Source organism: Podarcis melisellensis, assembly GCF_964234715.1.
Source record: "Podarcis melisellensis genome assembly, chromosome: 6".
Classification (NCBI taxonomy): Eukaryota; Metazoa; Chordata; class Lepidosauria; order Squamata; family Lacertidae; genus Podarcis; species Podarcis melisellensis.
Window position 1 is genome coordinate 9,180,958 of NC_138538.1, and position 144,179 is coordinate 9,325,136.

Here is a 144,179-nt window from a genome sequence, read left to right on the forward strand (position 1 = left end):
CTCTTCTTCTTCTTCTACTACTACTACTACTACCATTGAGCAATCTTTGTTTATGCAGTGAGGGAGCTACCTCAGATGGCAGCTGCTGAGGGATGGAGAGTGGACATTGCTGGGGGAGTCACCCCACCGCCTTGTGGGCCCTGTGTGTGGTGGAGCATTTAGCCTATCACCAGTGTTGAGGTAAGATGCAACTTCTGGTCTAGTCAAAAGGGAGAGGCGCCATTTTCTCCTCTACCACCATTGACGTAAGCCAGCCCTGCTCTACATAAGTAGTTTTAAAACTTCCCAGTTCCTGGGTTATCTTTTGTCAGAATTGTCTCATCTTTGCTATGGGATACCAGCTTGTTGCAAGGGATTCTGGGATATGTTCCATGGAACACAAGTTCATGCAAGGTCCTCTCAGGTCTGTCCTTGCAGTTAAGAATTACAGGAGAAGACTGGTAGTGAAGAAGCTATCTTTTAGTAAAAGTCCTCACCAAGATACCCCCAATAAGCTTTTGAGGTGCTCCAGGTAATGGTTTTGCAGGCCACTGGCTGAAGCGAAGGCTCCTTGCTTCTCTCTGACCTCTCCTCACGCATCAAATGCGGCAGTCCTTTGATCATCCCTCAAGAGATTATGCATACCAGATGAGGCCAATCCAGTGCCAAATCCAGTATGTCTCATTCCTTTTATGTCTTCCCTCCCTGCGTAAGAAGAAAAATCTGTAAAATGTCGCTAGCTGGTTTGGAGTTGTAATGTGCTACATTTTCAGGACTTTCAAAACAGATGCATGCAGATTATTCAAGCTGTTTTGTCAAATTATTATTTAAAAAATCAGATTTAAATAATAACGGAAATGGATCATCACACTGACATACAGCAAAGTGAACATTTATTCATGTATATAACATTATATACATGTTGTCCTTGGGCTCTTTAAAAGTTCCCCGCCAAAGGATCTAAAAATGAATCAAAATCAGAATCTAGGATGTCATAGGGAAAATGCAGTTACTGCTTTCATTTCTTTCCTGAAATAAATCTGCCCATCCCCTTAGTTATTCCTAGAGTTTTTGCAGAGCTCTTTGTGGTTTAGGTAAATTTATATAGATTTATTGAATTTGGTACAATGCTTACACGTGATGCAACTTGGTTCATACATTGTTCCATATTTTGCAATGTTACAAAATCACAGAATTTTAGAGTTGCAAGGAAGCTTGAAGGTCATCTGGTCCAGCCCCCTGCTCTTTATCATTCACCCCAAAATAATGAATTTTAACCAAAATGTCTGCCTCCAGGCATTTTGTTACATGCCAAAAGCACACAAGCACAGACTTAAGTATACACACGCGTGCATATGTGTGTTTTTGCTTTTCTTTCTTTTGGCTTATATACTTGCATTTTCTTTTGATCTAAAGGCACAGTCATATCAGCTACTGTGTCCCTGTTGTGGTGAGTTCAAAAGTCAAAATTAGTTGTCCTTAAATCCTATTATCAATTGGGAGTAAAGCAACAAGCAATAAGATGTCAGAACTGGGGGTGGCTTACAGGCAATCTATTCTTCCCTGATTCTTTTGTAAGTAACTACTTCTAATAGTTTTTCTCAGGCTCCTCCAGTCAGTATTCATTAACCTCATGAGAGGGTTGCCATATTTAAAGAAAAGTTGTTGAGCTTCTGGTTCTGTAGGCAAAAACCTGGGCATTTTGCCAGACACTAATTTCACCGTTTGAATCCCAGACATGCCCAGGAAATTCTGGATGTATGGCAACCATACCTCATCATGGCCACATCTAAGTCTCTACCCAGGATGGATTTGTTTGCCAGGATTAATAAACCTTAAGTTTCTTTATTATTTCACCAGCAGTCATACCAGACGATATAATTCTGCACTTTGCTGCAAAATATATACACCAAAGCCTAGCACTAACATATCCCCAAATAATGAGGGAGTTTTCAAGTTCCCCAGCATGGTACAGTCTAGTAACAGTTAAATCAGGCCCAGTCGAGCAGACTTTGGATTTGGAAAGAACTGGATTATCAGATATGGATCTCCCCAAATATGCTACAGTTTTTCCTAGCAGAGATTCAGCCATTGAGTTTTGCCTTCATGCTTAGTTGCTCAGGCAGCACATCACCAAATGCTGTGATGTTTAGAATGGAGGCTGAGGAGAACAGATGTCTTTCTCATTCTCCAGCTACACTTGTTGTTATACCACTGATCACTAGCTGCCATGCCAAGGAACTATTCGGGAGGGGAGGAAATCCTGGGAAACAGAGAAGCAATGCAAGGCAAACCTATGTCCTGCATGCTGAAGAGTTGAATCTGCCTTTAGGAAATCGCCATATTGATATCAGTCTCAGTATGGTGTAGTGGATAGGGGCTGGACTTAGAACTAGGGAGATTAGGTTCATCTCAGCCATGATGCTCAGTGGGTGACCTTAGGACAGCTTCCCCCAACCTGGTGCTCTTCAGATGTTGGATGATAGCTTTCATCATCTCTGACCATACATTGTATTAGCTGGGACTGATAGCTCCAGCAACATACTTCCCATACCTGTAGAAAGAGAAGAGTTTCCCCTCCATCTCTTTAGGTATACAGTTGAGGGGGGGTAACTTTGCAACCATGAAGCTGCAAAGATGTCACATTGGTTGGGGCTGATGGTAGCTGGAATCCAAACCATCGGGAGGACATCAGGTTTGGGGAAGGCTGAGCTTAGGCTGGTCACCATGTCTCTCTTTTTTCTATAAATATTTTTTATTCATTTTCAATGAAATCCTCCAATTAACAACAAATCCAATCCAATCATTCCAAATTACAATAATAATGTTGTTGTTGTGTAGTCGTTTAGTCGTGTCCGACTCTTCGTGACCCCATGGACCAAAGAACGCCAGGCACCTCTGTCCCCTTCATGGATCACTGCCTTGCCGTGGCGAAGGGGCTTGAAGAACTCAGAGAAGCTATGAACTATGCCGAGCAGGGCACCCAAGATGAACAGGTCATAGTGGAGAGCTTTGACCAAACGTGATCCACCTGGAGGAGGAACCGGCAAGCCACTCCAGTATCCCTGCCAAGAAAACTCCATGGACAAAGACAATAATAATACCACCAATTATATATTACAATTACAAAAAATAACAATTCAAAAGCGGACTCCCCATGTTCCAGATGTCTTGAGATTTTGCCTTGATTAAAGTCTCTGCGTTCTTCGCTATTGTTCATTTCATAACTCTGATTTTAACCATCCTTATTTTCTCAAACCATCAGTAGCTGTTCTGTAACTCCCTGTCTCCCCCCCCCCACTCCCTTAAATTGTTAGCATACAAGAGGTATTTTTTATTCCATATTGTTGGCTTGTCACCATGTCTCAACCCAACTTACTATACAGAGTTGTTGGTGAAGAAAAAATGGAGAGTACCCTCTTTTTAATACCTTATCCAGACTCAGTTTTCCACTGCCATTTAGCTGCTACTGCCATACCTGCTACTTACAATTTCCTAATTTCTTCCCTCATCTCTTCTTCATTATCTACTGAAGATTGCAAGTGCTCTGAGCAACCCCTTGATCTGTATGGCACTTTGCATATGATTGGCATGACACAAGTGTTACACAGTTGTAGACAAAGTAATTGAACTTGACCAGAAATCAACGCTGGATGTGTCTCCTCTGCCTCAAGTGAATTCCAGCGCTATATGAAGGATGCAACAACTTTCCCCTTTCTCTCCTAGCAGGTATAGTATATTTTTCCAGGCACCCTTGCCTTTGCCAGCATCATTACTGTACAATGGTATCATTGCCTGGAGGCTTTGATCAAGGAACGTGGCCCTGCTATGACAGGCACATACACAAATAATAACAACAGTGGTTTCCTAGGCCAAAATATTGAAATATTATTGAAAACGTAACCCAACATGGCACCATGGACTTTCCAAGGCACCCCACCCTTCCCTTATCAAATGAAAGGGAGCCACACTGGTTCCCCCAAACACTCATTGCAGAACCTGAATTCATCCCCAAACCCAAAAGTACAAGAATAACCTCATTCCCTGAGTATTGCATGCCCTTCTTTATTGAACAATTTACATTCCTCTTTCTTTAAAGACCCGTTGGATAAGTTTCCCTTCCCCCACCCTAAAAGCAACAACCCCCATTCACTAAAACCCAACCCAAACCCCAACCACAATACCTACCCAGCTTCTATACCAGCTTAAAATCACCAGGAAAGGTGGGTCTTTTCCAACACCCCTGTGGCACTTCTAACTGAGAAATGGATGAACAGCAGTACAAGAAGCATTCAAGCTTGGCCAACACTGACTCCATAAATGTTTATGCTTCCTGGATGACGTCACAGGCAACTTCTATGCTGGATCAAAATTACACAACATGGAGACGTTACTCACAAAAAGGCAGAGGCCGATGCATTAACATAACCCCAAAGTTAATCTGTAGAACAGAGGTCTATTCATTCCCATGTATGACAACCAGCTAAACACATTCATGCTATGGTGAATTTGGAGGTCATGTATGAAAGCAGTACAGCCCTCTTCTCAAGCTCTGATTCTGCCTTGAATCAAGACGCTTGTTCTTTCCTTCCTTGACAATGCCCAAGTCTCAATATGTGGTTTCTCTGGTGACTTGGCTGGAGAAGGTATGGTTGCTGGAGATGCTGTTGGACTTCCGGTTGAACTTGGTCCTCTTCTTCTTCTTCCTCCATGGTAGGCACACAAACATGAGTGTGGAGAGGAAGATTTGGCGGAAGTTGGCAGAGACCAAGTTGTACAAGACTGGGTTGATGGCTGAACTGACATAGAAGAGGATGTTTGTCAGCATGTAGAAGTAGTGGTAGAAGTCAAAAAGGAAGCTAAGGGGAGAGAAGAAAAGGAGGGGCAAATGAGCAAGGAAAAAACCAGATGGCTGAGTTGTGTAACAACAAGTCATCGTGATAATTCATCATCATTTTAGAGCACATTTCTCTAAACATACTCTATTCAATTTTGCTAAATGTACAATTTTTTTCAAAGCATTCCCCCCAAATATAATGCTTTCTTGCCTGTTATTTTTGCTAATATATGTTAGGATAGTTCCGTTCCACCTTAAAAAGGGGACAGGCTGTTGTGAGTCACAGCCTACGTATTTCCTGCTCACAGGAAGTTTCTCTTTTGTATATAGCTGTTGTTTTTCTCTCTGTGCCTCGACACGCAGGCAGGCAGTCATGTTTTTTCCTTTGTTCTGACCAACGCTGAATAAAGTTGTAAATATGCTCTCCTGAGTGCATCTTTCGTTGTGCGAACTCTGCAAAAGGGCGTGCACCAGTTCTTGGAATGTGGACAGCTGTTTCTGAGGCTGGTGTCGCTAATTGACTGACACTGCGTATCTACGGGAGATTGATGGATCACCCGGAATCGCCGTGGAGGCATGATGGCCTTTGTCTCCCTGGCAGTATCCCAACATATATATGCATTTTTTTGCTCTAGTACATGCATATGTGTACACATTACTTGGCTGGAATTTCAAGGGACAAAGATTTGGCTTGGAGTCATGCACTGGGCCTGAGGTTGTCCCTTCTGTCTCCTTCAATGGAGAAGGAACCCTAGGAGAGCAAAAAGCTGAGATGGTGGATAAGCACATTCACACCTCTTGCTCAAACTTCCAGTGTCAGCTTCAGGGTCTAGCAACTTGGACTTCCTTTAAGAAGTTCTTGACCTTATGGATTTAGGGGCTATGAAACCTCCTAGTTCTATGAACTTGGCTCAGGGTTATTGGCTGGAGATGCAATCAGAGGGATCTGGATCACCAGAACTTCTTCCCTTGAAGGATGAGGGTAAAGGAAGACTGAGCCATTATCCAGTCAATACTTCCAGCAGGATGGCAGCTTTCCCCTGAGAGTAGCTGTCCTCTTCTAAGAGGCCAGGAGTCACCTCATTGGGTAGGGGAAGCAAGGCTGTTGGCCACTGTGATTTGCATTGAAACATACTGCAGTTAATGCACAGAATTAGGTTACTCACTCTGACCACTGATTTTCTGGCACATAGCAATACATAAGTCGCCGTACATGATACGGAAGCCAGCAGACAACAAAGGCAATCACAACAGCTCCTGCAATGGACAAAAATACCGATTAGTCTCTGTAGTCGGTGCAGTCTGCACTTTCGTTGCATTGCAAGGCAAGTTGATGATTTGCACCCCGTGCTATGTTAAATCAGTATCCCACAACCAGGAGCAAAAGCTGGCTCACCTAACTGTTTGCAATCATTGCAACAACACAAGTTCTGCATGAAAAAGATAGGAATGATTTTCAGCTTTCCACACTGGAGGGCTCTTATGCATGAAGGGGGACTTTGCTGCAAAGAAAGGAATGCAGATGGAAGGGGGAATAATGATTCAGTAGAGGAAGGGTGGGGAATTTGCATTTCCTTGAGGGTAATTTGTTGGGCCCACTCACCTGCAATGGGTCAAACTCGATCCAGTGGTGGGCTTGGGACCACAGTAAAAAATGATGTGGATCAGAGTGGATCCTGATGGTTCCTTTGTAGCCATGCATGTACCTCTTTTAAAGCCATCCAAGTTGGTGGCCATCAGTGCCTCTGGTGGGAGCAAATTCCGTAGTTTAATAATGTACTATGTGAAGAACTTAATTTTGTCTGTGTGGTGTAGCGCAATGGGCCAGTGCTTCTGTCTGCTGACCAGAAATTTGGTGGTTTGCTGTGGGTAGGATTCCTGCACTTCAGGGGGTTGGACTAGATGGCCCTTGGGGTCCCTTCCAACTCTGATTCTCTGATACTATGATTCAAGTCCATCATTCAGCTTAGAAAGCATCACTTCCTTTCTTTTTTGGGCATCACTGTTACCTCTCCCTCTGACAGCACTTCATGCCTGAGGACCACCTGTTCAGCAGGAGTTCAACCCAAGCCAGAAAACAAACAAACAAACAAACAAACAAACAAACAAACAAACAGCAAGCCCATCTGTCGTGTTGAGAAAGAAAACTGGACCATCCTTTGGAAACCTGCAGCATGACATGGCTGAAGACTGAGCTTATTTCCAATAAGCAGAAAAATCTATTTCGGAATCTGATCTTTTAATTTGTTAGGGCTTTGAAAACAACCTTCTCATCTGGAGGCAATAAGCTGTTTGAAAGACTTCTGTAATGATGGAATGGTATCATAGACATTTTGATATATGAGCGCTCTCCATGGTACTGAAAACAGCAGATAGTATTTTGCAGCTTAGAGCTGAAACAGCAAGACAGATAGGACTGGGTGAAACTATGGGTCACTAAATTGACTTAATATAACACAGAGATACTAAATATTACTGCAGGAGCTAGCTATAACCTATCAGACAACACCTGCAGCATTTGAGATGGCATTCTGCCTACCCCTTCTCCTAGTCGCACCATAAAAGTAAGTAGGGGAGATTCCAGCATCATTCTTCCCTAGAGTCAAGTGCATCACACCCCAGAAACCACAATGCAGAGCAGGTGAAACAAACTGTACAAAGAGTCAATAGCAGGCAAATTAAAAATCCCTACTCAGCCCCAAAGCAACCTATTAGATAATGACCCTGTATGATAGGTGTCAGGGGCTGGTCTGAATCGGATGCCAGAGGCTGGTCTGACTCTGAAGATGGAGGAATGCAGTCACAGACAGAGCAGCTTCTAACAGAGGGGGAGGGGAGGATCCCCCCTTGCTTTCCATGTTCCCAGAAGCAGTGAGACCAGCAGATTCAGAGGCTGCACAGTCAGGGGAAGAGCTGGACAGCTTTGAGATAGTAGCTAGGCAACCAGGAGGGAGGGAGTGCTTAGGAGATTTTTAATCTTTGTTGGAAGCTGCCCAGAGTAGCTAGGGAAGCCCAGCCAAATGGGCGGGGTACAAATAATAAATTATTATATTATATTCTTGAGAGTGGTGGAGAAGTCCCTCCCTCCCCCCAAACTCGGAGGACTGAAAGGATCAAGGAACAAAGGAAGTGCAGGGGAGGGACAGGTGGCTGATGGCATACTTTTTGCTGCAGAAGGGGAGGAGATTCAGAGTGAGCAACTGCCATCCGTGGGGAGGGTTGCTTAATGCTGCTCTCAGTATGTTGTCGTAAATAAAACGGACTATAAACCTGCCAGAGGCTCACTACTTCTTATCAGAAGCTACTGGAGGGAGGGGAAAACTCCTGTGCCTGCCAGCATACCTGACAATAGGTTAGGCTGAGAGGTAGTGACTAACCCAAGGTCTCTAACACTAGTTTCTCCATATGTGAATCATCAGCTTTGCATCCAGAAGGACCCAGGCTCAGTTCCCAACATCTGGGGATGTCCCTTGTCTGAAATCCTGGAGAGCTGCTGCTGGTTAGTGTGGACAATACTGAGATAGATGGAGAACTGGTTAGTCTCAAGGTAAGGAGGCATACTGCCTTCTATGTTTCAGGTCTGACCAACATTACAGGTACATGCTTTTCAACATCTATATGCAGCCGCTGGGAGAGATCACCAGGGGGGGTTGGGATGGGTGTCCATCAATATGTGGATGATACGCAGCTCTACCTCTCTTTCAAATCAGAACCAGTGAAGGTGGTGAAGGTCCTGTGTGAGTGTCTGGAGGTGGTTGGAGGATGGATGGCGGCTAACAGATTGAAGTTGAATCCTGACAAGACAGAAGTACTGTTTTTGGGGGACAGGAGGCAGGCAGGTGTGGAGGACTCCCTGGTCCTGAATGGGGTAACTGTGCCCCTGAAGGACCAGGTGTGCAGCCTGGGAGTCATTTTGGACTCACAGCTGTCCATGGAGGCACAGGTTAATTCTGTGTCCAGGGCAGCTGTTTACCAGCTCCAACTGGTACGCAGGCTGAGACCCTATCTGCCCGTGGACTCCAGAGTGGTGCATGCTCTGGTTATCTCCCGCTTGGACTACTGCAATGCACTCTACATGGGGCTACCTTTGAAGGTAACCTGGAAACTACAACTAATCCAGAATGCAGCAGCTAGACTAGTGACTGGGAGCGGCCACCGAGACCACATAACACCGGTCTTGAAAGACCTACATTGGCTCGCAGTACGTTTCCAAGCACAATTCAAAGTGTTGGTGCTGACCTTTAAAGCCCTAAACAGCCTCAGTCCAGTATATCTGAAGGAGCGTCTCCACCCCCATTGTTCTACCTTGACACTGAGGTCCAGCACCAAGGGCCTTCTGGTGGTTCCCTCACTGCGAAAAGCTAAGTTACAGGGAACCAGACAGAGGGCCTTCTTGATAGTGGCTCCTGCCCTGTGGAACGCCCTCCCACCAGATGTCATAGAGAACAACAACTACCAGACTTTTAGAAGACATTTGAAGGAAGCCCTGTTTAGGGAAGCTTTTAATATTTGATGCATTACTGTATTTTAATATTTTGTTGAAAGCTGCCTAGAGTGGCTGGGGAAACCCAGCCAGATGGGCGGGATATAAATAATAAATTATTATTATTATTCTAATAATTGTTTAGCCTAAAATAAAGAATGAGGCTGCAGTTTTGGTTTTGGCTCTCTGGGCTTTGCATCCCTGCTGCCACAGATCAAGGCTAAGGGCCAAATAGGCAAAGATCTACTTGGAGCCTTTATATTGAGGATATAAATGAGACTTGCATGGAACTGTCCGCAGAACTGTCTCCAAGGAGACCAAATCTCTCTCCCTCTTTGCACCTCCAAGTTTATCTCAGATACATCTAATTGCATGTCTCAATTTTTAATAGCAGTGCGATTGCATTGAATATTACAACATTACCATAAATAGGTTACTAATTGGTTATTTATTTTCTGAGTCATGGCAACTAATTTTATATACCAATAGGTAGATATAGAGTCTAATTGCAGAGAGGTTCTTTAAGAATATCAGAGGCCACAAACAAGCATTCAGATCTCTGCCAATTCATCCCAGTTCCTTCCTGTAGAGTTCCATGACAAGTCTGGAACAGGACAAATATTAAATTTCCATAATTTCTAAATCCTGATCCAAAAGTTCTGGCAGCCATTAGAAATTCTGCTTGACATTTCAAGGAATCAACTTACTATCTGTTCTTACATTAACAAGCATGACATATGATTGGCATCTCTACATTTCCAAGACTTTTTATTCCCCCCCCCCATGAATCCTTGATATTTCTGCCCTTAGCTGCTACTACCATCTTAATTTTTGCACGCAGAAAAAATGCACATAGCCCTAAAGACTACACAATCCATGATCCAGTGGGGTGTGTGAAAGGATGGGCATACATTCAGTGAACCATCTAGGCCACCTGTTAGTACCTCACATCCAGGTACAGGCACTTCAGAGAATGAACACTTTGCTGTGTCAGTGCCATGGGTTTGTTTGTTTGTTTCTTCCTGAGGAACTTGAGCAGATTTTTGGAGAACCAGATCCATATCAATGGTTCTTAGCTACGAAAGGTAAATGGCTCATCCATGTTTAGAAGCAGTCTACCACCAAATGGAGGCAAAAATGAAGAGAAAACATCTTGTTGCAGGAGTGCCTTGCTTTCAGAAGCACTCACATAGGCCATGGTGACATCTGTCCCCTTTCATCTTCTGCTTCCAGCTTCTTACAATCACAGGGCCTTCTCGGTAGTGGTGCCCACCCCGTGGAATGCCCTCCCATTGGATGTCGAGGATATAAATAACTATACAGCTTTCAGAAGACATCTGAAGGCAGCCCTCTATCGGGAAGTTTTTAAAGTTTGATGTTTTATAATTAATAATAATAATAATAATAATAATAATAATAATAATATTTTTTTATTTATATCCCGCCCTCCCCAGCCGAAGCCAGGCTCAGAGTGGCTAACAACAATAAGAGTAACACAGTTTACATAAAATCACAATCAATTAATTGAAATGCATTCTAAAATCAATTATTCTAAAATCAATTCAAAATCAAATTAATGGCAACCATTGGGCTAGAGTTCTATGAGGAATACCGAAGGAGGGGGTCAGACTGCGCCTTGGCCAAAGGCCTGGTGGAACAGCTCTGTCTTGCAGGCCCTGTGGAAAGATGTCAAGTCCCTTTTGTCTAGTCTCTTTTGACAGAGCATTCCACCAGATCGGGGCCACGGCCAAAAAAGCCCTAGCTCTGGTTGAGGCCAGCCTAACCTCCCTGTGGCCCGGGATCTCCAAGATGTTTTTATTTGAAGACCGTAAGGTCCTCCGTGGGACATACCAGGTGAGGCGGTCCCGTAGGTACGAGGGTCCTAGGCCATATAGGGCTTTAAAGGTTAAAACCAGCACCTTAAACCTGATCCGGTACTCCACTGGGAGCCAGTGCAGCTGGTATAGCACCGGGTGAATGTGACCCCGCAGCAAGGACCACGTAAGGAGTCCTGCTGCGGCATTCTGCACCCACTGGAGTTTCTGGGCCAGTCTCAAGGGCAGCCCCACGTGGAGTGAATTATTATGCTTTTATATTTGTTGGAAGGTACCAGAGTGGCGGGACGCGGGTGGTGCTGTGGGTTAAACCACAGAGCCTAGAACTTGCCGATCAGAAGGTCGGCAGTTTGAATCCCCGCAACGGGGTGAGCTCCCATTGCTTGGTCCCTGCTCCTGCCAACCTAGCAGTTCGAAAGCACGTCGAAGTGCAAGTAGATAAATAGGTACCGCTCCAGCGGGAAGGTAAACGGCGTTTCCGTGCGCTGCTCTGGTTCGCCAGTAGAGGCTTAGTCTTGCTGGCCACATGACCCGGAAGCTGTATGTCGGCTTCCTTGGCCAATAAAGCGAGATGAGCGCCGCAACCCCAGAGTTGGTCACGACTGGACCTAAGGTCAGGGGTCCCTTTACCTTTACCTTTACCTTTACCCAGAGTGGCGAGGTCAACCCAGTCAAATGGGTGGGGCACAATTATAGAATTATAGAATTGCAGAGTCAGAAGGGACCCTGAGGGCCATCTGGTCCAACCTCCTGCAATGCAGGATTATCTAATTAGATAATCTAGTTATCTTCATCCTCATCATCATCATCACATGTGGAAGCTCATTTTAGCTGCTAAGGCCAAATGCTATTGACAGACCACCCCTCCTAGGGTGGGCAACCTCAGGCCTCCCACCCTGATCCTTTGAACCTCTCCCCAGGCAACACCCTTCAATGGCCTTCTTCTAGGCCAGTGTGTGTACTTGAGCTCGGATAAGGCCTCTGGATGTCAACAGGGCTGTGAGGCAGCTTTGACTTAGGCCTTTAATCACACCGACTGCTACTGAGCATGTGACTGCATTTGTTCACATTCATCCATCCCTACCTTTGGCTCTCTTCCCTTCCTCCCACTGCTAAAACTTGGACTGTAAGCTCCTTGCAGCCATAGACCTACCTCTGTTTATTTGAAGAACTTCGCAAACCCTGACACACATTGATGGTGCTGGATGCAGAAGGATACATAAGAACTACAGCCACCTATAGGCATAATTTTCTGGGGCTCACACAAAATAAGTTTATCGCCTCCAAGGCAGGAAAAGGCGAGTAGCTCTTAGAAAACCAATGGCACCCCAGGTGAGTTCTTTGAAGTTTTCCCACTTGGGTGGTATTGGCAAATGAGCTGAAAGGCTACGATCCCAGGCGGAGCAACCTGTTTAATGAATTGCCAAATGAGCTTAATTCACAAACTGGCACAAGCCAATAAATTGTTTGGAATTGGATCTGCCTAATTAGTCTGGGGAATTAGCCTGGGGAAGGAAAGGGAAAAAAGTACAGACCTGTTTATTGACCAATAAAAGTTTTAAATCTCTCCAGAGCTACAGCTTTTTTTTGCTCAAGGGTTAGGGCTGATTCAGCTGTCCCCACAGCTATAATAATAATAATAATAATAATAATAATAATAATAATAATAATAATAATTTATACCCCGCCCATCTGGCTGGGTTTCCCCAGCCACTCTGGGCGGCTTCCAACAAAATATTAAAATACAATAGTCCGTCAAACATTAAAAGCTTCCCTAAACAGGGCTGTCTTCAGATGTCTTCAAAAAGTCTGGTAGTTGTTTTTCTCTATGACATCTGGTGGGAGGGCGTTCCACAGGTGCCACTACTGAGAAGGCCCTCTGCCTGGTTCCCTGTAACTTTGCTTCTCACAGTGAGGGAACCACCAGAAGGCCCTTGGAGCTACACTTCAGTGTCAGGCAGAATGATGGGGCTGGAGATGCTCCTTCAGGCATACTGGACCAAATCAGGTTAGGGCTTTAAAGGTCAGCACCAACACTTTGAATTGTGCTCGGAAACGTACTGGTCAATGAGGTTCTCACATGGCATCACACCCCATCTTAAGAACAGAATCCTGCTGGGCTGCAGGATCATGAGGAGTGTTTCTGTGCTTCAGAAATTATAGAGATAATATAAAATGAAAGTTGAAATGTTTGTGAGAAAGGAATGTGAAGGATTGTGTTTGCAAGAAAACCAAGAGTTTAGGACAGAATAAAACGTATACAGGAGCTATTGCTATAACAGTTGAGGATAAAGGGAGGGGACGATAAGAATGTTGCTATGCCTTGTGATTAAACCAGTAGAAGCTAGTAGAAGGAAGTTCTGCCATATTTAGACACATCTGTCCCTTTGCTTGTAAGTGTATAAGTATTTGTGCTTTTCCCTATTTTGTATGCCACTCCTCAGCTATTTGCAAACCCAAATAAATGTCCTGCTTGACTGGCAATTGGCTTCTGGATCTTATTGGCCATGCAGCCTGATTCCACAGGGTATTGGACCCCAATATTTCCCCAACATCTGCAAGAGTATTATCCATTTCCTAGGAAGAAATTGTGGCATTAATGTGAAAGCCTCCAATAGGCTCTGTTCTGGCTCTTACTTGTAAGTAAGAAATAGATGTTTATTCAGACACAGACTCAGGAGCAGACACAAAGCTCAAGGGTCACGGTTCAGGAGTTCAAGAGTAGAGCAAGAAGCTTGGAAGTGGATGGAAGCAACAAAGATGTCCCAACAAGTTTCCATGTCCCCCCCGCCAAGCTTTTAAAGATGAGTCATGGCATGAGGATCAGTGTTCCAGGATGATAGGAATTGTAGCCCAACAACATTTGGAGAGCTGAGTCCTGTTGCTAGGAGTGGTAGTTAGAGAGAGGGTGTGTGTCTGTAGAAGTGACATACTGTGATGGCCTGGGATTCAGACTCAGAGGCTGAACCTGAGGAATCCCAGCCTGCACAGGAGTCCCCACCTCCAGAACCAGCTGAGCCGGGGCAGGGGCTTGAACCTGAAGGGTCCTCACCTGTGCTGGGTCCTCAGGTGCAGGCACCAGCTGAGTTTGCTCTGGCTCCTGAGGTGATGGAGGACCTATTGCCTGCAGGTGCTCCACTCTCAGCCCCGTCAGGGGAAGCTGAGGTTGCCTCTGTGTCTGGTAACCCTCCAGCCTCTCCTGAACTGCAGAGGCTCAGGGCAGAGAGGCGGAGGGAACTAAGTTCCCGCAGGAGGAGTGCTCGCCTCCATGCCAGGAGAGGCGAGTCACCTGTGGACCGGGGCCGCCCTATGCCTCAAGGCAGATAAAAGCCACCCAGTCCCAGGTTGCGGGAGCAACATTGTTGGTAACCTGTTCCTGCCTGAACCCTGTCCTGCTCTTCTTCCAGAGTTCCTGACCTCACCCGATTCCCTGCCTTAGACCCAGCTTTAGTTTTGACAGACAGCCTCCATACCGCACCCTCGACCTTGGACTGGACTCGGACCTCACCACATGGTTAACCCTCGGGACCAGCACACATACCCTCTCAATATTATTCATTGGTTTCTGCTGACATTTCCCGTGCCAGGCAGGAATAACGATTGGAGTGTAGCAACCTGCTGGCAGCAGAAGGAGGGTGGGCATTATAATGATCACGGATGTTATACTCCCAGGGACAAGTGGAGCCAGAGCACTTGATAAGGTTTAGGGACTCTAGAACATAGGTCAATAAATGAGAGTCCTGGGTTACAAGTTAGTTCCAGGCCCAGCAAAATGATTTCTGTTCACTGGTTCCCTCCAGCAGAACTGCCAGATCCTCAGCTTTTCATTTAGACAGACAAGTAGTTTCTATTTCTCATTGTTGTACAGAAACAGTTTCTTTAAAAAAAATGAAAGCCAAGGAAGAGCCTGATAAGAGCTCAGCTGCCTAAGATATTCTATGTGGGCTTACACAAGTTATCTTGGTTCTACACTCCTTTTAAAAATTCATTTGCAATTTGATTTCAGGGCTTAATTTTGATGTTTTTAAAAAACTGTTTCAAATATGTTTTGCTGATTGTCTTAACTGCATGCTGAACTCAACAGGGGGCCAATCCTAGAAGGTAGGAAATGAACACAAAGTAATTTGGATTCATTATCCAACTTGTAATGACATTTGGGGCCACCTGAAGCAGACTTCAAAGACAAGTGGGGGGGGCACAGAGTTCTGACCTGGGCACAGTGTGGTTCAACATTTTTATAAATGACTTGGATGAAAGAATAGAGGGTATGCTCAACGCTGCAGATGACACCAAACTGGGAGGGGTAGCCAATACCTCAGAAGAGAGAATTGGGATTCAAGATGACCTTAACAGATTAGAGAACCAGCTAAAGCTAGCAAAATGAATTTCAGGAGGGTTCTACAAGTAGGCAGAAAGAACCAGCTGTACATATATAAGATGGGGGACACCTGGCTTGCCAGTAGCCCATATGAAAAGGATTTAGAGCTTTTAGTAGATCACAAGCGTAATATGAGTCAACAGTATGATGCAGCAGCAAAGAAAACTAATACTATTCTAGGCTGCATCAACAGAAGCATAGTGTCCTCATCAAGGGAAGGTCATAGTCCTGCTCTATTCTGCCTTGGCTAGAACACACTTGAAATACTGTGTCCAGTTCTGGGCACCACAATTTAAAAACGATATTGACAAGCTGGAATGTGTGCAGAGGAAGGGCACCCAAGACGATGAAGTGTCTGAAAACCAAGTATATTGCTTCCAGCCCTTTCGTGACATAATTAATAAATCAACACAATTTCACCACAGCAAAGAGTAAAAGGAATAACATGTTTTTTGGTGGAAGCCGAACTGTAGCAGAATAGAAGCAGGGCTGCCAAGAACGTGGATGAAAACGGAAATTGATGGCTTCTTAACCCCGTACCCAACACAGACTTGAGTCCTGTGTTCCCTGACCACAAGTTATTTCACATCCATGAATAATCATAGTTTAGAGGTCCCGGGCCCTAAGGAAGTCAGATTATTCTCCACCAGGGCCAGGGCCTTCTCAGTGGTGGCTCCGACCTGGTGGAATGCTCTGTCCCATGAGACCAGGGCCCTGCAGGATTTAACTTCCTTCCACAGGGCCTGTAATACAGAGCTATTCCACCTGGCTTTCAATTTGAACTTAGCCTGATCTTTTATTCCCCTTCCTCCCCCCCCCCCTTTTATGAAGATTACCCGTTCTGGGATCCCACAGCTAATTCTCCCCTGGTCTCCTCGCTGGCCCAAATTTAGCCAGCTAGCCCTGGTGATCATCTAACGTTTAATGGATGGATCCCCCCCCCCCAATTGATTTTTGAATTCTGAATTTATTGATATTCACATTTTATACTGTATTTTATGCTGGTTTTTTGTCGCATCAATTAAGTGTTTTAAGTTTGTTGTTAGCCACCCTGAGCCTGGTTTTCTGAACCGGGAATGGTGGGGTATAAATAAACATTTATTATTATTATTATTATTATTATTATTATTATTATTATTATTATTATCCATCCAGACGAACCACTATTCCCCATAGTCCCCCATTCTAGTGCAAGAGTTCTAGCTTAGCATATACACATCTATGTGGTGTATCTGGTGTTGAACTGGAGATCAGCATAGTTCCTCACACAAATACTTTGCAGTTTACTTTTCCTCCCTTTTTCTTTCATTCTCTATATTTGGTAGATCTGCGCTAACCAGCTGAAACTCTGTTGCCACGGAACATTTATCCAAAGGTGCAAATATGTAATTTTCAGTGCCGATAACAAACAATTAAGTCCCCCCCCCCCATTTTCTCTGGGTAACTAGCCCATGAGTGAGTAGTTACAGTGAGGCATGAGAGTATTTAGTGTATGATTTCACCTTGGTGGTCTTATGCCAATAGTGCCCAGACAATACTTCTTTTTCTCAATGGATTCTGTACAGCATTATGTGTGTGCTTTGATTTTTGGAGGGAGAAGGAATGTTGCAATTTGCTCCTTTAATAGCTTGCTGTATGTTACAGAGTTTAGATTGATTGAGCCTCCTTTGTGCATGACAGAGGAATAGAAGGCAGTTTTACTATTCTCCAGCCATCCATGCTCCCTGTAGGCTTTCAAATGTGCCAGCTGTAAGTCTTACTTGAAGTAAAACAGAGAGCTATCGCGGGGGGTGGGGACAAGAGGAAGAATATACTTCCTTCCCTCCATGCAATTCTAGAATAGAATGAATTTTTAAGATCATTTTGTTTCAGGTGTGCTGTAAAATGCTAAATGAGATGTTATGATTTATGACCCAAGTCTCTGCATGGTTACTTGGGAGTGATTCCTGTTTTATTCAGGTGGCCTTACTCATAAGAAAGTGGGCAAAGAATGGCAGCCCAGGCCCCAATGAGATGAGTAAGTCCCATTGCTTGCACATGGAGCTTAGTCACAACTAATGTAGATGAGCATTAGTTCAGCCCAACCATTTATCAGTAGATGTGGGGGGAGGGAAATGGCCTTTCTGTGTTGAATGCAATGGGTCTGGGGGTGTTTGCATGCAGAAGAGTTTCCCAGTTTACAAATTCATATACTGTATTTTTCGGAGCATAAGACTATATTTCCCCACAATGTTTTTAAGTTTAAAATTGGGGGTTGTCTTGTACACGGAATGTTGCAAAATGTTTATTTCATAATTTTGGGCTCAAAAAATAGGGGTCGTGTTATACATGGGGGCATTTTATACACAAAAAATATGGTAACCAACTGCAGTGTTTCTCAAATTTGCATTTCATTGCATTACATGTGCATTTGAATTTCCCTCGGTTAAAGTGAACTGGAAATTTGAACCCAGCCTATTTGGAATCAACGAAAGCACCAAACCCAAAGCTCATTTTAAGAATATGCATTTGCAGAGGATGCATTGCAACCGTCCTCCTATAGGGACCCGCTCCTGTTCAAGGTCCTAGCCTGCCACTCCCTCCAAGCAAATCATTCTGTTCCTCCTCCCTCCTGTTCCATTTTTCTTTTCCAGCTGTCACTCTGTTTTCCATGGCTGTTGAACATACTCAGCTCTTACTAAGCTATTTTGAGACTTGGGTTTTTATTGTTGCTGCTGCTGTTACTCCCTTTGTTCTGGTTTTTTTTTATATATATAATGATGTATTTGTATTTCTGATAAACTCAGAGTTGATCTTAGGGTTATGGTATGAACCTAACAACAACAACAACAACAACAACAACAACAACAACAACAACAACAACAACAATTTATACACCACCCATCTGACTGGGTTTCCCCAACCACTCTGGGCAGCTCCCAACCGAATATTAAAAATGCAATACAGCATTAAACATTACTTCCCTAAACAGGGCTGCCTTCAGGGAGAAATCTGTAATTTTCTGCTACTGCTGTCTAGGTTGTAACTTGCTTTAAATATGAGATTTAACAATAATAACAATATAATTGGTAGCTACAGTATATGGAACTGTGTGAATGGAAGTGGATTCTATTTAAGTAATGAAATAATGACTGTGTTGAACATGACACGTAGACCTGTGCTTTAATTATATTGTAAAATCTAATAAAATATCAATTCTGGGTGGTTGTTTTCCCCCTAGAATCATAGAATCATAGAGTTGGAAGAGACCACAAGGGCCATCGAGTCCAACCCCCTGCCAAGCAGGAAACACCATCAGAGCACTCCTGACATATGGTTGTCAAGCCTCTGCTTAAAGACCTCCAAAGAAGGAGACTCCACCACACTCCTTGGCAGCAAATTCCACTGTCGAACAGCTCTTACTGTCAGGAAGTTCTTCCTAATGTTTAGGTGGAATCTTCTTTCTTGTAGTTTGGATCCATTGCTCTGTGTCCGCTTCTCTGGAGCAGCAGAAAACAACCTTTCTCCCTCCTCTATGTGGCATCCTTTTATATATTTGAACATGGCTATCATATCACCCCTTAACCTCCTCTTCTCCAGGCTAAACATGCCCAGCTCCCTTAGCCGTTCCTCATAAGGCATCGTTTCCAGGCCTTTGACCATTTTGGTTGCCCTCCTCTGGACACGTTCCAGTTTGTCAGTGTCCTTCTTGAACTGCGGTGCCCAGAACTGGACACAGTACTCCAGGTGAGGTCTGACCAGAGCAGAATACAGTGGCACTATTACTTCCCTTGATCTAGATGCTATACTCCTATCGATGCAGCCCAGAATTGCATTGGCTTTTTTAGCTGCCACGTCACACTGTTGGCTCATGTCAAGTTTGTGGTCAACCAAGACTCCTAGATCCTTTTCACATGTACTGCTCTCAAGCCAGTACATGTGCTTTCAGTATTTGCATTGGGAACTCGTTTAGCTAGGACTGCTGCGTTGTTAAAGTATTCTTTTGTTTATTCACAGATTAGCAGCTTTAAAAGAAATCCCAGATATGATTAATATCTTAACACTGGTATTTATTCGAGGATAATTAACAACTAGTTCACATTGAGACCTTAGCAGAAGCTCAAATAGTAATGTGCAGTAGGACAATCATAAGAACAAGAGAAGAGGCTGCTGGATTAGGCCAGTTGCCCATCTAGTCCTGCCTCTTGTTCTCACAGAGGCCAGTCAGATGATCAGGGGAAGCTTGCAAGCAAACCCTGAGTGCAATAAGTGGTACGCAGGCTAAGACCCTACCTGCCCGCAGACTGTCTCACCAGAGTGGTGCCTGCTCTGGTTATCTCCCACTTGGACTACTGCAATGCGCTCTATGTGGGGCTACCTTAGAAGGTGACCCTGAAACTGCAATTAAACCAGAATGCGGCAGCTAGACTGGTGACTGGGGGCAGCCACAGAGACCACATAACACCGGTTCTGAGAGATCTGCATTGGCTCCCAGTACGTTTCCGAGCACAATTCAAAGTGTTGGTGCTGACCTTTAAAGCCCTAAACGGCCTCGGCCCAGTATACGTGAAGGAGCGTCTCCACCATCATCGTTCAGCCCGGACACTGAGATCCAGTGCTGAGGGCCTTCTGGTGGTTCTCTCATTGCGAGAAGCAAAGCTACAGGGAACTAGGCAGAGGGCCTTCTCGGTAGTGGCACCCACCCTGTGGAACATCCTCCCTTCAGATGTGAAGGAAATAAGCAGCTATCCTATCTTTAAAGGACATCTGAACGCAGTCCTGTTTAGGGATTTTTTTAATATTTAATGCTGTACTGTTTTTAACATTTGATTGGGAACTGCCCAGAGTGGCTGGAGAGACTCAGCCAGATGGGCGGGGTATAAATAATAAATTATTATTATTCTTCTTATTATTATTATGATGCTCGCCCATCCTAGCAAGTGGTAGTCTGTGGAGGTAGAACACAGTATTGCAGGTTAGTCATCATGGATCGCAGAGACTATAGGCAAGAGTGACTCATTTGACCTTACCTGGATCCCAGGCATTCTAGGACAGCACAGGAAATTTTTGCTATCACTTTTCTTAAAAAACATGTATCTATGTGATTTCAAGGAGAAGGTGTACAGTGGAGACATTCTCCAGTGTACACAGTAACACAGTTTTCAGTGTATCTTCTAAGCAACACCAATGTTATGAAACCTTTGCCAACTGCCCATGTTCCAATCCAAGATGTCCCATTTAATAAGAGGTAGTTGAAAGACTTGAGCAATCCCCCTAACAGTGAACTCAGGTGTGGAGTGCCGATATAGTTTGTGCCAACATGGAGCTACTCATTATCAAGAGGGAGGCCTCTATATAGTAAGGGGAACTTTGAAGGTATCTCCACAAACTTTGCCACCCACCCACAGTCCATGATGGCAGCCATTTTGCTAGCCTAAAGCAAACAGGAGTTGGAAAATGCTTCATCAGTGAGGTGGGCATTCTGGAAGTTTGTTTTGAGAAGGTTAGTAGCCGGTAACTTCCAAGTCTCAAGTGCCAGACCTCAGCAAAAGAAAGTCTGTCAAGATATGCAGGAATCTAGGAAGAGGGCTTAAAGAGAAAGAGGAACTTACGTAAGACTCGGACGCCATGCTTCAGGGCTTGTACCCGGCCAGGCTCCATGGACATGCTGAGCATCGTTTGCTGGCCTCCAATAGTGCACACCTGGTTTTCTTGTGCGGCTTGCTTGAACATGATGATGAGCTGGTTGGCAATTATGGTGTTCAAGACGGAGATGACGACCATTGGGAAAACGAAGGAGATGAAAGCGTTGACCTGGATGAGAGAGGACAGATATCATCATCATCATCTTTTTTTTAAAAAAAGATTATTGATAATTGCAATACTTACAAACACAAACCAGAAACGAAACAAACTTATTTTAATTTAAATACTGCTAATGTCAAAATTGACATTTCAGCAACTTAGAAGTATAAAAATGGTTCTATAACCATTGAAACCTATACATCCATAATCACATCACGCAACTGGAATACACCAAAGGGCACTCCCATTCAAATATTAAAATATATCCAACCTATTAAAATAAGCAATAAAGCAACCCCGTTGAGTACAATTTTTACCATGGAAAGTTGTGTCCTCATGAAGAGCATCATGAATTATATTCTAGAATTTAATAACAGTGGCAAACTACAACTGCAATAAAATAAAATAAAAAAGGAAGCTGGAAGGAAAAAAAGGAAAGGCGCGATTCTCCTCTTTCTTTAAGGAATGGTTGATCAAATAGGGAGATAGACAGGAATGTCAAAGCTCACAAAAATGTATTTGCCTAAGAGACACTAGACAGCACTTTGAGACTTTTTGCATTAATGGTTTCCCTTTTACCGGCTTCATAAAAGAAAACACAGTTTGAAGTTTGACTTGTATAAAAGTCTTTTCCGTATTGCAAATATTATATGTTTCTGTGCTTCTGTCTATTTTCCATACTTGGCAGAAGAAGAAAAAGTTGCTTCTAAGGAATTAAGTTTTTGCACCACAAAAAAATGGTTAGCTTTTGAGTTGTTGTTGTTGTTGTTGTTGTTTTTAAATAGAGGATTAGACAAATACATTGTTGACCAGCCTATCAATAGCTGCTAACCAGGCTTACTTAAAAAGCTCAACAATTGGCAGCCCTATATATTTATGAATACATAAAGATATTATAAATCAGAATGAGAAAACAACATATAAACATTAACATATTCCCTCCTTGCATAGCTCCCATCCTCCAATGGTTGAGGCAACAACTTTGGCAGCACAGTAACAGAAAGCAATAGTATACTCCCATCCACTAACCAGCATAGAAAAATAAGAACTCAACACTTCTCTCTTTAGCCCTAATCCAGAGGAACCTGCCATGTCTACCTGACTCAGATATTTCCTGGGTTCCTAAACCTCACAAAGTACTCAGCACCCATATGTTGTTGGTGCTCTCAGTACATCACCTCATTCTCTAAATTAGAGATAAACCTGTGATGGAAATTGCAGAGTGGTGGGGAATATGAAATTCCCAACTATAGAACACATGTATTCCAAAGGCAAAACCTTGGGTGCAGGATTGGACTAAATTAAACATCCTGAAAAGTTTATGGTCCATTTACTCCATAGTTGCTCCCATGTTAACTGGCATAAGCATTTGATCTTCTTTTCTACTGTAAATAGCCAGCAGGATCCCTTTGGGCTGCTGTGGTGCAAGTTAACACTTCACAATATCAGTGATTCCTGATTCACAATTGCTGGTTCATTCATCTTTAGAAAAAATAAAAATGATAACCTGGGCTCTCCTTGAACTCCATTTTATTCCTTCCCCTCTATAAAGCTGTCTTCTTTGTGTGTGAAGTTTAATGATTGGTCTCTATAGCCCGTGATCCCATTAGCCAATAACCTCTGCCCCAGAGGATTGAAATTGATTGAACAAACAAATCCAAGTTATAGCATTTCTGAAACCCTCAGTATGTGTTTTTCAATAAAGCAAACACTACTGATATTAACTTGTGCTTGACTCTGAAGGAAACTCAAACATTGAATGCAATCAAGATAATTTTCATTTCAACCAATGTGTAGCCATATCTTCACTAGAACCTTAAATTTCTTTGAAATGAGTTTAATTATCACAGCACACATCAAATAATGGTGGAAATCATTGCTCTGTGAGGTTGCTCAGATCCCTGCCCCCTCTCCCTAGAATTACAGTTTCCAGGGTTTTTAGGCTGGGTGCTGTGAAAAGCTTAAAGCTGGTTTAGATTTGTAGGATAGGTACGCAGGTGGTGCTGTGGTCTAAACCACTGAGCCTCTTGGGCTTGCCGATCGGAAGGTCGCGGTTTGAATCCCCACGACGGGGTGAGCTCCCATTGCTTGGTCCTGCCAACCTAGTACTTCAAAAGCATGCCAGTGCAAGTAGATAAATAGGTACTGCTCTGGCAGGAAGGTAAGCAGCATTTCTTTGAGCTACGGTGTTCCGTTGCACCAGAAGTGATTTAGTCATGCTGGCCACATGACCCGGAAAAACTGTCTGTGGACAAATGCCGGCTCCCACAGCCTGTAAAGTGAGATGAGTGCCTCAATCCCAGAGCCGTCCGCGGCTGGACCTAACAGTCATGGGTCCCTTTACCTTTTAGATTTGTAGGATATAAAGGAAGCATGTGGGATGCAGTTGGTGCTGTGGTCTAAACCACTGAGCCTTTTGGGCTTGCCGATCAGATGTTCGGTGGTTCAAATCCATTCAACAGGGTGAGCTCCCATTGCTCTGTCCCAGCTCCTGCCAACCTAGCAGTTTGAAAGCACACTAGTGCAAGAAGATAAATAGGTAATGCTGTGGCGGGAAGGTAAACAGTGTTTCTTTGAGCTATGGTGTTCCATTGCACCAGAAGTGGTTTAGTCATGCTGGCCACATGACCTGGAAAGACAAACCCCAGTTCCCTTGGCCTGAAGTCAGATGAGTGCTGCATCCCATAGTCTCCTTTGACTGGATTTAACCATCCAGGGGTCCTTTACCTTTTTAAGGAAGAAACAAAATAAAAAAAATTCCTTCCAGTAGCACCTTAGAGACCAACTAACTTTGTTATTGGTATGAGCTTTCGTGTGCATGCACACTTCTTCAAGCTCACCAAAGCTCATACCAATAACAAACTTAGTTGGTCTCTAAAGGGCTACTGGAAGGAATTTTTAAATTTTGTTTCAACTATGGCAGACCAACACGGCTACCTACCTGTAACTTTTTAAGGAAGCAGAGCCTCAGCAATGGGTTCCACACACAGTAACAGCAGCAAATTAGATACCAAACCAGCTGACTTCACACAAATATTCCTGTAAGTCATTTCAACAAATTCCTCCTTCTGATCTTTCCATCTCCACTTCCGTTCCCCTAAGTCACCCTAATGTGTCCTGCTTCCTTCCATAACCTGGCTGATGCTTTGTACGACCACCAGCAAATAACACAGTTGAAAGGTTTCTAACAGCAGGAAGGTGATGGGTTGGAGCTCTCCAAAAGTGTCCTTAGCTGCCAACTCTCTGATGCTTTTAAAATTGTGGATGATGAAAGAAGCACAATTCCCAGTTCTGCTGAAGCTGCAACACAAATGTTTGGCCTAATAATTTATACAGTAAATAATAGAGTAATTTGCTACCGCAATGTGTGCCAACTTGGATGTCTTTAAAAGGGCTTCAAAGCAATTCATGGAGGATAAGTCATAATGGCTATGTTCTACTTCCACTGACCGAGGGAGTATGTTTTTGAATACCATTTGTGGGAAATCATAATTGTGGAGGGTGCTGCTTGCAGATTTCCCATGGGTGTCTGGTTGGCCACATTGAGAGCACTGAGTTAGATGGACCTGATCCAGCCTACCTGTCATGTATGGGGCCCCACCTCTTCGCTTTCACCTGCCTCCTTGAGATTTAGAAAAGCTGTGGTGGAGAAAGTTTGTGTAGCTCTGAGCTGCATTTGACTTGGTAAGCTTTCTCCCCTCTTCTTCAAAGGGAGACATGAAGCAGTCAGTTCCTTTGCACAGGCCTGGCTGGGACCAGCTACCGCTTGACTTTCCTCTCTCAGGCTGTGGACCCACCTTTAAAACACATTCAAAACACATTCTTTCTCTCAAAGAATCCCAAATGCTGTAGTTGGCGAAGGATTGCTGGGCCTTGTAACTCTTTGAGGGGTAAACAACATGGCCCAGTATTCTTTGAGAGGGCAAACATGCTTCAAATATGCTTTAAAAGTATAGTGTGTATTTTCTACCAGAAATGTCTCTATTATCAGCCCTTAAATCTCAGACCCTCCAAGTGTCCCTATTTTCCAGGGACAGTCCCGGATTTACAGAAGCTGTCCTGGTTTCTGATTTGATCCTGGAATGTCCTGCTTTTCCTTAGGACATCCCTATTTTCATTAGAGAAATGTTGGAGGGTATGGAGTTAGGCAACCCACGAGCAAAGGAGATAAGTAACTATACAATCTTCAGAAGACATCTGAAGGCAGTTCCTATATAGGGAAATTGTTAATGTTTGATGTTTTACTATGTTTTTATATGCACTGTAAGGCATCCTGAGTGGCTGGGGAATAATAATAATAATAATAATAATAATAATAAACAATAAAAACAATAACAAACAAATAAACAAATAATTGAATAGGATGTCCCTATTTTCATCAGAATAATGTTGGAGGGTATGCAATCTGGTTACACCAGAGGGAGAGCTGAGGTGTAACATCACCTTGCCTTAAGACAGGGACAGACCATGGTAATATACTGCCGTGTGTGAAGCCAGTTGTTGCTTCCCCTCAGCCCTTGCAGTGCCGGCTTAAGCCAGGCTTGGGAAGGAGGCACAAGGCTCTGACAGGTCCCTAGAGCCCTCCTACCTTTTCCCCAGTGTGGTTTAGTGGTTAAGAGCAGTAGTCTTGTAATCTGGTGAACTGGGTTCGCGTCTCCGCTCCTCCAGATGCAGCTGCTGGGTGACCTTGAGCTGGTCACACTTCTCTGAAGTCTCTCAGCCCCACTCACCTCACAGAGTGTTTGTTGTGGGGGAGGAAGGGAAAGGAGAATGTTAGCTGATTTGAGATGCCTTAGGGTAGTGATAAAGCGGGATATCAAATCCAAACTCTTCTTCTTCTTCAGTGATGCTGCCTCACTACCCTAACACATTCTCTGCTTGAAGCCACTTGCCATTTGTTTCCTCCCCTTCCTGAGCCATCTCCTGCATTGACCATTTTATAGGTAACAGCATGAAACAGTTAATCCATTCCACTTCCCAGTGGGGAGGAGTTGCGGTGGACCGCATGGCCACCCACTCCTCTCCGGGGGCAGGGGATGAAATCCCGTATCACCCAGCCATGTCATTGTCCAGCCAGCCAATCTGCTGGCTGGGGGGCCATGGCTGGGCCCCATTCAAACTGAGGCGCAAGCCGGAGAGCTTCCTCTTGGCTCGCTTCCTCAATCTCCCGCCCACCCTCCTTATTTTCAGATTTCAACATTGGCCTTGCTATGGACCACAGTTGGTCGCCATTGAGGGGCCTTGTAGGAATTTTCCCACTTGGTAGGGTTTCTGCCTACCTCGTAGTAGTAATAATAATAATAATAATTTATTTATACCCTGCCCATCTGGCTGGGCTTCACCAGCCACTCTGGGCGGCTTCCAAAAAAATTAAAATACTATAATACATCAAACATTAAAAACTTCCCTAAACAGGGCTGCCTTTAGATGTCTTCTGAAAGTCTGGTAGTTGTTATTCTCTTTGACATCTGGTGGGAGGGCGTTCCACAGGGAAGGCGCCACTACCGAGAAGGCCCTCTGCCTGGTTCCCTGTAACTTGGCTTCTCGCAGTGAGGGAACCGCCAGAAGGCCCTTGGTGCTGGACCTCAGTGTCCGGGTAGAACGATGGGGGTGGAGACGCTCCTTCAGGTATAGTGGACTGAGGCCGTTTAGGGGTTTAAAGGTCAGCACCAACACTTTGTGCTCGGAAACGTAGTAGCAATGGTCACAACTTTGTAAGGTTTTATGGTTAGGCATTGGTTGACCTTATGATGGGGGAGGGGAGGTGTGGCCATCATCTGCTCCTCCAAGCTTAAGGGTATTCCGTTAAAGGAATCTGGGGGTGTGGATCTTGTCTGAAGCCTGAGGCGGGTGCTAGGACCATGCCATGACCCCATTGGGAACCCAGGGGGGATCTCGAGTTGGTTTGCATCGACAGGGCTCCCCCTTCCGGTGGTTTACTCTTACAGGAGCATGACGGGCAGTCCGATGTAGTCCGGTCAATTTCACTGCCTAAGCCAGGATTAGGTTATACTACTTCTAGATTTCATTTTTTTTTAAAAAAAGATATTTATTGGCAATTTCACAAATTTTATAAAACATAAAAATCACAAAAAAGACACAAAAAACAAAAACAAAAATACATACAAGAAAAAATCACATGTATAACTCCATTCCCTTATATGCATGAAACTTCCTTTCCCGACCTCCTCATACCTCTCCTTACTGTATTCCATTCTCTAATTAAGTCCCTTCAACAAATCCTTCCCTTAATTTCTATTAGGTTTTTAAGCTTACTTTCCATATTCACATAAATGTTACAGCTAGCAACCCCTTAATTTCAAAGTCAACATCGTCTTAGCATTCAACAATTTTACAGTATTTCTTAAGATAGTCTTTAAATTTTTTCCAATCTTCTTCCGCCTTCTCTTTCCCCTGGTCTCGGATTCTGCCGGTCATCTCTGCCAGTCCCATATCCAATACTTTGCAATAAGTATTCTTGCTGCTGTTGTAGCATACATAAAAAATGTTCTGTCCTTCTTTAACACCAATTGGCCGACCATACCCAAGAGAAAGGCCTCTGGTTTCTTCAGAAAGGTATATTTAAATACCTTTTTTATTTCATTATAAATCTTCTCCCAAAAAGCCTTAATCTTTGGGCACGTCCACCAAAGGTGAAAGAATGTACCTTCAGTCTCTTTACATTTCCAACACTTATTATCAGGCAAGTGGTAAATTTTTGCAAGCTTGACTCGGGTCATGTACCACCTATAAATCATTTTCATAATATTTTCTTTTAAGGCATTACATGCCGTAAATTTTATACCGGTGGTCCATAACCATTCCCAGTCTTCAAACATGATGTTATGACCAATATCTTGTGCCCACTTAATCATAGCTGATTTGACAGTTTCATCCTGTGTATTCCATTCCAACAGCAAGTTATACATTTTTGACAAGTTCTTAGTTTTGGACTCTAACAGTTCTGTCTCCAATTTCGATTTTTCCACCTGAAAACCCTTTTTCCTATCAGACTTAAAAACCTCCATTATTTGGTAATAGTGAAGCCAATCTCACACTTTATCTTTCAATTTCTCACAACTCTGCAATTTCAATTTATCCCCCTCTTGTTCCCCTATTTCCCAATATTTCGGCCATTTTGACTCCATGTTAAGTTTTTTCATGGCCTTCGCCTCCATTGGAGATAACCACCTGGGAGTTTTGTTTTCCAACAAATCTTTATATTTAATCCAGACGTTATACAATGCTTTCCTGACAATATGATTTTTGAAAGCTTTATGAGCTTTAACCTTGTCATACCACAAATATGCATGCCACCCAAAAGTGTTATTAAACCCTTCTAAGTCCAAAATATCTGTATTCTCAAGATACTACTTCTAGATTTCAAAAGGAAGTTATAGAAGGAGAAGTGAAGTTGCTGAAGGGTGCATATAGTATCCTGTTAGAATGGGAAACAAAAGATGAGGAGGTAAAACCGGCCATGATCCAATGGAAACAAGATATAGGACATAACATACAATTTGAGGATTGGGGAAAATTGTGGAAAACAGATTTAAAATTTACAGACTGTTCTTTTTTGAAAGAAAACTATATGAAAATGATGTATAGATGGTATTTAAGACCAGTACAGATAGCAAAAATGTACAAAACCGGGTCAAACATATGTTGGAAATGTAAAGAAAAGGAGGGGGTGGGGGGGGAAAGGGGAAAAATAATGAATATGATATGTTTTGATATGTTGTTATATTGAAATTGCTAATAAAACATTTTTTTAAAAAAATTCCAATGCCTAAGCCAAAACCGCTCACATTCTGTAACCAATAAAGTCATGGCCTAAATTTGCCCAGTACCCATTAACCTAATATCCATGTCCTTGTGTCTTATTCATCAACGAGGGGTCTTGACACACAAAAGGCAGACTATGGGCAAGACTGATTCAGACCAACTTATTAACAACTTCCTCATCCCTGGGGTTTGCGTGCTTGCTAGCTTTAAACAACAACAGCACACTATTACTTTCTTCTTATGAAATGGGACAGCAGATGAACTATGTTCTCTCTCCGTGGAAATCATTTAACCAAGGCTTGGGAGATGTCATAAACAGGCAAGAGTGGGGCTGGAATTGTTTATGGTCACCACAAAACCATTGAAGCTTCACGGGAGAGGCACCTCCATAGATTAATTGACTTGTGACGGTTCTGAATTCCTGGAAACATTTATAATATCGGGCCTGTTTACTAGACATTTCTTAAGCCATTAAACTTGGGTTGTTAGCAGTAAAACTTGTAATGATTTTCTTTCTCTTTTTTTGCCAACTTGCAAAGGGCAGGCTGATACCATTTCCCAAAATGCACTGCTTTCCACCACATCCAATTATTCCCGCATAATTGGATACAGCTTCTGCTCAAGCACTCCTGCTGTCTAGTCAGTCTATCCTGCCTGTCATCAGATTACGGGTTTGTGAAACTTGCCCTTTGTGCATCCACATATATTCTCCATTTCCCGGGCATGCTTGAGATTGATCCAGAAAACTGGAGACATAACTTTTGCAATGCTGATCCAAATCCTGGATCCATTGCAAATCCAATGCATTTTATTATTCTGCTCCTGATGCCATTCTGCATGATAACCCTAATAAGCACAAACCTCTAAACCAGTGTTTTTCAACCTTTTTTGGGCAAAGGCACACTTGTTTCATGAAAAAAATCATGAGGCACACCACCATTAGAAAATGTTAAAAAATTTAACTCTGTGCCTATATTGACTATATATAAAGTAATTCTCTTGAATAGGAATCAAATAAACACAAAGAAAGTATTTTATAATTACTTTATTATGAAATAGTAAGTAAACAGAAATATGAAAAATTATAAAATACTTTATTTTTAAATCTTTCGAATTTTTCAATTTTTCCCACGGCACACCAGGCAACATCTTGCGGCACACTAGTGTGCCATGGAACAGTGGTTGAAAAACACTGCTCTAAACAGCATAAATCATTATTTTATTTATATCCCACTTACTATAAAAAAATTGTCTTGAAGTGACTTGTAATTTCCTTTTTCTTTTTCAAAAGCGTAATTACCAAATTTAAGATATATTAAAAAATAAAATAATTGTCCAGTAGTACCTTAGAAACCAACTTAAGTTTGTTCTTGGTATAAGCTTATGTGTGCATGCACACTTCTTCAGATACACTGAAACAGAAGTCACCAGACCCTTATATATAGTGGGAGGGTGGGGTGGGGTTTTTCTCAGGAGGGTAGTAGGAGATGGGCGATTGACTCAATGGGTATGGTAAACCTGTTGATGACTGTTAACGACTGCAATTAGTCCTATAGGAAAAAGCAAGGGCTAGTATGCAGATGATTAGCATATGTAATGAGACAGGAATCCAATATCTCTATTAAGACCAGGTGTCTCCATAGTTTTCAGTTTAGTGATAAGTTGTAATTCAGCAACTTCTCTTTCAAGTCTGTTTCTGAAATTCTTTTGTAATAAGACAGCTACTTTGAGATCCTGTATTGAATGTCCTGGGAGATTGAAGTGTTTTCCTACTGGTTTCTCTGTCTTGTGATTCCTGAATGTCAGATTTATGTCTGTTTATCCTTTGGCGTAGGGTGTGGCCTGTTTGTCCAATATAGAGAGCTGAAGGGCACTGCTGGCATTTGATGGCATACACAATGTTAGAAGATGAGCAATTAAATAGGCCTGAGATGGTATGTTTGATGCTGTTGGGTCCAGTGATGGTGTTGTCTGGGTGTATGTGGCAGCAAAGTTGGCATCTGAGTTTATTGCAGCCTGTTTCAAGAAACAGACTTGGAAGAGAAGATAGAACATTCTATCACACCCAAATAAAAGTTGAACACCAATTAAGAGGAGAATGCTTGGGTGAACAGGAATGCCTTCACCCAGTGTCTAAAGGCTGATAGTGATGGTGCAAGGTGCATCTCTCTGGTGAGAGCTTTCCAGTTGGGAAGCCACCAATGGGAATTGATTCTTGCAGAATCAGGACCGGCCCAAGCCCACCCATGAGGTGGCGGAGGAAGCTGCCTCAGGAGGCAGAAGCCCAAGAGATGGTGTGCCTTGGGCTCCCTGCCCACACGCTCCACCACTTGCCAAAATCTTGCCAAAATCTCATGAGATCTCATAGAGTGACACACAATATCTCATGAGATTTTGGCAGGACACGCCATTGCTGCTGCTTTGCAGATGCCTCCCCACAACCCGGGTGAAATATACTCGGAGTCGAGAGTGGATTTCATGCTCTTTATTCAGCTCATGGTAGTGAGGAATGGAAGTTCCCCCTGAATGTCTGCTTTATATACATTATTTACACAATGGGCCCCACATGATTGGCTAATTCCGGGATTCTCCTGTAGGCCAATCAGGTCGCTGATTCACTTCCACCTGGAGCTGGATTGTGTGGCTCCTGTGGACCAATCAGACTGCTGCATTCTGGAGCCTATTGTTCTAGGACCAATCAGGCTGCTGCATTCTGGAGCCTATTGTTCTAGGACCAATCAGACTGCTGCATTCTGAATCCTATTGTTCTAGGACCAATCAGGCTGCTGCATTTTGGATCCTATTCAACTCAGTACATAACACTGGGTAAGGCAGGCTGTGGTGGTGACAGCATAGCTGTCAACTTTCCCCTTTTTTAAAGGGAAATTCCCTTATTCCAAATAGGATTCCTCACAAGAAAAGGGAAAAGTTGACAGCTATGTGATAGTGGGGTGACACCGTCCTGTTTTGCCTCAGGTGGCAAAATGGGACACACTGTCCTTGCCTGCAATAAAACATGAGTCTGGAGCGGCTCCATAATAATATTTACCTGTCCCTTCTCTGACCTCAGTTTCTCCAGATTAGCTTTATCATTAGCTGCTCAGAACTCTGTTATTTCTCCAAATATTTTTTCTTGCTTCAATTCATTGCCGCATCATAGGTCTGAATAGTGAGAAATTGGGGGCTGGTCTGAGAGTAGTGGTCAATCAGCAGAGCTGGACATAATAATTTCGGCAGTGTAGGATGGCAATCAAGCCCTGGAGCCTCCGCGCTGTAGAAATATCACCTTAGGTGAGAACTCATTGGCTGAAGCATTTAGTGGAAATGCACAGCAATAGACTGGGGCCAATCCCATCTTGGCTACTCGCAGATATCAGCAGTGTTTGAGTGTTAAATTCCCTACTGGAAACGAGCCAACGGTGCCTCATATTTGCTGCCAGCAAGACAAAACGAGGCACTAACACACTTCCATCCAGCTATCAGGCTGCTGATCACTGGGGGTGAAAAGCAATTCGGTTGCCTCGTCGCTAACATTTGAGAGACGCAATTATTTCTTCAGGACCAAAGTAATTTCCAGTATTTATGAAATAGCCAGCCATCAGACTCCATTCCCCATCTGACCTGGGTTGACCTGCTGTGGGAAATAATTGGATAGCATTGACCTGGGAATGGAGGGGTTGGGTTGGGGGGAGGGGAGGGAAGAGGAAGAGGAAGAGGAAGAGGAAGAGACTGCTGCCATTTCCCCCTACTCTTCCAAGAAACAGAGAAAAGCTATTTCCACCCACCAAGGTGAGAGGTCTACAATTTAGTTGACCCCACCCTACTCAAAAAAGATTATAAGTTGGATCCAGACTTAGGGCACAGTCTTCTGCCAGCAGAAGACTCCCTGATATATATATATATATATATATATATATGCTTTCGTAGATTTTCACGGGTACAGGAATGCAGGTTTTGGTGTCCTCGGGTGTCTTCCCGTGTAAAAGTTGGGGTGTCTAGGCGACGTTTCGACGAGGTCTCACTCGTCATCTTCAGGCTGGTGCTTTCGGCTTCTTGTTACTGGAACAGAGCAGGATCTCAGTGTTTGAGTTCCTATAAATACTGTTGAGGGGGTGTGGTGTATAGCCTCCAATGTTCTGGGCAGAGAGGAAGTTCCCAGGCTAGTGTGCCTTTTCTTCTTTTGTTCCTTAATTACTTGAGGGATATCTTGAGTGATTTCTTGAGTGATATCCTGAGTACCACTTAGGTGGGTCATTAGGTGTGGATTAGTTGCTAAAGTCTTTGTGTCTTGACCTCTTGAACTTTGTGAAGAGTTTTTCTGAGAAGATGGCTGTACTGCACTTAGTTGTGCTCTGGCTTGGCTTCGTGTATAGGGGCGAGCTGTGGTTTTGTGGCCTGTGTCAGCCAGATCTGTGTAGGGATTGCAGGGGGGTGCAGCATCCGGAGGTGCCACCATGGTTTGGCTACTGGATGGTGTCTGTAATTTATCTGTGGAGAGGGTCTGGGTTTGGGTCTGGTGTGGTTGATTGGTGATGGCGTTCTGTGTGCCTCTGGATCTGGTGTCAGTTTTTGAGGGGAGGGCTAATTTCCAGATGTCTGGCAAGCGGGATGTGTCGTCACGCTTGTTCATGTTGTGAGGGTGTTTCTCTATCTCGATGGCTTCCATGATTATTCTCTTGTGGTGATGTTCCATGTTAAAGAGCAATTTGGAATCTGCAAAATTAATTTCGTGTCCTGTTTCTTTCATGTGTTGGAAAAGAGAGGAAGTTTTTTCTTCTTTTTTGACGGCATTCTTGTGTTCTGCGATACGTGCATTTATTCGTCTGTTTGTTTGTCCAATGTACGTGGCTGGGCAGACTTTGCAGGGATTTCACACACCCCCTCAACAGTATTTATAGGAACTCAAACACTGAGATCCTGCTCTGTTCCAGTAACAAGAAGCCGAAAGCACCAGCCTGAAGATGACGAGTGAGACCTCGTCGAAACGTCGCCTAGACACCCCAACTTTTACACGGGAAGACACCCGAGGACACCAAAACCTGCATATATATATATATATATATAGAGAGAGAGAGAGAGAGAGAGAGAGATGGACGCGGGTGGCGCTGTGAGCTCCCGTTGCTCGGTCCCTTCTCCTGCAAACCTAGCAGTTTGAAAGCATGTCACAGTGCAAGTAGATAAACAGGTACCGCTCTGGCGGGAAGGTAAACAGAGTTTCCGTGCGCTGCTCTGGTTCGCCAGAAGCAGCTGAGTCATGCTGGCCACATGACCCGGAAGGTGTACGCCGGCTCCCTCAGCCAGTAAAGCGAGATGAGCGCCGTAACCCCAGAGTCGGCCACGACTGGACCTTTACCTTTTATATATATATATATATATATTTGCTTTCGTAGCTGGGATATATATATATATATATGCTGCTTTTCATTAAAAAAAACTAAAAGGGCTTCACTATTTACATCATTTGGGCTTAAAAGTCCCATGGAGCTCTTTATTCATCAAAATGCTATTTTGCTTTCAACCATTACGAAAACTTCACAGCACTTCACAAGTTTGCTAAATGATTACACTTCTCCATAAGTGTAAGAGAAAGTTGTTTCTTTGACTTTGCCAAGCAAAGGTCATTCAGAAAAGAACCAGCGAGCTCTAATATACATTCCACTCTCCTGCCCAGTTTCTAAAACTTTCAGTTCCTATCTATGCAGGAGAGAAATTCTTGGCGCCTGTAGACAACAAATGCCCCCAGTCTTGAGCCTATCTGCCCTACCTGCCCGCAGACTGTCTTGCCAGAGTGATGCATGCTCAGGTTATCTCCTGCTTGGACTACTGCAATGCGCTCTATGTGGGACTACCTTTGAAGGTGATCCGGAAACTACAACTAATCCAGAATGCGGCAGTAGATTAGGGACTGGGAGAGGCTGCCGAGACCATATTACACCGGACCTGAGAGATCTGCATTGGCTCCCAGTATGTTTCCAAGCACAATTCAAAGTTTTGGAGCTGACCTTTAAAGCCCTAAATGGCCTCGGTCCAGTATACCTGAAGGAGCATCTCCACCCCCATTGTTCTGCCCGGACATTGAGGTCCAGCGTCAAGGGCCTTCTGGCAGTTCCCTCACTGCAAGAAGCCAAGTTAGAATCATAGAATCATAGAATCATAGAGTTGGAAGAGACCACAAGGGCCATCGAGTCCAACCCCCTGCCAAGCAGGAAACATCATCAGAGCACTTCTGACATATGGTTGTCAGCCTCTGCTTAAAGACCTCCAAAGAAGGAGACTCCACTACACTCCTTGGCAGCAAATTCCACTGTCGAACAGCTCTTACTGTCAGGAAGTTCTTCCTAATGTTTAGGTGGAATTTTCTTTCTTGTAGTTTGGATCCATTGCTCCGTGTCCGCTTCTCTGGAGCAGTAGAAAACAACCTTTCTCCCTCCTCTATGTGACATCCTTTTATATATTTGAACATGGCTATCATATCACCCCTTAACCTCCTCTTCTCCAGGCTAAACATGCCCAGCTCCCTTAGCCGTTCCTCATAAGGCATCGTTTCCAGGCCTTTGACCATTTTGGTTGCCCTCCTCTGGACACGTTCCAGAGTTACAGGGAACCAGGCAGAGGGCCTTCTTGGTAGTGGCACCTGCCCTGTGGAATGCCCTTCCACTAGTTGTCAAAGAGAAAAACAACTACCAGACTTTTTGAAGACATCTGAAGGCAGCCCTGTTTAGGGAAGCTTTTAATGTTTGATGCATTACTGTATTTTAATATTTTCTTGGAAGCTGCCCAGAGTGGCTGGGGAAACCCAGCCAGATGGGCGGGGTATAAATAATAAATGATGATGATGGGCCATTTTCTTCATTAATTAAGGGGACAATCCAAACCCAAGATCCATCAGGCTGAGTGGAGTTTGTAGTAGGTGGATCTCCAGCTGGGCCTAGGCTCAGCTGGGGCCATCCCACTTGAAATCTCCATTCCGTTCCACAATGCAATATTGAATGGATATAGAATCATAGAACTGCAGAGTTGGAAGGAACCCCAACGGTCATCTAGTCCAACCCGCTGCAATGCAGGAATCTCAGCTAAAGCATCCACAAGCATCCAACCTTTGCTTAAAAACCTCCAAAGAAGGAGGGTTCACAAGCTCTGAGGGAGACCGTTCCACTATATGCCATTGCACCTAGAGGAATTAATGTATTTGCCAGGGTTACCAGTTGGAAACCCTCAAGTCCTAGTATTATTAGAGAGGGGGGATTTTTTTTTATCCTTTTCAACTTTCTCAACAGGAGTAATCATTGATGAATAGACAGAAAGGAACTACAGGAATTGAAATCTGCACCAAACTGCACATGCATAATATTTTCTAGAAATCCAGTAACAACATAATGGAGACATGACCTAATGCACCTGTAACACTTTGGAAAGAAGACCAGACAATTCAGAACTCCAGAATCGAGGTTGCAAATCAGCTGATTTGGAAGCATCGCACAAACAACCATAATTCTGAATTCCCCAGGCAGAGAAGCAGTTTAGGAAGCATCACTCATACATTATACAACCTGTTTGTAATTTAAGGACTATCTATGTTTCCAGTATTTACCCAATGTGATCTAGAGCCCCACGGTTTTTGAACAAGAACTACACAACTTATCTGCAACACTGGCCTGCAGACAGCCTTTCCACATAGAACATGGGGGATAGACCACGAGCTGAAGTCAGAGGAGCAAGCATGGCTGAGCAATAATTGAAAACAAACAACTGGAAAATACTTTGAGATGGATGAGTAGGTGGAACCACGGAGCACAGTGCAAATTTTATAGCAGCAAAGGAAAGTGGGCTTGATGCCACATGATAGATCAAGAGTGTACATCTTCTTGGGGTGGGAAACAACATTATTTTTCTTTCTCACTGATGTAGGGAGCACTGGAGAAGCCAGCCGCATTTCATTTTTGGGAAATGTCAAAAATGGCTTTGCAAACCCAGTGTCATGGCCCGCCATGATGCCTGAGAGAGCATCAGATAAGGGGCAGCAATTGGAACTGATGAAAGGAACATTCTTGTTTTAGAAATGCATTTGAGAGCAATGGCTTTTCTCTCTGCTCTCTCCAGGTGTCCAAGGGATGTTTGAAGGGCAGGAACTTCAGAGACTTGTATAGAATACAAACCCAGTCTGCAACTTCTGAAAAAAGTGGGGCCCGGCTGAAGACTGTGCTTGGTGGAGCAGTGCTCTGTTTGACCTAATGGAACAACTTCCACTGCTCTGTGGACAGTGAATGAGAGATTAAGAACAGAAGAACAGAATAAGAGCCTGCTGGGTGAGGCCAATGGCACCCATCTAGTCCAGCATCCTAGATGGCCAAACCAGGAAAGCCCACAAACACAAGAACCCAAGCACAAGAACGCTCTCCCCTCCTGTGGTTTGCAGAAACTGGTATTTAGAAGCTTTGCTGCCTCCATTGCTGTAGAGACAGAGCATAGCAATCATGACTGGTAGCCACTGATAGTCCTATCCTTCATGAATTTGTCCAGTCCTCTTTTAAGCAAGTTGGTAGCCATTACTGCCTCCTTCTGCTTTGGGCTTCAAAATAATAGAATCATAGAATTGTAGGGTTGCAAGGGACCCTGAGGACCATCTAGTCCAACCACTTGCAATGCAGGAATATGCAGCTATACTAATACTAATAATACTAATACTAATACTAATTTATTTATACCCTGCCCTTCTGGCTGAGTTTCCCCAGCCACTCTGGGCGGCTCCCAATCAAGTGTTAAAAAGAATACAGCATTAAATATTAAAAACTTCCCCAAACAGGGCTGCCTTCAGATGTCTTTTAAAGATAAGATAGCTGCTTAATTTCCTTCACATCTGAAGGGAGGGCGTTCCACAGGGCAGGCGCCACTACTGAGAAGGCCTTCTGCCTGGTTCCCTGTAACCTCACTTCTCACAATGAGGGAACCGCCAGAAGGCCCTCGGCACTGGACCTCAGTGTCCGGGCTGAACGATGGGGATGGAGACACTCCTTCAGGTATACAGGACCGAGGCCGTTTAGGGCTTTAAAGGTCAGCACCAACACTTTGAATTGTGCTCGGATACGTACTGGGAGCCAATCTTTCAGGGCTGGTGTTATGTGGTCCCGGCGGCCGCTCCCAGTCACCAGTCTAGCTGCTGCATTCTGAATTAATTGCAGTTTCCGGGTCACCATCAAAGGTAGTCCCACGCCGAGCGCACTGCAGTAGTCCAAGCGGGACTATCCACAAGCTATCCACAAGGATCAAACCTGCAACCTTGGCATTATCAGTACCCTGCTCTAACCAACTGAGCTATTCATGTTGGCTGGTGCAGGCTAAATACACCTTTTTTGAAAGTATTCAAAACCTCATCAAATTGGTGTTTGTGCCAAGGATTTGTATGGAATTCCAGAGTGTCTCAAAACACTCTTCCTCTCCCATTTGGTTCAGGACCAGCCCTCCATGTTTACTAACGGGAACCTTTGACTGACTGCATGCCAAGCGTGCACTCTTTCATGGAGCTCTCCTCTGGCCCCTCCTTTGATCCCAGGTGTGTGCCTGAAGGATCCACAAGCTCTCCTATACTATACAGCCAGAGGACCAGAGTGAAGTCCCTAAGACAGTTAGAAAGCACCTTGTACGCCTCCTTCCGGCAGCCAGCTGGCGCCAAACAGATCACTCTGCTTTCTTTTGGACCACATCTGGACAAGACCAAGAAGGGGGTCTTGTCATCTTGGCAGCCCAGGACCTCCAGGCACACTGCCCAAGCTTGCACCCCAGGGAGGTCACTTTGGTGCTGTTACTACAGACTACACCCCTGGAGGTGGACTCCATTGTCTCTTGAGGCAGATGGATGCCACCAACTTCTTTCATCAGGTGCTCTTGTCAGCTGGGCATGTTTCCTAGGGCTTCACCACTGAAGGCCACTGTTCATATTTCATGCCAGGGAAATGGGAGAATGACAAATTTCAGGGAACTCATTACCTGGGAGTGTCAGGAGAAAGAACAAAATGACCTTGGGCAACGATTCAGTCATGAGATATCCCAGCACTCAACTGATGAAAACCCCAGAGGGTTGTTTTCTGGCTATCTCGGTGCAGCTAATTAAAATTATATTTCTCTTTCCCCAGGTACCCATCTTAACATCTGCAGCCGGCTGCTGGGTGTCGGCTCCTACTGGGAAACTGATTGTGAATCTTCTGCTGCAGCTGAATGGCTTTGCTCTGAGAGGCTGCATCATAGAGCTATTGTGATACCCTGCATATGGAAACCAGAGGCTCAGATCCAGACTACGATATGTTAAGCAGAGTCCCAGGATGATTTCCTCTGCATATTTTGTTTCCCCCCCTTTTTAGCAGGCTGTTTAACCCTTTTCCTCCGGTCCCAGCAGTGACTGGTGCCTACTGGGACTGGTAGGGTAGAAGACAGGCAGACCAACAGCAGTTTATTCCAGAGTAGCCCCCTGCCTACTGCCTGCTTTTAAGTAACAAAGGCAAGCAGGTAGGGGCAGAGTGAGGTTGGAGGGGCAGTGCCCCATTTGCCCCAATGCAGTTGCCACCACTGTACTCTCACAGTGCAAAGTGACCCTCCTCACACTGCTTTTTCACTCTTGCATGGGAAATAAGAATATAAGGACCCTATATATATATATTTATTATTGCATTTGCACCCCACCTTTCCCCCCAAATTGCTCTCCCACGTGACCCTCCTGCTCCACATATAATCCCGACAAGAGCCCTGTGAAGTAGCCAAACTTGACCCTCCAGCTGTTTTGGGACTACAACTCCCATCATCCCTAGCTAACAGGACCAGTGGTCAAGGATGATGGGAATCGTAGTCCCAAAACAGCTGGAGGGCCAAGTTTGGCCATGCCTGGTTAAGAGGCTGTGAGTGGCCCAAGATCACCCACTGAGCTTCATGGCGAAGTGGAGATTTGAACCCTGGTCTCCCAGATCCTTGTCTGACCATCAAACCACTGTGCACCACTGGTTTATCTTTTTAAAAACTACTTAGTGGTATATGAATGTTGTTAAATAAAAAGGCAGTGGTTTTGCCCCAGAGAAGGAGCGAAGGAGAAATTAGCTGTCACTGGCTCCTGCCATCAACAACTGACCCGCAGGTTGTTTTGGGCTTAAAGAACAAACCAAAGTTCTACAGCAGAGAGACTATTATGGTCCTCAAAAACTCCTGTCTCCTTTCAGCTGTACTTCATATTCATATTATTTGCAAATCTGAAACCTTTCTTCTCTGCCCTTCGTGATCAAATTCCAGAGTGGTCTACAGGAACGGGAAGACTTGTGAAGAAAATGGTGAGCAGGTTAAAACCAAAGGCTTCTCCCCGTTTAGCCAATACTCTTGTTGAATGCCACTCATACACGCCGCTATCTGATCGCAAAACACTGCCATATATTATGAATTACAGATGTGACCTTTGAAATGGTAAACGGCAGAATACTGATTGTTGGGAGAGGAATATAAACAAGGTGACATGCAACAAAAAAACATTGCCGTGTGGCTCTAAGTATCTCAGACAATGAGGCAGGGGCAGCAAAGAATTGGACCTCCAAGGAAGATCTTAATGTACCAGTAGACTTATTACCATGGACCAACCTTTCCCAATCTTGGATTTCCAGGTGTTGTTGCACACCAAGTTCCACCATCCCAAGACGGCATAGCTAGTGGTCAAGGATGATGGGAGTTGTAGTTTAACAACATCTGGGAACCAAGGTTGGGAAAGGTTGGTCTATGATAATGAGTCTACTTGGACATTAGGCTCTTCCTTGGAGGTCCAATTCTGTGCTCTCCCCATTGTTGCCCTTGGGAGAGGCTTAGGCTGAGATGTGTTAGTCCCAGCTTTCTATATCTGCTCATCCAGATCTCCGTTGGTGGACTGAATGGGTTCCAAACAACCATTTTTGCTCAGAGCTGTTGTAACATGAGCATGACTTCAGGCTATGTTGGAGCCCACCCTGAGATAGTGTGTGAAAGTGATATAAATAAATGCAGATCTTGCCATTACTGGAAATTTGGGTTAGCTGTGGTGGCACCAGGGCCAGATTTAGGTTTGATGAAACCCTAAGCTACTGAAGGTAATGGGGCCCTTTATATGTCCAGCTGTCCTTTGCCATGCAACCAGTCCATGCAGAATGTAGGCAGCCTATATATAGAAATGAGCAAACCAGGGATATTTTAGGGAGCAGGCTAGCAGGCAGGACCCATTACTTACATCATAGGAGCCTACACAACACAAAACACTGTTGCTTTATGTGGGTTTCATTTTATTTGTTTTTTATCTTATATTTTGGAAATGTATATCCAGGTTTTTTTCCTTTAATTTTTTTGGGGGCCCCCAAGAGAGTGAGGCCCTAAGCTATAGCTTGTTTAGGGTAAAGGTAAAGGGACCCCTGACCATTAGGTCCAGTCATGACCGACTCTGTGGTGGCAGCGGTCATCTTGCTTTATTGGCCGAGGCAGCCGGCATACAGCTCCCTCGGCCAATAAAGCGAGATGATCCCACATACAGTCATGTGGCCAGCATGACTAAGCCGCTTCTGGCGAACCAGAGCAGCGCACAGAAACGCCATTTACCTTCCCGCCGGAGCAGTACCTATTTATCTACTTGCACTTTGACGTGCTTTCGAACTGCTAGGTTGGCAGGAGCAGGGACTGGGCAATGGGAGCTCACCCTGTCACGGGGATTCGAACCGCCGACCTTCTGATCGGCAAGTCCTTGGCTCTGTAGTTTAACCCAAAACGCCACTTATACATAAATCTGGCACTGAGTGGCACCAGCAAGCAGTGAAGCAAGAGGGGCAAAAAAAAAAAAAAAAATTCTCAGCCTGCCTATCTGGATATGTATGCAAGCTGCACTGCAGTCTAGAGAAAAGTTTAAGCCTAATTGTTGTCTTGTAGCAAAATGCAGGAAGTTGATCTACAGTTTCATTGTGGAGAGACTTTCTCTGCTCATTTTCTCTATGTCACCAGCAGTAGAAATGATTAAGGAAACCGATTTTGCAATTATGGAGCAAATATTCTCTTATTAAGAGAGGCCTCCTTTCGTTCCGCGTGGCTGTAATTCAGAAGCAACTAATCTCATCTTGAAATCCTTTGGGCTTTCATTGGAAACGTTCATTTAATTAACTTCAAGGAGTTTGAGTCTTAGAGTAGTTGATTAAATTAGTATGATTCATCTAAAACCAGAAGTGTCTGGAGAAAAGAACATATCTCAAGAAGGGAAATTAAGATCGCTGTGGACCATGCAGGCAGCAAGTACTGAGTGTCCATTTGTATGGAGTCAATGGCTTTCCATTGGAAAGTTCTGAAACTCCTCAATTGGTTTGCACAATGGCGTCCTTTGTAGAAGTGGCTCTCTGCGAGGGACAGAGCCACCAAACCAGCTTCCTGGCAGGTGTATCTCTTTTGCTAGAGAGAGGAACAAGGTGGTGGGGAGGTCAGTGTGGAAACGCACTGGCAGAGCCAATTCAGCATTTCTCTTGGTCCTTTTGCACTGTGCAGACCTCTTCCTTTTCCTGTCCCACTCACTCTTGGTAAGCAATAATTATCCATCTGCCAGAAGGATAGGGTAGCAGTTTTACCCTAGTGAACTGCTTCTAGCCCTTTGAAACCTGCCTTGTCTCAGTAATGGTGAGCCAAATCAAGTCTGTAAAACATACAAATTGTTCTTAATATTGCAGCTGTGCTCAGATCCCATCTCTTAATTCTTTGGCCTATTTGTGGCCAAGGAATTTGGGGGGATCATTTCACCAAATTTCAGTAAGAGGAGGAGAAATACATCAATGCTGTATTCGTCATTAGCAGTGGCAACAGGAAAATTGCATTCTTTCCCCTCTTCTGCAGCTCTTAGCAGTGCCATGTTTTCCCACTAAGACCAGGGCTTTTAGTGAGATGGCATCTGCCCTTTGGAATGTGCTCCCAGTGAACATTAGGCAGGCACCAACCAAATTGGCAATTAAATTTATCTTGCTTAAAACTTATCTGTTCATAGAATCATAGAATCATAGAGTTGGAAGAGACCACAAGGGCCATCGAGTCCACTCAAGCTTTCCCTAAGGGGTGATCAAGCTATGTTAATGTATTGAGCTGATCTATTGATTTGTAATTTGTTTTGACACCCTTGTCTTCTGAATGCTTTTACGTGTATCCTGTTTGCTTGCTACCTAACAGGTACCGATCAAATCTGAACTGTACTGAATCTCAGTCCATCTCAAAGCCGGAGACCATAATCCAGCTCAGAGCTCAGGACAGATACTCGGGAACACAGCTTTCTCTTAATTATAGTCTGATCCAGCATATATTAATTTGCTGTAAGAGTAAACTCTTGTTTACTACAACATATGCGAAAGATCCTGTGAATTTGAAGACTGATGTAACATTTTTAGAGTGGCAGAACTGGTTTGATAGCTCCTCAAAACACATATGTAGTTTTGTGGGCTCTGTAGCTTTGCAGTATTTTGTTGTTTTCAGTACAGTGATACCTTGGTTTACAACCATAATCTGTTCTGGAGGTTTGGTTGTAAACCAAAACAGGTTGTAACCCAAGGTGTGCTTTCGCCAATGGGGCCTCCCCCCGCCAAAAAAAAGAAGAAAAAGAAGAAGAGGGTTGTAATCCAAAAAAATAAAATAAAAATAGGTTGTAATCCAAAAAAAGGGACACAAACCTCAGGGTTTGACGTGGCTGTAATCCAAAACAGTTGCATACCAAGGTACCACTCTATGGCTTTAGGCTGTAACAGAATCCTTTCCTCACTTCTTTCTATTTCCTCCCCAAACTGTGGTACCAATATGACTTTATCAAAAATGGCAATTCCCTTGGTTTGTAAACACAAACATTTGAAAATACATTTGTTGATTCCACTTTGTAAATCAGCAGCAACCGCCCCCCTTTCTGCTCTCTGCTTGTGTGCTATAAATCTATTCTAGCTGATTTCTCAGACCGATGTTTCAGTCTTTCTTAATTGGTTTTTGTTTAGTTTTAATTTTTTTTGTTAATTCTAATATAAAAAGCCTGTCCCTTGGTGTTTAAATTACAGCGCCATAGTAGGAGAAAACTGCAGTTCAGAAAACAGCTTGAGCCCTTCCGTAACCACTTCGGGGAAGAGAGAAAATGGAGATGTTTGTGCATGGAACTCGAGCACAGATTACGCAAGAGGAGTGGGCTCTGCAATCCAAGTCCCTCTTTTAACTGGGCTGTGGGGTGCGTGGTTTGAATTTAGTGGAGTTCTCCCTTTTTCCAGTCCTACCAGCCTCAGCCCGTGGAGTAACTGAAATGTGACTTTGCTGGTATGGAACTCCTCATTCCACCCCCTGAATGTGCGGGCAGATGGAAGAGCCCCACAAACTTGGGTCTTCAGCTGTTTTTGGACTACAGTTTCCATCATCCCTGAACTAGAGATGGTGGGAGTTGTGATCCAAAACAACAGCTGGAGACCCAAGTTTGGGAAACACTGATTTAGAATGTCCCATTCCCAAGCTTTTCCAAGCATCAGTATGCTGATGACACCCAACTCTATCTGTTGATGGAAGGCCATCCTGACTCGGCCCCAGACACACTGATCAGATGCTTGGAAGCTGTGGCTGGATGGTTACGTGGGAGCCGGTTGAAGTTAAATCCTTCGAAGACAGAGGTCCTCTGGCTGGGATGGGACGATATGGGATTAGGGGGGCAACTCCCATCTCTTGCGGGGGTGCAATTAGTGCCAGCATTGTCCGTTAAGAGTTTGGGTGTAATCTTCGATACCTCCCTCTCCATGGAGGCGCAGATTGCAGCTATAACAAAGGTGGCATTTTTTCATCTCCGCCAAGCTAAGCAGTTGGCTCCTTACCTCTCTCGCCCTGACCTAGCCACTGTGATCCACGCGGCGGTCACCTCCAGACTGGATTATTGTAACTCGCTCTACATGGGGCGGCCCTTGAGACTGACCCAGAAACTCCAGCGGGTGCAGAATGCCTCAGCGAGACTCCTTACAGGGTCTTCGCTGTGAGATCACATTCATCCAGTGCTATACCAGCTGCACTGGCTCCCAGTGGAGTACAGAATCAGGTTTAAGGTGCTGGTTTTAACCTTCAAAGCCCTATGCGGCCTAGGACCCTCGTACCTACGGGATCGCCTCTCTTGGTATGCCCCACAGAGGAACTTACGGTCTTCAAATAAAAACATCTTGAAGGTCCCAGGCCACAGAGAGGCTACGCTGGCCTCAACTAGAGCCAGGGCTTTTTCGGCTGCGGCTCCAACCTGGTGGAACGCTCTGTCATGAGAGACAAGGGCCCTGCAGGACTTGACATCTTTCCGCAGGGCCTGCAAGACAGAGCTGTTCCACCAGGCCTTTGGTCAGGGCGCAGCCTGACTCCCTCCTTTGGCAATCTTTACAAAACTTTAGTTTATGGTTGTCATCAATTTTGATTTTCATTAATTTTTTATAATGTTTTTATAATGTTGCACTGTTTTAGTGTTGTTAGCCGCCCTGAGCCCGGCTTTGGCTGGGGAGGGCGGGATATAAATAATTTATTATTATTATTATTATTATTATTATTATTATTATTATTATTATTATTCACAGGCTGTGCTGCACTCAGCTCTCACCTGTGGCTCCTAGAAGCTGTCAACATGTGACAGCAGCCACACCCCAGGACACTGTTTTGACTGGCCAGCTAAACCAGATGAAGGTAGCCAATGGGTCTCAAACCTTTGGTGAGTTAGGGATTTCTCTTGCATGTGAAGACAGGCTCCCACAGATTGAGCGGATGGGACAGACAGTGAGTCCCATGATCTAGAAGGCAATTTCTGCCCATGCTGTAGAGGGGAGTGAAGGGCAGATGGGGAAGGGAGCCCATCCAGGAGAAGGAAAACTCTGATCCTAAATCCTAAATGGGATATCTTCTGGAGAAGAAAAGGCCAAGGAGCAAACCCAGAATGGAGTCTCTAAAATGGTTGGATGATGCCTCGTATCCCTCCTTGGGGCATCTCCTGCTGCTAAGCCGGTGCCAATCATATTGCTCTGTGCTCTTTTGGACCACACCAGCGAGGCCAAGAGAAGAGTCTTGCCTGTGGAGCCCAGGACCTCCATACACACTGTCCAGGCTTGCTCCCCAGAGAGGTCACTTCAGTGCTGCTAACACAGGTTGTTTACAACAACAGTAAAAACCAGCATGAAACACACTAACACACATCCACACAATACATTTAAACACACGCTTTCTCCCAAGGAATCACGGCATGTATATCTCTCCTCACAGAGCTACAATTTGCAAAGGAAGTCATGTGCTTTAAATGTGTGTTGAAGCAACAACAGCGGCAAGAGTATTGTTGGCTCAGAAATGGATGCAAGAAGAAATACCGACGAAAGAAGAATGGCAGACAAAATTAATGCAGAATTGGATAAAATAACAGGAAGGATTCGAAACCTGTGGGACCAGAGATTTACAGAAATTTGGAAGAAATATACGAACTATTTGAAGAGCAACTGTAATCAACAAATTACGCTAGTAGGATTACAAGAAGTTTTGTAAGGAGAAATATATGAAATATTGCAAAGAAGAGAAAGAAGAGAGATATTAGTTATGAGATTTAAATGTAATAGTGAAAATAAGAAATGTAAATCAAGTAAATAGATTGGAAAATTTTCAGATGCGATTGATGGAAGTAAAAAAAATTGTATAAGATGTTAAAGTACGTTTAATTATTGTTGAAAATGATATGTTAAAAACTAATAAAAAATTATTTTTAAAAATATTAAATGTGTGCTCAATGTGCTTTAAAGGTATGGTACGAAAGCGACCTAAGTTTCTATGAACCAAAATTGTGATAAAGCACAAGAAGTATATACAGGCTGCAACAAAACCACATACGAGGTATTTTCTTTCAATTTCTTGACAAGGCTAGTGAAACCACCTGCTAATCATAGCTATTGTGGGTGGAATTAAATTGAATACTGACTGAGAGGGCCACTGTGTGCCTTTGCTGAAAATATTGCTCCCCAGCCTGTATTTTTGAATAATTGCTTGCTGGAGAGAAACAACAGGTGATCGTGGACATGGGGTGGCAACCTACATCCTGCTGCTGATGAGATGTGCAAACCCATCAAAGTACTGGGAAATCGGCTTGCAGGGACACCAGCTGAGCTCTATAAATATGTATGGCTTCGTGGACAAACCATTTAACCTCCTTTCCCTGAATGAGTCACAACTTGCTGCCTAAAGTGCTCTCAGACCATACATAAATAATTCCACCGTTAGATATACTTATCATGTGCAGTGTGAACTGGGCATTATCCAAGCATGCCAAGTGAGGCCACATTTTCAGAATAAGTGGATGGATGTGGTCAGCTTATCCCCTTGGGAGCCCTCATGTGATGAGATACTCGAAATACCGTCAGTGCATTGAGTATACATAAGTGTGGGAAACACCTGAACATAACAGCATAAGAAGAGCTCTGTTGGATCAGATTAATGGTCCATCTAGTCCAACAGCCTGTTCTCATGGTGGCCAATCAGATGCCTGTGGCAAGCCAGCAAGCAGGATGGGAGCAGAAGCATCCTCTCCCGTCCTGTGGTTTCCAGCAACTAGTATTCATTACTGCCTCTGACCATGGAGGCAGAACATACCTCCTGCATACTCCTGCATGCTCTGTTGAATGTTACAGAGCGGGGAGCTAAACATGCAGCTGTCATTTTTTGTAGAAGTCTAGCTGTGAATTATGGTGCTGGAGGAGACTCTTGAGAGTCCCATGGACTGCAAGAAGATCAAATCTGTTCATTCTGAAGGAAACCAGCCCTGAGCGCTCACTGGAAGGACAGATCCTGAAGCTGAGGCTCCAATACTTTGGCCACCTCATGAGAAGAGAAGACTCCCTGGAAAAGACCCTGATGTTGGGAAAGATGGAGGGCACAAGGAGAAGGGGATGACAGAGGATGAGATGGTTGGACAGTGTTCTCGAAGCTACCAGCATGAGTTTGACCAAACTGCGGGAGGCAGTGGAAGACAGAAGTGCCTGGCGTGCTCTGGTTCATGGGGTCACGAAGAGTCGGACACGACTAAACAACAACAGCTGTGAATCTTCCATTTAATTTTCCTCCTTGAAACAAGCCTAGTAACTCACTGGTCAGTTCCTTCTGAACAGCCCCCCATCCACACTGATGGCTCCATCTGCCTGTAACTTATACACCCGTCTACTGAGTTTCCTCTTTTCAAAACTGGTTTGCGTTTCAGTCCAGCCTCAGTTTTGCCATGGGCTCCTGCCCATCACCTATCACCTATCACAATTAATTGTATTTCCCAACCAAACTGTGCTTCCTATTGTCCCTCTAGGTGTTTTAATGAATGTTGATGTGGTACTCAGTGCTTCTGACATTTCAAAACTCCAGACCCAGCAATCTGTGGGCAATTATCTGTCTTTCTTACCTTCTCTTTTAAAATATTTTTGTATGTATGGTGGGGAAGGGGAGGGGGGGACATTAGGCAGGAGCCAAGCATCTGGTTGCCCTCCCTGCTTGTCACAAACAGATCTTGCTTGCTGAGGTGGCTCCCAGGAGAGGGGCCTGGATTTACTTTGCTCCTTGCCACTAATGATGCTCCTGTCAAAACAAAGAAACATCTCTTCTGCTTGTTATTCTATCAGACATGACTGCTCTATTCAAGGCAATTGACACTTGCCTCTTTCTTATTTACAAGCAAAACCCCGCGGAAAGTCACGATTCCAGGATGCAGGAGGGAAACTGAGATGGCTAGGGCAGAGGGTGGGAAGGGTGTGGGTTCTTTCTCATGGCCCATATGTGGTCTTAAGCCACTGGCATGGGCAATGCCACAAGGCAAGGAACCCCTGAGAAGATTCCTCATTAGGAATGAACTGGAGAGTCCCGGATTGAAGACTGGAAAAACATTGCTTAGCAGAGGGGGGAACAGTTGAATAATTTAGATTGACTACTTTGAGGAACTGGTATTTAGCCTTTATTGTATCTTGAAGTCGTTGGTTTGTGCCCTACCCTCTGGAGCAGGAGAAAACAAGCTTGCTCCATCTTCCATGTGACAGCCCTTGAGATATTTGAAGGTGGATATGATGTCTCCTCTCAGTGGGAAATTAAAAATAAATGAATCACAAATTGCTGCTGAGATGTGGGGGAACTGAATTTAGCGCTGCAGAAACTTAAATTGACAGATTTTCTAGTCCCTTGCCGAGGCCGAAATATCAAAAATCAAGGGAAATAATAGTACTGTTCTAGTCTTCCTTGGTCAGAACTCACCTGCAATACTGTGTCCAGTTCTGGGCACCACAAATTGAGAAGGAGACTGACAAGCTGGGAAGGGTGTAGAGGAGGGCGGCCAAGATGATTAAGAGTCTGGAAACCAAGTCATATGATGAATGGTTGAAGGATCTGGGTAAGTTTAGCCTGGAAAAGAGGAGGCTGAGACGAGATATGATAGCCAAATATCTCAAGGGCTGTAACGTGGAAGAGGGGACCAGCTTGTTTTCTCCTACTCTGGAGGGTAGGACTCTGACTAATGCCTTCAAATCATAAGAAAGGAGATTCCGACTAAACATCAGGAAGAACTTTCTGACAGTAAGGGTTATTTGACAGTGGAATGGTTTCCCTGGGGAGGTTGTGGACTCTCCTTCCTTGGAGAATTATAAGCAGATGTTGGATGGCCATCTGCCATGGATGCTTTAGCTGAGATTCCTGCATTGCAGGTGGTTGGACTAGATGGTCCTCAAGGTCCCTTCCAACTCTACAATTCTCTGATTCTATGAAACCCATCATGCATTGCATGCAGAAAGTAAGGCCCCAGCATCTCCATTTAGAAGGGTCCCATGTAGCAGAGCTGGGAGACCCTTTGCCAGTTGAAGCTGACCACATTGAGCTGGCTAGATAGGCCAGTGGTATGACTTAGCGCTTATGTATTATGAATATATTACAGGACTTAGTTTCCTGCTTTTCCTCATCATTAAATGTCATGTGTGCAATTGGCCTAATTGTGCAGTGTTCCACCATCCAAAAGCACTGTATTGCAGCCCCAGATCCCTGCTGAGAACATGGCATGTGCAATCAATGTAACTATGCATCACTCACCAGTTTAATGCATGCAAAAGTAGCTAGGCATTGGGCATCACACACACCATGGACCGGCTTAATTGTGCAGGGAGCATATACGATCAAAGTGCCCCACATCTCTGATGAAAATGGTCTCAGAATGGCAAATATGCTGGAGCATGAAACTGCTGAGATTTGCAGCATCCATACATGGAAGAGGAGGAGGCAGTCTCTTGTTGGTGTATACATTTTTATTTTATGGAGAATTGCCCCTAGGTACGGCATTCTTGCAGACTGAAGTTGGCTCAGGAGGCTAGAGGCAGGCACTGCATTCTTAATGACAGAGGGGGAAGATCACGACATGTGTTAACGGTGTAAATAAATCAAAGCTGATGTTCCCCAGGACCCACGTAAGAGATTCTGGCTTCCTTAACATCTTTCTGTTACTCCTCAGCTTTCGGATTCCTGCTCAGCACATTCACTGTAACCAAAGAAGCTTATTTTTTCTTCTTCTGAAAAATGGTTAGATTCTGCATTGCCTCCTAAATCAAGGTGATCCTTCCTAGCTCTCACCTAAATTGCTTCATTCTGCCATCTGAATAAAGAACACTGATCAAGCACATCTGCACATGATTCGTTTAAAGGTAAAGGGACCCCTGACCATTAGGTCCAGTCGTGACCGACTCTGTGGTTGCAGCACTCATCTCGCTTTATTGGCTGAGGGAGCCGGCATACAGCTTCCAGGTCATGTGGCCAGCATCACTAAGCCGCTTCTGGCGAACCAGAGCAGCGCACGGAAATGCCCTTTACCTTCCCACCGGAGTGGTACCTATTTATCTACTTGCACTTTTGGTGTGGTTTCGAGCTGCTAGGTTGGCAGGAGCAGGGACCGAACGACGGGAGCTCACCCCGTTGTGGGGATTCGAACTGCCAACCTTCTGATTGGCAAGTCCTTCCCTCAAAGCATTCTGCTTTCCAAGGTTCAAAGGTTGTTGATTTTTGTGTGTGTAGAAGATTTGAGATTCTGTGGAAAGGATTATGATTGGGGTGTGGGAGGATGGAGAAAGCTGAGAGGAGAATTTGTGAGCTGCCCAGGAAGGATCAATAATTGTGCAGGCCCACAATGGAGCTCAGGTTTCCAGAAGTCAGGGAGGGTGGGTTACAGGTGGGACTAGCCAGACGGACAAGCACACACATCTAGGACACTTCTTGTCTGGCATATCAGAAAACTTGTATCTCAGAAATAATAATAAAAAGGCTGATTGCACAGACAAACAAATACCTGCATTCATACCCACACTAGATCTCAGGTTTCTGGAGCTCAAGGTGGGTGGTACCAATTGAGAGGAAGGGGCAACACAGAGTGAACATACATCCTATCAAGTGTGGACCATTAGTGTGGATGGGCAATACTAGGTCAGATCTCAGCTGAAAGTGCTCATGTCTGGATGAGCATCCACCAAAGTGCATATAGAATAATGGGATCTATGTGACCCATCTGAGCATTAACACAACCTAAGATTTACTTATTTCACAAAATTTATATACTACTTGACTGTAAATAAAAACCTCACGATATGAGGAGATGGGTTTAAGACAGTGTTGGAGCATCTTGGCCCTGCAAAGGTTGCTTCCTAATTCTAGATATAGGAGGAAGATGATTGAAGCCATCCCCTAGGAAATGCAGGCTGCATATGCTCAGAGATACAAGTTGGAGATGAGCTCTGGCAAGCTCTGCATCTAATTAGAGAGTCAATAGAGACAGTTCTGGATTTGGTCCAAAGGTGTCTGGATTCAAGTCCCCAGTCATGAATGAAGCTCACTGGGTGAAGGAGCTGGGTATGTTTTGCCTGGAAAAGAGGAGGCTGAGAGGAGATGATATGATAGCCATCTTGAAATATCTTAAGGGCTGACATGTGGAAGATGGGGCAAGTATGTTTCCTCCTGCTGTGATTATGTGATCTTGGGCCAGTGGTTGTTTCAAAGCTTTGCGTATCTTGCAAGTCTGTTGTGGAAATAAAAAACAAATCCCTCTTCCCACACAGCTCCTTTTTGGAACTGCAACTTATGAATGTAATAAAGCCAAAACCCTCATAATGCTGTTTTGCAGGATGTTGCTGCCTTCAGGCAACTAATTGTAAATCACCCACTGCTTGATAGCTGAGAATAGATGTCATAGTATGTTATAGCATTAGTAAAATCTAAGGAGAAAATTGCTTCTCTTGGGGTCTGGTGAGAATTCCCAAAAACCTAGCAACAAAATGAGGAAAATCAAGTCTTTGCATCCAGGTGTCAAATCTGATGCAGATTTCTGGCTGTCACATTCTGCCTCCTCCCCCATTGCTCATCTATCTAGAGTTTAAAATTCAGTCCATACCTTGAAAGCTGTCAGATCAATTTCCTAGCAAGGCAGAGAGTAGAATGATTGCAGCCCGAATGGGATGCAATTTCTAGGTAAACTGCAGCACTCGGTACAAGCAGAGTTAGGGCAGTCTTTATACGTCTAGAGGAAACAGGCAAGGCTTGTTATATACTTGTCAAAATGATGCCATTGGAAGTTAGTCATTCGCTTAGCATAGAGACCTACGTGGTGGCACAATGGAAGGAATGTTTGCTGTTCTGGAAGGCCCAGACTCTCCTATGTGAATCGGGGGGGGGGATGGGCTAAGATAGAATCCAGACAAGATTGTGGTGCTGGGAGGGAATAGCCATGAAGCTGCTGGGTTAGGACAAGGAGCAGTGGTGGCTCATTCAAATATATGTTGGAAGTGTAAGGAAAAGGAGGAGACATTTTATCATGTGTGGTGGGATTGTAATGTAACTAAAAAAAATTGGGAAATGATATACAACGAATTGAAGAAAATGTTCCATTTAACATTTGTTAAAAAACCGAAGCATTTTTGTTAGGGATTGTAGGGAAAGATCTGCCCCCAAAGCTGAAAAACATCTTCATGTATGCGACAACGGCTGCGAGAGTTTTAATAGCACAAGGATGGAAGATTGAAGAAACCCCAACTAAAGAATCATGGAAAGAAAAATTGATGGACTATGCAGAACTAGCAAAACGGACATACAGGCTACGGGACAAGGATAACTGTGACTTTAAAGATGAATGGGAACCCTTTACAAAGTACTTGAAGACGCAACAAAGCAAACTGGATTCCTTGGCTGGCTTTGAATCAACATTCACAAACTTTTTATTGATAATAATCAGCTAAATAGTTTGAGGATCTATACGATGGTGTAACATGCAGAAAACAGCATTCTTAGAGAAATCAAAGACTGGAACTGAGGGAAGTCTTGGGGTGGGTGGGTTTTGTGTAGGAGGGTGGTCTGACTCAATATAAGGTTGCTTCCTTTTGCTTGTAGATTCCTATGTAATAATAATAATAATAATAATAATAATAATAATAATAATAATAATAATAATAATAATTTATTTATACCCTGCCCATCTGGCTGGGTTTCCCCAGCCACTCTGGGCGGCTTCCAACAGAATATTAAAATACAATAGTCCATCAAACATTAAAAACTTCCTTAAACAGGGCTGCCTTCAGATGTCTTCTAAAACTCTGGTAGTTGTTGTTCTCTTTGACACCTGGTGGGAGGGCTTTCCAAAGGGTGGGTGCCACCACCGAGAAGGCCCTCTGCCTGGTTCCCTGTAACCTCACTTCTTGTAGCGAGAGAACAGCAAGAAGGCCCTCGGAGCTGGACCTCAGTGTCAGGGCAGAATGATGGGGGTGGAGATGCTCCTTCAGTTATACTGGACCGAGGCTATTTAGACTACCAATGGCTATTAGTCACAATGGCTGTGTTCTGCTTCTGGTGTTGGAGGCAACATGCCTCGGAAAACTCACGGCTAGGAACTCCAAGCAGGAGGGTCACTGTTGCACCAAAGTCCTGCTTGCAGGTTTTCCCCTAGGCATCTGTTTGGCCACTGTGAGAACAGGAATGCTGGACTTGAGGGCTCTTTCACCCGATCCAGCATGGCTCTTATTAGGCTCCGTAAACTAAGCAGGTTGACAGAGTTTGCTTACACCCCTTGCTATCGGAAGTAAGAGGAGCAAAATCTATTGCAAGGTAGATACAATGTGCAGAAGAGGCCATTCAGCAGCTGGCAATGGGAGGGTTTGTGTGTTCAGACAGAACATGCTGATTTGAGAGAAAGCGAGTTGATCACACATACATAAGAGTGTCCCCGTTTTTATCTCTGAAATGTGGGAGGACTGCTGTTCTGTGTTCTGGGTACTTTTTTTGGTAGGGATAATTTTAAGGAGGGAAATAGAATGAAGATAACATATTTTACTCCTTTACCCTTTCCAGTAACTGTCATTAATTCTCTTCAAGTGAGATATTACAGCCACCCTCTTGTTGCTTAAGCCTTTTATACTATTATTATTGCATCTGCAAATTCAGCATCTGCACGTTCTGTCCCTTTTCGGTGGCGTATGCTCAGCTTCTTCTTTTGAAAGGATGGTTTTGGTATCTAGTAATTACATCTACGTTTAGCTCCGTTGATCTGTGAAGAAAATGAAAGCTATGGCAGAATCTCTTGACTGTGGAGGGGTGAAGGTGGGGGTAGGGGGGAGAATCATTTCCCGCTCCTCCAAAATTGGTTCACCTTTCAGATCCCACTTTTTGTTAAAAAAGCCTCTTCCATTTGCACAAATCTGAATGAAATGAATGCTTTCTCAGAACAGAAGTGCTTTGTGAGCTGGAGCACTTGCCCTCCTCCTCAAACCGCCAGAGAAGAAAATACACAGGACTCTTACGGCTCAGGGATGGGAATAAGCCTCCTTCAAAAGGAAAAGCTGACTGTCATTCTGATGTGCATTTCACATCCCCCACTATGTAAGGCAAGTGAGATACAAAAAGCTCTGGGAAAAAAAAAACTTGGGGAGAAGAGAGTGCGAGGGAGCGCATGATTGCCTCCGACACTGATGGCCGGATCTCCTATCCTTGGGAGCCCGTATGCGCAGGGGAAAGTGGCTCTTCCGTTTTGTTATTAATAGATGATTAAGCATATCCATGGACGAGAAGGCTCATGCATTGTTAAAGAGAATGTTGATGCGGAGGATGAAGCCTTAGTCTCTATTTGTAGAACAGGCAACCAATGTATGCAAGACGTACCCATATGGGGGGTGTGTGTTTTCAGCACAACTTGCAACCCAATGAGCTACTTTGAATGTGGTGGCCCGTTAAAGAGCTCCATAAGCCTTGTGGGTTATCTCCAAAGGGATGTGATGTAGAAGATGGGTCAGACCTGTTCTCTGCTGCTCTAGAGGGCAGGACTGGGTGAAGGAGCAGATTTGGCTAAGCATAATAATAATAATAATAATAATAATAATAATAATAATAATAATTATACCCCGCCCTCCCCAGCCAAGACCGGGCTCAGGGCGGCTAACACCAGGTAAAAACAATTGATTAAAATACAACTTAAAAACAAGATTAAGTACAACATTAAAATGCAGCCTCATTTCAGTAGAAACTCAAATCAAAACTATTTGTGGATGAAAACGTCAAATCTTCACCAAGGCAAAGCCAGGGAAGTCCCCAAATAGGAGTTCCATCACAGAAGGAGAAAGGAAAAAGGAAAGAGGGGGACTTTGTCTCAGTTGTAGGAGCTGTTTGCTAAGGGGACAGAATGTGTTGGGCTCTCTGAAGGTGTTTTAACAGAGGCTGGATGGCCATAGCATCATGGAACCATAGAGTTGGAAGGGATCCCAAGGGTTATCTTGACCAACTCCCTGAAAAGCAGGATTCTCAGCTAAAGCATCCATGAGAGATGGCCATCCAACCTCTGCTTAAAAACCTCCAAGGAAGGAGAGTCCATCTGTCAGGGAGTGCTGTGGCTGCAAGAACCCAGCACTGAGCGGGGCATTGGACTGGATGGCATTCAAAATCCCCTTCAGCTGTGAAAGTCCCTGATTTCCCTGTGAAAGTCTCGCTTGGACTACTGCAATGCGCTCTATGTGGGGCTACATTTGAAGGTGGCCCGGAAACTACAACTAATCCTGAATGCGGCAGCTAGACTGATGACTGGGAGCAGCTGCCGAGACCATATAACACCGGTCTTGAAAGACCTACATTGGCTCCCAGTACGTTTCCGAGCACAATTCAAAGTGTTGGTGCTGACCTTGAAAGCCCTAAACGGCGTCGGCCCAGTATATCTGAAGGAGCATTTCCACCTCCATTGTTCTGCCCGGACACTGAGGTCCAGCGCTTGGGCCTTCTTGGTAGTGTAACCCACCCTGTGGAACGCCCTCCCACCAGATGTCAAAGAGAACAACAACTACCAGACTTTTAGAAGACATCTGAAGGCAGCCCTGTTTAGGGAAGCTTTTAATGTTTGATGCATTACTGTATTTTAATATTTTGTTGGAAGGCGCCCAGAGTGGCTGGGGAAACCCAGTCAGATGGGCAGGATATAAGTAATAGTTGTTTAGTCATTTAGTCATGTCCAACTCTTCGTGACCCCATGGACCAGAGCACGCCAGGCATTTCTTTTTTTTATTATTATAGAAGGGTGGTGCAGATGAAGGGATGTCACAGTCCCTTACTGGATCAGGCCAAAGGCCCATCTACTCCAGCATCCTGTTTTCATAGCAAGATGCCTGTAGGAAGTCCACCTTCAGGACATGAGTGGAACAGCTCTCCCTGTAATTGTGATATCCAGCAACTGGCATTCAGACACATACTGCCTCCCACAGAGGAGGTAGAACAGAGCTGGTCTTGAGTACCTTTTTAATTGCCCTGATCAGAAGAGCTCTGCACCTGGAGGTTCAAAATCTCCTTTGAGAAATCAACTCTTCCCCCCACCTGCATTGCTGCACAAGTCCTCATCCACATTCAGGATGTCTTCAAAAGCAGCCAGAACCAAGACTTCATTGGACTAAGTGGTGGAGCATCAAGATCCCAGGTGCAACCTCTGTCATCTCCAGGTAGCGCTGGGGATGTCCCCTGTCTGAAAGCTTACACAGCAACTGCTAGCCAGTGTAGACGTCATTGAACTAGATGGACCAATGCTAGGACTCAGAATAAGGCACCTTCCTTAAGTTCAGTGGAGGACCAACATCCGTTGCTCTCAGAATCTTTCAGAAGACCACAGGTTTTCATTTCCTCATATCTGACAAATGATCACAATTAATTTTCTCAGACTTATCCTCCACAGGGAAGGCTTTACTCTGACTTTACCATTTTAATTACCCATGATTTGCAAATCCACCCTTGCAATAAATATTCACTGCAGAGAATCGGCTGTTGCGGTTTTCTTTTGTTCCAAACTGATTCCCTCCAGGTAAAGATTGGCTTGGGGGGGTATGCAAATGACTTATCTTTTTCATTTATTGGCTTTTGCTAAGCCTCCCTTTTCCCTTTGACATCCGTTCAATACACTGGGCTTTGTTTTCATGCTGCACTTTATCATCTCCTAAGGCCAAATTAAGGGTGGCAAACCATTTGTTTCAACGAAGTGAATATGCAAATCTGGTATAGTGGCGATTCAGAACCTCCACTTTGGTTTGAATATCTTTTGATATTAGCAGAATGGGCTGTCATCTATGCTAGGTGGTTGCTGTTATGCAACAGTCAACAAGGATGCAACTTATCCCTGGTTCTATGAACTCTGGCGGCAGTACAATTGCTTTTCCAGCTGCATTGGCTCCCTGTGGAGTACAGGGTCAGATTTAAAGTGCTGGTTTTGACCTTTAAAGCCCTTCACGGCCTAGGACCCTCGTACCTACGGGACCGCCTCTCCTGGTATGCCCCACGGAGGACCTTAAGGTCCATAAATAGCAACACCCTAGAGGTCCCAGACCCTAAGGAAGTCAGATTAGCCTCAACCAGAACCAGGGCCTTTTTAGCACTGGCTCCGGCCTGGCGGAACGCTCTGTCTCATGAGACCAGGGCCCTTCAGGATCTGATTTCTTTCCGCAGGGCCTGTAAGACAGAGTTGTTCCGCCTGGCCTTTGGCTTAGAATCAGTTTGATTCCCTCCCCCTCTTTCTTTTTCCTTTCTCCTCCTGTGAAGAGGCTGCATCCTAATGTTTTAATATTTTAATCTTGTTTTTTAAATTGTATTTTAATCAACTTGTTTTTATTATTGGTTGTTAGCCGCCCTGAGCCTGGTCTTGGCTGGGGAGGTTGGGGTATAAATTATTATTATTATTATTATTATTATTATTATTATTATTATTATTATTATAGAAACTAGTGTCCAGTGCAGCACCAATGGTAACCTCTTCAACAGAACATTGGGATGTAAGCAGATCCTGCTGGATCAGGCCAATGGTCCATCTAGTCCAGCATCTTGTTCTTGCCATGGCCAAACAGATGCCTCTGGAAAGCCTGCAAGCAGGACCTGAGCTCAGCAGCACTGTCCTTTCCTGAGGTTTCCAGAAAGCGTGTTCTCCCTAAAATGAGAGCACGGGTTGCGGTGGGGGCCGCCAGGCCAGCCCTGTGTTGCCAGGCAGGTTAATGGCTATTGCCTGGTGCAACGATGGGCTGACCGGGTTGCTGGGGCAAATTGCATGCAGCAAATTGGTAGGTGGGACCATAGTCTTTAAATATTGGGGCACTCTGCTTTTGCTTTCTCTTTAGCAGAGTGCATCGGATCATCCGCCCACCCTGTGTTCCGGTTGACCTTGCTTTGCCTGTCACGGGGGCGTCTGCCTTGGTGCAGGGGCCTAGTAGGAATTTTGTCCATTTGGCTGATTGGCTGGTGCCATTTGGTTTTTGCCTACTACTTAGCAATTCATCACAACTTGTAAGGTTGTGGTTAGGCATTGGTTATAAAAAGCTGGTGGTGGAGGGGTCAGGATAGGCTGTGCCTGCCTCTCCAATGGTGCTGGAAGGGAATTCCGTTAAAGGAATCCTGGGGCTTGCCACGATTTCGTCCAATCCCTGAAATGGGACCAGGGCCAGCAAGCCTTGGGGAGCTGGTTGGGTGAGCGGTGAGGGACTGTCACTCAGCTCAGTTGATCCCCAACATTGTCTTTCTCTTCAACTGGCTTCCAATGGAGTTCGGAATGTCAGTTCTGTCCCAGGCGGGGGGACAGATAGTCATAACCAATGTCTAAGCAACCACTCACTGATTTTGTATTTTAATAAAGTTGTGGCCAAAATAGTGCCCAAAAACCTAAAACTAAAATTACGTGTGATGTGTGAATTATTTTGAGGGGTGGTGAAGTTGGTGAGTATAGGGAGTTTCCCCCCATCAGTTTCTGGTGAAATGCAATGCAGTATCATGTCACCAAAACACAGCACTGTGCATGTCTTCTAAGATGATTGCATTTAATGCTGAAACACCAGGGACCTCAGTTGAAAGGGGGAGAGAAATTCAAGGTGCAAGAAGGCATCCCAAGGAAGCCCGCGACATGCATACCTTTGTAACATCCATCTCAATAAGGAATAAATTGACTTTGCAAAGTAACACCTTTTATCTCATTTCCCTGACTGATGGCTTTCTGAAATCCACCCATTATTAGATAATTTTCAATCTAATTAACTTGGCTGTGAAGGTTTATTCTTTTCCTGTAATGTGCAAAACTCCAGCTACATTCATTTCTATTGATCTACCATTGATTCTATTTTATTAAACAGATGAATCAGCTGCAAATTTTAAAAAAGACAAATTTTGTTGACTGCTCTGCCTCGGCAAAGAAAATTGGATCAGATGAACTGAAAGCTCTTCTGTGGTCCATCAAAGGTACAATTAGCCACAAATGGGCAATGAATAGTTAGGAAACAAACCTACATCAGTCACCAATGCAAATGTGGCATGCCTTTCTGACTCCTGATGAATTGGCAAACTCAAGGTTCCTCCAGCTGGTATTTTGGTGTATTGTGAGACATGCCACTGATGCAGTAATAGCGCATTGGTGATGGATTTATACTGAACTGTCCACACATTATCCTGTTTGATTACTTCTTCTGAAATACTTCCCCAATGCTATCACATTATTGCCACCTGGAGGGGCATTAAAGTGTAACAGAAGTGGGGCAACATTGGTGGTATAAAAACTTACAGGATCCCAGCGGGAAGCTACGGGGCAGCACACCAGTTGGAAACAAAGCAACATGTCTCTCCCAGATCCATTGCAGGCACATACAAAACAAATAGTGGGATCACATATAAGTTCCCCAATGCCTCACCTTTTAAATACAGTGGTACCTCGGGTTAAGAACTTAGTTCATTCTGGAGTTCCGTTCTTAACCTGAAACTGTAATTAACATGAGGTACCACTTTAGCTAATGGGACCTCCCGCTGCCGCCGCTCGATATCTGTTCTCACCCTGAGGTAAAGTTCTCAACCCAAGGTACTACTTCCGGGTTTACGGAGTCTGTAACCCGAAGCATTTGTAACCCGAGGTACCACAGTATGTCTGTGGAAAGTGGGTGCTATTGTTTTGTTGTTTTGGTTTAATTTTTTACTTGTGTTTTATTTTGTATTTTATTCTGTGAACTGCCCTGAGATCTTGGGTTACATACGCTTCAGGTTACATGCGCTTTAGGTTACAGACTTCGCTAACCCAGAAATAGTACCTCGGGTTAAGAACTTTGCTTCAGGATGAGAACAGAAATCATGCTCCAGCGGTGCGGCAGCAGCAGGAGGCCCTATTAGCTAAAGTGGTGCTTCAGGTTAAGAACAGTTTCAGGTTAAGAACGGACCTCCGGAACGAATTAAGTACGTAACCAGAGGTACCACTGTATATAAATGTTGACAGCAGCAATAATACCATAATGAGCACAAATCAGCATGGATGCACAATTGAAAGGATGTGAAGGAGGTACCACAGGACCCCTCTTTCTCTTTCATGAGAGTTGTTTTTATCTTACCTGGGGACAAAGAAGGACATGCCTTTGCAGACTTGTGACTGGACTGTTATGGGAAAGATGCAGCCCTCAGCCAAAATGGCAGCTGCACTGGTAATATATCCCAGCAATGGTCTTGCCCAGCCCACCCCCATCTCCACCTCCGTGACAGCCAGTGTAGTGGGACAAGATGATGCACCGCGATGAGGACACAGGTCTGCTGTTGGTAGGGATGGGGGCAAAATTCATCTGCCTTGTATTTTAATGTCACCTTGCCAAATTTGCTCTTCCTGAATCAAGATACAAGTCAAAGCACAGTTCTCCTTAAGAAGTTGCACTTCTCTGAATTTTTCAATGCAGTGATCCAACCAAGGAATGCATAGAAAGGTATACATTAGGGACCAGAGCATGCGAAAAAGCATATAGTGGTGAAAATATTGTATAGAAATGCATTCTGTTAGGGGAAACCTTGTGAAACTTCATTTACTAGGCTAAATTGTGTACAGTTATGCATATATTACAAGAAACAGCATGAAATGCTTATGGTTTTTCATATGGTCTTTGTATTAACAGTGCTTTGTTGTTTTGGTTGCTATTTTGTTAATTTTAATATTGCTTTATAGATTATAAATGCATAGCTGTCAACGTTTCCCTTTTTTAAGGGAAATTCCCTTATTCCGGATTCCTCACAAGAAAAGGGAAAAGTTGACAGCTATGTATAAATGCTGTATTGATTTGTCAATCATATAGTAAGACTTCTGCTTTAATTGTGATGTTTAGCTTATTTTCAGTTGTTGCTTTGTTAACAGTGTTTTATAGATTGTACTTGTATTGATGATTTGTTAATTATTCTATATGATTTGTGCTGCATTTATGATGTTCTGTTCTGTTGTGTCATGTTATTGGTATTTATTGTTTGTAATGTGCTTTGGGGATCATTTGAATGAAAAGTGGCATAGAAATATAATCAATCAACCAACCAATCAATCAATCATCAATTGGTTGCATTGGACATCAGCCTCATTCAGAAATCACTTCATCTGTTGCAGCTCTTAAGTGGAGTACGACAAAACTCTGGGGCAGCTCTCCACATGAATGGCCCTTGACATTTGCAATGTATGTGTGATATTCTCCACATGATTTGATCAGCAAAAGAATTCAGCAGCCTTCAAATGGAGCTACGGTATACAACGTCCTAACCAGCCCCCTTCAATTTCCAAACTTCTAATTCAGTGAATTCAGTTCTCTCAAACATAATAATAATAATAATAATAATAGCTCCCGTTAATAGTAGACAATTTGGTAATTGTGGCATTTTAATTCCAGCCCTAGAGGAAAGGGGAAGTCTCATTAGTGCTTGTTCTGAGATACGGAGATGAACGTCAAGGGGAGGGAGGAGGGAATTCCAGAATAAGCAACATTGGACAGGAGCCAGCAATCCTTTATACCTTCCAGGCATGCACCGCCGAGTGTTTTGCAAACATGTGTGGCCTCCATCAATGAACATAAAGCAGTTCTACCCTGCGTAGGGACAGAAAGGAAAGAGGAACTTTCCCCTGAGTAGTTGGAATGTTTATGGACAGCATTGTTGATGCTGCTACACCTGTTCAGCTAATTAGTGTCAAACGCTTCTTAACCAACAGCACAATGCAATCACCCGCCCCTCTGATCATGAGCTAGGGTGGTGAGCACAGGCAGGATTGGAGCCTAATCAGAGTCTCTGGGAAACAAGAAGATACCTGTGGGTATAGGACAGTATATAAATTCAATAATAATAATAATAATAATAATAATAATAATAATAATAATAATAATAATAATAATATCTGGTGCACTCAAAGGTTTGGGGAAGTACAGGGCTGGTAATATAATGAAGCATTCTGGATGAGGGCAAGATAGCCATGAACAGCAGCATTTCCTGTGAGGATGCACAGCAATGTTTCATTCCAGGTCCCACTTATACAATATAATTGAGTAAGACAGCCAGAACGGCTGCTTACACTGGCTGGAACTCTCGCAACAGTAACATTTAAATCTTGTGCTTGTGTTTGTCTTTTTCCTTCTCCCTCCCATTCCCCCTTTCCTCACGTACCGTGCCTTTTTAGATTGTGAGCTGCGGGGCAGGGATATGGTCTTAGAATTAATTTTTTTTCATAGAACCATACAATTGTAGAGTTGGAAGCAGCTCAGAGGGTGATCTGTCATCTAGTCCAAGTCTAGCTCCCCTCAGCCCCAGCCAGAATGGCCAATAGTTGGGGATTATGTAGACAATAAGGTCGCATTCATAGTATACATTTAAAGCACCATTTTAAACAGTCATGGCTTCCTCCAAACAAACTGTGGCTTGTTACGGGTGCTGAGAGTCGTTAGGAGACGCCCATCCCAACCCTGGGGCGACAGTTCCCAGAATGGTTTAACCACCAATCCCTGCTCCCAGGAAACTTGAAATTTGCAGCTCTGTGAGGGGGGAAAGGGGGACACGGGTGGCGCTGTGGTCTAAACCACAGAGCCTAGGACTTGCGGACCAGAAGGTCGGCGGTTCGAATCCCCGCGACGGGGTGAGCTCCTGTTGCTCGGTCCCTGCTCCTGCCAACCTAGCAGTTCAAAAGCACCTCAAAGTGCAAGTAAATAAATAGGTACTGCTCCGGTGGGAAGGTAAATGGTGTTTCCGTGCGAACGGCGTTTCCGTGCGCTGCTCTAGTTCGCTGGAAGTGGCTTAGTCACGCTGGCCACATGATCCAGAAGCAATCATGGCTCCCTCGGCCAATAAAGCAAGATGAGCGCTGCAACCCCAGAGTCATCCGCGACTGGACCTAATGGTCAGGGGTCCTGAGGGGGAAATGGGGGGGGGGGTCTCCTAACAACTCCCAGCACATTTAACAAACTGCACTTCCCAGAATCCTTTGGGGGAAGCTAGAATTCTTTGAAGTGGTGTTCTGAGAGAAGTCCTATTGAAATTAATGAGCGTGGCTAACAAAGGTCCATTAATTTCAGTGGGTCTGTTCTGAGTAACACATAGTTGGATACAACTCATGACCTTTGCTTGCCAGGGATAAAAATATTTCGATGAAAGCTCTTCAATAAACATGAGGGATAAAATAATTTCACTTTACTGAGTTACCAGGGTGCAAGATAAATATTTGGAGCTCCTATTTTTCCTATTTATTACGTCGTATCCTCCAAGAAGTTGGCAGGGATGTTCCTAGCTCTTCTCCCCACTCACAACAGCCTTGTGAGGTAGAAAAGGCTGAGAGAGAGAGAGACTGGCCCAAATTCACCCAGTAGGCTTCAGAAGTGACCTTAGGCCTCCCCATTCTGGACTCCAGTCCAGCAGTGGGGAACCTGTGTTTCCAACTTTCATAAGCTCCAGCCATCATAACAAATGATCAGGGATGATGGGATTTGTTGTTCAACAACAGCCAGTTTGCCATAGGTTCCCTGCCCCTTCTCTAACCATGCACCCCATTTGCTTTCTGTTTTCTAAATACATGGCAATTTCATTTCCATTGGCTTTTTAAAAATACTATTTATTTTAGTATCGCTAGCACAGATCCATAGCATATCCTCCAACATTCCTCAGACGAAAATTCTTTTCTACATCAGTATCACTGCTGTGTGTGTGTGCTTTTTTTTCACCTGGTGAGCAAACTCCCTATTCATTTAAAAAGAAAATCCCTCAATTTGTGTTTGCTTTACAGTTTTAATTCAGCACTTAATTAAAGCCAACAGGGGATAAAAATCAGAGCAACAACTTTTACATTTTGCTCCAGGCATTCTGTAATTTCTCTCTCTCTCAAAAAAATAGGCCCTTTCCTAAATATATATTTAAATTATGATGACTGCACTGCACGCTCCCTTTCTTATGCAAAGCTTTTCCTCTCTCCCCCATGGCATGCCCTGAACAAACTCAATTCTTCGCTGGCACCACAAGTAGCACAACTGTTGTTTGTTCAGCAAAAGGGGCTGGGCAAGCAAACTGCAACCCAATACACTGATCAGCTCTGTGGTGCTACAGAAGCTTGAACAATGCAAGGGTTTGTGCAAAAGGTTGGGGGCGGGGGACAATTTTCAGGTTGTTGAGAAGAGAAAACTGAAATACCCTGCTATGTTCTGCTAAACCCAGAACCAGATTTACATATAAGCTAAACAAGCTATAGCTTAGGGCCCCAGTCTCTTGGGGGCCCCAAAAAAATTTAAAGGGGAAAAAAATACCTGGAGGTACATTTCCAAAATTTAAACTAAAAAACAAATAAAACCTTCACACGGCAACAGTGTTTTGTCTTGTGTAAAGATAAGGGGACCCCTGACCATTAGGTCTAGTCGTGACCGACTCTGGGGTTGCGGCGCTTATTTCGCTTTATTGGCTGAGGGAGCTGGCGTACAGCTTCTGGGTCATGTGGCCAGCATGACTAAGCCGCTTCTGGCGAACCAGAGCCATTTGCCTTCCCGCCAGAACGGTGCCTATTTATCTACTAGCACTTTGACGTGCTTTCGAACGGCTGGGTTGGCAGGAGCTGGGACAGAGCAACTGGAGCTTACCCCGTCACGGGGATTCGAACCGCTGACCTTCTGATCGGCAAGTCCTAGGCTCTGTGGTTTAACCCACAGTGCCACCCGCGTCCCTTTGTGTTGTGTAGGCTCCTATTTGTTATGTGCAAATGGCTTTAGATACCTATTAGGTCCATAAATTACCATATAGCATATATTCAACACAAAAAAACAGCAACAATTTGTTGTTGACAAAGGACAGCTGGACATGAAAAGGGCCCCATTACCTTCAGTAGCTTAGGGCCTTGTCAAACCTAAATCTGGCCCTGGCTAAACCACAGCTCAGGACCAATCTACACATGGACACCAACCAACTCCTGGGTGGGATTCAACTCATGTGTCCCATCAGTAGAAGCACAAGGGCTTCTACTTGCACAAAGGAGCTTCCTCTCATGTCCTTTCCCAGCGCCCCCAAAATTGGATCTGGGGTGGGGGGCGGTCAGGAGAAGACCCCAAAACAGTGCACAGGGAGGGGCCATTCCATGTGGGAAGCTGAAATACTGGTCCTCATGGAAAAATGTTGAATTCCTTCTTCTTCAGTCTTTAAGCGCACGCCTGCACCATTCTCCCACAAAGTGTTGGGAGAAGTGAGTTAAAATATGAAGTGCCAAAAGGAGTAAGGACAAAGGGAGCCACAATAAGTTATTTTGTATGCGACAACAGTGGCTAGGGTTCTTCTAGCCCCAAAATGGAAAGAAGATACGATACCAACTAAAGAAGAGAAGCAAGAAAAACGGATGGACTATGCCGAAGTTAACTGGGAAACTTAGAGATAACAAACATAGAGACTTTAAAAAAGACTGGGAACCATTCATTTTGTACTTACAGAAACACTGTAAAGAAGTAGACCCGCAAGCAGGGTTTGAGTAAATGCTTTCAGTTAGCAGCATAGAAATCAAGACGTAAAAATTGGAAAATAACCAAGTGGGAGAGAAAATATGGAAACAAGTATGATATTAAAAATGTTAAGAATATAACAATATATATAAGATAAAGATTGCAATATTAAGGTAGAACAAAACAAGCAGGGGTAGCAAATATATAAGGAGCCAGAAAGGGAAGTAGAGGGAAGTCACCGGGGTGTGGGTGTGGGTGTGTCAGGATTGGTATTTTATTTTATTTTTTGAAATAATCTTGATTGTGATGATGATAAAATGTAAAATTTATTAAAAATTATTTACAAAAAAAGAACAAAGGGAGCCACAAACCTTCCCCCTACCCTGACACACCACAAAAGCAATGCACAAAGTGACCCCCAATTATTATGATTTTTAAATAGGGCTGCGGTGTGGCTAGGGTGAAGGAGGAGCCATGTGGGGAAGGAGGACCTGTCCGCTACCACCTCTGCCACTGCTGGAACCCATGGCTCCCTTGCCCACCTGCCTGCCTACCTGCCACCTTGGCTCCTTTCCGGGCAGGCAAAGCCACAGGTTGACCTGCTCAGGTTCAGCAAGGCCAGAGCAGGCCTGTCCCCTGAGGCAACAGAGGCAGAGGCTCTCTCCTCTCTCTCTCTCTCTCTCTCTCTCTCTCTCTCTCTCTCTCTCTCTCTCTCTCTCTCACACACACACACACACACACACACACACAACAAGCTCTGTCCAGCTGCAAAATGGCGGCAAGAATGGAAGGCCTGAGGGAGGCAGAGTGACATTTCGAGGATCTCACTGCCATCCTCACCTCAGCCTCTGGTAGAGGGGGAAGGAGGAATGTCGCCACCATGGGAGAGAAGCGAGACCCCGTCCCCACACACATGTGGGGGCCAGACATGTGTGTGTTCAGTACCCCATCTGCCTCTGGTACCTGCTTCCCTTCATGGTTGCTCCACATGGCACTTTCTGAAGAATAGCGTACCTCCACAAAGACTGGAATTCAGGAATCTGCATGGCCGAGTGAGAAGCTGTGATAGCTGAAGGGTTTCCAAGGTGGTCCCGGCATTTTGGGGGCAGTTGGAGACTATGCCATGGCCTTTAGAATACAGTCATACCTCATGTTATGTTTGCTTCATGTTATGTTTTTTCAGGTTGCCTCCCACGGCGACCCGGAAGTACTGGAAAGGGTTACTTCCGGGTTTTGCCACTCACGCATGCACAGAAGCACTAAATCACGCTTCACACATGTGCACAAGTGCCAAATCATGCCGTGGACCTGCGCAGATATGGCGCTTCAGATTGCGGGCTTTTCATTTTGCAAACGGGCCTCTGGAATGGATCCCATTCGCAACAAGAGGTACCACTGTAGTTTCTAGAATATGGTCAGCCTGAGCTTCCAGGGTCTTGCCAGAGGGAGAGAAGGCCATGACAAGTTTAGAGTGCTGCGATTGCCTCTGTTTGAAGGGAAAGGGGGACAAAATGGTGATCAGATAGTAAGTGGATGTGGGTAATTACTCTGGAGAACAGTCACACACCTCAGGAGTGATTACCATCTTTGATGCATATTTTCACAAATAAAATAATATTGGCTGTATCTGAACAATTTGTGTGATATCTAAGACTGTCAGTGGAGGATTGAAAATCTTGGGCCTCCTTTCTTTTGTATTTGTTTCAACAATTAAGATTCTGTTTAACCACTCTTTTAGAAACACAGTTTAGTTCTCCGAAAAACTCTCCCCACTTTATCATAAAGTTTTGAAAAATGATTAATACTTATGAAACATAGGTCACCACTCTTTGTAAGACTACAATCCTGCTCATTTATATGGGGCTAAGGCTGCGGATGCACATTCAAAGTGCGTTCTTTCCCTCAAAGAATTCTGGGTAGTGTAGTTCATCCCTCACAGAGTTACCATTCCCAGTGGCCCTTAACAAACTACAGTACCCAGAATTCTTTCAGGGAAAGAATGTGCTTCAAATGTCCTTTAAAATGTACACAGTCTCAGTGAACGCCCTCCCGTCAGATGTTGAGGAAATAAAGACCTGACTTTTAGAAGACATCTGAAGATGGCCCTGTATAGGAAAAATGTTAATGTCTGATGTTTTACTGCGCTTAATTTTTTAATTTCTTGAAAGCCTGGGGCATTCCAGTCAGATGGGCAGTATATAAATAAGTTGTTGTTGTTATCACTCCTGCTCCCCTCTCAAATTGCGCTGTGAGCTCATTGAACTTCAGGTATCTTGGCTGACAACTCCAATAATGGGTTTCAGCAGAGTTGACAAAGGCTGTACAATATGCACTTTTCTTTTTCTTTTTGGCTGTTGTTGGAGAATTATTAACCTGAGATAGCAAAGAACTCAAAGGATATTGTAGCAACTACATCAGGTTGTTCACAGACCACCTGTGAACAATTGACAGAATTGTCAATTAATCCACCAGCCTCCAATGTCAAGAGCTTGATCTTGCCTGGGATTAGTGACTCTCCTCCAGCCCAAGCGCTGATTTACCACTTGAAGACATAAAACAAAGCAGAGGTGGTGGTGGTGGTAGAATGAAAGGCTGGTATTTTAAACAAAACTCAATGCAATAGCAAAAGCTTAATTTTTCTTCTTCTTTTGGCTGGCAATGGAAGTACATCTGGTGCCTATTTTCAGTGCTCCTTTGACAAAAATAGACAAGTTTAAACAAAAGAACCTAGCTCTTTATTTCACCCTGATGGTAAAGTGGCAGGATTTTCTCCGCTGAAGGATATGAAATATGCTTGGTGCCTTTAAAATGCCCAGTTCACGTAGGAAAAACAAGGGGCAAGACTTGACAGCTTGAGGGGTGGTAAAGAGGGTTGCCAGCTGTCCAGAAGGAGGTGATCTGCTCCTGTCCCTCAAACAGAAGTTTGAAGTTCAAAAATCAGCAGGTGAAGCTCACTCCCTTTTTTCTTTAATGGCATGGAACTAAATCTATGACACCGCCAACGAAAGAGATTGATGGGAGGGATGTAGGGCTTCCCACTGACATCTGATTGGCCACTTTGAGGAAAGGATGCTAGATGGTTTGGTCTAGCAGAGCTTTCCTTACGTGAACGACATCCACCTAATCTGTGGATGTGTCATTCTGTGTCCAGGGCAGCTGTCCACCAGCTCCATCTGGTACGCAGGATGAGACCCTACCTGCCCACAGACTGTCTCGCCAGGGTGGTTCTCTCCCACTTGGACTACTGCAATGCGCTCTACATGGGGCTACCTTTGAAAGTGACTCAGAAACTACAATTAATTCAGAAAAAAGCAGCAGCTAGACTAGTCACTGGGACATACTTCTGGGACCACATTGGCTCCCAGTATGTTTCCCAGCAAAGTTCAAAGTATTGGTGCTGACCCTTAAAGCCCTAAACAGCCTCGACCCTGCATATCTGAAGGAGCATCTCCACTCCCATCGTTCAGCCTGGATACTGAGATCCAGTTCCGAGGGCCTTCTGGCAGTTCCCTCACCGCGAGAAGTAAAGGAGGACCTTATGGTCTTCAAATAAAAACATATTTGAGATCCCAGGCCACAGGGAGGTTAGGCTGGCCTCAACCAGAGCCAGGGCTTTTTCGGCTGTGGCCCTGATCTGGTGGAACGCTCTGTCACAAGAGACTAGGGCCCTGTGGGACTTGTTATCTTTCCACAGGGCCTGCAAGACAGAGCTGTTCCACTTGGCCAAGGCACAGTCTGACCCCCTCCTTTGGTAATCCTCACAGAACTCTAGCCCAATGGTTGCCATTAATTTGACTCTGAAGAATGAATTGAATTTAGAATATATTTCAGTTAATTGATTTTATGTGAATTCATGTAAACTGTGTTATTTTTACTGTTGTTAGCTGCACTGAGCCCAGCTTCGGCTGGGGAGGGTGGGATATAAATAAATTATTATTATTATTATTATTATTATTATTATTATTATTATTATTATTATCATCATCATTATCATTATCATTATTATTACAGGGAACCAGGCAGAGGGCCTTCTTGGTAGTTGTGCCTTGTGGAACGCGCTCCCATCCCGTCAGATGTCAAGGAGATAAGAAAATATACAACTTAGAAGACATCTGAAGGCAGCCCTGTATAGGGAAGTTTCCAATGTTATACTTGTATATTTGTTGAAAGCTGCCCAGAGTGACTGGGGCAACCCAGTCAGATGGGCGTGGTACAAATAAAATCATCACCATCTGATCCCAGGAAAATAGAAAGAAGCAACAAATACATAATTTTTTTTATCTCTGCCACAGCCACTGGGAACCTCCAGATAACATATCCTTCTTCAATTGACCCTTCTTGCTGTTGTGAAAGAGACGGAGGGGTGCCTGTCACTTGTAATGCTGTGATGTGGACATTTCTCAGCACGTCTGCTGCCTTCGGGTGCCTCTTGATGGGCTTGTGGTGTCTAAAACTGATTCACAGCATCCGAAAGAGAGGTAACAGATTGTCTCGCAGTTTGCGTGCAGAGAGAAACAGTTGCCACTCGTGATGTATACTCCCTGCAGGGCTCAGGAAGGATCTTCGTCTTCCAGGTATCGCCCTTGTCGAGGAGATTAGTCATCCTGAAGACCAGCCGCTTTTGAGAGAGCGGATTAACTTTCTCCTGCTGGGCACAAAATGTTTGGATAATGTTGCCTAGCAAGATTGATGAAAGAGGCCTGGGGTTTGCAATGCATCTCCCCTATCCAGCTCCTTGGAGCAGCAGCAGTAGCAGCAGCACCTCCTCGGGTCATTTAGATAATGCTGAAAAGATGTGGACTGTGAAGCGTTTCTCTCTTTATTGCCTTGATTTTGTGAGATCCAGAGTGCATGAATTTACATGCTATTAACTCACAGATCAAGAGGGCGCAATGAAGAAAAACCAAACTGCACTCACTGTGGGCACATTTCAAATCTATGCCTAGTGAGTGCAGAACGCTGAGAACTCGAGCCTAAGGGAAAGGTGGGTTAGATCCATTCCAAAAACCCCTCTCTGTTATATCATTTATTTAAATCAGGGATGGAGAACCTTCTGCAGTCCAAGGATATAATTAGGGAAGGATTTAGGGGAGCATGGCCAGTTTGCCCACACTGGGCATCTTGCTGAGAGGTCATCACAGGGGCCACCACAACAATGGCCAACAACGAAAGGACAGAGGTGTGGGTGGGCACTGGGTTTGGTGTCAACACAGGGCACAGCAGAAATTTCAAACCCCAAATCTGCCACTGACCTCATTTTCTCCTATGAAGCCTGGGGACCACATTCCCAGGGCCACAAGCGAAAGTGTGCAGAGCAAGAAACATCTTTCTATATAGTTAAACACTCCTCTCTATTCTGCATCATGAATAGTCCCTGGTATTGATATTGACTGGCAGAGGGACCATTACAGAGAAATGAAATTTGTTCATCTGAAGAGCTTGGAAGAAAAATAGCAAGAAGGGATGGAAGGAACAAAAATGTTTGATATCAGATATGCAGACACAACTTTGACGGCAGAACGTGAGGAGGAATTAAAGAACCTATTAATGAGGGTGAAAGGGGAGAGCGCTAAATATGGTCTGAAGCTCAACATCAAAAAAACGAAGATCATGGCCACTGGTTCCATCACCTCCTGGCAAACAGAAAGGGAAGAAATGGAGACAGTGAGAGATTTTACTTTCTCGGGCTCCATGATCACTGCAGGTGGTGACAGCAGTCACAAAATTAAAAGATGCCTGCTTCTTGGGAGAAAAGCAATGACAAACCTAGACAGCATCTTAAAAAGCAGAGACATCACCTTGCCGAGAAAGGTCCGTATAGTTAATGCAATGGTTTTTCCAGTTGTGACGTATGGAAGTGAGAGCTGGACCATAAAGAAGGCTGATCGCCAAAGAATTTATGCTTTTGAGTTATGGTGCTGGAGGAGACTCTTGAGACTGCAAGAAGATCAAACCTCTCCATTCTGAAGGAAATCAGTCCTGAGCGCTTACTGGAAGGACAGATCCTGAAGCTGAGACTCCAATACTTTGGCCACCTCATGACAAGAGAAGACTCCCTGGAAAAGACCCTGATGTTGGGAAAGATGGAGGGCACAAGGAGAAGGGGATGACAGAGGACAAGATGGTTGGACAGTGTTCTTGCAGCTACCAACATGAGTTTGACCAAACTGCGGGAGGAAGTGGAAGACAGGAGTGCCTGGCGTGCTCTGGTCCATGGGGTCACGAAGAATTGGACACGGCTAAACAACTAAACAACAACAACAACCCCAATGCAACAATCCTTGGCAGCCATTTGGAGAAGCAAGGGACCATTAAAAGCTAGAGGAAGGAGAGCATCTGGATGAAAGGGGTCGGAAGCATCAAAGTGATGTATACAATGCTCAAAAACAGAACCTGAGGCACATTTCATTATCAACCCGAGGTCATGCCTTGAAATAATCCAGGAAAGAAAATGCTGTTAAGAGTTCCCGACAAACCAGTTTTCTTTTTTAAAAAGCTGAGTGTATGCTAATAGACGAGGTTGATCGTTTGATGATGACTCGGTAGAAGCTAATGATAGGAGACGTGCTTCCGATAGCTGGGAACTGCTCTTCAGCTCTTGGAACGAGATAACCATCAGAGCTTGAAGGAAGTGACAAGAATCACTTCCAATATGGCAAACAGACAGCAAGAAGCAGTTGGTTGATTGTCTGAAAGGAGGCAATAGAGAGAGGTCTGAGAGTTTCCAGGAAGAGCGAACCAGAATGGGGAACGTTGCATCAGAGAGGAAAACTCAAGTTGTTTTCTGGGAATCTGCGGCCTGCTGAAGTACTTGTTTGCCCCTGTTTGTACATTTGCAAGTAAAGGAAATGCTACAAAGATGTCACAAATCCCCAGTCTTCTCACACTCAAAGAAAACAATTTCCTGGAGAGCAACAAAATCGCTTCAGGTTACAGACTCCGCTAACCCAGGTTAAGAACTTTGCTTCAGGATGAGAACAGAAATCGTGCGCTGGCAGTGCAGCGGCAGAGGGAGGCCCCATTAGCTGAAGTGGTGCTTCAGGTTAAGAACTGTTTCAGGTTAAGAACCGACCTCCGGAACGAATTAAGTACTTAACCCAAGGTACTACTATATAGGCAGCAATCAACGTGCATAGTACTTCACAAAGTTTAAGACAGCGCTGGCTAACCCATAGCTTCCCCCACCGCAGCTCTCACTTTTCCAATATTAAGTTCAGTTCTCCCCATTTCCATAGCATTTGCAATTTTTTTATTTAAAAAAACCCTCCAGAAAATTCACCATAATTTCAGCGTGACTTTCCCCTAATCTACACATTTTGCAAAGCCATTTCCCCAATATAATGCATTCACCTAAGCTATTTTCACCATGCATTTATATATGCATATGGTACCCTAGAATATGCATTTTCTGTATCTTACTGGGCTGAAAAAACTGCATTGCAAAATTCAGAGAAATGTGAATTTGAAGGATTGCTTCGAAAATTGCAAATTAGGTAAGTTCACCTTAAAATGCAAAAGGAAGGGAATTTCTTCCCTATGCTTAAACTATAGAATAGGTTAGAGACAGCTGTACTATTAGGATCAGACCAAAGGACTGTCCAGCCTCACACAATATTTCCAACACTAGTCAGCTAGATTTATCTGGACCAGGGGATACTGAAATGACATACTCCAGATGTTGGTTGTGGATGACAATTCTCATTATGTGTGATGGGTGGATTACCATTGGCCATGCTGCCTAGAGCTGGTGAGAATTTTATCCCCAAAACACCCAGAGAGCATCACGGCGATTATCCTTGCTCTGGGCACTCACATTCAGGCTACAATGCTTTGATAATGCTAACTGGGCAAATTTATGTAGTAAATTTTGTCCTGTCCTTTAATAGCTGACTACTACTACCATTTGTGTTGGTTAAGGTCTTTCCAGGAGTAACCCTGATTCTAGACATGGAAAAACACCCACAGCCAATGTGTGCAATCACAAAGAACTGCTAAACGACGTTCTTCCTTGCTGCACAGGATTTTTGCGATGGAATGGCAAGCATGAAAAGAAAAGGCGGCTTCTCTCATAAATAAGTCAGTGTGTTACTCCTGCTAGACTGGAAGTGGGATGACAGCTCTTCCAGATGCTGAGGTTCTGCTCGTCTTTGACCTCAGGTAAACTCCAGCCTGCTAAAAATAAACAAAATAAAAAGCACATTTGCTTCGGGGCTACAGGAACACCTGGAAGAAGTCTGAAGGGTTTGGGTTTACCTGCCAAACTCTCAACAGCATTTGTGTTGCTAAAAGGACCTACATGTTTTTTGCCACAGATAATGGGGAGCACGCTCCACACTTCTGAAGTTCCTTATCGGACAAGGGCTCAGGGAGATGAAGCACCTCAGAGATGCAAACATCTCATTGCATGGAGATTCGAAGACTAGTAGACTTTGTAGCACATTACAGTGCACGGTGCCAGGTTATTTCAAACCAGGATGTGAACTGAGGTGCCTTCTCTACCTCCGCAGCTCCTAACCTTATGCACACCTTCTTTCCAGGTGTTCTTTCCAATTTCCCCTTCCCCTTTCCAAACCCTCTTTCTATCCCTCTTGATTTCTTTTCATTCCTCGACTCTCTCTGCCAGTCCCCTGCCCTATATACAAACATATGAAGCTGACTTGACAAACCAGCTTAACCAGAGTTTCCTATGTGTTGGCAACTTCATGGTTGGGTTACTGCAATGTGCTTTACGTGGAGCTATCCGTGGTGCTGATCCAGAGGCTGGCACTGGGGCAGAACGTGGTGGCTATGTTGCTTGTGAGGCCAACTGCTTGCTTGCAGGATTTCCAACAGCTGTCAATTTGTTATTGGGCCAAGTTCAAGTTGGTACTAACATATCTGTCCCTATAAAGTTCAGGACCAGCTTACTTGAGAACCCACTTGAGAGATCACCCTTATATACCCCAGTAGATCATTGTAGTATATGGAAGAGTCTCTCCAGCAAATTCCAAAGATCTCAGAAGCCTGTTCTGCAGTAACTTGGTTTTGGGGTTTTAGTGCAGCTGCCTCTGTTCTGTGGAACACCATTCCTTTCAGATATGATAGGTGCCCACTTCCCAGAAACAGTTGAAAACATTCTTGTTCCCACAGACCATCAGTATCACCTTTATTAGAGCTTTAGTTTTATTTTAAATGTATCTCTTGTTTGTTTGATTTAATTCATTTTTAATTACCTTTTACATGTAAATTTCTCTAAGATGATGGTTTAGAGGGTAATTAAGGAGGATGTTTTACTTTTGCTTTAAATGTATCTACTGTTTTTGTGTTCTTAACTATTTCGTGCTGCAACAGCAGAAGTATAGTACAGAAGTACAGTGTCCCAATCAAGAGAAGTAATAGTACCATTCTGTTCTGCCTTGGTCAGACCACACCTGGGATACTGTGTCCAGTTCTGGGTGCCACAATTTAAGAAGAATATTGACAAGCTGGGATGTGTGCAGAAGAGGGCAACCAAGATGATCTGGAAACCACGCCTTATGAGAAACAGTTGAAGGAACTGGGTATATTTAGCCTGGAAAAAGGAGGCTGAGAGGAGATATGATAGCCATCCTCAAATATTTGAAGGGCTGTCACATGGAAGATGGAGAAAGCTTGTTTTCGCCTGCTCTGTAGGACTCAAACCAATGGCTTCAAGTTGCAAGAAAGGGGATTCCAGCTAAACACCAGGAAGAACTTTTTGACAGTAAGAGTTGTTGGACAGTGGAACTGACTCCTGCAGGAGGTTGTGGACTCTCCTTTGGAGGTTTTTAAACAGAAATTGGATGGCCCCTATCTTGGATGCTTTAGCTGAGATTCCTGCATTTCAGGGGCTTGGACTAGATGACCCTTGTGGGTCCCTTCCAACTCGATGATTCTGTGCATAAATCGCCTTGAGAAAGTGGATCTGGGAAATGATCTATAATGAAATTAAGAAGGTCCTTAAATGGACTTTTCCTAAGAAACCTGAGGCTTTTCTCCTGGGCACGGTTGGCCAACTGGTGCCAAAGAAGGACAGGACCTTTTTTATGTATGCTACCACAGTAGCAAGAATTCTTCTGGCAAAGTATTGGAAGATGCAAGAACTACCTACTCTGGAAGAATGGCAGACAAAGGTGACAGACTTCATGGGACTAGCAGAGATGACCGGCAGAATCCGAGACCAGGGGAAAGAGACAGTGGAAGAGAACTGGAAGAAGTTTAAATTATATCTTAAAAACTGTTGTAAAATTGAGGAGTGTTGAGATGTCAAGGGGTAAGAAGTAGAGAAATACAGCTGTAATTATCAAGTTTAAGGAAATCTAATGAAAGGGAACTAATAGATAAACTGATTAAAGGGTTGCTAAAAAACTTTGGAATAAGGATGCAGCGAAAGGGAGGTATGGGGAAGTCGGTATATGTTTAATGTTGTGTATGTTTTTGTTTTGTAATGTGTTTGTCTTTTATTATGTGTTTGAAAAATCAATAAAAAATTTTATATATAAAAAAAGAGAAAGTGGATTAGAAAGCAATTGATAAATTAATTGCAATAATAATAATAATAATCTCAGCATTGTATAGTAAGTAAACTGATGGGGGAAAGCTAATACACTTTCTTGTGCATCCTGGGACAATCTGTATGCCTGTCCATCATAGGGATCCTCCTGCATATAAATGTAGGCAAACTAAGGCCTGGGGGCTGGATCCGGCCCAATTGCCTTCTAAATCCAGCCCACGGACGGTCCGGGAGTCAGTGTGTTTTTACATGAGTAGAATGTGCCCTTTTAATTAAAATGCATCTCTGGGTTATTTGTGGGGCATAGGAATTCATTCATCCCCCTCCCCAAATATAGTCCAGCCCCCCACAAGGTCTGAGGGACAGTGGACTGCCCCCCTGCTGAAAAAGTTTGCTGACACCTGCTGTAGATGGACCCCCCCCCCTCATCACACAACATGATGCTCTCAGGGGTGGGCTGTTGGTTGTCAGGAGCTGCTGACTCTGTGTGCTGCTCCCCCACCTGGTGAACTGATGAACTGCAGGTGGCGGCTTCTTGGCGAAGTACCTTCAGACCCTGGGCTGACCCTCCCCACCCAGACTGGCCATTGGATCCTTCGGGACATGAAACACTACAGGAAAGTGCTGGCGTAATATTGGGGTTCAATATGCAATGCCCGGTGGGTTCCGCCTGGATGGGCAAGAAAATCCAGGCACCAGTTGCCTGTCAGAACAGGATGTTTATTTAGGCATTGCAACACTATGTGACGTTGGCACACTGAATATGAAAACAGCACAAGCTTATACACAAAGGGAAGCAAAAGGGCAGCTATGTTCAAATATGGCAGTACTGCTACTTGTTTAATCATGGGGCACAAAAACCTCCCCACCTTTCCCCTCTTTCCTTTGTGCTCAACATTTAAAGTAATAGCTTCTGCACACGTCTCGTTCCCTCCTTCTCTCTTTGTTCTCTTGCAGACACAACCTTCACATTCCAGCCTTCACTTGCTCAGCCATTCTCTCACACATTTCAATATCTATTCCATAATTTTTCTCTGACAAAAGTTTCCAGCGGAGCCTTTCTCAATCAATAAGGACCTCTGCGGTATTCGTGCACTCATTTTTTTTTATGGTTCCACTTCCTACCTTGTTCCTTGCTGCTGACTGCTGGAGCATCCTTTAATCCTGATTTGCTGTTTGGTCCTGACTATAGTAGGGACGCGGGTGGTGCTGTGGGTTAAACCACAGAGCCTAGGACTTGCCGATCAGAAGGTCGCGGTTTGAATCCCCACGATGGGGTGAGCTCCCGTTGCTCGGTCCCTGCTCCTGCCAACCTAGCAGTTTGAATGCACGTCAAAGTGCAAGTAGATAAATAGGTACCACTCCGGCGGGAAGGTAAACGGCGTTTCTGTGCACTGCTCTGGTTTGCCAGAAGTGGCTTAGTCATGCTGGCCACATGACTTGGAAGCTGTATGCCGCCTCCCTCGGCCAATAAAGTGAGATGAGCACCGCAACCCCAGAGTGGGTCACGACTGGACCTAATGGTCAGGGGTCCCTTTACCTTTACCTTACCTGACTATAGTATGGTCTTTAGATTCCCAGCTCCTGGCACTCCCGCAGACTGGGTGTCCTACCCCACATCCCATCATGCATTGGCTATGTGCATGTCTGTGTCACCTTCACAGGGCTATGGGGTTTGGGCTTGAGGGCAAATAGACCTTCTTTGTGTTCAAGAGAAGTAAACTTAATGGAAGAAATAAACGTCACCGGGAACAGTCTCTCCCCGCACCCACCATTTTCTTGCTGTTTAACCTCCAAGTTGCACAAAGAGTGTCAGAGCAGTGGAGACAGTTTGAATAATGTTTTACACCTTCTGTGCAGCATCTCTAAATTGCCTATCCATTACCATTTCCAGTCCTCCTCAAACAAGCTCTTTCTCCCTGCCTTTTCTCCGCCCCTCACTTCAGGCGGATTAAATGATAAGGTTTTAATTAAATGACAATTAAAAGACCGATGGTGTTCCGCTGCAGTCTGTTTCCAAGCTCCCCATGTAATTACTTTCAGAGATGATGCTCAAAGGGAATGCGCGGCCTCATTGCCAAGGCTGTGGCAGGCTGGCACTGTGGCGGCAGCAACACACTATTGGTACTGAAATAGATACAAGCTCTGGGCAATGAGAGAGAGAAAGAGCAAGAGTCATCTGTGAAGAGGGCTAGTCTTAAGCTCTTAAGCTGTATTTGGGACCAGGGCCCCACCTGGACTGTACAGTATTATATACTCTAAACAGTCATTCCTCCAAATAAACCTGGGAACTGAAGTTTGTTGAGGGTGCTGAGAGTTGTTAAAAAGGTAAAGGGACCCCTGACCATTAGGTCCAGTCGTGGACGACTCTGGGGTTGCGGCGCTCATCTCATTTTATTGGCCAAGGGAGCTTCCATGTCCATGTGGCCAGCATGACTAAGCCGTTTCTGGCGAACCAGAGCAGCGCACGGAAACACCGTTTACCTTCCTGCCGGAGCAGTACCTATTTATCTACTTGCACTTTGATGTGCTTTCAAACTGCTAGGTGGGCAGGAGCAGGGACCGAGCAACGGGAGCTCGCCCCGCCGTGGGGATTCGAACCGCCGACCTTCTGATCGGCAAGTCCTAGGCTCTGTGGTTTAACCCACAGCGCCACTATTTCCTCGATGGTGCTACAGTTCTCGGAGGTGCTTGGGAAATAGGATTGATGGTTAAAACCACTCTGAGAATTGTAGCTCCATGCTGGGGGAGGGGTCTTTGCATCCTTAACAAATTGCAGTCCCCAGGATTCTTTGGGGGGAAGTCATTTGATTTAAATATAGGCTGTGGGTGTGACCTGGATTTCTCTACCCCCAAATAATAGTTTAGGGGGTACAGTATAAGATTCTTAATTTCAGGGCCATGGGTTCAAGACTCACATGGGGCAAAAGATTCCTGCTTTGCAGGGGGTTGGGCTTGATGATCCTCATGGTCCCTTCTAGGTGTCCAGCCCGTCAGGGCACTTCTTTGCTGGTATTTTCGTATTTCTGGTTGGAGCAGGGCTTTCAGGGAGCACATGTCGCGCTGCCTGAGGAAACTGAAACAATCTTCTCCCCTTTGTTGATGTATTATGACTGCGGGGCATTGTAAAGCAGTTCATATTTTGTGGTCTGGGTTTTTAATGGCGACAGTTGGTTGTAAATCCATTTTATTGTTGTGATTTATCCTGCTGTTTTATTAAGTTCCCACTACTTCGGTAGCAGAGATTGCGCAGCACATGCATTTGGCAATAAAGACGTTGTGGCAGCCCATCTCCTTTGGCTTTCCACAATTAAATGCTTATCCTGTATTTGTCCAGTCCATATGTTCTCATTTTTGTGTTCCTTGTTAGCAAAGTCGCTTAAATAATGCAGGCGGAATCCCGAGGGAAAATAAATCCCGACAACACTTAACTGAGGAAAAACTGAACAAAAAGAGTGTATAATTCTAGGAGAAAGAAATGGAGAGGTTTGGACTTTCTTGGCCCAGGAAGACATTTGACTAAACATACAGATGAAAACTCCCTCAGAACTACACAACCAATCAGAGCACATGCTACCTCAGTGAACATCACGACACTTTGCCTAGCTACTAAGCAACACCTCCACCTGTTTCCTCTTAAATTAGCTGAATTATGTCTTGCTTTTGCCCTTCTAACATTACTGACGTGGGGGGGGGGCTAAGATAGTTGTTTCCCCTGCGATTCTGACAAACCCCGCTTTTAAGCAATGCCAAAGCATATTCTCTCTCTTTTTGTATGTGTGTGTCTTCATTTTGCTGAAATCCAGTTCACAGAGGAGGCGGGGATGTGAGGCGTGTAGGGAAGCCCAGCAACTGTTTCTTTTAAACAAAACAGCCCACAATAATAAAACGCAGAAGTGTTCATCATTAATTTGCTCCCGCCGCCAGGCATTTCGAGTATGTCCAAACACATCCTCATAATAGGCAAGGGGAAATGTGATCTGGGCTTATTATAGCGGAGAGTTTTCCGTGCTGAACTGATAATGCGACTCCAGATAGAATTCTTGTTTTGTTCACCTTAATAGTGTGTCAAATGAGGAGTTTTAAATAACTGGTGGATGTGAGAAGAACAAAACAGGGAGTCAGAAAAGAAAGAGGGGCGATTAAGGAAGGATCAGCTCTGTACTACACAAGATAAGGGAGCTCCCTTCCTTCTTTTAAGGGTCTGTGACTGTAAGCCTGTACTCACACAAAAGGACGTAAAGCAACTCGCGATGCTTGCTGCCTTATATGAAGTCAGGCAACTGATCCACTCAGCTCAGTATGCCTACACGGGTTGGCAGTGGCTTTCTAAGGTTTACGATGGCAAATTCCCAGCTCTCACTGCAGCCACCAGGGATCGAACCTGGGGGCCCTGTGGGTTAAACCACAGAGCCTAGGACTTGCTGATCAGAAGGTTGGTGGTTCAAATCCCCGCAACGGGGTGAGCTCCTGTTGCTTGGTCCCAGCTCCTGCCCACCTAGCAGTTTGAAAGCACATCAAAGTGCAAGTAGATAAATAGGTACCGCTCCAGCAGGAAGGTAAACGGCATTTCTGTGCGCTGCTCTGGTTCGCCAGAAGCGGCTTAGTCATGCTGGCCACATGACCCGGAAGCTGTACGCCGGCTCCCTCGGCCAATAAAGTGAGATGAGCGTCGCAACCCCAGAGTCGGTCACGACTAGACCTAATAGTCAGGGGTCCCTTTACCTTTACCTTACCACTGAACTACAGCCAAGTGATGCTTTTTTATTTTATTTTAGCAGCTTTCTAAAATATGTGCAGTTAAAATATTTTAGCTAGGGTTGTACGCTGAATTCAGCTGTAGTTGAAACCAAATTGGGCCGATTCAGGTAGTCCTAGGCTTCAGCCACAGTGGGCTGAGACAGATCTCCCTGGGTTGAGTGGGACTGGAAAGTAATCCCACCTTACAAAATTTATAAAATTATGCCTGGCATGGAGAAGGAGGATAGATAAAGGTTTGTCTCTTTGGTGATCACACAGGGTCCCCAGACGTTTAACAGTCCCTTGATCCCTGTGCCACCACTGTGCTCCCTTCCCCGTTGCCACCAACCAGTTACTCTCTGGTAAAACACTGAGTCCAGTCAGTTGTTAAAAGTGAACCAGAAAAACAAGTTTATTTTACAAACATTAACAAGTTTATGGTTTCTCAGATAATCTTCCTGTCAGTATCATAACTTTAGTTTCTTTACAGGCCTATACCTTCCTAATACCTTCTGACTGATTATCTCAATTGTTTGGCTGACTCCTCTTAACAATTTCTCTCACTCTCTCACAGCAGTCTAGCCCATCCCACAGACTTATCTTCTCTGTCTCTTCTAACTCCAGACTGTATTCTCAACAACTCTAACTCACTAAAAAACCTCTGTGCTTAAATCTTATACACAGTTAACTCTGCCCCCTGGGTTCCAATTGGTTAGTCATTTTACAATTAGTTAACCCATTCCCTATGCTCCCAGTATGATGTCACACACATAGGAGGGTAAACACCACAGTCTTCCTTTCTCATAACCCTGGGAGTCATGGGCATCCAAGAAAGCTGAATGTTGGACGATTTGGGACAGATGCAGCAAATAGTTAGACTATGGAACTCACTGCCACAAGAGGCAATGATGGGCAGCCACCTAGATGGCTTCTGAAAAAAAAAAGGATTAGACAAATTCATGGAGAAGAGGGCTATTGATGGCTACTAACCATGAGGGCTATGCTCTGCCACATGGGTAGGCAAACTAAGGACCGGGGGCCGGATCCAGCCCAATCGCCTTCTAAATCTGGCTTGCGGATGGTCCGGGAATCAGTGTGTTTTTACATGAGTCAAATGTGTCCTTTTATTTAAAATGCATCTCTGGGTTATTTGTGGGGCATAGGAGTTCATTCATTTCTTTTCAAAATATAATCCGGCCCCCCACAAGGTCTGAGGGACAGTGGACCGGCCCCCTGCTGAAAAAGTTTGCTGACCCCTGATCTGCCTCCATAGTCGGAGGCAGCAACACTTCTGAACACCAGTTGCTGGAAACTGCGGGAGGGGGAGAGGGATCTTGTGCTTGGGTCCTACTAATAATATAATAATAATTTATTATTTATACTCTGCCCATCTGACAGGGTTTCCCTAGCCACTGTGGGTGGCTCCTAACAGAATATTAAAAACATGATAGAACATCAAACATTAAAAAATTCCCTAAACAGGGTTGCCTTCAGATGTCTTCTAAAAGTCAGATAGTTGTTTATTTCCTTGACATCTGGTGGGAGGGCATTCCACGGGGCGGGCACCACTACCGAGAAGGCCCTCTGCCTAGTTCCCTGTTATTTTGCTTTTCGCAGGGAGGGAACTGCCAGAAGGCCCTCGGCGCTGGATCTCAGTGTCCGGGCTGAATGGTGGGGGTGGAGATGCTCCTTCAGGTATACTGGGCCAAGGCCGTTTAGGGCTTTTGCAGGCTTCCCACGGGCATTTGTTTGGCCACTGTGAGAACAGGAGCTCCATGGCTGGATGGCGCTTTTCACCTCAGTCTCCCAGGTCCTAGTCCAATAGTCTAACCACTACAGCATACTGGCTCCAGCATTTCGATGGCTAATAGCCATGGTATAGCTCTGTTAGCAGGCAATAAAGCACTGAATAACCACTGCTGTGGGGTGGGAGTAAGGACACACAGCAGCATGGTGTGTGTGTGTTTGTCCTCATGACTTGTTCACGCACTTCCAAGATTCATCTGTCTGGCCTCTGTGAAAAGCAGGATGTTCAGTGTTTACGCATCTTTTCCTATAGGGATATTAATCTATCAGCCAGGTTGTTTGGCTGCCTTGGTCAGTGCTGACTGTGATGCAAAGGTCACATCCATCCCGTATGGTTAAGGAGCCCTTATACCACTTTAACAGTCACAGCTTCCCCCAAAGAATTATGGGAACTGTAGTTTTTATAAAGGGTGCTGAGAGTTGCGAGAATATTAACAAACTCCAATTCCCAGGATTCTTTGGGGGATGTGAAAGCAATATAGGGGCTCTTTAAAATGATGCGACTGTGACCCAGCTGCATTACCAGGCTCAGGGTATCTTCCGATATACATTAAAATGTAAGGCTGTCATCATGCAACCCCCATTGGAGGTATTGTAGGGCCTAATCACAACCCTGGATTTGTATGAAGTGGGGAAGGGAAGAAAAGAGAAAGCAGGTTTTAAAACAGAAGAGGTTTGAATAAAGCAGGAATGGAGGGGCACAGAGAAACTGTGAGGATATGGGTGGCTCTAAGGAGCTGTGAGGGGTTTGGGGTTTGGGTGAGGCATAAAAGGAAGGGTGGGGATTGGCAAGGGGTGGGGTTAGCTGGGGTTGGAGAGCAGCGTGAGCAAGGCAGCAAGCTATTTCATTTTATACTGAAGCCAGCAACAGGCACCTCAGAGTAAATATACTCCATCTTAAGTATTTGTCATCTGAAACATTTACTAGTTGCCTTTAAGGGCAAAAGACATCCCAGGACAGCTTCCACAATAGAACATTATTTATGTATTAGATGTTCTAAGGGACACGGGTGGTGCTGTGTGTTAAACCACAGAGCCTAGGACTTGCCGAGCAGAAGGTCGGCGGTTTGAATCCCCGCAACGGGGTGAGCTCCCGTTTCTCGGTCCCTGCTCCTGCCAACCAAGCAGTTCAAAAGCACATCAAAGTTCAAATAGATAAATAGGTACTGCTCTGGCAGGAAGGTAAATGGCTTTTCCGTGCACTGCTCTGGTTCACCAGAAGCGGCTTAGTCATGCTGGCCACATGACCTGGAAGCTGTACGCTGGCTCCCTCGGCCAATAAAGCGAGATGAGCGTCGCAACCCCAAAGTTGGGCACGACTAGGCCTAATGGTCAGGGGTCCCTTTACCTTTACCTATTAGATGTTCTTATTCTGAACCTTTGAATTATGGTGCTGGAGGAGACTCTTGAGAGTCCCATGGGCTGCAAGAAGATCAAACCTATCCATTCTGAAGGAAATCAGCCCTGAGTGCTCACTGGAAGGACAGATCCTGAAGCTGAGGCTCCAGTACTTTGGCCACCTTATGAGAAGAGAAGACTCCCTGGAAAAGACCCTGATGTTGGGAAAGATGGAGGGCACAAGGAGAAGGGGAGGATAGAGGACAAGATGGTTGGACAATGTTCTCGAAGCTACCAGCATGAGTTTGACCAAACTGTGGGAGGCAGTGGAAGACAGAAGTGCCTGGCGTCCATGGGGTCACAAAGGGTTGGACATGACTAAACAAAAACAATTCTGACCCCTTCCTCCAGTCTGGAGCACAATCCAACCTCATAGACGAGATCATCAAAGCAAACATCTAAAACAAGTAATGAACATCAAATAATTGCATCAAATTAAAATGCAGCAGAACAGCTGAGCATATACCAAAAGGGGCCTGGCGTAAAACAAATCATGAACCAAAAGCTGGGATAAACAACAATGTTTTCAACTGGTGTTTAAATATATCCACCATGAAGACAGACCAAATATCCCCTGGAAGGAAGTCTCTGGTGGGACGTCGCCACCCTGTCTCATGTCATAACACAATATGGGTTATTTAGACATTAATACAACTAATGATAGTAAAAGCATATTTCTTTCTTTTAAAAAAAATATTTTTAAATTGAACATTTTCAACATAATACAATAAAAATCAAACTAGTCTACAGAACAAGAATATCAAAAGATTTAAAAGCAAGAGAAAAAAGAAAAGAGAGAGAGAATACCTATAAGGTCCTTTAGAATATTTATATCATATATATCCACATATAAAGAGGTAGACCCTCCCATCGCCTAGCTTGGAACTTATTTCTCCCAGGCTGGATCTAGACACACCCAAAAAAAGTTTCAGGAAAACGTGTTGTAAAACTAATAATGATAAATCACATTGCCGAAGTATCAAACTCTACAATGTCATCTGGTGTCCCAGTGGTATAACACAATTTAAACCCTTTCCCCCATTTTCCTTTTACTCATGTAGCTGAGTCCCCATTATTTCACCCTGGGAGACCCTTTCTACCCTGCCTTTCATGCAGAGACCCCCTTCTTCCATAATAATAATAATAATAATAATAATAATAATAATAATAATTTATTTATACCCCGCCCATCTGAATTGTGCTAGGAAACGTACTGGGAGCCAATGTAGGTCTTTCAAGACTGGTGTTTTGTGTTCTTGGCGGCCACTCCCAGTCATCAGTCTAGCTGCCGCATTCTGGATTAGTTGTAGTTTCCGGGTCACCTTCAAAGGTAGCCCCGTGTAGAGCGCATTGCAGTAGTCCAAGCGGGAGATAACTAGAGCATGCACCACTCTGGCGAGACAGTCTGCGGGCAGGTAGGGTCTCAGCCTGCGTACCAGGTGGAGCTGGTAGACAGCTGCCCTGGATACAGAATTGACCTGCGCCTCCATGGACAGGTGAGTCCAAAATGACTCCCAGGCTGTGCACCTGGTCCTTCAGGGGCACAGTTACCCCATTCAGGACCAGGGAGTCTTCCACACCCGCCTGCCCCCTGTCCCCCAAAAACAGTACTTCTGTCTTTTCAGGATTCAACCTCAATCCATTAGCTACCATCCATCCTCCAACCGCCTCCAGGCACTCACACAGTACCTTCACCGCCTTCACTGGTTCTGATTTGAAAGAGAGGTAGAGCTGGGTATCATCTGCATATTGATGGACACCCAGTCCAATCCCCCCTGATGATCTCTCCCAGTGGCTTCATATAGATGTTAAAAAGCATGGGGCAGAGGATGGAACCCTGAGGCACCCCACAAGTGAGGGCCCATGGGTCTGTACACTCATCCCCCACCCCACTTTCTGAACACGGCCCAGGAGGAAGGAGCGGAACCACTGTATAACAGTGCACCCAGCTCCCAGCCCCTCTAGACAGTCCAGAAGGATGTTATGGTCGATTGTATCAAAGGCCGCTGAGAGATCCAGCAGAACTAGGAAACCCAGCCAGATGGGCAGGATGTAAATATATTATTATTATTATTATTATTATTATTATTATTATTATTTACAAAAAACTTTCAAAGACCAATATATATATTACCTTCAATTTCCAAACAAAAATCGCCACCAAACAACCGGTTAAAACACTGAATTTATTTATTTTTTACTTTGGAACTCTACATTATGGCGCTAGAACACAATGCAGCATTGCTGCAGCAAATCTCCGAAATGTTAGCAGCGATGCTGGGAATGTAAACAGCCCTCCTGTTGTTATTTGGGCCAGCTAAGAGCAGGATCAGCATGATGCTCCATAGGCCTAGAAATGATGAGGAACGAACGGGGCCAAAAGAGAGAGAAGACCCTCAGTCAGCAGCTGTTGTTGTTGTTGTTGTTGTTGTATAATAGACTTGCACACAGTTCCTTTGCAGTGTGCATAGCCTTGTTGCAAGAAGCCTCTGCCATTGTCCATTTGGCAAAGAGAAATAAAAACAAGAGCTTGAGCACTCTATGGGAAGGCTTGCATTATTTGTGACGTGCAATAAAGCCTTTCCTTTCCTGGCAGACTCCAGGAAATACATTTCAAACTGTGTCGGAAAGCTTGCAGGCTAAAATAAGGCAGTTGTAATAGCAGGGTGGCATCCCTGCAGGGCAGGTGTAAGAGATAGGCCCCGTTGAGCTGTTAGGGTCAGAGAAAATGTCCCAGGATCCCGGGGGCTGGGACTGGCTCTCATTAAATTGGGACATAAAATTCAAGAATGGTTTTGTTTTGCTGTTGAGGGAGATTAATAGGTGAGGTTAGATTTCAGGCAGAGCTGTGAAGAGCAGTGTGAACTATTATGCTATGTTATGGTTTATTTAAACACAGCTCTCTTTTCTTCCTCAAAGGCCGCCAAAGCAATGAAGGAGTATATTGACACAGCAGAAAACGACAATCAAAGTATGGCAAATCAAAATGATAGAAAATAGCAAAATTGCAAAATGCCTACCAGTCACACTGGATATGGAAGCATCTTTTGCCAGGAGAAGAAAACACTGAGAAGTGATATGATAACTGTTTCCAAAATCTGAAGGGCTGTCACATGGAAGATGGAGAAGGCTTGTTTTCTCCTGCTCCTGAGGGTAAGACCCAAACCGATGGATTCAAGCGCCAAGAAATGAGATTCTGGCTCAACATGACCAAGAACTTTCTGACAATAAGAGCTGTTCAGCAGTGGAATTGACTCCCTCAGAAGGTGGTGGACTCTCCTTCACTAGAGGTTTTCAATGATTTCTATGATTCTGTCCTCCTGCTAGTGTCTCATCCTGAAAATTATTATGTATTTATATACAGAAATATAGCATGAGTTTGACCAAACTGTGGGAGGCAGTGGAAGACAGGAGTGCCTGGTGTGCTCTGGTCCATGGAGTCACGAAGAGTCGGACATGACTAAACGACTAAACAACAACAACATACTGGGTGCTTCTATAGACTGTTTCCACCCCCCCTAAGGTGATATCAGAATGGTTTGTTTATTCACTTATTTATACTTTCATAAAATACTTTCATAAAAACGTAATAAGGTGATATGCAACATATAAGAATGAAGCCAGCAAAAGCACGCATAAAAACAGCATCAGAAACATTAATTAAATACTGATTGGTTAAAAAGAGAAAAGGTATGTTGCCTAAGCAATATAGTTTTGAAAGGAGAGGTGGTTCCTGGTGAATCTCTGCTGGCAAGGAGTTCCACAGGGCAGGAACTGCCACACTGAAGGCTCACTCCCTTATGAAGGCCAACCAAACCCCAGGGATGCGAGGAGCTACCAGGAGAGCTGTTGTATCAGAGGAAGTGAGCAATTGAGGTGGACCACAAGGAATCAGATATGTCCTTCAGGAACTGTGGGTCCAAGCTCTTTCGAACTTTGTGAATTAACACAAGGAACTTGAACCTGTCCCAGTAGCAAAATCAGCAAGCTGTGCAACGTAAAGCATACCCTTCAACATTTCTCCGATGAAAATAGGAACATCCTATTCCATTTTCATCATCATTTTATTATTTGTACCACGCCCATCTGACTGGGTTGCCCCACTCTGGGCAGCTTCAAACATATGTAAAAACATAATAAAACATTAAACACTGAAAAGCTTCCCCACACAGGGCCTCCTTCAGATGTTTTCTAAAGGTTTTATAGTTACTTATCTCCTTGGCTTGGGGGTCGCATAAACATTTCTCTGATGAAAACAGGGATGTCCTAAGGTAAAGTGGAACATTCTGGGATCAAATCAGAAATGAGGATGGCTTCTGTAAATCCGGGACTGTCCCTGGAAAATAGGGACATTTGGAGGGTCTGGTGTAAAGGACTCTAAAGGATGTACCGTATTTTTCGCTCTATAAGACGCACCAGACCACAAGACGCACCTAGTTTTTGGAGAAGGAAAACAAGGAAAAAAATATTTTGAATCTCAGAAGCCAGAACAGCAAGAGGGATCGCTGCGCAGTGAAAGCAGTGATCCCTCTTGCTGTTCTGGCTTCTGGGATAGCTGTGCAGCCTGCATTCACTCCATAAGACGCACACACATTTCCCCTTACCTTTTAGGAGGGAAAAAGTGAGTCTTATAGAGCAAAAAATATGGTAAATACAAATCCTAAAATTAAGTTTGAAGCCACAACAACAAAACAGCTGCAATCAACAAAGCAAAAGTGAGACCATAACTGATATATTTCCCTGCCATCTAACTTCACATCCCCCTGCCCGATTAAACACCTGCCTCATTAAACAGCAAGATTGATCACTGAGTTGTGAGCTCAGCTTCTGTATTGCCAAGCAATCGCTGATAGTGTTTGGAAGCGCTGAACAGGACCGGAGAGAACACAGCGGACAAAACCTGCGTCTGTTTCTAGTCATTTTGCATTGGGATAAATATTATGAATCCGAGTTCTCAAAGTTCCAAATTAAGTGCAGGTTGCTCGGGGGATCAGAGAGGGGCTTGGCCGCAAAGCTGTTAATGGATTCCAAGGAATCCAAGGATTTCGAATGTTTCACCTGACAGAGTCCCCTCATGCCCATAAAGAGGAATAAAAGTTGCTCTGGCTTAATTGCAGGGCACCAGAGCTTGCTCTTGAACTCAGTGGGATTAATTTTCCTGGCGCAGATTGCTTAAAACAGAAAGGAGCTGTGTGTTTATTATTGGGGGGGGGGGGAATGAGACTGTACATATGGAGGCCGGTGTGCTTTCTTTGCAAGTAAACAGACGGCTGAGGACGAGAGGGCAAAAATCAATCTCTGTCCTTGAGCTCTCTGGCCACTGTTCTTGCGAAAAGGGTGTAGTGACAACACTGTCCGCAGCACGGCCGCTGGAGAGGATGTGTTAAAAAGCAAGCGGCAACCCGACAAGGCTTGTCAAAGGACAACTTGCCTTGTTTTGTGTTGTTTTCGTGAGTGTCAAAAACCACCTTCCACTGATGCAGCAAAATGAACATAAATGCATTATTATGATAGATGTTCATATGATACCATCAGGGACAGGGAGGGAGTGGGTTGATGCAAGGCAATTGGAATGGTTATATTTTGCATAATTGAAAACCCAATAAAAACAAACGTGTATCATTTTCAGTTGTTTTCAGCGCTTATGAACACATTCCCATGTTGCTATTCTCCATACTATTTTGCTTCCTTTTATTTGCCTCACAGTCCTGGTCATCATCATCATCAATTGAACTTATTAGTCACTTTTTTTTACAGAAGTAACTTCAAGTGGCTTAAAAATTAAATTACCAGCGTACCCAAAAGACAACTCAGAAAACAGAATTGTGGTGGGGAAAAGTTATATTTATTATAATATCAACATCCTAGAAGATCTGAAAACCAAATTAAAATTAGCCCAATCGAAATATATTCCAGGCATGAAAGCTCCCTGAGACATGAGTAGCCAGATCACTCGCCATTCCTGAGCATATTTACTGGTAATACATATTAGCTTCAGAGCAAAGGAGTGCAAGGAATACTTATCCCTTGCTCAGAGAATCTTGGGTATGTCAGCTTTAAAAGTGCACAGGGGCTCTGTTGCTCACCTCAATCAAGGACCGCCTCTTTCCATATGAACCTACCTGGTCCCTGAGATCATCCTCTGAGGCCCTCCTTCATGTGCCTCCTCCTCAAGAGGTCCGAAGGGTGGCAACATGAGAACAGGGCCTTCTCTGCAGTGGCTCCCCATCTGTGGAATGCTCTCCCCCGGGGAAGTTTGCCTGGTGCCTTCATTGTACACCTTTAGGCGCCAGGCAAAAACATTCCTTTTTAAGCAGGCCTTTGGTTGATCTTATTGACCTCCAACACCCTTTTAGAATGTGGCTTTTTGGGGGGGGGGTATTGGGTTATGACTTTTCGTTTGATTTTATATGTTGTGGTCCTGTTGTAAACTGCCCTGAGACCTCCGGGTATAGGGCGGTGTATAAGTTGAATAAATAATAATAATAGTAATCCACGTGCGAAGTCTAAACGGCACCCACGGTGACCCTGCGCAAGACAGCATAAGGTAGCCAAAGAGTGCCATTCTCCCAATACTGCCTCAGTTATTTGCCCCACCATTGCTTGATTTGCTTTTCCTTCCCAGGTTAACCGCCAATTAAACCAACTTAAACTCTATGCTGCTCCAAACACTAAACTCTCAACCATATGAAGTAGGGGGAAAGAGGAGTCCTGAAGGCTATTCCCCCCAAAATTGCTCCCAAAATCTAAGTAAACTCTAAGGTCTGGATAGTTGGCTTTGGTGAAGACTTGACCTTTTCATCCCCCAAAAAGTTTTTGATTTGAGTTTCTACTGAAATGAGGCTGCATTTTAATGTTGTATTTTAATCTTGTTTTTAAGTTGTATTTCAATCAGTTGTTTTTATACCTGGTGTTAGCTGCCCTGAGCCCAGTCTTGGCTGGGGAGGGCGGGGTATAAATAAATTATTATTATTATTATTATTATTATTATTATTATTATTATTATTATTATTATTTAGTGCAGCACTCTACTTTTCTTTCTTTCTTTCTTTCTTTCTTTCCTTCCTTCCTTCCTTCCTTCCTTCCTTCCTTCCTTCCTTCCTTCCTTCCTTCCTTCCTTCCTTCCTTCCTTCCTTCCTTCCTTCCTTCCTTCCTTCCTTCCTTCTTTCTTTCTTTCTTTCTTTCTTTCTTTCTTTCTTTCCCTGCCCTTCTTTCCAAAGGAGCCCCACCTTAAAAACAATTCCAATGGAGATGCAGACTGTATGCCAACACACTGGCGCTCTCTCTCTCTCTCTCTCTCTCTCTCTCTCTCTCTCTCTCTCTCTCTCTCTCTCTCTCTCTCTCTCATTACTGGGTTCAGAGTCCAGAGTGCTAGCCATTAATTACACCACAGAACCCCAAATAGGTGTCATAGATCAACATATTATTGTTGTAAAAATGCCCTGGGGGTGCCTGCAAGCCCCCAAACCACTGAGCATCCTCCAGTACGCGCAGCTCTGGAAAAGGCATTTCCCTTCTTCTCCAGGGCTCTCCAGTGACACATATCAGCTGGTATATAATCTTCTGGCAAAACACAGCAAGAAGAGCAGGACATCATAGATCTAATCTACTATTTATTTACACACTATGGACAGACAAAGGCATAATGGCATCTGTCTTCTCCACCTCCTAGAGAACAAAACCAAACAAAATAAAAGCGAAAGTACAGTGTAATAGTACCCGCAGCAAAAGAGATAAGACATTCTTCCTTCCCCACAGTTGTCCCAGACAGGCATGTGATTTACAACAATCTCATCTGCAGCACAGAAGGAGTGAAGGAATGCTTGAAGGCTATGGGCTTCCCTTAGTGGCATGGCTAAGCAGTGGCGTAACGTGGGTTGCTGGTGCCCGGGGATGGGCAAATGTACTCCAGTGGTGGACTGGGCAGCTGGGATCGAGATGAATGGAGGGTATGGGGGCATGCAGAGCCTACAAGGCACCTGACTGCCAGCACTGCCACTGCTGGTGTCGGTGACCATGCACCTTCTTGGTTTGGCGGCTCTTCCACCTACTGGCTCAGCCAGCTCAGAGGTGAGGTACACAGGTGTTGTACCTGGCTACACCCTTCTCAGAATTTTGTGCCTGGGACCACTGCCCCTCTGCTCCACCCCCCATGCTCCACCACTGTGGCTAAGGGGGCAGTCCTGAGGAGCTCATGCACTCTGAAACTGACTGCTACGCTGTGATGGTCTGGGAATCGGATTTGGAGGCTGAACCTGAGGAATCCCAGCCTGCACAGGATTCCCCGCCTCCAGAACCAGCTGAGCCGGGGCTGGGGCATGAGCCTGAAGGGTCCTCACTTGTGCTGGATCCTCAGGTGCAGGCACCAACTGAGTCTGCTCTGGCTCCTGAGGTGATGGAGGACCCATTGCCTGCAGGTGCTCCATTCTCAGCCCTGTCAGAGGAAGCTGAAGTTGCCTCTGGGTCTGATAACCCTCCAGCCTCTCCTGAGCTGCAGAGGCTCAGGGCAGAGAGGCAGAGGGAACTAAGTTCCTGCAGGAGGAGTGCTCACCTCCAGGCCAGGAGGGGCAAGTCACCTGAGGATTGGGTCTGCCCTATGCCTCGGGGGAGATAAAAGCCAGCCAGCCCCAGTCCCAAGTTGCGGGGGCAACATTGTTGGTTGTCGGTTCCAGCCTGATCCCTGACCTGCTTCCCTGCCGGAGCTCCTGACCTCACCCGACACCCTGCCCTGCACCCAGCTTCGACTTCTACAGACTGCCTTCATATTGCACCATCGACCTTGGACTGGACTCGGACCTCGCCTCTCAGTTAGCCCCGGGGACCAGCACATACACCATGACAAACACAGAGGCACACACACAGAGCAAGTGTTACAGCTTCCTACCAAGTTTCAAATGTGGATGAAAGAAGAGTTGTTTAAAGCCATTGGGGTTCTCAAGGAGGTGGTCAGAGAAAGGAGGAAATGGTACTCTGCAGAGAGACAGAGAGAAGATTTTCTAAATGAAGGTACAGTCGGGTGTGATAGGACCTCCTGTTGGTTCTAACAGCTGCAGCCTCTGATAAATGTGTAATTTTCAGAAGGGAGTGAAGTTATAACAGCAGGCTACGTGAGCTGCTTGTGAGGTACAATGAAAGAGATGAGAAAAACTGTTGCAAATTTCCTCTTTTCTCCTATTACTGCCTGGAAAGACCAATCCCTTTATTAAATGTCCAGCGTTATGATGGGCTCGTATTTTACCTTTGCGCCTGAGTGCACAGGTGCGCAATGCACCCGGACACCAAGAAACAGAGAAGAACATATAGTCATTAAATTTTAGAGGTGGAAGGGACCCCAAGGGTCTTCTGTTGCAAGGCCCTGCAAGGCCGGAATCACAGCCAAAGGGTCCTTCACAACTGGCCATCCAAACACTGTTTAAAAACCACAATCTGAGCATAAGAAGACCCCTGCTGGGTCAGGCCAATGACCTGTCTAGCCCAGGATCCTGTTCTCACAGTGGCCAACCAGGGGCCCCCTGAAAGCCCATGAGGGACACATGAAACACAACAAGCATCTCCTCAGGTATGGGATTCCAAGCAACTGGTACTCAGAGGCCTCCATCTCGAGGGGTTTCTCTCAGAAAAGGAAGGAACCTTTTATCATATGTTGTGGTCTTGGTGATCAAGTATTCCAAAAGGACTGGAGTAAATTTATACGATATTTGAGAGATTATTGTAAGCAACTGACATCACTAGCAGGGTTGTCTGAAGACTTGTAATGAGAAATTTTCTATATTTAAATTCTGAGCCATTTTGTAACAGGAGTAATTAGAACTGGAAAGCGTACAAAACACAATGATATAAAGGTGAATTTTGAAAGCCACCAGGTGGGAGAGAAGGAAGTCGATAGGCTCTGAAGAGCCAGGGCGGTAAAGTGGATAACGATGAAGTGAATGTATAATACTATATGGAAAATCAATAAAAAATATACATATGTGGTGGTCTTGTAAGGTAACAAAAGTATCCTGGGAAATAATATATAATGAATTGAAAAAAAATGTATAAACTAACACACACGCACACACACAAAGCCAGAAGCTTTTCTATTAGGAATTGTAGGTGCTGATGTTCCAAAGGAGCAGAAAAGACTTTTTATGTATTGCGACGACAGCTGCAAGGATGTTAGTAGCCCAGAGATGGAAAGAAGACAAGGTCCCTACCAGAGAAGAATGAGAAACCAAGCTGATGGACTGTGCTGAAATGGCAAAACTGACCGGGAAGCTGAGGAACCAAGAAGACCAAAACTTTAATAAAGAGTGGAGGAAATATAAAATTTATCTTGGATACCACTGTAAGCAGATGAAAACATTCGCAGGATTCTAATAACACTTGTAATGTAGCAAATACTATGGAGGCAATGGAGTGATATAAAATATGGATTATTGAATAATATGCAGTTGAAAGGGTTGACCGTAGGACCCATAGAGAGGAAGGTGCAAAATCCAGAGATTTGCAGGGATCTTTAAATATGGATGTGTATGGTTGTATCATTATATTCTTATACTTGTAAAACCAAGTAAAAATTATTTAAAAAACAAAAACCATTCTTAAGGAAACCAGCCCTGAGTGCTCACTGGAAGGACAGAACCTGAAGCTGAGGCTCCAATACTTTGGCCACCTCATGAGAAGAGAAGACTCCCTGGAAAAGACCCTGATGTTGGGAAAGATGGGGGGCACAAGGAGAAGGGGACGACAGAGGACGAGATGGTTGGACAGTGTTCTTGAAGCTACCAACATGAGTTTGACCAAACTGTGGAAGGCAGTGGAAGACAGGAGTGCCTGGCGTGCTCTGGTCCATGGGGTCACAAAGAGTCGGACACGACTAAACGACTAAACAACAACAACAAGAACAACATAAGTGAGAATGCAGATGAGGATACTCAAGGCCACTAGAGAGAGAAAATATGGAGAAGATGCTTCCTGTCCCCTCTATGATGCTTTTGGTGGAGGTAAGTATCTGCCAGGCTTGGGTACTCCTAGTGGCACCAGTAGTGAATTAGCTGCCTCCAGCTCTTCTCGCTTTGCACCCTCCCATCATTCCTGAAACACTTCTCTGGCTTCTCATCGATAGTATCCAAACCAAGAATGCCACATAAATGGTAAGAAAATTATTCCCAGATGAAAATGGAACTCGTATAACAATCTGTCATCTGATTTCTTTATGAGGCGTTTCAAAAAACCAGCGTTAACTTCATCAACTGAGTGATATTCATGATGCACCATTACAGCAAAGGGAGTAAATAACTCGAATGGATGCTCTTAACATGCAGACAGAATCTTCTCCCTGGGGCCAGAATGACAAATTAGGATATATTGGCAGCACTTTCAGATTCAAGAAGGTGGGGGCCTAAAAACCCGAAGCTTTTCTTTTGGGATTTATAGGGACAGAACTACCAAACTTATTCATGTATGCTACTACAGTGGCAAGGGTGGTGCTGTGGGTTAAACCACAGAGCCTAGGACTTGCCGATCAGAAGGTCACGGTTTGAATCCCTGCAACAGGGTGAGCTCCCGTTGCTTGGTCCCTGCTCCTGCCAACCTAGCAGCATGAAAGCATGTCAAAGTGCAAGTAGATAAATAGGTACCACTCCGGCGGGAAGGTAAATGGTGTTTCCGTGCGCTGCTCTGGTTCGCCAGAAGTGGCTTAGTCCTGCTGGCCACATGACCTGGAAGCTGTATGCTGGCTCCCTTGGCCAATAAAGCGAGATGAGCGCAGCAACCCCAGAGTCAGTCACAACTGGACCTAATGGTCAGGGCTCCCTTTACCTTACTACAATGGCAAGAATGTTACTTGCCCTCAAACGGAATGAAGCAGAAATCCCAGTAAAGGAAGAATGGATACAATAACCTATGGAATATGCAGAAATGGCAAAACCTACTGGAAGAATAAGAAATCAAGATGTCAAGCTCTTTATAAAAGAATGGAAAAGGTTTATTGAATATTTACAGATAAATTGTAAACAGATAAAAACATTGGCGGGATTATTGTAATAGCCTGCAGTTTCAGAAGAGTATATGTTTAAAGAAGATGAATAAATGAGCAAATTAGGTTAATTTGGATATGCAGAAGATATTAAAAGTAAATTTAAGGAACCACAGAAAGAGGGGGAAGGAAGTCAAGTTCTGAAATGTCTAAACGATTGTAAAATTAATGAAATGTATAAAATTAGTGAAATGTATAAACTTGAAAAGTATAAATAAAAAATTAAAAAATGAAGAAGGTGGGGGGGTCTAATGCATGGGGTGCATTATGTGCATCAATGTAGGGAACAAGCAGTCTGAGGGTTGGATCCAGCCACTAGGGCCTCTGAAATCCAGTCTGCCACAACCCTGCCCTCTCCCACAATCCATCTCCTGCTGTAATTAGGCTAAAAAACCCCCACATTTCTTAAAACAGCTTTTTTTTTGAAGTCTAATTGCAATGTGAGAGCTGTTTTGGGGAGAGGTCACAGCTGGGAAGAGAAGCCATATCACTTGCCTTTATGCTGTGACTCCTCCACCACAAAAAAAAACCATGTGCCGCCATTAACCTTGTCTTGGCTACAGCAGAAGGCTTTTTCCCCAAGCCTAATTGCAATGGGAAGGGATGGGAAGGAATTTTGATTCAGCTCACAGCAAAAACCAAATGTGAACTTTCTGAAACAATATGAGAACCAAAACGCAGAAATCCTTCCAAATTCACACGTCTCTGAATTTTGCAATGCAGTTCTCTCACCAAGTTATGTGTAGTGTACTGGGATCCATGAAATGTCCATAAAAATCAATATCTTATTATACTGGGGTGGCGGTGAAATACATTGCAGAAATGTATTAGACAAAATTGCATGGAAACATATGTATTCGGGGGGAAATCACACTAAAATGCTAGCCTTTTCCGATGCAGAAATGTTTGGAACTGAATGTAAAATGGGGGAAATTAGAATTGAGGATGGATGAAATGGACAGATCTCTCTATCCCTAGATGTGTTGCCCACATCTCAGCTCCATACCTGTTGCCCTGGTATTTGTTGCTCCTGCCACTAGTTCCTACTGCCTGATTTTTGAAGTTAAACTGGCTGTGTACAAAATAAAAAGTTGGAGGATGTGCTGTCATTGCCTATGGGTGCAAATTCTAGTTTGTGTGTGTGTGTTCCTTTGCCACAGCCCATAGAATAGGGCGTTGTTGTTTTGGAAGAAGTTGCTGTTTTATCCAACTATTGTACAGAACAATGCACACTTGTAAATATTTTATGGCGGTTGTCAGAGCCACCCGTTGGTCCCAGCTCACAAGAGACCCAAGTCCAATCCAGTTTATTTACAAAAGTCTTTATTGAAGATCATTGCTCCTTTTACATTCCATCTCCGTGGCTCTACGTCTGTAACATTAGACCGCTGAAGTCCCCTCTGAGTCGGTACCGCCTCTACACCAGTTTAAGAGGCTTGTGCTGGACCACCTCTTCCTCTCCTTCCTCTTCTGCAGGGTCTTTCTGCCCCCCTGGGTTCCCTCCCGCCGGGACTCGCCCGAGGCTGAATCCTCTGACGCCTCTTCCCCCCTCCTTCGCGCTTTGGGGCCGGGCTCCTCCCCAGGGCTCTCCTCACTTCCGCGCGCCTCCACATTTGAACTTGGCGCGCGTACGTTGCTTCTGACCTTTCTCTCGACCGCTACACTGCTCCCGGTGCTACTCTCCGCCCCTTCCGGCAGAGTGCCCTGCTCCGATCTCCTCCCCCTGTCTCCTTCTTGCTCTGCTCCCTCTGACACACTGGTAACTCCACCCCCTTCACTCCGTTCCGGCGGAGAAACCGGCCCCGATCTCCCACTCCCACTGGGGGCTCTCCTCTCGCTCCCCTGCTCCTGATTGCTCCCCCCTTGGGCTCCCCTTGGTCTGACCAGGGGGGCTCCCTTTTGGGAGTCCTCTGACTCACTGGACAGACTCATGGACGACCTTTGGTCATTGTCATCCTCCTCCTCGTCTCTCTGGGATTCTTCCCCCTCGCTCTCTGTCTCCTCCCCCATCTGCCCTTCTCTCCCTGAAACCCTGACAGCGGTGATGCTGGTTTGGAGAACTGCTTTGCAAAATTTGGAGACATGCAGATTTCAAAGGGCAGCTGCGTTTTGAATGTGCATTAGATAAGTCCACATTAAAATGCTCACTGAATCACTAGTTGCTGACACTTGGGGTGATGTCCATCCATGAGCCCTGACAGCAAGTAACGTTGACCAGTATTGCTCAGTAAGGAGCAAAATCATAGCCCAGTTGGGAGCATCTTGGTCAGATAAACATCCCTAGGTATTTTTTTTTTATTTTTACTTTTAAATTTTTATTAAAGTTTCACATATAATAAATCGGCAATAAAAACATAACAAACTCAACAAACACCAACATAGAGAACATAAACAAAATGAAGAAACAAGCATAAATTCATTCCCTTATTTTCTACAACCTTACTTCCCCGACTTCCTCATACCTTCCCTTTCTGTACTGTATTCCAATTTCTAATCTAGGTTCAGCAAATCCTTTCCTTTCCTTTAATCTTGTTTAGATCTTTACCTTTCTTTCCCTTTTCATACCCATTACAGCTAGTAACCACTTAGTATCTAAACCAACATTGTTTCAACATTCATTAATTTTACAATGTTTCTTGAGATAGTCCTTGAATTTCTTCCAATCTTCTTTCGCCGTCTCTCTTCCCTGGTCTCGGATTCTGTCGGTCATTTCTGCCAGTCCCATATAGTCTATTACCTTCATCTGCCATTCTTCCAGAGTGGGTAGGTCTTGAGTCTTCCAATACTTTGTACTTTGCAATAAGTATTCTTGCTGCTGTTGTTGCATACATAAAGAATGTTCTAGCCTTCTATCCCTAGGTATTTTAAGGGTACAGTGAAATGAAGGTTGATGAGATTTGTCTAAAGGCTGAAGGCGCCTGCTGGCTAACTGTTGAAATCTGAAGGGATAAGAAACATTATCCCATCACTGCCAGTAGTGAGATTATGCTTCAATCCTAGACACCCTTACATGGGAGTATGGCTTGCTTCTGATCAGACTACACTGATAATGGTTAATTGATGTCTGTTTTTAACCTTTTTACGGTTTTTATTGTACAGCTTTAGGTTTTATTGCTGTAATCCACTTTGAGATACATTTTATGATATAGCGGCCTAGAAACACTTTAATAAAGAAAGAAATAATCTGCAGAAATTTGGAAACAAGTTTGGAATACCCTTTCTAAAAGATAATAATAATAGTAATAGTAGTAGCAGCAGCCATAATAATAATAATAATAATAATAATAATAATAATAATAATAATAATAGTTTATTACTTGTGCCCCGCCCATCTGGCCGGGCCTCCCCAGCCACTCTAGGCAGCTTCCAACAGAATATTAAAAACATGATAAAACATAAAACATTAAAAACTTCCCTAAACAGGGCTGCCTTCAGATGTTTTCTATAAATCAGATAGTTGACATCTGGTGGGAGGGTGCTGGCAGGCGCTGGACCCTGTGTGTGTTTGTGTGTGTGTTGATTTTTTTATTTGTATCTGCATCTTTAAATTTGCATTTTCAGCAGGGCATAATTCCCCACCCCCCACAGAACAACTTTGCCAGAACCTGGGCTTGGGAACAGTGACAATCTTGCAGGGGCTTTCAAAAAGAAGGAGAGTTTGGTGCAAGGAACCCCTTCCCCAACACACACACACACACACCAATTCTGGAGGCAGAAATGCATTTCCCATCGTAATGTAGGGAGCTGCCTAATAGTGAGTCATACCGTTGGTCCACCTATCTCAGATGTTTCTGCATTGGCTGGCAGCATCTCTGCAGGATTTCAGACAGGGATCTCTCTCAGCCCTACGTGGAGATGCTGGGGATTGAACCTGGGACCTTCTCCATGCAAGGCAAGTGCTCAGCCACTGAGCTATGGTCCTTCCCTTCTCCTATGGCAAGAGCTGTAGCTTACCTTACCTAATTAACTGCTATAATAAGAAATCAGCCGAATCAAAAATTAAAAAAGGAGTGGAAATGTTTTGATGAATATATGGCAAAATATTTCTCAAAAAAAGATATGCTAATATGCCTAGATTAAAACGTGAAGTACTGGATGGAAGAAAAATTAGTAACGAAGGATAATAAGAATATATAGATGATTTGAGAAGACTGTAGAATACGAAGACTATTGTAAATTGTAGAATGTGGAGGAAATCGAGTGGGGGCGGAGGGAAGTGGGAGGAAGGAGTAAAGAATAATATGATGGATTGAGGAAATATAAATGTAAATGTATGGGGGGATGGGGAGGAAATGGTGTTGGCTTTGGTACATTTGTATTGTAATGTAATAGGTTAAAACAAATAAATAATAATGATAAAATAATAATCTGGAGGGCACTGAGCTAAGGAAGCATGTCCTACATCGACGAAGGTTGTCCTCAATTCCTCCCAGTTCCCTGGCTGTGTGAGCAACGCCAAAGAAACCTAGTGCCTGCCTCTATCCAGAGTGAGAGGCCTGAGGTCATTCTGGTCCATGGTGCTCCCCAAAGTACGTCGCTTTTTCAGAGGGAGCCGTTAGGCTGCTTCTCTGCCTCCTTTTAACACGGCATTTTAAGAAGGCAGCATTTTCAGTAAGTGGGATATATAGGAAATGGGGCTATGCAAGGAGCCACGTGGAGTCGCAGGAAAGACTGCTGGGAGCAAAAACATGCTAAAAGCTGGAAATTCTCTTGGAAGGTTTGTGTCCTCCACCTCAGAAGAGAGGCAGAGAGAGAGAAGCACTTTAAACCTAGATTGCCTTGAAGAAGACGAGCAAAACAAACTTGATTTGCTCACACCTTTTGAATTGTCCAGAGCCTTAGGACCTCAGAGGGCTTGGCAAAGGTCTGTTGCAAAGGTGAATGGTGGAAGAGGAACCACACAGAGATGTGACATTACTTTTGTGTGCTTTGTGTGCATTTAACATGCCTGATTTTCTCCATGCAGATAGCAGTCAAGGGAGGGGGGCATTCACGGTAATGCATGAGAGGGAGAGAGAGTTTATTCTATTTCCTCCATGCTGCACTCCCAGTGAAAATTGCCCCCCTCCCTGCTATTCGCCCTGGGAGATCAGTTACGATTGGAGCCGATTGCTTTCAAATTGATTGCTTTCAAATTGCTAGGTTGGCAGGAACTGGGACAGAGCAATAGGAACTCACCCCATCATGGGGATTCGAAATGCTGACCTTCTGATTGGCACGCCCAAGAGGCTCAGTGGTATACCAATCAAGTCCCTATTCTGTCCCTGTCACCCACCTTCACTTGAACCCAGCCAGGGGTGCTGGGTATATGGGGCACAAGGGGCTCCAGCCCCCCCCCAATATTGAGGGGGTTTCTACTCCTGCCACCAGGCACTCTTCATGTGCCCTAGCCTCTGCCTAGCAGCCCAAGAGCCGGGCGGCGGCTGGGACGAGCAAGCATTAAGATTGGTCTCCGTGTCATGTGACCGTGCCCCCCTCAATGTGGGGGTCAAGTCAGTGCAGCAGAGGAGGATTTAGGGCAGTTCAACAGCTTTTGCAGCAATGGGTACCGAAACTAGAGGGTGCTACAGGGCCAGGGGCGTAGGAAGGGGGCGCGCGCCCCATGTTCCATCATGGAGGGGGTGACAAATGGTCAAGGAACAAATACTGCCCTACTAGGGCAGTTCATAAAAAACTTTTTTTAAAAAATGCCTGCTCCAAAGGTCTTCTCTTATTACACTAGGGATTATATAGCTATATCTGAAATTTCATGCATATCAGTTAATATCTTGACCCTCCTCCACGAAAATAGCTGTTTACTTGGCCATCTTCCTATGTTGTGAAGGCTGAAATTTCAATTCAGTGGAGCACTTACTGTTCCCAACCCTAACTCTGCGGAAAGCCATCTAATTAGACTTTAATTTGATTTTGACATGTTTTTAGGAGGTAATTTAATTATTGTTTGATTTTATACCAATGCTATGTATCTGATGTTAGCCGCCCTGAGCCTGACTTTGGCTGGGGAGGGTGGAATATAAATAAAAGTTTATTATTATTATTACTTATTATTATTCCTTTGTAAGAAAATATGAGATAATGTAAAAACATTTTTGCAGACAAAAAGAAAATATCAGTGTGTGTGTGTGGGGGGGGGGTGACAAGAAATTTTCCACACTGGGTACCACCTGACCTTCCTACGCTTCTGTACAGGGCACCATGACTATGACATACTGGATTGAGAAGAATGGAAGGTGAGAGGTGGGGTGGGCACAATGGATTTTGGCCTCACATAGGGCACTGCTGAAATCTGAAAGACCAAACTCTGCCCCTGACTTTAGCTCCACCTCACCGCCCACTCCCCCCAAACGTGCTTGCTGCTGTACAGAGAATCCTGGTGGGCAGAGATGAGAGAGATTAAACCCACCTCCAGTTTCATCTAACCGGGTCTCTGAAATGCAACACAGGCCAGCATGCTTACTGAGAGTCAAATCTTGCATGGCTGTAGTTTTGCCATTCACTGACCTAGCAGTGACCAGCAGAATTTTCAGCCCAGGAGGACTGTTGCCAAGACTATTCTAGGCATAAGGTCTACTGGTCACAGAATCCAGCTCTATTTGGCACAGAATTTTAGTTTGTCAGGGTATAGCGTGTTTGTTTGTTTGTTTTAAATTAACAGCAGTTAAAACACAAATGGAGGCAGGGTGGCAGACATCCCATAATCAGCCCACCCATGCACTCAGCTCAAACCATGTGGTTCCATTGTTCACACACAGCCTCCGGGTGCTTGGAAGCCAATCATGTCTGAAGGGCACCGTAATGAAAGTGTTCGAGGAAGGGAAGGAGACAATTGAATGGCTGCTTTAAAGATTAAAGCTGGGAATGAGATTTGCTTGGTCTCTTCCACAAGCAAGGGCCAGCAAAATTAACTTCTGCCCTTCTGCTTTTGTGCAAACTTCCATGGAAATTGGGGAGGAAGAAAGCATGGGGTTGCAAACTCTATCTGCGCCCCCCCCCCAAATCTCCTTGCTTTTTTTTAAATTCCCTGCCACGGACGGCTTGCAAGAAAAAGCAAATGCTTTATAATCAACAGACACATACACAAAATTATGTAAGAACTGGCGGAGCACGGTAAGCCAAGTGATTATATAAAGTAGTGAAAGCAAAGACTTATTTAATTTCGATCCAGCCACAAGACGGGCTTCCTGGTGCAATGAGGGTAGGATTAGTCATTCTTGGGAAATGCCATGCACGTTCGGGAAGATAAGCTGCCTTTCTTTTGTGATGTGACACCACACAGCCTTCCCTCGAATAAAAGATTTATGCCATAAGGAAGACAGAATTCAGATCCACATGCCTGATTTCTTTCTCACCTTGCTGTTTCTTTTGGTGCTGTTCTCCAACATTTCTATTCAGTTTAAAATGCAGTGCAGGACAGAACCCTTAGCACTAATAACAACAATAATAATAATAATAATAATAATTTATTTGTACCCCACCCATCTGTTTGGGTTTCCCCAGCCACTCTGGGCGGCTTCCACAAAGACCAAAAATACCCTAAGGTATCACACATTAAAAACTTCCCTGAACAGGGCTGCCTTAAGATGTCTTCTGAATGTCAGGTAGTTGTTTATCTCTTTGACATCTGATAGGAGGGCGTTCCACAGGGTGGGTGCCACTACCGAGAAGGCCCTCTGCCTGGCTCCCTGTAGCTTTGCTTCTCGCAATGAGGGAATCGCCAGAAGGCCCTCAGCTCTGGACCTCAGCTTCCGGGCAGCACGATGGGGGTGGAGACGCTGCTTCAGGTATACTTAGACAGATCCTGAGGCTCTGCTGTTGTTCAGTGTCAGGGACAGAGAAGCAGTGGAGGAATAGTGGAAACTGACTCCCCAGCCTGACCCTTCCAGCGAAGAAGACAACAGTTCAGAATTACAACAGGGGTTTGAGGAAGATCACAGCTCAGAGGCAGGTGATGGGGAAAGCTGGGAAATAATGGGAGAGGAGGAGGAGGAAGAATAAGCACCAGGGAAGCAACAGCTCAGTGTCTTTAGAAACCATTCCAGATTCCCCCTCTCCCAGAACCCAGCAAGCCTTGAAAGTAGGAGAGCAAATTGCTCAAAGGCAGAGGGCACTTCTCAGCACCCATAAGTAATACTGCATGAAGGGAGAAAGGGGCGGGTGGAGACTCACTTGGGACAATGCCATTATTCCAAGATGCTGCATTTCCAAGCCGCTCTCTGTGAATATTGAATAAAAAGCAGCTGGTAAGAACTTTTCTTTGTCTTATCCGTTCCTGGCAACCTGCCACAGGGGTTTCTGTACACCCATGTTCAGCCCACGTCTTCAGCACCTGCGTGGGCTGGATGATGGGAGCACCTTCTCTGACCTTCCGATCGCAGGAACAGCAGAGCAACATTCCTGAGGAATAGGTCCTGGCGCTCTGGACTCACGTTTGCTCATGTGAGCACCCCAAAAGCAGCAGAGTAACAGAAGCAAAGCTGTGGAGGTTTTGTTGCATACCTAATTTATTTCATCTAATTAAACAAATAAAAGAACATAACAAACATGTACGAGAGAAGCAGCTCTCTCATCCTGCCATCTTGTCTCTAGACAAATCAAAGAAAATCAAGACAGTACTAGAGATGGAAAGATGGAAGGGTAGTTCCGCCCCCTCCTATCTCACAGACAGAAAGTAAAACAAACATGATCTGGTAATCCTTGCAATGTGTGCTGGTCCCATCGGTTACCCAAGAGGCAAGGTCCAAGTCCGGTCCGTGGTCAAAGGTGCAACGAGGAGGCAGTCCATAGTAGCTGAAGCTGGGTGCAAGGCAGAGAGTCAGGTGAAGTCAGGATCCCTGCCTGAGATCATGGAAAGCCTTTGCCAGTCAAAGTAAAATATGCAACCCTGGGCTAGAGGCAGGCTGGTGTGGTTCATCGCAGGGAAGGGATGGGAGCCTGTGCCAAGAGATGGAACATCTGAAGTCCGGCCTAACCATTTCACATTTTTGAAAACCATTTGCAGACTGAAATAGAGCTATCCTTTGAAATTTGCTCCTCTCTGAATTTTGCAATGCAACCCATGGGCCGAGTAATATGTACAAAAATGCATAAATTTGGGCAGAGTGTACATTTCTTTAAAAGGCATAGATTAGTGAAAATAATGAGCAAAAATGCATTATGTCAGGGAGAATTGCTTTGCGATTATTAATTAATTAATCAATTAATTCACCTGAGGATCACAGGGTGGTTTACAATATGAAAACAAAAATAATACCATAGTAACAAACAAAAACAGCAACCCCTCCCAGCACACAGAGTTTAAAAGGCCATAGATTGTTTAATTAGCCAAAGGCCTTGGAGAAGAGGAATATTTTTGACTGGTGTCTAAAGGCATATGGCAAAGGCACCAGGTGAGCCTCCCTGGGGAGAGCATATTAGGGGGAAAAGTGTGTATAGTTGTAGGAATTTGAACTAAAACGATGATGAATTTTCATGAGGACTTTTTAAAAAAATGGCCAACTGATGTGGAAATGTGGAGATCTGAGCATAATATTTTTTAAAATGAGAAATTGATACATTTCTTTTTTATATATATAAATGTTTATTGAGATTTTTTAAATACAAATGCATAAAATAATAAACAACGTTACTTATATAACATAATTTCTTCACTTCTTTGGACTCCCTCACGTCTCCCGCTCCCACTTACATCGCTAAAAAATTTTTTCCATGTAAATTATCATCTTGTTTACAATCTTATATCCATTCATTTAAATACATCTAACATTTCTCCAAAAGGTTTATATTTTCCTTAATCTCACTTATCGTCAAATTCAGATCTAATTTAGTGGTGGGCAATTATTTATGATCTAGCATCCTTCTTAACATTCAGCCAAATCACAATATTTTTGTAGATAAATCTTAAATTTCTTCCAGTCTTCTTCAACCCTCTCTTCTCCCAGGTCTCGGATTCTGCTAGTCATCTCGGCCAGTTGCATGTAGTCCATCAGCTGCATCTGCCACTCTTCCAGTGTGGGTAGATCTTGGGTTTTCCAGTTCTTAGCAATGAGTATCCTTGCTGCCGTTGTTGCATACATAAAAAATGTTCGGTCCTTCTTTAACACCTTCTAACCGACCATGCCCAGAAGGAAGGCCTCTGGTTTCTTGGTAAAGGTATACTTAAATACCTTTTTCAACTCATTATATATCATTTCCCAGAACGCCTTCACTTTAGGGCAAGTCCACCAGAGGTGAAAGAATGTTCCTTCACCTTCTTTACATTTCCGGAATTGATACATTTCTCTCTCCCTACTTGCAGCCCTCTAAGTAATGTTGGACATCAACATGGCCAGCAGTCAGAGATGATGGGCGCAGTAGTTCAAAACATCTGCAGTGGAGGGCCCAGCTCCCCCATCCTCATTGTAAATCATTTTCATATGTCCAGATCTCTCTCTGCTCAGCCGCAAAGTCAATGACAGGCCTTGATCAAGTAGCTGTTTGCTCCGCTTGCTTCTGCACACGAAGACGGTCTCAGTTTGAGACCGCAGAATCCGAAATGCAAAGGAAAGGAAGGGAGGCTAGGATGTCGAACTCACCGGGAGGCTGGTGGTTTATTGATCCATGTCAAGTTACCTGGATTACAGGCACTCTATTAAAGTAAAGAGCTGAGGCAATTAAAAGGCAGAAGGAAGAGATCTGCAGGGCTGCACACGAAGGAGGCATAATGATACCAGCCGTCCTGAAAGAACAAGGCAAAACGTCTGTCTAGATCGTGTTCTGTGTCTCCTGCGGAAGACGGAATGCCTCTGGATATTAACTGCTGGGAATCACAACTGGGGAGAGCATAGCTGTACTTGGGTCATACAATCACACGATGAAAGAGTTGTAAGGGTCCCCAAGGCTGATCTAGGCTAACTCCCTGAAATGCAGGAATCACAGCCGAAGAATCTCTGACAGACGACTATCCAGCCTCTGCTTAAAAACCTCCAGTGAAGGAGAGCCCCCTTCTGAGGTCCCATAGGCAACTGATTGGACAATTTGTGAGAAATTGATGCTAGACCAGATGGGCTTTTTTCGTATGCTCTTATTTACACAAAAGTTTGTCCCCATTTTACAGGGCGAAACATTAAGGCAACACGGGCCAGGCAAGGCAAACTCGGACAGATCACAGGGTGGGGTGTGACCCAATGTTCTGGATCATGCCAACTTTAAGAGCTTTTAAGTATGGTCCCCTGACTTCCATTGATGTCACAGCAGGGTTACCCAAATGCATGATAAAGGAAGAAGAGAAGAAGAAGAAGAGTTTGGATTTGATATCCCGCCTTTCACTCCCCTTCAGGAGTCTCAAAGCGGCTAACATTCTCCTTTCCCTTCCTCCCCCACAACAAACCCTCTGTGAGGTGAGTGGGGCTGAGAGACTTCAAAGAAGTGTGACTGGCCCAAGGTCACCCAGCAGGTGGAGGAGCGGAGACACAAACCCGGCTCCCCAGATTACGAGACTACTGCTCTTAACCACTACACCACACTGGCATACTTCTTTCCTGTATTAAGATTGGAGTCACATTTCACATGCATGCCAGAAAAGGTTGGCTTTCAGAGTGTTAAGGAGTATAGCTGATCCACCCTCAGAGAAGCCTATCGCCATTGTTTCTTCAGAGAGTCTGTCCTATGGGATGTGGGACAGAGGCCAATCTTTGGTTGGAGAAAGACTTTAGCCTATGCTTGACATGCAGACAAGCCTTGGCAACAGGTGATGGTAAAGGTACTTAGCCTGGGATTTGAAGAACTGCCAGTCAGAGTAGACCATCTACTCCGGCAAAATCACTACATGAGACAAGAGCAGGGACTGGATAATTTTGCTGTGTGTGTCCCAACATTGGAATGATTGAACTACTCAATCATGCCTGATGCGGAGCAGGTATGGAGCAGAATTATTTCTTCCTATGGAATGGGGCAGATCCAGAGCAGTAAATCACACAGAAACACAGCAAGCATTACTGAATTCATTTTGCGTAGCGCATTCATATCCCCCAGCACAGAGACTGCATTCCCACTCCCCACTTTACAGCTCCCAGAAGTTGCTGCTGCTTTTTTAAACAGAACAGCCTCAAGCTACCAAGACGCCAAATTCTCCTTTGAAAATGGTACTTGGGAGACAGCCACCCTTTGTGCCTTCAGTGCTATTCTTTTTCCTCGCAAGAATCCAGCTCATTTCAAAGTGGCTTTTTTTTAAGTTTTCTTTTGCTGTTGTTGCAACCACGGTCTGTTGCCATAGAGCGTGGATCTGACAATGTAAGCAGAGAAATGTAATTTCGAGGCGGGAAGGAAGTAGGATGCTTGTTTAACCCGAAGTCTCTTGACATTTTCCTAACAAGAGAAAGAATAACTTAAAGGGATGAAAGGAGGGAGGGAGAGCAGGTGGGTTCCTTTCTAGCTGTTTTTAACTCCTATCCAAAGGAGGAAATAGCATTAGACCAGATCCATGGGGTCAAGCAGCTGAGTAGCATCCAATAGCTGTTTCTGACGTTCCCTGTTTGGAGCACATGCTTTCAATCCTTGTTTAGTTAACCAAAGCTAGAAATAACCTCGTTTAGTTAACCCGTGCCACTCTCCTCAACCTCCACATGTCAGCCTGGCTTTCCCATAGATAGGCAATGCAAGCAAAGAGCATGTGTGGGATCTGAACACACAGTGAGGAACCTCTACCTTCCCCTGTACCCCAAGGATTTGCTAATACAGTGGTACCTCGGGTTAAGAACTTAATTCGTTCTGGAGGTCCATTCTTAACCTGAAACTGTTCTTAACCTGAAGCACCACTTTAGCTAATGGGGCCTCCCGCTGCCGCCACACGATTTCTGTTCTCATCCAGAACCAAAGTTCTTAACCCGAGGTACTATTTCTGGGTTAGTGGAGTCTGTAACCTGAAGCGTCTGTAACCCGAGGTACCACTGTAATAACAGAAAAGCCTGCTGGATCAGGCTGATGACCCACACAGTCCAGCATTCTGTGCTCCCATTGGCCAACCAGAGCCTTAATGTTAAGTTGTCCAAAGTTTTCCAATTCCAAGTGACAAGCTGTTGAGCAGCCACTAACAGAGATAACCTATCAGTTCTTTGTAAAGTAAGCTTTTCCGCTCTTCGTCAGAAAGGGACAACAACCCCAGTTGTGGATTCCTCAACCCTTATTGTTGAGTGATCTCCCTTATCTCCTTGAAAATCAGAGTGCAGAACTTTGATGCCTCGTCACAAGACAATCACATGTCATAAAAGGTACCCTTGATGCTAAAACCCCACTATATTTAGGTGAGACTTGAGAGCTGATATTGGACTCATCTACATTTTTTAAAAAAGCGTTATAACACTGTGACGCAAGATGGCACTGTAGAGTTTGATCCTTCAGCAACGTGATTTCCCATTATGAGTTTTACGTGTTTTCCTGATTATTATTTTTTTATGTGTCTAGATCCAGCCCTTGTTACATTTGCCTGGTGTTAAATGGATTCATTTCAGTATGTTTCCATCAATTCTTGCTGATAGGAATATTAGTGTTATTTTGTGTCCGTATTTTTCACCATTCTCCTAAGCCAATCTCAGCACTCAAATCTTCCTCCTAAATTCTTTTCAGTGCTATACCAGGTGACTGCTCTGCTTTTGCTTTGGGCGCCTTCGTTTATCTTTCTCTCACAACACTGATCCTGCCTCCCCTTACCGACTCTGCTACACATGCCATTTCTCATTTCTCACTGACTTACGGGAACCCATGAGGAATGGTTGAAAGACCTGGGTGTGTTTAGCTTGGAGAAGAGAAGGTGAAATGGAGACATGATTCCTGTCTTCAAGTACCTGAAGGGCTGTCAAAAGCATGAAGCAAGTCTGTCCCAACATCAAATGGCCCTTCTTCCTAGGAGGGTTCACCTACCATTAAGCTTAAATCTGCTTTCCTGCAATTTGCATCTCTTTATTCTAGTCCCATTCTCTGGCGCAATATAGAACAAGCAAGTCTTAGTGGACTCTCCTTTTCTTGGCGGTCTTTTCAGCATAGATTGGGTGGGGCATTTGTCTGGGATGCTGTAGCTCCCAGATTCCTGAGCAGGGAGGGTGAGATTGGATGACACCCAAGAACTTTCCCCATCTTAAATTCTATAATAATTCCACCTCCATTCTTCTCTCACGTGCCTCATTTTGGCCTAGGTTTTTATCTTGAAATTTTATCTATTACTCTACTATTCTTTAGGGACGCAGGTGGCACTGTGGTTTAAAGCCTCAGCGCCTAGGACTTGCCGATCGAAAGGTCGGCGGTTCGAATCCCTGTGGCGGGGTGCGCTCCCGCTGCTCGGTCCCAGCGCCTGCCAACCTAGCAGTTCGAAAGCACCTCCGGGTGCAAGTAGATAAATAGGGACCGCTTACCAGCAGGAAGGTAAACGGCGTTTCCGTGTGCAGCTCTGGCTCGCCAGAGCAGCTTCGTCATGCTGGCCACGTGACCCGGAAGTGTCTTCGGAAAGCGCTGGCCCCTGGCCTCTTAAGTGAGATGGGCGCACAACCCCAGAGTCTGTCAAGACTGGCCCGTACGGGCAGGGGTACCTTTACCTTTACCTTACTATTCTTTATCATGTTGTGGATGATTTGCACCAACAGTAATTTGTGAAGAAGGAACTTTGGAATCAGAAGGGTTGCAGATTTCAATGCAGATTTTTAATGAGGGAGTAGATATCGCTCATTTGAACTGCACTCACAACTGTCATTTACTGCACAGAATGCCCCCAGGTCACATTTGTTCACAAAATACGTCCGGCAGTAAAGAGCTCCCTGGAGCATTTAAAGACTATTGCAGAGGCTTCCTGCTCCAATAGTTTAAAATGTTCCCAGTGGCATTCTTACTGCAGGAAACATGTGAGCACAGTTCCTGGAGTAAATCTGCTATTACTCCTTGCTTCAGTCATGGGGAAAGATATACCTCTGCCTTCTTTCTGAAGCGAGGGCAGGCAAAGCTTTATTATTTATTAGTTATTTAAGGCAGCACATATGATCACTTCCTTCCCCATGTTATTCCAACAACTCTGTGAAGCAGACCAGGCTTAGTGACTGGACCCCTAAGCGACATGGCTAGGAGGGGAGTTGAACTGGAGTCCCCTCAGCCCTAGTTAGGGATGAGGGTAAAGAACACATTTAAGGGCAAATCCATCCAATTTGCTGTTTCCTGAAACAATCCTTGAACCGAAACACAACCATCCTTCAAATACTCCAATTTCTGCATTGTGGTTCTCCCACCGAGTTGTTGGTGTCCGACTTTCTCAAAAGACAACGGAGTATGCCTCCAGGTAGGGGAGGGTCAAACCGTTTCATCAGCAGCACCAAAATGCCCTCTTTGGGGTACAACCCTGGGCAGTGTGTGTGGAGGTCCTGGGCTGCCCAGATGACAAGATGTCCCTCTCGGCCTCACTGTTGCAATCCAAAGGAAAGCAGAGCAAGACGTTTGGCACCAGCTTTGCTGCATGAGTTGCAGCAAGGCAACTCATGCAGCAAGCAAGGCATCATTCAACCACCTTACGGACTCCAGATTTGTGTACGGTTGACTCCTTTGCATCTTCTTCACCCAAACATGAAGGTTTAGGATCAGAGTTTCCCTTCCCCATCTGCCCCTCACTTCCCTCTACAGCATGTGCAGACAGGGGCGGAGAAAGGGGCTGCGGTGGGTGCAGTCTGCCCCAGGTGTTACCACTGAGGGGGGGTGACAAAATGCTGGGCAGCACGCACCACAGGGCCTGCAGCACGCCTGAGCCATACGTCTCTCCTGGGAGAGACCCAGTGGCTTGGGCACGCGCAGACTCCGCACTGCCCAAATGGTCCATCCGCCGCCTCCTTCCCAGCTGTAGGGGGCTGAGTGGAAGGAGGCAGGCAGATTCTGGAGACCCCGCAGTGCGGCTCACACCACCCCTGCGTACACTGCTCTAGGTACCCGAGCAGCTTCGTCTGCCACTGCATGCAGAAACTTCTTTCTTGACCATTGTAACCACTATTGGTCTCCTCTGCTCATCCTGTCTTCTGAATGCAAGTCCCTAACTCAGCAGGGGTTGATACCCATTGGCTACCCTCACCTGGTTTAGCCAGCCCTGTCAGAGAAGGTTTCCTGGGGTGTGGCTATTTTCACATGCTGGCTGCTTCAAGTAGCCACAGATGAGAGCTGAGTGCAGGTTGGGGACCAAAGGTGGACAAACTACCTCAGAAGGAGCACAACAACCAGGTTCACTCTAGTTCAGGCAAACACATAGTTCCTCTTTGAATCGCCTGTATTCCCAGAAAATCTGCATTCTTGAATGTTAGTCAACTCCCCCCGCCCCCCCAAACTCCCCCCGCCCCCCCAAAAAGCCGCGAGAGGGATATCCCTCTGCACATGCTTATTACTGGCTGGAAGAACAAGAGGACAAGTAAAGGGTGTAATTATAGCCATGGAACGTTTCTCAGTTTAGGCACAACCTGCGTAGAACGGAAAGCCCCACTGAATGACTGGGGTTCTGAATCATATAGGAAGCCTTTCTCAACTTCCATAGGAGTAAAAGTGGTGGTCAATCTCCAGGAATCTTATCCCAGCACAGAGTACTAGGAGACATCTGTCCTCCTGAGAAGTGATTCATTGGAGCAGTCCCCACCTCTAGCTATCTATCCTCTGTGGCACTTCATGGGATAGTGCATAGGAATCTGACTTCTACTGAGTCATACCATAGGTCTATCAAGTTCAGTATCATCTACAATGAATGGCAGTGGCTCTCCAGGGTCTCAGGCAAAGTTTTTTGCCCAGCCCTACCTAGTGATGTCATGGATTGAACTTGGAACCTCAGGGTAGCTAACACAGCTCAGAACCCCTACCTTGCTGTATTCATGTTTTAAAAAAGGAGACAAAAATGTGTCCTTTTTCACACCTACTGACTTCCACAATTACTTTAGGTCAGGTAGTGTGCTCCTAGTGGCGCTGTGGGTTAAACCACAGAGCCTAGGACTTGCCAATCAGAAGGTCGGCGGTTCGAATCCCCGCAACGGGGTGAGCTCCCGTTGCTTGGTCCCTGTTCCTGCCAAACTAGCAGTTCGAAAGCACATCAAAAAAGTGCAAGTAGATAAATAGGTACCACTCCGGCGGGAAGGTAAATGGCATTTCCATGCGCTGCTCTGGTTCACCAGAAGCGACTTTGTCCTGCTGGCCACATGACCTGGAAGCTGTACACCAGCTCCCTTGGCCAATAAAGCGAGATGAGCACCGCGACCCCAGAGTCAGTCACGACTGGACCTAATAGTCAGGGGTCCCTTTACCTTTACCTTTAGTGTGCTCCTAAGTAATGTGTTCCTACAGACGCATGGAACAAAATTTATTCTGCCTTGATTTTGGAGAAGGATGTTGCTCCTTGACTTTCTTTGGCATCCCCTCTGGGCCTGGGATACATTGCTAGGACAGGAAACTGCCTTTGTTCTCCTACGGATCTGCGAGACATTTAGTCCTGAAGTGCTTCCTTTTAGAAACAAGAGTCACTTTGTTGCTTTTCTTTCTTTCTTTTTTCCATTTTGCAGCTGGCTAAAAGCAATGCTACTTGTTTGACACTGATATTGATTCAAAGTTTGTTTGCACTTAAATTCATGCCTGGGTAAACTTTAAGAACACATGCAGCATTCCTCCCATCCACCGTGACATCGAAATAAACCTCCACTCTGTAGGCTCCATCCACAAACCCATCTGAGCAGTGTTTTGCCAAAATTCAACTCCCTTAGACCCAAGAACCCAAGCTCCACCTGTTTTGTAATTAGAGGCATAAGTTCCCCACACATCTGCCCCTCTCAGCATTGGTGAGCATTGCACAAATCGCTGGTGTGTGTTTGGTGGGAGCACCAATTACACTCCGGAACACATAGCACACCTTCCTGAAGCTGAAATGCGCTGCCAGATCCACAAACCACTTAAGCCTTATTGAAGTCAGGATGCATGTGCCAATCAATGATTAAGTCACTCGACCTAAAGCGTTGAAGTCAAAGGATGCTACTCAATCCATGCTTGCATACTTCTAATAAACATGAATAGCCTTTGCCTGTAAGACTGTAAGGGTATCCACAGTTAGCTCAAAGCTAATTTTAGGAATGCACTGAAATCACTTCTATGGAAAAACACAGCATTTTGGGTTGCACATTGCAGTCCTATGCAAAGTTCCCAGTGAAGCCCCAATAACTTAACTTCCCGTTCATAGTAATGGGGTGCAGCTCTCAGCTGTTAATGTTTTCTCACATCCACTTGCCAGCCCAAATGCCTTGGTTTGTCCTCGTTATGTTATCCACCATCAGGAACACTGGCACACGTTTAGGAACATGTGTGCCCCTTCTAGGAACAAGCCAATAAAACACTACACGGCTGAACAGTAGCCCTGGTGGCATTTCTCAACAATGTGGCATTTTATCTCAGCATGCAGCCGTGCAAATGATTCTTTTGCACATGTACTGGTTTGCTTCACTATGAATTAACATGGAACTCCACACTCTTCTTTTACAGTCTATTATACCTGTAAGCAACTTCAGGGAATGTTTTAGCATGTTTTGCACACCTAATAACCATGGAAAGCCAGGGCCTCCCTCATAACCAGGCAAGTGTGTATTATGTGTGCAAGCTCAGAAAAGAAAAGAAAAGGTACAATATGTCAATTGGGCAAAAGCTTGCGTTTCTTGAGAAGCTCTACTTTCCTTTTTGTTTAAAAGCAAGTTTCTAGTCCCCATTGTTGAGTGAAATGTTTTGTAACGTATGGGGAAATCCCAGGACCCCAGTGAGTTCCTGAATAAGATTTCCAGGGGTCAGAGAATGAATTTCAGTGCCCTAGCTAGATAACTCCTTGCCTCTTGAGCAGCAAAAGCAGAATAAATTAAAACTAAATAGTAAACATTTCAGACTTAATCGTCTAAATAATAAAGAGAAATCATGCAAATCGGCTGGATTTGTATAGTTTATACAGTTTGCAGAGCTCAGCTTCCCATTTCATTGGGGCAGACGGCACTCAGCTTTGTTTTTGAATCTTAGGACAGTTTCACACATTACGCAGGCAACAAACCTGGGTTTGCAGGTGAGCATTCTTGCAGTGTGGAGCCCGGAGCCAAACTCCACCAGCTCACAGTTGCACATGTGGGACTCATGTGTGTTTGTTGCATGTACACTACACTTTCCTAAAAACCGTAGATGTTCCTTTACACCGTGTCATGTGGGAAACAGCCTTTATAGAATTGCAAGCAGCTCTCCTGCAAAGTTCAGCAAGCTTGCTGGCTTCGGTCATTTGGGAGCAGCGGCACGCAAGGACTCCCGACGAGAGAGCAACACGAGGAACTGAGCGTGCTCGAGAGAGAGAGAGCTTCTGTCATCTGCTGTGACAGGGGAAAGCTTATGGCTTTATAGGAAAATGAGCGTCTGCTTGCTATGTTTTCCATTTTTTTCCCTAAGTCACTAACTAATCCCTGATCTCTAGGTATTAAACATAGCTAGAGCCGGGTGCAGTTTAGACAAGCTGCCAGCAGCAATAGAAAACAAAGCATAGAAACTGACCTGGATGACAACTTTCAGCGTGGACGCTTCTACTATCTGGGTGCAGATCACGGTGCCTGGATCTTGCTTGTATACCTCTCCCATGGTCAAGATCATCGGAATGGCCAGCAGGAATGAGGCGACCCAGATGCAGCTGATGAATTTTTTGGTCCTGCTCCTGGACATGATGCTCTTGGCTTTGAAAGGGTGGCAGATGGCCATATATCTTTCGACACTGAGGCTGGCGATGTTGAGGGCAGTGGCATAGGTGCAGGCGTCCCTCAGGAAGTAGTAGCCCTTGCAGATGTCGTTGCCGAAAGCCCAGGGGTGATGGACCCAGATGAAGTTGTAGAGTTCGATGGGCATGCAGAGGAGGAAGATGAGCAGGTCGGAGAACGCCAGGCTGGCCAGGTGGTAATGGACCGTGCTTTGCAGGTTCTGCAGGGACTTTTTCTGCACAAGGGTGTAGGCAGTGATGGAGTTGCCAATGGTCCCCACCAGGAAGAGCACCAAGTAGATGATGGTGACCATGACTTTGGAGTAGATGTCCGTGTTCACGTCCAGGTCCTCCTCATTGGGCATCTTGGACCCAAGTTCTGAACCATTGGAGACATTCCCAGCTGAAGGCAGCGCGTAGTTGGTGGGCAGCAAGTGAAACTGACCCATAAGGTATCCCAGCTGGTAGAGCGAAGAAGTTGTGTTAAGGTGCATGTCGGCTCTCCTCGCAGAGGAGAAGGCTTCCTGGAACGTCGCTGAGGATGCTTGCTTTAAGGATGCTTTCCAGCCCCAAGTGGTACCCAGCTTTGAGGGAGGCTGCCTGGAAACTGTCGTCTGAGCGGAGGGTGTGACTGGTGCTGCCTGCTGCCAAGCAGCGAGAGTGCAAACCCAAAGTGGAAACTTGTCTCGTTTTGCAATGTGCTGGAGAGGAGGAGCCTGCTGACAAGCCTCTCTCTGTGTGTATAAGAGAGAGGAAGGGGAGAGCAGTTGGAAGCAGCTTGCCACTGAGATGGCTCCAGAAAAAGCATGCAGCAGTTTTCACTTGCGAGCCCAGAGCCAGGCAGCAGGCAGCTCTCGTGTCTTTTCCCCTCTGACTCTCCTCCCCCCATCCCTGGCTCTTTGTGCGTGCCTCGTTCTTTAGGCTCCTGCACTCTCCAGATGCGAATAGCGCTAATGTGGTTTAGCAGGACAATAATCTCTCTCTCTCTCATTCCCCAGGATGAGCAAGTGAGTGAGAGAGACTGTGCTGTTCTCCCGGCCATGTATACATTATATGTGTAAGTAAGGATGGGGAGAAATTTATATTTTGTTCTCCCTGTAATGTGAAGCTACTGAATTTGCACACCTCAAATTGCTACGCCAAGAGAAGTGCAGCGATCCTTTGATATTTGCACTTCCTCTGAATTTTGCAATGTGCTCCTCCAGTGGAACAGTGTCTACAAAAAGGAATACATATGCACAGAAATGATATATCAGTAACATGTAGAAAGGGACTATTTTCGGGGAGATGTGTGTATTATTCAAACTGCATGAAATAATGTGTTCGTAGGAGAAATTCACTTTAAAATGCTTGTGAATCTTTGCAGGAATTAAAGATGGAAAGGGAAAAAACACACACTGTGAGTTGCTGCAGAAATCTGAACTGAATTCATGACTGGAAAAATGAGAAACTGAGGGAAACCAAAATTGACAGATTCATCCATCCCTTTGTGTAAATCAAATTGGCAGAAAGCTGGCCAATATTTTCCTTATAGGGCTCTCTCCCCCTTTCATCTTCCCCATCTTCAAAACCTCTGAATATTTATAAGGGGGGGTCTCCTTTACATTTCCCTCTTGTACACCAGTGTTTGCATATTTTTCAGCTTTATGGATTTCATAACGAGTTAGATATATCATTTATGAAGACTATCATGAGAGGTTAGAAATCATTCCAGCTCCCTGGCATTTCTTCCACAGGGATCCAAGTAGTGGAAACAGGTTGATACACGGTGTGGAGTCTTCCTTCTCCAATACACTTTCTTTTGTAGAGAAACCTGCAGTTGCTGTTCGACTCCAACTCCCATCAGCCCCAGCCAGCCTGGCCAATTGACAGAGACAATGGTAGTTGCAGTCCAACAGCTTCTGGACAGCTACAGGTTCCCTATCAGTGCTCAGTGGCGTAGCGTGGGGGGTGCAGGGGGGGCCGTCCGCACCGGGCGCAACATCTGGGGGTTAGGGTTAGGGGGCGCAAATCCACGGGTTAGGGAGTGCAAATTACCTGCCTTACCTGCTGACAACCCACGCTACGCCACTGTCAGTGCTGGATGAATTTTTCATATTCCCTGTCTAATGGATCACCATTTTGGGCTCCCCTGAAGCAGGGCACACTCAAGTCATTCTGCTGCCTGAGGTACTTCACCCGTGCAAATGCTAACCAGACTACCAGATGACTCTTAATTTGGTGAAGGCATCAGGCTAGCTTGGGGAGGGACACAGGGCAGGCTACGTGGTACCACGTCTGCTGCACACCCATAGCATCTGCCTACTGGGAGAGCTAGTTTTACCTAGGACCTAGTCCTGTGGGCTGGCTGAGTTGTCCATCGAGAAGCACTGAGTTCGAATCCTGAACCAAACATAAACACAGTAAGTAGTCTCAGGCAAGCTTTTGTTCTTTCATCCTCATCCGGCCTCTTCATCTGCAACAATCCTGCTTTCTCTTACAGAATTGGACAACTCTGTTAACACATGGGAGGTGCTTTGAAGAGTCATAGAAAAGTGACAGGTTGCACAAGTAGCATGTCAAATTGATTAGTGACGCTGGAAGGTCAGAGGTTGCCCTGAAATTACAAGAGGGGCACAGGGATCAGGTGACACAGAGGTGATGGAAAGTGAGGGGTCAGGAAGTATGACTCCACCTTCCTCTTACCATCCCAATTTTAATCTCCAAATCAGTGTGCAGCGAATTTCCCTCCTACTAGACCCTGGATTTTCATGGCAGCAAAAAATCAGTGAAAGGCTTGTGGTGAAAGGAGATTTACCACTGGCAATATCAGACATAGGCAGGGATGAAGGAGATGTTCATCCAGTTCACGAACCCAAATGAACCATTGTTTTGAGATTTGCATTTCTCTGAAATTTGCAGTTCTCCAAAAACAGCAACAACAAATATGTACAAAATGTGCACATTACAGGGAAATGTGCATAACATGCATATCTTAGTGGAAATGTCATGCAGAAATTAGGGAGAGAGGAAAAATGCACACTGAAGTGCTGGCAAATTTACATAGAGACTTTTTCAATCTCTATCTAATGCAAAAACATAGTAAACCAAAATTAAGATTGGAACAGTGAGATACAGAACTTGACTAGTGATTTATCAATCACTAGCAACACAGAATATTGAACCTCTGGATCTCAGGTGGTGCTGTGGTTTAAAACCACTGAGCCTCTTGGGCTTGCTGATCGTAAGGTTGGCAGTTCGAATTTGCACGACAGGGTGAGCTCCCGTTGCTCCGTCCCAGCTCCTGCCAATGTAGCAATATGAAAGTGCAAGTAGATAAACAAAGCTTCCTGCAGTGGGAAGGTAAGTGGTGTTTCCATGCACTCTGAACTTGTCACGGTCCTTCATGTGCTAGTAGTGGTTTAGTCATGCTGGCCACATAACCTGGAAAGCTTCTGTGGACAAACACCAGCTCCCTTGGCCTGAAAAGTGAGATGAGCACCATACCCCATAGTTGCCTTTGACTGGATTTAACTGTCCAGAGGTCCTTTAATTTTAGGTAAAGGTAAAGGGACCCCTGACCATTAGGTCCAGTCGTGACCGACTCTGGGGTTGCTGCGCTCATCCCGCTTTACTGGCCGAGGGAGCCGGCGTACAGATTCCAGGTCATGTGGCCAGCATGACTAAGCCGCTTCTGGCGAGCCACAGCAGCGTATTGAAACACTGTTTACCTTCCCGGAGTGGTACCTATTTATCTACTTGCACTTTGACGTGCTTTCGAACTGCTAGCTTGGCAGGAGCAGGGACCGAGCAATGGGAGCTCACCCCATCACAGCGATTCGAACCACCAACCTTCTGATCAGCAAGTCCTAGGCTCTGTGGTTTAACCCACAGCACCACCCATGTCCCCCTACTAATAATCTCTTGGTCACTCATACCACAACATTGAAGGACCCAGACATGCCATTTTGTATAACATGGAAGACAGGAAAGCAAGTTCTTTCATAATGCCAAGCCCTGAAGGAGCAACAAGGTGGTTCTTGAGGGTGGTGGAAGCTGAAATGATGAAAGGTTGATGCAGAAGATACAGTGATCGCCACCAATAGGCATATAATTCACCACCATAAGAATAGAATGATGGACTAGATGGGCTCCTGGCTTGACCCAACAGGGCTGTTACCTTCTTCAAATGCCACTGATTTCCCATGAGTTGTATTCAACATAGCACTAAGGAAATTGTTGCATCCCTGCAAGAATTTCTGGAGAGGTTGCGCCACAATGCTGATGAGGACTAAAGGACAAAAAGAGACCTCGATGCAGAAATGTGGAGCACTGAACTTAAACGTGGAAAAACGAGGAACCGAGAGGAACCAAAATTGATAGATTTCCTCACATCCAACCACAAGGTTGTCTAATACCAACCATTCTGTGCTAAGGAATTCAGAAGCAGGGATGAGAAAACACTACCAGACTGCTATTTTTGTTTCAACTAGGCTGTCCCATCTCCCGCTATGCTGCCATGCATATCAGAGAGAAAACAGATTCATGTCTGTCCAGGAAGCCTTTGCACTCTTCCTTAAGCATTCTCATTATGACATCTTGTGCTTTCTCGAACCTTGTAAGGATCTCATTGTGCAAACAGCCTGCCTAAGGATAAACCTCCTGTCCATCTCCCATATTGACATGAGGCAGGAGCCTAACCTGGAATCTGTTTGGTGACTGATAAAAACATTCCTTCCAGTAGCACCTTAAAGACCAACTAAGTTAGTTCTTGGTATGAGCTTTCGTGTGCATGCACACTTCTTCAGATACACAGTGTATCTGAAGAAGTGTGCATGCACACGAAAGCTCATACCAAGAACTAACTTAGTTGGTCTTTAAGGTGCTACTGGGAGGAATTTTTTTGTTTTGACTATGGCAGACCAACACGGCTACCTATCTGTAACTGATAAAAACATGTTTGTTTAAGGCAAACCGATCCAGTGTGCATGTGTTTCAATCTGGGGTTTTTAAAAAATCTTATTCTTGATTTGTTTATTTTTTGAAAGTTTTAAATAGTTGTTTTTAAGTGTTTTTACTGATGACTTCATTGGGTTTTTCATTTTGTAAATGGCTTTGAGGTTGTTGTTGTTTCATGAAACAAGTAATAAATGTTTTTTATGTTTTATAAATGTTTTATGAAACAAGCAATAAAGGTTTTATGAAACAAGTAATAAATAAAATAAAATAAGTAAATACGTTAAAAGAAGTATGGAAAGTTGAGAGTGGCTTATTCTCAACTAAAGCTTGACTCAACTCTCGTGGTTATTTTGTGTGATTTTAGAGGAAAATCTTGCTTTGAGCCTCTGCCATTCATTGCTTTTGGCTGTACACAATGAATTGATTCATTTTTGTCACATGAGTTTTGTCTTTGCTTTTTTAAGCTTTGTTTTTACCTAAGGGATGCTTTGGATGGAGGGAAGTCAATTTTTGTTTTAAAGTAGATTTGTCTGTTAATTGTTACGTGTGTTAATTTTTGGTCTTTTCTTTGTGGTTTTTTTCCTTTTTGTTTGTGTGTTGTTATGTTTTATTTCTAATGTTTTATGTCTTTTTCTATGCAGTGAAGAATTCAATATATATATAGGGATGCTTTGGTCAAGTCCATGCTTTAGAGTCACAATCGAGGTCCCAACTTTCCCCCACTCATCCCTGTAGCAACTTTTTTTTTTAAAGAAAGAATCACCATGCCCCTTTAAAAAAACAACCAAACCAAACAAACACCCTTCTTGGTACTCTCTGAAATGCCACAGACTCCTGGACTTCCACACTTCCTGAAATGGTCATTGGCAAGGTAGGGAGATCATGATGTAAAGACTTCTTCTAGGCATTTCAGGAAGTGCACGAGGCCGGCTTTGCAAAGACAGGCACAGAGCCATAAATTAAAAACGAAAACAAACAAACTTGGAAAAAAACAAAAAACACCCACCATTCAACCACCTTGTATCATTACACAAATGATAGAGCAAGAACAAACATACCTGGCAAACCGCCATGGAGATTTGCCCTAGGCTCTCACACATTTTTATGCCTCCTACCCTACCTACCAAGGAGGTAGGGTGCTGTGGGTTAAACCACTGTGCCGCTTGGGCTTGCTGATCAGAAGGTCAGCGGTTCAAATCCCCGCGACGGGGTGAGCTCCCATTGCTCGGTCCCTGCTCCTGCCAACCTAGCAGTTAGAAAGCACGTCAAAGTGCAAGTAGATAAATAGGAACCGCTCTGGCGGGAAGGTAAACGGTGTTTCCGCGCACTGCTCTGGTTCAGCAGAAGTGGCGTAGTCATGCTGGCCACATGACCCGGAAGCTGTCTGCGGACAAACGCTGGCTCCCTCAGCCTATAGAGCAAGATGAGCGCTGCAACTCCAGAGTCGTCTGTGACTGGACCTATCGGTCAGGGGTACCTTTTCTTTACCCTACTCATCATCAAACACCAGTAAAAACACAGCAGAAAATATTGACACCACACAAAAATTGTGAGCCATCTTCGGAATAGTCTTCATAGGCAGCCCCACATGCAATGCAATGCAGTAGTCTAATCTGGATTGTGACTAACCATGGCCATGGTACCTCTGCCAAAGAGATAGTTTTGGAATATTGAACTATTATTATTATTATTATTATTATTATTATTATTATTATTATTATTGAATACAGCAGTCCTAGCCCCCCTTGTATATATTTTACTCTTATCCTAAAAAGTAAACACCCTAAAATCTGTATTAATTGCATCCCTTATTCAGAGCTGCAGCCTCTACAGCTGTGGTTCCCAAAATCCCCATGGGCCACTTAGATAATGGGTAGGCAAACTAAGACCTGGGGGCCAGATCTGGCCCAATCGCCTTCTAAATCCAGCCCGCAGAGGGTCCGGGAATCAGCTTGTTTTTACGTGAGTAGAATGTGTCCTTTTATTTAAAATGCATTTCTGGGTTATTAGTGTCAGGAGTGCTCTGATGGTGTTTCCTGCTTGGCAGGGGGTTGGACTCAATGGCCCTTGTGGTCTTTTCCAACTCTATGATTCTATGAATTCATTCATATTTTCCCCCAAAAATATAGTCCAGCCCCCCACATGGTCTGAGTGACAGTGGACCGCCCCCCTGCTGAAAAAGTTTGCTGACCTCTGACTTAGATATTGCCAATTATTTTTCTGCCTGCTGTAGCAATTTTGTAATGCACTGTGCTAGACGCTGTATGTTTTTAAATTGTACTCATAATGCTTTGTTTATTTCTTATACAGGCAATTCCCCAATTGCACACAATCGGCACACATGCAACCACTGATATGCATGCTGTTTTCAGCGCTGTAAGGGGGCAGGGCAGTACAGGGCAGGCTTATGCGTGTCCCATTGATGAGCACGGTGACTTGGAACATAATCATGATTTAAATGTGGAGTTGCCTGCATTGTACTTTGTTGCTGTTTAGTCGTTTAGTCGTGTCTGGCTCTTCGTGACCCCATGGACCAGAGCACGCCAGGCACTCCTGTCTTCCACTGCCTCCCGCAGTTTGGTCAAACTCATGCTGGTAGCTTCAAGAACACCGTCCAACCATCTCGCCCTCTGTCGTCCCCTTCTCCTTATGCCCTCCATCTTTCCCAACATCAGGGTCTTTTCCAGGGAGTCTTCTCTTCTCATGAGGTGGCCAAAGTATTGGAGCCTCAGCTTCAGGATCTGTCCTTCCAGTGAGCACTCAGGGCTGATTTCTTTAAGAATGGATAGGTTTGATCTTCTTGCAGTCCATGGGACTCTCAAGAGTCTCCTCCAGCACTATAATTCAAAAGCATCAATTCTTCAGCGACCAACCTTCTTTATGGTTGCATTATAATTTGAATCGTATAGAATTCCATGTAGTTCAGCTTGTAAGTATCCTCCACAGATATGCCGTGGACCACCTGAATGAAGCTTGTGGTCCTCTGATGGTCTGAGGGCCACAGTTGGGGAACGCCTGCTTTACTGCATTCACATGTAATTGTGCCTAACGTTGCTTTTGTATATTGAAATGATCGGCAGATCTTTCCCTCAGGGGAGAAGGAAATTGTAACAGGAAAAGGGGAACCTTCCGTTCCGCAATATTAAAGGGCTTTTCTCTGACGTAGCCTTTAAACTGTGCAGGTGCATTTCAAACAAGTCTGCGAAAATAAAATAAAATAAAATAATCCTTCCTTTGTTTACCCCTGACTCCAGCCTCAATCCTTGCTATTTCTTTTTAACTTCTCTGGCCTTTGTACTCAACTTGACCTTTTAGGTGTATTTGTACCGGAAACTTAAAATAAAAATAAAGACCCTGTGTGATGGGGAGAAAGCCAACCTCAAATGTTACACTGACTTACAAATCTTTTAGGAAAATATCACTGGCACGACCTTACCTATTAACAGGTTTTTTTTAATGAAGATTCATTTGGAACCTGAAGGGGAAAGCTTACCAAATGTCAAGGAAACTTGCCTTTGTCATGCCCTAACGCACCACAATCTGGAACATTTTATTCCAGTTAATGCAACTGTACTTTAATTTTCCTTGGCTGGGCACCTTCAAGGGATTTGGAAGCCTTCAGTTGCAAAGTAACCCCTGAGAGAGACACATTTCCTTTTTCCATCGAAGCAACTGCCAGAAACGTGCTCTTTGACAAATTTCTCCCGTGCATGATGCCTTCAACTGATTTACAGTTGCTCAAGCAAATGAACAGGAGGCGCCCCAATTTTTTTGTTACGCCAAATTGCTGGCCTCGGGCTTTAAATTAACCAGGGAAGTTGTATTGCTTTTCAAAGAGCGCCAGGGTGCCTGTACAAATGGCCAAGGTGGTAATTGCATTTTTGGCTGTGTGTGCCAGTTCCCTGCTTACAAATAATTCCTGTGCTTAGAAAGAGGTGTGAAAAATTAAAGGCTTTTCAGTGCACTGAATTTGGTTATTAAATGTCATGCTTCAGGAAGGATGTTTACAGTGCATGCACACACCAATGCCTGCACACACACAGAGACACACTCTTTGTGTGTGTGTGTGTCAACTGCAAGGAATGCAAACAGATTTATTTCCTCCTTCTCAGTTCCTTCTGCAGACTTGCAATTTCAGAACTTCTCTAAAGAAACTGGCATGTGCTGATGACCAGTGTTGGTACAGTGGTACCTCGTTTTAAGTCTGCCCTGTCGGTCGTCCATTCCGTGGAATGTCTGCAGGAAACCCGGAAGTACCGGAACTTGTTACTTCCAGGTTCGCAGCTTGTGCATGTGCAGAAGCGCAAAACCGCTCCATGCCCATGCGCAGAGCGACCCTCTGTTGAGTGACCCTTCCGTCGAGCGTCCAGGGTTCTGGAATGGATCCTGGACTCAAAATGAGGTACCACTGTACTGGCTTTTGCCCGAGAGCAAAAATTCACAACGAATTTGTGCAGAGGACATCAAAGGAATTTTGAGAAAAGAGAAATAAACTAAATTAACCAGAGTTTATTGTGGGGCTTTATTGTGCATCTTACCTGTGGACTTCAGAAAATAAATGCAGATATATGCTTTGCATGGCTGTCTGAAATCCTAGTCTGTGTAAATAGTACCGAGCTATAAGGACCAATGGCTTGACTCAGTATATAGCAGGTTTCTCTGTTCCTAGCCATGCTGAAGAGTTACAACATTCAAATTAGCTGCGGAAGCCAATCAAAAAGCTGAGCAAGCGTGCAAAAAGGTGGAGGAGATCAAAGGGGAAGTAAGACCTCTGAAAAGACAGGTAGGAGAACAGCAAGCCTACCTGTCAATGGTGGAACTGAAAAGTAAGGAATGTAATCTTAGGCTGAGGGCCGTCCCAGAGCTGGAGCAGGGCAACCTAGAGGAATTTTTGACGCAGTTGTTTTCTAAATTTTGGGGGGTTGAGGAAGATAAAGACTTCAAAATTGTGACGGCCTTCAGATTGGGAAGATCGGTTAAGAAAGACAAGTCCAGAGACTGTTTGGTTTGTTTGAGAACAAGAGAGGAAAGAGACAAGATATTAGGCCAACATTTTAAAAAATCTCTGGAAGTTGAAGGCAAAAGGGCAGAAATTTATAGAGACATTCCTAAATATCTGCTGGACCTTAGAGCCTCATATACAGACTTGGCTAAATTGTTAAGGTACAACGCAATCCCTTACAGGTGGGAATTTCCTCAAGGTCTATCATTCACTTATAAAGGAAAGAAGGTAAGAATTAAAACACCAGAGGACCACCAGAAGTTCCTACACGACAACGAGGAGGACCTCCAAAAGAGAGCTGTAGATTCCTGGCCTCCACCACCGGGATTACCACCAAGACCCGTACCATCTGGAGGCGGACCGGCACCACAGCCTTCGGGAACGGAGGACAAATTAGATACCCAACTGTGATATTTAAGAAGTAGACCAGGATGTCTCTACAGCTTCTTAGTTGGAACATAAATGGCGGGAATTCTCCAGAAAAACGGAGAAAAGTATTTCATATTTTGAAAAAAGAACAATTGGATATTATTTGCCTGCAAGAAACACATGTGACAAGACTCCACAGAAAAGTGTTAATTAACAAAAGGCTAGGCCAAGAATTTATCTCATCGGACAAAGTTAAGAAAAGAGGAGTGGTGATATATGCAAAGGAGAACTTGTCACCAAAATTCGTATTCAAAGATGAACAGGGTAGAATTTTGGCAATTGAAATTCAGACACAAGGAGAAAAGTTTTTAATTCTAGGAATATACGCCCCAAATGATGGAAAATCGGAATTTTTTAAGAAGCTGCATGAGACTATGCTGGACTATTTGGATTACAACAACATTATCATGTTGGGAGATATGAACGGAGTCGCCTCAGTGAATATGGATAAGTCGCAAAGTGCTAATATAACGAAAGACGGCAGACTACCAAAAACCTTTTTCGAAATGACTGACAATTTGGATTTGATTGACATATGGAGGATCAAGAACCCTCTAGGGAAAGAAGGAACTTTCTTTTCTGAGGCCCACATGACATGGACGCGAATCGACCAAATATGGATAACTAGAGGGCTGGCACCTAAGACCAGAAAAGTGGAAATCTGCCCAAAAACCTGCTCCGACCACAACGCTTTGAGAATGGAATTGAGATTAAATACAACCGGATCTTTCAGATGGAGAATGAATGACGCTTTGTTAAGAGATCAGGAGATTGTTAAGAAGGCCCAAAAAGTTTTAAAGGATTATTTTGAAATAAACTTAAAGACAAATGTGGAAAAAAGAACAATCTGGGACGCAAGTAAAGCAGTTATGAGAGGGTTTCTAATACAGCAGAACACGATTAAAAAAAGGCTCTGGAATGAAAAGAAGGAGAAGATTTTGGAGAAAATAAGAGAAGGAGAGAAAAAACTGAGATCCAGGCCTAAATCAAAGGAAGTATTGAGAGAAGTGAAGTTTTTCCAGGCACAATATTCGAAACTGATAAATCAAGAGGTGGAATGGAAAATTAAACAAATGAAACAAAGATCCTTTGAATCTGCTAACAAGTGCGGGAAGTTGTTGGCTTGGCAGTTGAAAAAGAGACAAAAGCTTAACACAGTTACAAATCTAGAGATTGAAGGGAGAATGGTTCAGAAACCCGAGGAAATTAGAAAGTGTTTCCAGAGATATTTCAAAGAACTTTATTCACAAAGGCCACAAAAAGGCTCGGAGGTGGACCAATTTGTCACAACTAATGGATTACAAAAAATACCCCAGGAAATGAGAGCAACCCTGAACTGTAATATTACAATCCAAGAAATTGAATGCGCCATTCAGAACCTCCAACTGGGCAAGTCTCCGGGACCTGATGGACTTACTTCCAAATATTACAAGGCATTGAAGGATTCATTGATACAACCATTGTTGGAAGTTTGTAACCAGATTATGGAGGGGAGGAAGGCACCGGAAACGTGGAAAGAAGCTTTCATCACGTTGATACCAAAATCAGAAACTGAAAAAACTCAACTTAAAAACTACCGTCCTATCTCACTCCTAAATGTGGATTACAAAATTTTTGCTGACATTTTGGCAAGTAGGTTTAAGAAAGTATTAAATGAAGTGATTCATAAGGACCAAGCAGGCTTTCTCTCTGGCAGACATTTATTTGATAACACAAGAAACATAATTGACATTTTGGAATTTTTACAGATTAACTCAAATACAAGAGCGGTGTTGATCTTTATTGATGCGGAGAAAGCCTTTGACAACATTTCTTGGATGTTTATGAAGAAAAATTTGGAAAGGATGGGAGTAGGGCGGGGGTTTGAAAACGGAATAGAAGCAATTTATTCAGAACAAAAAGCTAAATTGATAGTAAACAACGTGGTGACAGAGGAGTTCAAAATTGAAAAAGGGACACGACAGGGGTGCCCTCTATCTCCTCTGTTGTTTATTTCAGTCCTGGAGGTGCTATTGAATATGATTAGAAATGACCGGCTGGCACAGGGAATTGTGGTCGGAGAGAAACAATATAAACTGAAAGCATTTGCAGATGACTTGGTATTAACATTACAGGAGCCAGCCTCTAGTACTAAAAGAGCGTTAGAATTAATTTCTGACTTTGGTCGGGTGGCGGGATTCAAGTTGAATAAACAAAAAACTAAAGTTTTAGCAAAAAACTTGACAACTACTGAAATAGAGGAGTTCAGAAAAGAAACAGAACTAAATGTGGTTAAAAAAGTAAAGTACTTAGGGGTATACCTGACCTCCAAAAATTTGAATTTGTTTAAGGACAATTATGAGAAATGTTGGTCAGAGATCAAAAGAGACTTGGAAACATGGTCAAGACTGAAACTTTGCTTGTTGGGTAGAATAGCTGCTATAAAGATGAATGTATTGCCGAAAATGCTATTTTTGTTTCAGGCCCTCCAGATCGTGGATAAGGTGGAATGTTTTGGAAAATGGCAGAGGGATATGTCTAAATTTGTCTGGCAGGGCAAAAAGCCCCGAATAAAGTTTAAAATACTAACAGATGCGAAAGAAAGAGGGGGGTTTGCCCTGCCGGACTTGAAGTTATATTATGAATCTGCAGCCCTCTGCTGGTTGAAGGATTGGATTTTGTTGGAGAACACCGATGTCCTCGACCTGGAGGGATTTGATAATGCTTTTGGGTGGCATGCATATTTGTGGTACGACAAGGTTAAAGTTCATAAATCGTTTAAAAACCATATTGTCAGAAGGGCAATTTTTATGGTCTGGTCAAAATATAAAGACTTATTGGAGAGTAAAACTCCGAGGTGGCTCTCACCGATGGAGGCCAAGGCACGTAAAAGACTCAATATGGAGGCCCACTGGCCTAAATATTGGGAAATAATTGAAAAAATTGGAGATAAATGGAGGTTGCAGAGTATGGAAAAGTTAAAAAACAAGGTGCGAGATTGGTTGCATTATGCTCAAATCCAGGAAGTTTTTAAAGCGGACAAAAAAGTGGGTTTCCAGGAGGAAAAATCGAAACTAGAGACAGAGTTGCTTGAGCCAAAATCTAAGTTAATTTCGAGAATGTACAACTTGCTGCTTAAATGGAATACACAGGATGAGATTGTTAAATCCTCCATGATAAAGTGGGCGCAGGACTTGGGGCACAACATTATGTTTGAAGACTGGGAAAGGTTATGGAACACCGGAATGAAATTCACGGCATGTAGTGCCTTGAAGGAAAATATTATGAAAATGACATACCGGTGGTACATGACCCCAGTCAAGCTTGCAAAGATATATCACCTGTCCGATAATAAATGTTGGAAATGTAAAGAGGAAGAAGGGACATTTCTACACCTCTGGTGGACCTGCCCGAAGGTGAAGGCCTTCTGGGAGATGATACATAATGAACTAAAAAAGGTGCTTAGACTTACCTTACCCAAGAAACCGGAGGCCTTCCTCCTGGGCATGGTAGACCAGAGGGTGGCTAAGAAAGATAGAACTTTTTTTATGTACGCTACTACAGCAGCAAGGATCTTGATGGCAAAGCACTGGAAGACACAAAATCTACCCACACTGGAAGAATGGCAGATGCAGCTGATGGATTATATGGAACTGGCTGAAATGACTGGCAGAATTCGAGACTCGGGAGAAGAAGAAACGGAGGAAGTTTGGGAAAAATTTAAGGACTATTTGAAAAAGCATTATAAATTGTATGAATGTTAAAAAATGCTTCTCTCTAGGAAAGTATAGCTTCAGTATCGGTAAATCTTTGAATTGGTAAATAAGGCACAACAAGACAGAAGTGGTGTAATGAAATAATTTTATTGTGTTGAAACTAAAAATTAATGGGTTCGGATTGAAATGTCTAGAGACCAGATATCACGATAAAATGGAAGATATATTATTATGTTTAAAATAAGTCAACAAATTGCTGAGGTTTTGGTTTTACAGAGAATGCAGAGTCCGGAAGAGGGGGGGAGTCCACTAGATTTATGGAAACATGTATTTGGAATTTGAATTTTGTATATTATAAACTTAATAAAAATTATATTAAAAAAAAAAAAAGAGTTACAACATTCAGAGGTTTGTGGGTAGCCAATATACTTCTGTCATGTCCTTCCCTTTCCCCCTCCTGAAATGCCCTGTTCTGTTTCCTTTAGATTTTACTTGCAGAATCACAGACTTGGTGGAAGATTGTCAATAGCACCACTTAGTGGCCAGGTCTTCCTGGCTTGCAGGCTGCAAATGTTTCACTTTTTAAATTGCAACTGAGTGGGCACAAGTAAGTTAAAATAATTAGTTATATAGCGGTCAAGGGACGCAGTCTCTCATCCCCATTACCCCCCCACCTGTCCAGTATTTAGTATCCAATGCTATTTATTCTCAGGGACATATACTACAAAAAGTAATCCAAACCCTTAAATATAAGAACATAAGAAGGACCTGCAGGATCAGGCCAATGGCCTGTCTAGCCCTGCATCCTGTTCTCACAGTGGCCCACCAGATGCCTGCAGGAAGCCTTTAAACAGGACATGAGCAAAACAGCATTCTGCCCACCTGAATTGCCCAGCAGCAGGTATTTGGCGGAATTAAAAAGGTAAAGGGACCCCTGACCATTAGGTCCAGTCGTGGCCGACTCTGGGGTTGCAGTGCTCATCTCGCTTACAGGCCAAGCGAGCCGGCGTACAGCTTCTGAGTGGCCAGCATGACTAAGCCACTTCTGGTGAACCAGAGCAGCACACGGAAATGCCGTTTACCTTCCTGCCAGAGTGGTACCTATTTATCTACTTGCACTTTGTGCTTTCAAACTGCTAGGTTGGCAGGAGCTGGAACCGGGCAATAGGAGCTCACCCTGTTGCGGGAATTCAAACCGCCGACCTTCTGATCAGCAAGCCCTAAGCTCTGGGGTTTAACCCACAGCGCCACCCACGTCCCATTTGGAGGAATACTGCCTCTGATAGTATGTTTATATATGAACTCCTCGAAAGATTCCATCAATGGTGTCTCCGAAATTTTTTACACATCACTTGGGAAGACAGGCAAACTAATGCCAGTGTACTGGAAGTAGCAAAGATCACCAGCAATGATTCTTCAACATGTTCATGTTGTGCGGATGCCTGATTATCGTCTTCCAAAACAACCACTCTATTCCAAATTTAAAAATGGAAAGTGTAATGTTGGTGGTCAACAAAAGAGTTTTAAAGACTCTCTTAAGGCAAATCTTTAAAAAATGTAGTATAAACAAGTGGGAAACACTGGCCTGAGAGTGCTCCAACTGGAGAACAGCCTTTACCAAAGGTGTTCATGGGCTTTGAAGACGCTCGAACTCAGGACAAAAGGGAGAAACAGGCTAAGAGGAAGGTACACTTAGTAAACCCTCACCATGATCAACTCTCTCCCGGAAACCTATGTCCCCACTGTGGAAGGACGTCTGGATCCAGAATTGGCCTCCACAGACACTTATGGATTCATTTTTAAAACTGTGTTCATGGAAGACAATCTTACTCGGCTATGAGTAATCACCAAAGAAGAAGAAGCACTTTTAGCACTTTTTAGCCACTTTCTGCAACAGCTGGGCACTGCACATGGTTTCTTTTTTTTAAAGATATTTATTGAAGTTTCAAAAATTATATAAAAACAAAACAATAATACAAACAAAACACAAACAAAAACAAGTAAAATTTCAGTCCCTTATTTTCTTATAACTTACTTCCCCGACCTCCTCATACCTCCCCTTTCTGTATTCCAGTTTCTAATTATTAGTTCAGCAAATCCTCTCCCTTAATTTTCATTTAATTTTTAGCCTTTCTTTTCTTTTTACTTAATCATTACAGCTGAAAACCACTTAATTTCTAAACCAACGCCATTCTAACATTCATTAATTTTGCAATGTTTCCTAAGATAATCCTTAAATTTCTTCCAATCTTCTTCCGCCGTCTCTCCTCCCTGGTCTCGGATTCTGCCAGTCATTTCTGCCAGTCCCATATAGTCCACTGCACATGGTTTCTATGCAGACCATGGATGTTCTCACTATGTGGATGACCCACTTTACAGTAGCCTCAAGAGGCTCTCAAAGCAGCTTACAAAGGATTCACAAACACACACACCCACACCCAAGAGGGCTCTTGTGGCCAAATCCCTGTTTCCCACAGGTATCTTCTGGCCACTGTGAGTACAGGATGCTAAACTAGATGGACCATTGGCCTGATCTGACAGGCTCTTCATATGTCCGTATGGTGCTGGGGTTATTCCAGTGAGATTTCCTGACTCCATCTTTGGTCTTCCTTTATTTTGCCCTTCAGAGGCTCCCCTACTGGGCAGATGAGCTCACTGAAGAAAGAGAATGGAGCTGACGAGATGGTATTTATTCCATCTGTGATGGAGGCAACTCTTCCTTTGCTGTAGTTGCATGGCAACTGCTCGCAAATGTCTTCTGAGGACTTCATAGCCGAAAAGAAAGACGAGAAAAAGGTTTCAAAATCAATCATCTTGCAACAGATTACTTTATCTTGCATTCTCACAGCTGCCATCCTTCATAGGGACTACTAGCTACGAATCTGTCCATTCTGGTTTCTCTCAGTTTCTCGTTTTTGCCAATTTAAGTTCAGTTCTCCACTTTTCCATATCAGTGTGCATTAAAAAAAAAAACTTTATGAAAATTCATCCAGTGCCAACTTAACCCAATATGCACGTTTTTGTATGCAGTTTCCCCTAATCAAGAAAATTTTGCAATGCGCCATGCATTTTTGTACACCATTTTCACTAATATATTCATTTTAATGCATATTTTACCCCAGAATATGCATTTTTATGTACATATTACATGACAAGAGAACTGCATTGCAAAGTTCAGAGGTGTATGAATTTCAAACAATACCTGTGTTTCCATTTTCTTATTGTTTTGGAAATTAACAGTTTACATCAGTTCACCTTTAAATGAGAAACAAATGATGACACCCAACTCTATCTGCTGATGGACAGAGAACCTGACTTGGCCCCAGACACACTGGTCAGATGTTTGGAAGCTGTGGCTGGATGGTTGTGTCCAAGCTGGTTGAAGCTAAATCCTTCGAAGACAGATGTCCTCTGGCTGGGTCGGGACGATATGGGATCGGGGGGGGGGGGCAACTCCCATCTCTTGCTGGGGCACAGTTAGTGCCAGTGCCTTCTATCAAGAGTTTGGGTGTAACCCTCGACTCCCCCCTTTCTATGGAGGCACAGGTTGCAGCTACAACAAAGGCGGCATTTTTACATCTCTGCTGTGCTAAGCAGTTGGTCCCTTACCTCTCTCGCCCTGATCTCACCACTGTGATCCATGCTACTGTCACCTACAGGCTTGATTATTGTAACTCACTCTATGTGGGGCTGCCCTTGAGACTGACCCAGAAACTCCAGCGGGTGCAGAATGCCACAGCAAGACTCCTTACAGGGTCTTCACAGTGGGATAACATTCATCCAGTGCTTTACTAGCTGCACTGGCTCCTGGTGGAGTACAGGATCAGGTTTAAGGTGCTGGTTTTAACCCTTAAAGCCCTATACGGCCTAGGACCCTCCTACCTATGGGCCCACCTCTCCTGGTACGCTCCACAGAGGACCTTAAAGGTAAAGGGTAAAGGGACCCCTCCCCTGACGACTCTGGGGTTGCACACTCATCTCGCTCTATAGGCCGAGGGAGCCGGCATTTGTCCGCAGGCAGCTTCCAGGTCATGTGGTCAGCATGACTAAGCCGCTTCTGGTGAACCAGAGCAGCACACAGAAAACACCGTTTACTTTCCCGCCAGAGTGGTACCTATTTATCTACTTGCACTTTGACATGCTTTTGAACTGCTAGGTGGGCAGGAGCTGGGACCGAACAATGGGAAATCACCCTGTCGTGGGGATTAGAACTGCTGACCTTCTGATTGGCAAGCTCTAGGCTCTGTGGTTTAGACCACAGTGCCACCCCCGTCCCCCATAGAGGACCTTACGGTCTGCAAATAACAATACCATGGAGATCCCGGGCCTCAGAGAGATTAGGCTGGCCTCAACCAGGGCCAGGGCCTTTTTGGCCTTGGCCCAGGCCTGGTGGAATGCTCTGCCACAAGAGATCAGGGCCCTGCAGGATTTGACTTTTTAGGATTTGACTATCTACAGAAACACTGTAAAATTAAGGAATGCTAAAAGGATGTTGGAATGATGTAACGTGGTTTTTCCAGTAATGCTATATAGGGTTAAGGAAGAATGGATTGTTAATAGGCCAGAATGTAAAGTTACAATATATTAAGATAAATTAGTAAGATAAAAACAAGAATGGAAAGGATTTGCTGAAATAATTAATTGAACTAGAATACAAAAAAGGGAGGTGTGAGAAGGTCAAGGAAACAAGTAAATGAAAGACAAGATATGGAAAGATGGATTTTTAAAAAATTGTTTTTACTTTTTCTGTGTTTTGTATTTTTTGCTCTTCTTTTTTATTTTTGTAATCTTTTTGAAACTTTAATAAACATTTTTTTTAAAAGGATTTGACATCTTTCCACAGGGCCTGCGAGACGGAGTTGTTTTGCCAGGCCTTTGGTCAGGACTCAGCTTGACTCTCCTTTTCTTTTTGTATAAGAACTAATATGAAAGAGGCCTCCCAGCATTCTCACAGGCCCATATAGGATAAGTGTAAACAGTTGGGCCAATGAGCACTTACTGTTCCCAACCCTAACCCTGCAGAAAGCCATCTAATTAGACTATAATTTGATTTTGACATGTTTTTAGGAGGTAATTTAATTATCGTTTGCTTTTATACCAATGTTATATATCTGATGTTAGCCTCCCTGAGCCCGACTTTGGCTGGGGAGGGCGGAATATAAATAAAAATTTATTATTATTATTACTATTACTATTATTACTATTATTAAATCAAATTTGTCCTCCACCCTTTAGTCCAGATTCTTAACTGCAGTGGAGTCAGGTGGAAGAGGACTGTTTTTGGAGCCCAGGGACAGCTGTCCATTCCTCAACTCCACTGTGTTTCTCTCAAATCTGCTCAAGCTCTCCTAGCGAATGGCTCCATAAATGCAAAACTTTATCCTTCTTTGATCTTCAACAGTATTAACATGGTAATTCTTAAAACCCTGATTCTTGATTTGCATTCAAATGGGTCCAATAATGTCACCATGACTGCATTACCCTTTTCATTTACTAAGGATAATTTAAAGTGTTATTAAACTACTCTTCGTTCAAATAAATTTGCCTCCGCGTTCACAGCCCAGCCTCTGGACTGCATTCAGCTGAACATATTGGCATCTGTGCAAAGAAAAGGGCTGTTTAATAGACTGTTGCTTCCTCCAGAATGAAATGCACCAGACAGTAGCTTATCTATTAAAAGCTTGCAAAAATGTTTGAGCTGGAGAAAATTTTGCCATTTTGAAATGTTTTCTGAAGCAATAAAACAAGTTTGCGTAGTGCTGGTTAGGAACGAGTCTCCTACAGCTTTGCAGAGTGCTTTGACTTTCACACTTTTATGAAGATTTCTACCCCCTTACGCATCCCGCCTCAAGCAATATTAGAGAGAGAGAGAGAGAGAGAGAGAGAAATGGGAAGAACTGTTTCCAATTAAAGAAGCTGGAATGGAGAACTAAATCATGGTTTTCAAGAGGAAACAAATTCTGGTTGTCTCCCATAAAACACATTGTTTTTCCTGATTCAGGGGCTTTGTAAAAATGAGAAGTTACCAAGATCAGTCCTGACAAGGAGGCAAAACCTTCCTCATTCTCCACCTTCCTGTGAAATCTTTGGATTAACTCTTTAACAAGGCAATCCTATGCATGTTCAAAAGATAGGCCATTGAGTTCAGTGGGTCTTCTTAATAGACACGCATAGAATTACACTGTAAAATAGACTTGCCATCCATTGCTTGTTTCAAGGAATGCAGTTTGCTCCTTTCCCCAGTACACCCATATCAAGTACTGTTAGGTAGGTAGAATTTGGATAAATCCTGGGTGCCTTGGTAGGATTTGGGTTTTGTCTGAGGAGAAGCAGGATGTGTGCAAAGCTGCATGATTTTGGAGGGAAGGGGACCCCTAAAAGTTTTTGTGTTACCTTGGTGATCCAGATCTGGGGGGGGGGGGGGAGACAAGCCAGAATTAAATCATACAGTGGTACCTCTGGTTGCGAACGGGATCCATTCTGGAGGCCCGTTTGCAACCTGAAAAGAATGCAACCCACGTCTGCCATGCGCGGGTCGCGATTCACCGCTTCTGCGCATGTGCGTGATGTCATTTTGAGCACCTGCACCTGCGCGAGCAGTGAAACCCGGAAGTAACCCTTTCCAGTACTTCTGGGTCACCACGGGACGCAACCTGAAAACGCGCAACCTGAAGCAAACGTAACATGAGGTATGACTGTACTGTGCAAGTTGGAGTTAAGTCTTTATTAGCAAAAAACACAATAGACATGGGTGTGTCAGACCTAATGAGCACAGCAACACATCTCTTGTAGGTCTTGCTCTCATGAAGCTGTTGCTGAGACTGAAGGGACCCAGCTCCCCACAGCTACCGAAATTCCCTCCTCTCCAGGTTTTTCCCAAAGCAATCAGAGACTGTGTCTGTGCATCAATCTTTCCTCTACGCTTTTCAAGCCTCTACTGATTCTGGGAGACAAGTGGGGGAAGCTTGCTGCAGCCTCTGCTTCCAGATTTCTCTTATTTTATTTTATTTTTATATAATATTTATTAAGGTTTCAAATGATTACAGAGATAAAAACAAAGAAAAAAGAAAAAAACAGTAAAAAATACAATTAAAAAAAGAAAAAACAAATCAGTCTTTCCATACCTTATCTTTCATCTGCTTGTTTCCTTGACCTCCTCACACCTCCCTTTTTTGGATTCTAGTTCAAAAGTTATTTCAGCAAGTCCTTACCCTTTTTGCTTTTATCTTAATATTTTATCATAATATATTATGGCTTTACATTTTCACATGTTAACTATCCATTTTTACATACCCCTTAAAAACATTACTGCTAAAACCACATAACTTCATTCCAGTATCCCTCTAACATTCCTTAATTTTACAGTGTTTCTGTAAGTAGTCTTTAAATTTCTTCCAGTCTTCTTCTACCGACTCTTCTCCTTGGTCTCGGATTCTGCCAGTCATTTCCGCCAGTTCAATGTAGTCTATCACTTTCATCTGCCATTCTTCCCGGGTGGGTAGATCTTGTGTCTTCCAGATTTCTCTCTGCCACAGACTCTCCCCACTCACTAAGTCCTGTTCCCTCTTCAGCTTCTGAGACCTTCTCCTCCCAGGCTCCTCCCTCTTCTCCCTCTAACCACTTCTCGTTGTCCCACCACCACTCCCTGGGCTCTGAGCCTTCTTCCCTTGGGGGTTCCCCAGTTGTTTCCCCCCCTCTGTGTCCAACTGCTCTCTGACATCTCTATCTCTAACCCTACAATTTAGGGGAAATGCCATGGGGTGCGATGTGTAGGAAAGGGGGGGCAGCTCTGCAGGATTGAAAATTAGGTATCTAGCATAACAAAAATGCCAGGATCAGGAGGAGGAGCTTCTTTGTGACTGGTACATCTGGCTTATAACAAGTTTAGGAAAGGATTTTATCAGTGCTCTCCAGTCCCGGTACTTTGGGAAGTACTTTTTTAAACATAGTTGGTGACTAGGCTAGATAGAACGAGTAGTGCATGCTTTTCGCAGAATGCCTCTGGGTATTTAAACAATCCCCGATAAAGAAAACAATGCCCGACCTGAAGAATTTGGAGCAAATGATTCAGCAGAGGAAACACAGCCCAGAATAAATAAGGAGATAGTACAAGAATACTTGGCTAGTCTAGATGTATTCAAGTCTCCAGGGCCAGATGAACTGCATCCAAGAGTATTAAAAGAACTGGCAGATGCGATCTCAGAACCACTGGCAGTCATCTTTGAGAGAATGCAGTGGAAGGAAAACTGCATTCCATACACATATTACTCTGGAAGATGCATATCAGAATGTTTCGCTTAAAAATACAGACATAAAAAGACCGTTCAGTATCCCCAATATATACCCAAATGTATGGACAGATTTGATTCAGTTGTCATTTAAAGCTGAATTTATCGAATGTGCACTTCCTTAAACAATATGTGAACTGAAACAAAACCATTCAAAATCAGCACTTATTTGAAACTTGCTATGCGATTCCCCAAGCAAACAATTTAGAAGGATGCATATATCAGGAGAAAGTGTGCATAAAATGAAGATATTGGTGGAAATAACTTACAAAAATGTATTGTATTAGGACAGGCACATCCAACTCCATAGAGACTGCAATCTACTCCCAGTATTAAAAAACTGGCAGTGCCAAATTGATGCTAAAGAGCGACAGAAAGAGAGGGCAGGGGCGGAGAGATTAATTTCATATTTCTTAAAGTCACACAAGCAAGAAGGATCCCTCGATCAAGCGCGATCGACCACAGTCACCAGGGCATCTACCTGTTGATCGCGGTCGACTGGCTGGACAGGTCTGTATTAGGAGAAACCACTTGGAGAAATGTCCACATTAGTCGAAACTGCATACCGAATTGTGTTTCTTAGGAGAAATTCACACTAAGATGCTGAATAAATTCGAAAAGCTTTTATTTTATTTTTTAAGAGCCTTTGCAAATTGCTGCAGAAATGTGAGGAACTGAATTAAAGACTGGATAAATGAGAAACAGAGAACCAAAACCAATCTCCTCTCTGTCTCATCAGGAAGGAGTTGAGTGTTGTTGTGCAAGCAGGACCTTGAACATGTCAAGGACATGTGTCAGGGTTTCTGGGAGAGAGGAGGAGATGACAGAGGAGACGGAGAGCGAGTGGGAGGAGGGGCAGAAGGATGAGGAAGAAGATGACGGAATTCTGAGGGAATCCACGAGTCTGAGCAGCGAGTCAGAGGATTCTCAAAAGGGGGTTACCTTAATCAAGCAAAGGGGAGGAGAAGGGAGAAGCGGAGAGGAGCCCAGTGGAAGACAGAGGAAGCAAGAGACGTCTCAGCCGGAACGGAGTAAAGGGGGTGGAGTCGTCAGCCTCTCGGAGGGAGCAGGATTAGGAGAGAACAGAGAGAGGGGGTTGGAGCAGGGTGTTCAGTCGGAAAGGGTGGAGAGCAGAGCAGGGGGTGGTGTAGCGGTCGAGAGAAAGGTCAGCAGCAACGTACGCGCGCCAAGTTCAAACGTAGAGGCGCGCGGAAGTGGAGAGAGCTCAGGGGAGGAGCCCGGCCCTAAAGCCAGAAAGAGGGGGGAAGAGGCGGCAGAGGATTCAGCCTCAGGCGAGTCACGGAGAGAGGGAACCCAGGGGGGCAGGAAGACCCTGCGGAAAAGAAAGGAGAGGAAGAGGTGGTCTAGAGCCAGGCTATTAAGTTGGTGCGGAAGAGGGGAGGAGTCAGAGGGGACTTCAGCGGTCTAACGTGGCAGACGTACGGCCACAATGCTGAACTGTATGAGAAGCAAAAATCTTCAATAAACTTTTCCTGTAAATAAGCTGCAACGGAGTGAGGTCTCTTGTGAGCTGGGACCAGTCCTGGGTGGCCGTGACAGTAAGTCCCCTCTCAGAAAGCAAAAAATTTTTTTTTGCGAAGCTCACGAACGGGAGCAGCCATGAGCGCTGAGGAGCAGCTGGTTGCATTGCGGAATCAGGTTACCGCTCTCACATCGGCAGTCATTGCTTCGCAGAAGAAGAATGACGACTTGGAGAAGACGTGCCAGGATTTGCAGGCAAGGTGGGAGCGCGCGGACAAGGCGGGGGCCCCAGGATCCAGAGCGGAGGGCATTGCGCTTGGACGAAGGGGGGGTGCCCTAGTTCCGCATTTTAATGGCAACTTGCAAGACTATCCCAATTTCAGAGCGGACGTTGTATATGCACTGCACTTACTCCGTCACGATTTTAAAGATGAGGAGGAGAGAGTGGGGTTCATTGTTTCGCACCTGCATGGGGAGGCCAGGGCTTGGCTACGCAATTTGTGGCGCGAAGATGGACCGGCCCGTCGCGATTCAACTGCGTTCATCAAAGCGATGGATTCTTGTTTTCAATCCTCTGTGGATGTGGACATTGCGCGCCGTCAAATGCACGGGCTGAGGCAGGGGAAAGCGACTGTGCGCCAATACCACTCTAAATTTTTTGCATTGCTCACCGCCTTAGATTGGCCAAAGGACAGTAAACCGGTCAGAGATCTTTTTTGGGAGGGATTGAGCCCCCCCATCAAGGATGAGATCGCTAGGGGGGACAGACCCCAGACCCTAGAAGACGTGGTGCAACGGGCTTTAGCTCTTGGAATTCGACATGAGGCGCGTCCGTGGCACGAGGAGGACGGGCCCCAAGCGCGTGCGCAAGCAAGGACTCTCCCTTTTGTGCACAGGGACTTCAGCCGTGCGCACCCCTCGCCAATGGGGAAGGACAGAGAGGAGCCAATGGAGATTGGTGGTGCTAGGGCTCAGAAGCCATCCCAGAGCCCTGTCCCTGGTGCAGCCAAAGCGAAGCCTCCTAGAGGAACCAGGAAGTGTTACATCTGTGACAGTGCGCACCACATGGCGAAAGAGTGCCCCCAGAGGCTCCAGAAGCACACTGCAGCGCTGGCAACTGTAACAGCAGAGGTGCAACCAGGGGAGCAGCTTCAGGGAAACGACAGTGCCTGGCTGGAAGCAGAGCTACTGGGGCTCAGCCAGGCGGATCTGTAGACAAGCCCCCAGCATCACTGCAGAGCGTGGACCCTTTGCCTCCCAAACCGGCAGTTCTGCTCACAGCAACACTCCAGTTGCCTGATGGGAGACTCCTCGAGGTTCCAATAACGATCGATTCGGGAAGCAACGCCGACTTCATGGGACTGCAGTTCGTTAAGCAGCACAACATGGCGCTCCTGCCTGCAACGACGCCTCTGAACGTGGTCACGGTGGACGGCAGGAAGTTGCTGGGGGGGCAAGTGGTGCAGCAAACCCCTCCCATGATGATGCAGATTGGCAACCATCGAGAGCTTATTAGTTTCAATGTCACCCACTTATCGGACACACCCATCGTGTTAGGCATGAGTTGGCTGGAGAGGCACAGTCCCGCGGTTGCGTGGTACCAGCGGCAGATCAACTTTTGTTCATCGTATTGTGCTCAGCATTGCTTTCAGACCGATCAGGGAGGAGAAGCTGAGCAGCCATTGCATCTGGGTATGGTGCAAACAGTGCCTCACAAGTACCAGGAATTCTTGGAGGTTTTCTGTGAGAAGGAAGCTGACAAGTTGCCGCCTCATAGACCTTACGACTGCGCGATTGATTTAGTGCCAGGGGCGCAATTGCCTGCTGCCAAGCTGTACTCCATGTCGGAGGACGAAATGCAAGAGCTTCGGGAGTTCATAGACCATAACCTCAAGCGAGGTTTCATCCAGGAATCTAAAGCAGCGGGAGGCAGCCCTGTTTTCTTTGTGAAGAAGAAGGACACGCCCCAAAAAAGGCTTATAGTGGATTACAGGTTCATCAACAGCTTGACTAAGCCCAAAGCTTTCCCCATGCCCAAGATTGACGACCTTTTAGCGACCGTCAGGAGGGGCAAGATTTTCACCAAGCTGGACCTACGTGGAGCTTACAATCTCATCCGCATCCGGAAAGGGGATGAGTGGAAGACCGCCATGTTCACCCCTCTGGGCACATACGAATACAGAGTCATGCCTTTCGGCCTCCAAAATGGCAGCCACGTTTTTCAAGCATTTATGCACCACGTGCTAGCAGGTCTTCTCTACAAGAAGTGTGTCTGCTTTCTCGACGATATCCTGATTTTCTCGGAATCGCCGGAGGATCACGATGAGGACGTGAGGGAGGTCCTGCAGAGGCTGAAGGACCACAGGCTGTACGCCAAGTTGGAAAAGTGCCAGTTTGATGTCAGAGAGGTTGATTTCCTTGGCTACAAGTTGTCCGACGAGGGACTGGCCATGGACAGGGCTAAGGTTCAAGCGCTGTTGGACTGGAAAAGCCCTCGAAATCGGAAAGAGGTCCAGAGGTTCATCGGCTTTGCCAATTTTTACCGCAAGTTTATTAAAGGTTTTGCGAACGCGACGGCGGCGATCACTGACACCCTCAGTTCCAAGAAGAAGAAGTTCGTCTGGACCGAACAAGCGGAGCGGTCCTTCCGGACGCTTAAAGGTCTTTTCGCCTCCGAAGAGCAGCTGCTCCACGTGAATCCCGGCAGACCCATGCGGGTAGAGACCGATGCGTCAGATAGAGCGGTTGGGGCCGTTCTTTTGCAAGAGGATTCACAAGGCAACTGGCGACCGGGTGCGTTCTACTCCCGGAAGCTCAGCAAGGCGGAGCGCAATTATACCATATGGGACAGGGAGTTGTTGGCCATTCATGCAGCTTTCAAAGCGTGGCGACACTTCTTGATAGGAGCCAAGCACACGGTGCAGGTCCGCACGGATCACAAGAACTTAGAGTATTGGCGGACGGCTAAGTTGCAGACCCAGCGACACATGCGCTGGGCGGAGTTCTTTGCGGATTTCGACTTCAAAATAGAATACATCCCAGGAGACTCCAATGTTATTGCAGACGCGCTGTCCCGAAAGCCGCAATACTTGGAGGAAGCAGCTCCAATCGCAGCAAAGCACATTTTCGCACCGCAGGCGTGGACGTGCGCTACCATCGCAGTCGACCTGGACGCGGTGCGACGCGCGTTGCAAAGGGATCAGTTTGCACAGTCCAAGATGGAGGAGCTACGCGGAGGGTCGCGACACACCGATGAGTTTCAATTACAAGATGGACTTTTGACTCGTAAGGGTGCCCTTTACGTGCCCACCGACGAGCTTCGAGCCAAGGTTCTGCAACAGTTGCATGACGCCCCTAGTGCAGGCCATTTCGGCAAAGAGAAGACGATGGAGTTGGTGGCTAGAGACTTTTGGTGGCCCCAGATGAGAGGAGAGGTGGCGGACTACGTCGCCAGGTGTGATATCTGCCAGAGGTCCAAACCGGTGCACCAGAAGCAGGCGGGATTGCTAGAACCGCTGGAGACACCGCAGCAACCATGGGAGAGGGTAGCGTTGGACTTTGTTACAGACCTGCCCAGCTCCAGAGGTAAGACGGCGGTGTTAGTGGTGGTGGACTTGTTCACCAAGATGGCGCACTTCATCCCTTGTGCCAAGGTGGCGACGGCAGAACAGACCGCAAAGCTCTTCATCGATCACGTCTTCAGAGTGCATGGACTTCCGCAGTCCGTCTTGTCCGACAGGGGGCGCCAGTTTGTTTCCACTTTCTGGCGAAAGCTTCTGGGCATCTTGCACGTCAAAATCAACCTGACATCGGCGAGGCAT

The 144,179-nt window shown here is 44.7% G+C and overlaps 1 protein-coding gene across 1 annotated transcript; it reads right to left on the reverse strand.

The window, feature by feature from the left end:
• Nucleotides 1–3,271: 3,271 nt before the first annotated feature.
• On the reverse strand, nt 3,272–118,039 carry NTSR1 (neurotensin receptor 1). The gene is made up of 4 exons (XM_081917120.1): nt 116,329–118,039; nt 21,104–21,305; nt 5,983–6,073; nt 3,272–4,838 (listed from the first exon to the last, which is right to left on the reverse strand). Exons 1-4 carry the CDS (start codon nt 117,016–117,018, stop codon nt 4,589–4,591), a joined length of 1,233 nt encoding a protein of 410 aa, XP_081773246.1. The 5' UTR covers nt 117,019–118,039; the 3' UTR covers nt 3,272–4,588.
• Between the last annotated feature and the right edge of the window lie 26,140 nt (nt 118,040–144,179).

Excerpts from the sequence above, each read along its gene's own strand:
- NTSR1 (XM_081917120.1), bottom strand. The coding sequence starts at position 117,018 with ATGCACCTTAACACAACTTCTTCGCTCTACCAGCTGGGATACCTTATG. Across the intron at positions 6,074-21,103 it reads GCATGGCGTCCGAGTCTTAC|GAGCTGTTGTGATTGCCTTT; the intron begins GTAAGTTCCTCT and ends TGTCCATTGCAG. Across the intron at positions 4,839-5,982 it reads CCAGAAAATCAGTGGTCAGA|CTTCCTTTTTGACTTCTACC; the intron begins GTGAGTAACCTA and ends CTCTCCCCTTAG.